The sequence below is a fragment of the Perissodus microlepis genome, chromosome 3, assembly GCF_051167445.1.
Source record: "Perissodus microlepis isolate ML-2025 ecotype Zambia chromosome 3, ASM5116744v1, whole genome shotgun sequence".
Classification (NCBI taxonomy): domain Eukaryota; kingdom Metazoa; phylum Chordata; class Actinopteri; order Cichliformes; family Cichlidae; genus Perissodus; species Perissodus microlepis.
Genome location: NC_140463.1, coordinates 29377930 through 29519489, shown reverse-complemented (window position 1 = coordinate 29519489; position 141560 = coordinate 29377930). Strand labels below are relative to the sequence as shown.

The window sequence follows — 141560 nt, the reverse complement described above, 5'->3', positions numbered from 1 at the left end:
TCCAACATAAATGAAGACAGAAAACTAAACAGCAGTGACTTTTGTAGGGTTACTGAAGTTGGACTAGCTGATCTAAATTGATGTGCTTCGTGATCGCTAGCGACGCAGTTATGTTAGCATAACATAAACACAGTGAAGCGGGAGGGTGAATGCTAACTTATTTCCACTCAATAAAAGTTAACGTGAGGGTTCCCGATGGTTAAGGAGAAATACAATCGCATGGCAGGATGCTGTAAACGGACAAAACTTCAGTCAGGAGAACAACTGAGATAATCCATCCCCAATACGAGATTAGTCATTAATATACTGCAACAACATGGGAATAGAGCAGCTGTGAGAGAATTCAACATTAGTGAATCAATGGTATGGAAGTGGAGGAAGCAAGAAGAATGATTTGAGTAAAGTTTTACTTATCTGACTGTTTTGTTTTGCTTAATGCGCCTTATAATCCGGTGCGCCCTATGGTTGAAAAATATGGTATATGACTTCCCCAGTTAGGTGCGTTTTTTTTTTTTTATGTTTGAATGATTCAAGGATCTGTGTTAGGTGGTATAAAAAAAACACAACACAATCCTCTGAAAATGGTCAGCAAAAAAAAAAGCAGCCAATGTCCAAAAAGGTCTGGAAAACTATTGTATAGACCGCCCTAAATATTACAAGAAAGAATGGCTGCTTGGAAGCAAATTATAAAAAAAATGAGGGGTAGCTCAAAACTTTTGCACAGCACAGTAATTTTGTCTATTTGAAATAAAAAATATATTAGAATATGAACGAAATAAAACAACAGTGACATCACATGTTATAGTATCATTTTAGGATGTTTTCTTTGCACTGGTGTTCTATAGTCTTTATCCAAATGTCTCTGACGCTTTTCCCCTCCCGATGTAGATGCCGTGTCGACTGGACCAGCGCAGAGCATGCTGCAGGACCGGATGCTGCTGTCTACACCAGCTCTCACCTCATACCCCTATTGCTTGTCATGTGTTTCTATGGTGTTAAGGTGTGATGGTTCATGTGCTTTTTGTGCTGAGGAGTTTTTGTTTTCTGTTCTCATACTGATCCCCTACCAGGAGCTCAGTCTGAGTATATTTCTCTTTTTTTCTCCTCCACTTCACTATTGTGTTGTACATTTCATTGTTTTTCTTCAAAGCTGTCCTGTATACAGAATCAGGTGATCTTAGTGATTAAAGTTGATTGGATCAAAGGATAATTACCATTTTCCCCAGAAAAGCTACTCTTGAATCCATTTTTATGATGGACTCACAGCTGTCCTGACTCATCCCATGGTATAGAAGCCTTTCACCTGCTCCCCCTTCCTGTCTGTTCTTCTTCTTTTGCACTTCGTAGCTTTGCCGCAAATTGTTTGAATAATTAGTATAATGAGTTTTAAAGGGTAAGAGGTTAAATGTCAGGAGCCATTTTCTTTTTGCTGGGGAGTGTGTGACACCTGATGTAAAAGGCCTTATTTCATGGTGGTATTGCACTTTTCATTTAGAGTTATGGAGAATGTAATTACGTGGCATTGCCACAAGGGGGAGATAGTGGTGAGTGCGATAGGCCGCTGCAACGCTTCTGTGCCTCAGACGAGAAAGAGCCTGCAGACCGAACGCAACTCATGTCTCCTGTCTCTGCTTTTCTGTTCAAAAAACAGGTTAGTAGTTCAAGTTTGCTAACTGCAACACACACATAAAGGTAAGAAACCTTTTTATGTCTTAGTTTAAAGACTCCGAATGTTGTGAGAGATGTTCTGTGTTTTCACAGATTGAGAAAAAGCTAACCTTACCGCCATTTGTAATGGAAGCCGCGATTTCACTTGTAGCTTAAAGAGGTAGCTGGTCTTATTACGTTTTATTTTATGACAAATGCAACTCCTAGACACATCTCTTTTATCCTCACGTTATTGGAAGCTACAGTTGATTAAGATTATTCCCACCTACCCAGTTATTATGTGTCAAATGTAAATAGTCTGATGTATGCTGTTTTGTGGACAATTGCAAACTGTTTGTGAGCAATGGTAGAATATTTTTGTTTATTGTTTACAAATGTAATATATTGTTTGAATCTGTTAAGGTATAAAGAATGTATAATGGTAATATAAGCAGGCTAATTGCAATGTTAGTGGTGCTGCACAGAAGTGTTATTGATGCTGAACAGCAGTAGAATTTGGTTACAGATTTATTGTAAATAAGGACACTCATATACAATGATTATTTTGTAAGTTTATTCTTGCAAGACAGCAAGGTAACCAAAAGGGTTTAACCTATGGACCTGATTGAATGTGTTTGTGTTGTTAAAAGAGAAATGTGTGTGTCTAAATGAAAAGAAAAGAACGCTGTTTAATTCTGTTAATAAATCAGACGAGAAAGAGCCTGCAGACCGAACGCAACTCATGTCTCCTGTCTCTGCTTTTCTGTTAAAAAAAAAGACCCCGTAGAAGGCCTGTAACAATAGCATTAATTTAGGGAGAGAGTTTGCTGGTTGACCCAAAAATATTAAAATATCATCTGCATAGCAGGCTAACCTATGCTCCTTCTCATGGATATTAATGCCTTTTATTTATTTCTTTGTTTAGCCTCGAGTAATGCAGTAGAATAGAATATAATAGCTTTTTATTGTCACTGTTACAAGAACAATGAAAGGCAGTTTGGCATTTCTCCATGTGTGTGATGTACACAATAGCGTAAGTATTTAACAATAACCGACAAATTTACATTTACACAAGAAAGATATGTACAAGTTATACATACACCTGCAAACATACAGATACACCCATACAAACATACACGCACATACATACATATATGTATATATACATATATGCATCCGTACATACATACACACACATATTTCCATATACTCGCTTACATATAGGGCTTTGGAGCGTGATGTCACGAGAGGGGGCGTGGCCAGGATTTTTGGTTGAGGCGCCATGTTTCTGGCCCAAACAAAGCGCTAGCAAAAGAGGAATGAAAGCACACAGATAACACCAGCTATGGTTTGTACTTGCTGTACTAGCTTGAAAATGGTTTATCTTTTCATTCTTTCCCCACCTGGAAGCAACACGAGGCAGCTTATGTATTGGATGTTAGCAAAAGAAGGCGTCTATTTTGGATAGCAGCTGTGAGACGAGCTGATATCCAGTTCTCTTCCATCTCCAAATATCTGTTGGTGCTCCAGACATTTCCATTCCGGTAAGCTCTAGATATGTTCATATCACTATTTATAGCCTGTTAATTTTATTTTCGATACGCTCTGAGGTCATAGCAAATTAGAACAAACATTTTGCAGAACTACCTTCTATTTAAAGAGTTGCTAATTATTTGGCATTATTGCAGGCAAACCAGCCTATGAAATGGATGAAACACATCGTGAGTGGGTTCCAGCGCTACACAAGGGGGACTCCGAACTCCCTGCTTCAAACATACCACCATGCCAATCAGATTACTTCTACCATGTGAGGGTGAACAGGTGACCCTTCTGGATAAGATGGTGAAGGTTTGCTGCGTTTTGGTGAACAGTGTGGTAGTAAAACCAGGGAAAAATGAAACTTGCTCTTGTTAAATATTCTTAAGTCTTGTGCTGTATAAATTGCAGTAATTTTTCAAAAGATACAGTAAATTAAGTAGTGTTAGTAGTGGGTGATATCATGTAAACGCTGTCATGATTTTGTGTAAACATTTTGTCATTTGTAAACTATAAATGACATGAATTCTACATTGTAACTGATGTGGTGTTCTATAAAGTGGTTTTAATTTTTAAAAAAAGGCAAAAATTAGTTTGTTTCTTTATTCAACTTTTGAACAGTGGTACTCAGTCAGTACATATTCAGTAAATGCAAATTATTTACATGGCAGTGCACTACAGGCATAAATCTAGACCCCTAGATAAAACATTATGGGTCATTCCCACAACCCACAGCTTTACTGTGTTCCAGCAAAGTATCCAATAGCAGTGACAATTCCTCCACAGTAGCAGGTGGAATTTTTCTTTTTTGAGGACGGCTTCTTTTACCTGTTACTACGGATGGTCTGTTTATGTTTTGATCAAGAGCCTTTTTTTGGGCAGCTGAAGAGGAGAAGTCTATCTTATAGCCAACCACTGACTGTATCTTGGTCATATTACCCAGCAAAACCCAGTATGCAGGTTCATCTGTAACAGTCCTTGTGCCACGGATCCGCACTGTTGCGTCTACTTTAAACAGAAGAGCAGCGACATGGGTGCAGGTCTGCACGACTCCGGCCATACAGGTGCAGTGGGTGGCTTCAACCTTCCCTGTGATGTTCACAATGACCCATGGCTGCAATGCTGGTTCATTCAGTCTTTAAGAGTGCAGTACCTGAAACATACAAAGACAAAGTTAATTTAAAGACAAGAACTTTAATGAGCCAAGGCTGACATAAATGTGTTTAATGGACTTTCTAATCCATTTATCATAAATGTAACAAAGTGTTTAGAAAGTTAGCACATACATGTCATTTTTCATTTATTTATGTATCCATCTATAGAACGCTGCATGTTGTATTCTAAATCTGCCTGTTTGTTTTTTTTATATCTGCCAGCAAAAAATGAACCTAAAGTATGTAATGCGAGGATGTAATCACTATCAAGATGCAGAAAGCATAAAGGTCGACTTTAAGTGACAATTATGGACACCTAATATGATAAGGAGATTCTGCAGGTCATTAATTAATGTATAAAACTTAAATAAAATGTATTTTTAGTGACACAAGACACAAACACGGAAGCAAGATATATAATTAGGATTATTTATAATAAACATTAATAAATCATTGCAATTTCTTTAACCATACAGAATGACTAAATTCTTCAGGACAATGTCACATCAATGCACTGAACTCACTATGTTATCCCTCTAACAGAGCCTCCACATGTTCTCACTGTAATTTCCCCCTTGTGAATGAATTTATGCTTGCACTAATTCGAATGTTAGGGGGAAAATCAAACGCATTTTACTCGCAGTACTCAAGCTGACTTACCTTTGTTTGAATGACGACGTACTCACAAATCTTGTACCCAATCTTTGGTGAATTGGATGTGTCCCTCCAGAGATTTATAACTGCGAAACTGGTTCACCTTGTACACCTCCACAGACAAGGTACAAAATTATATCAGGCTACGTCAATAGCGGTAGGTCTTCAGGGTGCAGCGGTAGAAGTTTGCTAGCAGTCTCTGGGGTAATTGGGCCTGACGTAGTTTCCTGTGGAAGTACAGCCTTTGTTGTACTTTCCCTACCTGGTGGGAGATGTTTGTGGACCAGGTAAGGTCGGCCGAGATGTGGACTCCGAGGAACTTAAAGCTTTCTACCCTTTCTACCTCCTCCCCATCAATGTAGAGGGTAGAGTGCTCAGATCACTTTGTTCTTCTGAAGTCAATTACCATCTCCTCTGTTTTGGCTGTGTTCAGATGCAGGTTGTTGTCGTCACACCATTGCTTCAGATGCTGAACCTCCTCTCTGTAGGCTGAATCATCGTTGTTGTCGATCAGTCCTATGATGGTGGTGTCATAAGCAAATTTTATAATGGTGTTACTGGTGTGGATTGGTGAACAGTCATGGGTGAAAAGTGAGTATAAGAGGGGACTGAGGACACATCCCTGTGGGACACCTACATTCAGAATGAGGGTGGAGGAGGTGTGCTCTCCCATTCTGACATTCTGGGGTCTGTTGCTCAGCAAGTCCAATATCCAGCTGCACAGTGAGCTGCTGAGTCCTAAGTTGCTTAGTTTAGTAATGAGTTTGTGGGGTTGAACTGTATTGAAGGCAGAGCTGAAGTCCACGAACAGCATTCTCACATAGGTATTACTACTGTCCAGGTACAGTGGCTTGCAAAAGTATTCGGCCCCCTTGAACCTTTCCACATTTTGTCACATTACAGCCACAAACATGAATCAATTTTATTGGAATTCCACGTGAAAGACCAATACAAAGTGGTGTACATGTGAGAAGTGGAACGAAAATCATACATGATTCCAAACATTTTTTACAAATAAATAACTGGAAAGTGGGGTGTGCGTAATTATTCAGTCCCCTGAGTCAATACTTTGTAGAACCACCTTTTGCTGCAATTACAGCTGCCAGTCTTTTAGGGTATGTCTCTACCAGCTTTGCACATCTAGAGACTGAAATTCTTGCCCATTCTTCTTTGCAAAACAGCTCCAGCTCAGTCAGATTAGATGGACAGCGTTTGTGAACAGCAGTTTTCAGATCTTGCCACAGATTCTCGATTGGATTTAGATCTGGACTTTGACTGGGCCATTCTAACACATGGATATGTTTTGTTTTAAACCATTCCATTGTTGCCCTGGCTTTATGTTTAGGGTCGTTGTCCTGCTGGAAGGTGAAACTCCGCCCCAGTCTCAAGTCTTTTGCAGACTCTAAGAGGTTTTCTTCCAAGATTGCCCTGTATTTGGCTCCATCCATCTTCCTATCAACTCTGACCAGCTTCCCTGTCCCTGCTGAAGAGAAGCACCCCCAGAGCATGATGCTGCCACACCATATTTGACAGAGGGGATGGTGTGTTCAGAGTGATGTGCAGTGTTAGTTTTCCGCCACACATAGCATTTTGCATTTTGTCCAAAAAGTTCCATTTTGGTCTCATCTGACCAGAGCACCTTCTTCCACATGTTTGCTGTGTCCCCCACATGGCTTGTGGCAAACTGCAAATGGGACTTCTTATGTTTTTCTGTTAACAATGGCTTTCTTCTTGCCACTCTTCCATAAAGGCCAACTTTGTGCAGTGCACGACTAATAGTTGTCATATGGACAGATTCCCCCACCTGAGCTGTAGATCTCTGCAGCTCATCCAGAGTCACCATGGGCCTCTTGGCTGCATTACTGATCAGTGCTCTTCTTGTTCGGCCTGTGAGTTTAGGTGGTAGGTTTACAGTTGTGCCATACTCCTTCCATTTCTGAATGATCGCTTGAACAGTGCTCCGTGGGATGTTCAAGGCTTGGGAAATCTTTTTGTAGCCTAAGCCTGCTTTAAATTTCTCAATAACTTTATCCCTGACCTGTCTGGTGTGTTCTTTGGACTTCATGGTGTTGTTGCTCCCAATATTCTCTTAGACAACCTCTGAGGCCGTCACAGAGCAGCTGTATTTGTACTGACATTAGATTACACACAGATGTACTCTATTTAGTCATTAGCACTCATCAGGCAATGTCTATGGACAACTGACTGCGCTCAGACCAAAGGGGGCTGAATAATTACGCACACCCCACTTTGCAGTTATTTATTTGTAAAAAATGTTTGGAATCATGTGTGATTTTCGTTCCATATCTCACATGTACACCACTTTGTATTGGTCTTTCACGTGGAATTCCAATAAAATTGATTCATGTTTGTGGTTGTAATGTGACAAAATGTGGAAAAGTTCAAGGGGGCCGAATACTTTTGCAAGCCACTGTATGTGAGGGCTGTGTGAAGAGCTGTTATTATGACGTCCTCTGTTGATCTGTTTGCCCTGTATGCAAACTGGTATGAATCGAGGTCTGCAGGGATGGCAGCTTTAATGTGCAACATGATGAGTTGCTCAAAACATTTGACAATTATGGGTGTTAAAGCAACTGGACGATAGTCATTCAAACAGCTCACTGTGTTCTTCTTGGACACTGGAACGATGGTGGCTGACTTAGTTGGTCTCTACCGGCTACACTGTCAGGACCAGCTGCTTTCCTCGCGTTGACTCTCCACAGTGTGGCTCTGACCTGATGCTGCTCCAGCTGGATGGGGGCGTCGTCCCTCTCTGTAACAGCAGGATGGGTGATGGTGTCCCTATTTTCTTGGTCAAAGCAGGCGAAGAACAGGTTTAGGGTGTCAGGTAAGGTGATGCTCTTAGTAGGGCTCTCACCTCACTGTTGAGCCATGGCTTCTGGTTCGGGAACACTTTAACAGTCTTTGTTGTTGTTACACTCTCAGTACAGAGTGTAAGAGAGTACGGCAGATGTGTGGCCCTCCAAGTCTGATCCTTCTGCAAATACACTCCAATTCGTGTCATCAAAACAGTCTTGTAGGGCCGTAGTGGCAGTCCACACTCGTACTGTTTTTACAGATAGTTTTTGCCTTTGAATTAGAGGTCTATAAGCAGGGATCAGGGACAGAGAGAGATGATCAGAGAGCCCGAGATGAGGCAGGTGGGTGGGCTTATAAGCATCTGGGATGTTGGTGTAGATCTGGTCTAGTCTGTTGTTTTCCCTCGTCGGAAAGCTCACGTGTTTAAAGAATCCAAGCAGGACAGATTTCAGGTTTGCGTGGTTAAAATCTCCTGCCACGATCACAGCGCAGTCCGGGTGCATTGTTAGCTGTTTATTAATGGAGCGCTGGAGTAGCTCCATGGCTGACTCAGCATTAGCTTGCGGCGGCACATAACTGCTATTATTGTGATCGCTGTGAGCAGTAATACAATGTACAAAAACTAAGTGTATATTACTGTACATCTGTCAAAGACTATCTAGTCAAAATGAACATCTAACAAAAAAAAGACTATTATCACGCAAGTGTCCAAATTATTTTAAATACATCAACATGCATTACAAAATTTAAAGATCAGTGTTACACTATTGGTTACTTGTGACTGATGGTTTGCTGATGGTTGACCTAAAGAATTAATATTTTGAACAATATTAGTCTGACTCTTAGTTTGTTCAGGCACTTTACACAGAAGTGTGTTTGGTTTTGCATTTCCTCTTTATAAAGGAAGTGCAAAACCAAACAACCCTTCCCTTTTGTAGAGCGGAAACCAGTCCAAATTAAGGCTGGACCGAAACTGCAAAGCATTTTGCTGACTGTGGAACTGGCAGGTTTTAACCACGAAGCATGAAATACCATGACCTTTATGCTTTCTCTGTTTTTTTTTGTCCATGGCAACAGGTTAGTTTATTAACTGGGGTGGTGTCTGTTGAACCCAGCAGAATAGACACGTTTCTCAAATGTAACTTTTATCCAGTGGATGAACTACCAGAAAGAAAAGCAAGTGTAGCCAAAGTAAAACCTTGGGAACTACTACGTTGTTTTTCATTATTGCATGGTGTAGATCAAGGGTGTCAAACTCAATTGCACAGGGGCCAAAACTCAAGGCACACTTTAGATCGCGGGCCAAACAAGATAAACATTTATTGAACACACTAAAACAATGTTTTTTAAACATAAATATGAATAAAAACAGACAGGAATATTATTCCAGAATAAATAAACTTAAAAAAATAAACTTTAACTTTAAATATTTTGCTCTCCATAAAAATATATCCTGTCAGAAATATGCAAGTTAGAAATATGAACATGCTGCCAAAACCCCAGAAAAAAATTTATGAAAGCATACACAAGGTTCGAGCCGCATGTGGACGGAGCAAAGTGCGCCGACTTTGTTCAACATTACTTGGCAACAGGGAAAGTGAGGCAGGTTGCACTGGTGCATTTGTCACAGCTTCACTTGAAATCCCTTCACCGCATCATACATGCAATGTCCATGAACTGACAGATTTCCTTGCTGTGCTCAAAAACTCTATTGAGAATTTTTATCCCAACTCAGCCAACGGACCTCTGTATGATTAGGAATGTCGGCAAACTCTGAATCTATTTCCCACATAAAAGACTGAAATTGACGGTGATTTAAACCTTTAGCTCAGATAAAATGTACGGTCTGCGTTACGGTGATAATTACATGCTCCATTTTTAGGACTTTACCACACAGCCTTTCCTGGTGTATGATGCAGTGATATGCTGTTAACTCACCTGTACAGTTCTCCTCCTGCATCTTTACTAGATCCTACATCCTGCACAACACCAGCGCTCCATCTGTTGTAAGTCCAACAAGTTTGTCCCAGGGCAGTTTCATGTCGATACGTTTTCAAAAATGTCTTTCCCTGTCGTTGTCCCGTGCATCGATTTAATTTCCAAGATTTCCTCTCCACGGATGAAGATGGTCAGCTGTGCAATGTCCATCATGTCTTTACTTTCATCCACAGCAAGAGAGTATGCGACAAAGTTTTTGCTTCTTTCACACAACTGCGTTCTTAAATCAGTGGCCATCTCACAAACCCGATCAGCAATCGTATTTCTGCTCAGGATCACATTTGCCAAAATCTGCGTTTTGTCTGGACACAAGACGTCGCACACCTTCATCATGCAGCTCTTCAGAGAGGTACCGGGCTGATTTGGCTGTCTCCTCTTCTACAATAAAACTTTCTTTCACAACAGCTTCACTTTGTGATTTTGCTCTGGTGAAAAAAGTCTGCTGAAATGTCAGATTCTTCTTTAGCTCTTCTACTTTCTGTAGTTTCTGCTCTGCATTTCAGTTTTTCAGCTTATGTTTTATCTCGTAGTGCCGTCTTAAATTAAATTCCTTGATTACAGCCACATTAACTCCACAAATAAGATAGTGGGTTTACCAGCAATGTCTGTAAACATATATTCAGCCTCCCGCCGCCGGTGCTGAAAGGCTCTGCTTTCAGAATCAACTTTCTCTCCACCATTGTGAGCCGCTAGCTTCGCAATAACAGAAGTTTGACTTGATTGACACGTGAATGATACCAGTTAGCCTAGCGTTCAGCAAGGAGGCTGCAGCGCTGCATAATGGGATCTGTAGTTCGTGTGTTATTAGCGCCCCATATCGCCGGGCCATGCATAACAATAATAGTACATCGATAAAAAATGATCTCTTGGGCCAGATATAAATGTACGCCGGGCCGGATGTGGCCTGCGGGCCTTGACTTTGACACATGTGGTGTAGATGATGAAGTTAAAATAGCTCCCTTTTATGTTTATTGTACAGAGCACAACTCCCGGCACATCATTTTCAGATCACCGCGGTCTTTCGCTACTCAGGTAAAACGTAATATATAAGTCACTTAGATTACCTAAAAATGTTACTGTTTGGCTTTTTCAGTGTTTTATTTGTTTGTGAGTAAATCAGTTTGGCTGAGATTAAAGTTATTAGATTAGATTAGATTAAATAAAACTTTATTAATCCCTCGGGTGGGTTCCTCCTTAGTTTTCACACAGCTGAAACGAAGAAAACTGAATAAACACTAGTGTGAGATGGTCAAGAATTTACTCCAGTGCCCTGTTATATTTTAGATAGCAAGGAGCAGACGGCTGAGTTTATTAAACTCCACCGAGACAGCTGTGACGCAAATCTGAAGGCTAGACCATCCAATTTCACAGCCGTTTACTTCCGGCCTACCCGACCTTGTAAGGACCCGTCCCACATAGACCGCAAAGGCCGGGTCCTCAGGAGGATGCAGCCTATGGTTTTGGGCACGCCATCTTTGTAGCTCTGATGTGTGCATCAGTGTAATCGGTATACCAGGAAATTGTGCATTGACAAAATTTCTTGTTTGATTGGAATGCAAAGTGCGTTTAAATGCGTTATTTTTTTTTTTCAAATTAATTAATTGCAATTAACAAGGAACTGACCTGCCAGCCCATTGTTCCTTCATTGGTGGTAGTTTCAGTCATTATGCAAATGCACTGTTTATAAGGGTTGGGGAAACCTGCAGTCAGCTGAGACTGAAGAAGTCACTTGGATGCGTGACGAAAAGTTTCTCCCACTAAAAATGCTACATCCAAATGAACAGAATCAACTTTTTGGGATTTACTTACTTGGATGATTGAGCATGCATCAAGATGTTTGCATAATGCGACCAAAATTCAATTAAAATTATACAGTTTCTATTTGAATGTTGATCACCCACCTCCTCTAATTTTTCTTTGTACTAAAAAGGACCAGACAAGCATACAGTAAATCTTATGAAGATGTAAGATACAAATATCAATCAAATAAAAGATTAAAAACTGCATAATTGTGTGACATGCCTTTAGTGTGTATGTATGTATGTACATGTCATATTTCTTCATATTTCATATACTTCATATATAAGCAGCTTATGTTGGCATAATTCTTACAGCTTTCAGAACTAGATTATGATAAGATATCCTTTAACACTGAAGAAATAAACTCGTGCTTGCATTAAATATAATTGCTTGTAGTATGAAAAGTGCATTATCTTCTTGTAAGAGAAACCTACCACATAGGTACCCAACAGTGTTTTGTGTGCAAAACTTTCTTAAATATTTAGTGTAAACTATGATAAAGTTTCTGGGTCCTTTACAAATGTAACTTTTGCACACACTTCCAGTTACTATATAAATCTTTATGTAGTTAGAAATATAACTTTAATATTGTTCTTTTTGGACCTTCATTTTTCCACAGTAGAAAATACTTTTCCCTTAATCTCCTTTGAATGTGATGAGGTAGTCGGGGTATGCTTGGTTGTCATGGAACACAATATACATGGTAGGGTTATCAATTTTGTCCACTGCGCTATCGAAGCGGTTGTGAGGCTGCTGGCTGTTTCGGAGTGGAAGCACCTTCATGGTAGCTTGGCCCTGAGTGAAGACGCCTGTGAGGACTCGGGTGACGAACATTAACCGAGAACCATCAGCAGCTGGCTTGGAGTAGGTGGGCTGGGCTGAGTAGCTGGCGTTTACAGCAAAGTAGGTCCCGTGACCGTATACGGTTGCTGAGTGTAGGAAGAAAAAAAAAGGAAATTAGTAATAGGTTATCATAGATAAAACATGGTGACTTCCAACATATATTACGTAAGTATTGTAAGTCTTGCATTTAATATCCTAAGAGTCCTGTTTGTGTCTATAAATGATGGTTAAATACAACCACATTCAAGACTATAAAATACTTGAAGCAGTCTGCAAAGTTTCAGTCTGTCACCACATAACGGTGCACCAATATAGACACAATGTCAGAGTGATCAGAGCTGTAAAGACTTACATGTATATGTAAAACCCTGGTGTATAGGAGGTAATAATTTCTTAGACAAAGTCAACACTAGTGATTTGTTTGGAAGCAACAGAAAAATGTTGTCTTGTTCAGTAACAATTATCACCGTTTTGCCCAGCAAAACTCCTGTTGAATCCAGTTGTCATGATGGAGTGGCAGTTTTCCTGAGTCGTCCCGTGGTACAGAGGTTTCTCCGCTGCTCCTCCCTCGTGTGCGTTCTTATCAGAAATGTGCTTCTCCTGGGCTTCATAGGCGCGCCGCAGGTGAACGTTCTGCAAACGCTCAATCTGACAAGAGAGACCGAAACCAAATGATCAAAGAGATGCCAAACAAAGCAGTGTGGATATTAATTACACCTGATGGCTTAGTTCATGTCTTTATGGTGGTAACCATAAACTGAGGCATGTGTTTCAGGTATGAGAAGTTTAGATTACAGCAGTGAATAATTAATGACTTTCTTACTGCAAAACTGAAAACTTTAGAAACTTAAAAATTAAAATAAAAAAAACACTTTACAAACATGATATTTCTCAGGTAGGGTTTGGAGTTTGAATTTTTCATAGCATTTCTGAGCAAATACATTGACATCGGTTCAATGGACCACAGAGATATGGTGGCCAGAAACTGCAAATATCCAAAATAGACAGACAGATTGATTGATAAAATAAAATAAAATGTATTTATTTTTTTAATGTGGCAATTAATTTGTTGATACAATGTGACTGATTTCTGATTTCTTTAATTTCCTGTATTTCTCTTTTTTCATTTTGATTTTAATATATAAATTTACTAAATAAATTAATTAAATTCAATCATGTTTTACATGTGGACACAAAAGGATCAAAATCACTTTTATTGTTTTTATGTGCAGGTACACTGGTACAGACCCTGCGAGTTAAATTCTTGTGTGCAAGCTTCACAAGCAACAGAGGTGTGCAAAATACAATAACACAAGAACAAAGAGAATTATAAGAATGGGAATCTGAGAATTATAAGAATAAATATATGTGCAAATATAAGAATGTATGCGCATTACTCAATATGTATACCAAATATGTATATATACATATATGTGTGTGTGTCTGTGTGTGTATACATATATATAAAATTAAATAAAGTAAAATATACAAAATTTACAGAGGTTAGCAGGAGAGCAGGTATGTGATGATGCTGCAGTTGCCCCGGGTTACAGGACATTCTTTCTTCATATAGGAAAAAGAAATTCCAATGGAAAAATATTTTTTACATTTTTTAGATTAAAAAAAAAGAAATACCTTTTTGTTACACCTTTTATATTACCAAAATATGTAATTAATGACCACATGCACTGCTGATACAAAGTCTGGTGCACTTAATACAATCCCTGAATGTTAACATGTATCATGATAGCTGACCAGTTAAGCAGACCACATTACAGTCAGTAATGCTCACCAGTTTGTACTGTAACCCCACAATCAACTTTTATAGCTTGTATGCATGTACTTGTGTATGTATGTACTTGTACTTGTGCAGGAAAAGCCACCCACCTTCATCACAGTTTTGGGGACAGTTCGTTTGAAAGCCTCCTTCACTGTGTGATACTCTGCAGAAGAAGTCTCCAGAGAAACCACCTTCATAGTCTCATTGGCAGCCATGGGGTCCCAGTAAAGAGGGAAAGTAAAGTCTGAAAAAGACAACATGTTTGTTATATTTTATTAAGTCAGGTAACGACGCAACAAATGTAGTATACACAAGAGAAGACACAGAAGCAACTGATTTTTTTTTTTTTTTTTTGTAGGATAGCGCATGAAAAAAACAAAAACATAACTTGTAAGTGTAGGCTTAGACACAGAGTTTTGGCTTCTGTGGGACACTTAAGTATTTCTCTAACTGTGTATTCTTGTTTGTCCTTGTTTTTTTCTCCTGTTCCAAAGTTTTTTCGGTTCATTCTGTGTTTTGGTTTTGGCATTGGACTTAGCTTAGCTCCTTAGTCTTTTGAATTTCCTGTTTTCCATTACTTTAGTGCTTGCTTTCTTTAACTGATGATAAGTTTGTTAAAGCCCTTTTCTATTCCGATTCTGTTCCTTCAGCTGTGTCTCTATGTTTATCTTCTGTCTCTCTGTCACACTTTCATGTTGTGAGTCTGTCATCTCTTACTTCCTGTTTTACTTTGGTGGTCTTTCATCTCTTGCGCTTCGTGTCCAGTTCTTTCCTCTGTCTCATCAATCTTCAATTGCCCTTTGTTGCGTTCTCTCTCAGCTCTTTTCCTCTGTGCCTTGTGTTTTCTGAGAAGTTGAAAAAGTATTTTTTCCTCCTCTGTTTTGTATTTTTAAGAGCTTAGCAATAAAGCTGTCATTGACTTTTACACATTGCATAGATGTTTTAAAATTGGGATTTGGTTCAATCCAGCCACATATCAGTCTTAACACTGTTTGCTATATTGGTGCCCTTCTGACACCAATCTAACACTCCTTTGCAATGCAATTTGAAATCAGCAGATAAGGAGAGACTTTAATATTTTTAATATTGAAATTTCGACATTTCCTGTTTCAAAACTATTTACTGTTACTGTCGTTCCTCATAGTGACTTTTGCAACAATTTTTACTACAAGTACATTTTTTAAATAGTTTTTTAGTATAATTATTTCTTTCAAAACCTTAACATTTGTTTATTTAAGTTTGTATTACTCTCAAGCATCAAACTCCAGTATCAGTCGGGCTCATTTTTGTAACATTTCTGAGAACTATCTACTCACCTGGAAGATTCTCAAGTCGTTTCAGCTTTGTCGTCTGCCTGCTCAGTGGTCGTGTGGCCACCATTGCCTGTACATCAACCTCCCATATAAGTCCCTGTGCATCTGTTATTCCTTCTGTTAATTCGTTTTTTTCCAATTGGTGATTAGCTGATTTGGGAAGTCTGTCCCAGTTACCATTATTTGCCAGGATGCACCAAACCACTTTGTTGTAAACATCCTCCTCCTCCCTCACTCTCACCTCTCTAGTGAGGGTCATGTACTGACACTGACTCATTTTCTGCATCACCCAGGTGACCCCGTCTTTTAGCCCGCTCACTGTTAGGGCGCCAGACTGATCAGTTTGCATGAATAGACCTTCAGACTCCACCAGATCTTTCAGCTCCATCATGTCATCCTGGTTGAGGAGTTCCAGTTCCTCCTTTGAGAAGGTTTTACTGGAGCACTGCGTCTGATATTGATGCTTCAACTTTTCCATGGCATCGTCAATGTCTGTTTTGGAAAGACCCAGGAACGTGAAGACAGACTGCTGACTTGTAGAGCTGATTTGGAGACTGCTGAGGTATGCACTCACAGTAGGAGCAGACTGTTGTTGCTGTTGTTGTTCTTGAAATGACACTGGAAGGTGGATCAAACAAATCAGTAAAATAATTTTTAATCTGCTTTTATTTTAAAATTCACTACACTAAATAACCAGACAAGATGGCAGTTTGTGAATATTTCTGTCACCTCTGTTGATGACAGCTGGGGAATACATCTGCATCGCTTCCTCTTTAAAAGCCAAGAAGACATCAATCCTAATCAAGACAAGGCGGATGTCGGTGAGGCTGTTCATTGATGATGTAGAAGACTTGATCCCTTGAAGAATAGTTCCTGCCACAACAGCAGGGTCCAACTCGCCAGCACCTGGAAAAACACCACTTGCATTTAGGTGTGTGTGTGTGTGTGTGTGTGTGTGTGTGGCACAACAAATTCTTAGAATGCCAAAAAAAATACTTACCAGCACAAATGGCCGGAATTGCCACAGAGCTGTATTTATACCATTCACAATAGCAAATGATATCACACACAAGTTGTTCAATAAGGGCTTCATCTCTTTGTCCACATACATGAAAAATAGCTTTACAGGGGAAGTTTCCAGACTGGGTCACATAAATTTCTCCTCGGTTCACTTTTGCTGCACAGAAAGTGACACAGGAAGCATGAGTGAGAGTCAGATAAGTAAGATAAGAAGATAAATAGCTGCTTCTCTTTTTCTCACCTGCTTTCAGTTTAGCTTCCACCTGTGGTCCAGCTACAGTTAAGATGTCTTTGCATACCCCATCTTAGAAGGAGAAGAAAAAGAATAAAAAATTAATGAATACATAAATCTGGACCTAGTAACAACCTTAGATGTATTTTTACATTAGTTTCATTGCAATCCATCAAATAGCTGTGGACAAATCTCAATCAATTTCAACTACTCTAAGACAGATGCATGCAGTGTAATATCAGACATTCTACCCATTTGATTTCTTAGTTTTGATTCCTCTGACAGTGACTCAAGCCACATGATCTGTTTCTATTTCACAATCAATCCACAAGTATTTATAGAAAATGCTGCTGAATTTGCCTGATCTGCACTTGTACAAAAAATGTGAAACTACAACCATGATAGGTACGAAATATAAAATACAAAATGTAAAATAGTAGTTAGTTTTGCAGCCACATGCACATTAAATGTAAAGTATAAGTAACTGACTAATTACTTACATTGTGGGACCATGACTATTTGTGCTCATTTTTGCCAGTTCATAAGTATATGCCAAATGAAAACTTCAGTCTTCAAAGATTACATTCAAATATACATCCCCATTTCTGAGCAAATATTCATAAATAGCTGTCTGCCTTTGCCATCCATAGAGAGCTATGCTACCATTGTGGTTAAAAATAACTTTACAGTTACAGCATGAACATCCTGCTCACTACGCCTTCCTGCCTTTGTGTTTCACCTACCAAGGTTAAAATTTTGGAAGTCTGTTGTGTTCACCACAGCATCTGTAGTCTCATTAGTGATGTCACCAAACACCACATGTAGTTTAACCCGTCTTCCCAGTATCATGACAATGTCATCTAGGTCACTGGTGAGGGACCTGAAGATTGCTGAGATGAAGAACACCACACATTAGATTTTGTCTGAAATTTATTCTGATACTGAGGGTGCTGATGAAGATGGTAAAATATGACACTGGCTGAATGCTTTTTGTCTGCTCACTATGCATTAATGTCACATAATGAAGACAGCCTGAGTAGTGCTTGTTTACCTTGGCCTCCCTGGTTCATATTTAAGCTGAGCTGTTTGTAGACATCATGGTAGCACTGTAGATAAAAACACAGAATAACACGATAAAGAATTGATGCATGGTCAGAACAGCCCTGTTTTTGTTTTTAAAAGTGCTTTATAAATTAAGTGATATAGTATGATATGCATGTTACATATCAGATCAGGACATATTGATTGACACTGACCGCCTCAGAATCAGGGTAGCCAGGTTTAATCACAATGTGGATGTTTGTAAGAGAGCCAGAGGATGCAGATAATCCAAACTGGTGAATGATGTCAGTCAACACTTGAATGGCTTCTCTCAGCGGGTATTGTAAAACAATTCCTGGCCCAATGATTGGAATGGCCACTGAACCCAAATTCAGCTGTGCACAAAGCTCCAGACTCTTCTTCAGACCGTTACCAAGAGCCTGCAAATCAAAAGTTACATATTTTTAAACTATGTTACAGTTAGATTTCATTCTATAAATCCTTGCTTGGAGTTTGTGCCATATAACATCAAGTTATTCCAAACTTTCAACTTTATACAGAAATGGTACTTTATTTAATTTCATGAAACTTTACCAATCCCAAAGGAAATTCATTCATGTACTTCTAAAGGTAAATGAATTTGATCTTTTCCATCACTATAAGTATTATGAAAGTCCTTAATTTTACCTGAACACTCTTTCCTCTTACTCCGTCCCAAGGCAAGCACTCAATGAAGAAAATCTTGGAGCAGCCCAGAGATGGAGGAGCATCAACCAGCTGAACATCACCAGGGGCGAGGGCACAACTGGCTAAGACTGAATCAAACGTTAACTTTAATATATTCCCAGCTTTGGCCAACAAACTGTTGCCAATATTTGTAGAAGTCAGCTGCTTGTTGAGCATGGGGACCACCAGAATATTTGCCTGCAGAATTAATATTGAATAACATGAATGCTGATATTTTATTTTGGGATTATGGGAAATAGAATTGAATGGAAATAATCAAACCTGTTCATTTTCTAAACTGCTGAGTTTGATCTTCAGGTTTGTTCTGTTGATTGCAGAGTTTCCAATTGTGCTGTACATGCTGCTGCTGTAGCTGAGAGATCTAGGTGTATCACTGAGTCGGCTGGTGTTTCGTGGTCTTTGCACATTTGGGGTGGCTGCAGTTTGCTTATCTCGGATAATGACGTGACAGGAGCTCTCTATCAGCTCTTTAGTCACTTTACCCTCTTCCTGGAAGTACTGCTGAGCCCCTGGTCCATTTAAAGTCAAAGTGTCTACTATCAGACTGTCTAGAGTTGATGTTAGGGCCTCCTTGGCCTCTTGAACATGACATCGAGGACCAGACACAAACACACAAGGATTTGGAAAATGTGAGGCTTGTAAGGTCACCTTGGTCTGCTTCATGCCAATCAAGTCTAAGATTTTATCAAAACAGTAGACAGTGTCATGATGAAGCAGATTGATGGTTTCTTGAGTTGAAACTTGATTCAACTGGAAGTCATGAAGAACTTCATTGAGCTTGGCCACATTTTCACTGTAGCCTACCAGTCGGACTTTGGTTGTTGAGGTTCCCCTGGCGCCTGGCATGTAGCTGATGTCCACTCTGAACTCTCTACTGTTTGCCTCGTTCTTGGCTTTCGTCAGAATTTCTTTCAACCTGTTGAGATCTATTGCACCCTGCAGCTGTACAGTGGCCACTTTAAAGTCTCTCATTACTGCTGCCTCGGCCTCATTTAGAGCATCAGAGGACAAACTAGACAGAACCAGATCTGAACCCACCTCAAAGAAAACAGGGTTTCTGAGGCTCTGCTGGAAGCGAGTTTGGTATTTTGAAATGGCATCACTGGTCTTCATAAAGATAAGCAGAGCTGTAGGGAACTTAACGCTCTTCTCCTTTATGTTCTTAATCAGTTCAAACAGTTTTGCAGCTCCTGACTGCACCTCTTTGTCAGGGCCCTCCAAAGTGATCATGGCACTACCTCTGATGATTGTAACCTCTGGACAATTAGCACGCATTTCTCGATTGAACTCTTCTTCTATGAGCTTGAAGTTCTTCTCCACAATTGGCACTTCCTTTTTGGTGGGCAGGCTTTTTTCCAGAATTGCAATCTTCTCCTTCATGGCATCAACCTCTCCCACAACCACAGCATAGCCACTCTCTGTGTAAACTTTGATATCATCTGTCTTAAAGGCCGAGTCCTGCAGTACCATTTTCACCTGTTTTGGCTCAAGCACATGATAGCAGTTGTAGGTCTCGGTGAGCTGGACGAAGACCTGATCCACCTGATACTCCCATTTCTCTGCAGCACCACCAAAACCTCCTCCTGGACCCTTGTCAACCTCCCCTCTAACCAAAACCTCCTCTTCATCTAAATTTAGCTCCACTGTGCAGCCGATTGACGACAGTTGTTTTTCAAAAAATTTGTATGCTTTACAGTTGTCTCTCAGGAAAAACAGCAGGAAAACATCTATTCTGAAAGTCTTCTCAAGACCCTTTATGTTTGGGTTTGTTGAGGTCTAAAAGACGGAAAGAAATCAAACAAATCTGTGAGTTTATGCTATAAGATATGCTACTTATTGTGTACGTATTGTGTATTGTGTACCACATAGGCCTGGGCAGTAAGTCAAAAATGAATCATAACCCTCTTTCAAAACCTCTAATTGACGTTATCTTTGCCATGTATTTTATTTCTTTTCTCTTTACACTTATTAATACTTCACCCATTATGTACTATCTCTGCTATGTCCAGTCTGTGGCATCCATGACAACCATCATAGAGGAAACTTGAAACACCGAGCCCAATGCCAAATAAAAATACCATATCCGTTGTTTGGACAAATTTGACTTTAGTAAACACAACATCAATGAAAAAGAAGAAAACTATGAGAAAATACCAAAAATATCTCAGCTTTAGTGGTTCAGCATATTTACAGCACAAACCTAGTTTGTGTGTCATTGCGTTCAGTTAATCATAATTTTTATTTAACGTCATATCGCACAGCCCTAGCACCTCAACATCCATCCAACATCCAAACACCATTTTAATCACCACCTCTTAAGAGAAAAAAGACATGTATAAGTATCTGTTTCCTAAATAAACTCGTTTCACAAAAATCTGGATTTCACAGCAGTTGCCAGTGGTACAGATTCATACAGTCCTATGTAGATAAAAACATATTGACATTAACATTTCTGTTAATATGTTTTTGTTTTTGTTTGTTATGTCTGACTATGACACTGTCTTATAACAGAAATACACCACAACCTTGTTTCTAAAACAATTAGGCTATTGTGTACAATGTAAATGAAAGCAGAATGAAATAATTTGTGAATCATTTAAAACATGATGTTTTTATCTGTGTGCTAGTTTAGTGGCCAGACTGCTTCGAGCTGATAGGAAAGAAAAAGTAACTCAAATGACAACTCATTACAATCAAAAACTAACAGCAAAGATTTAAAGCAGTACTGAAGTCTTACTTGGTACTATCAAGGTGAAAGTAAAGTGTCCCATGAGCGTATCACCATCTTGCCTGTTGTCACCCATGTTTTGAAAAGCATTATCTTTGATGGTATGGAGGTGGAGTGACATACATGGCATGGGTTACTTACTTGTCTACAAAGGCTTTAATGCAAAAGCATGCTGTGCTATCCACATGATGTATTTTTCAGGGAAGGGCTTCCTTATTTAAACAACACTAAACTACACTTATATTTTAAACTTTGTATCAAAAGCGAGACTCATAAGTTAAAGAAGCCTGAGAACTGTCCGCCACTGAAAACATCTGAGGCATAATAATAATGATGAATAACAAAGATGGCACAGCAAAAGTGGAGCAAACATATACTTCCATAACTAAAGTGGCTGGTGTGTCCATTGCCCAAATGTTGTAAGAAGAGGAAGTGATACAACACTGACATTCTTCTAAAACAACAAACACATTCTGTAAATTTGTCCCTGACATCAAATTTAATGATCGTGTAGTTTTTAAAAGAGAGAGTTTTACGATTTAGAATATATTCTTTGCAGTACTTGCAATGTGTTTTAAATATTTTAAAATCATCTGTTTTTGTCAATATTGTCCTCAGCGGTCCAACTTTCCCTGGAGGCTAACTCCTCTAAAACTGGTTTCGCAACATTATTCGGCTCTGACACTCAGTTTTTACTGTAACCAAAAGTCATGTTTGAAAGGGCAGTAAACTGTACCAGTGGTTGGCTTGGCGATGGCTGGTCAGAGGTCTGTTGCGAATTTGTCCGGCTCACGGTCAGCCGCACTTCTCCACTCGGAAGAGTGATGGTGTGAAACTTCCTCTGCAAAACTCTCTCTTGATCTAAAGCCACCATAAACAGAGTCACTGAAACAGCCTGCAATTAAACACAAATCCCAAAAAAAATATTTTACAAATAATCGACTGTCCTACCTTCTTTTTCCTTGAAACAGATTTTATAAACGCTTCCTCCGAGTTTTTCTACATTTCCGCAGTCGCCACCCCCGGAGTCTCGCCTTTTCTTAAAGTATCTCCTCACTTTCTCCTTCTCTCTGTCTGTAAAGTCAGTGGCTTCAAAAAACAGTGGATACGGATATTCATCCATTTTATCTGCAATTCTACACTAACATGAGAACTTTCAGCCCGTCTAAAACTTGGTTGTGCCGCTCTGTGAGTGCCTGTTTTTGTTTCACTTTCACTTTTCAAGTATCACATCCTCATACTTAAACTCGTACACCCAGCAATGCAAAAAGTCCGCATTTAATTTTCAGGGGCTTTTCTCGGCTCACCTACCTACTATGCAGGTACTTTACAAGGTGTTTCAGCTGTCAGAGTATAACTCTAAATCATATTTATGTCTTAACATGGTTTTGAGAAAGACATTTTACCAGTAATTATGTGAGCTCTGTCATTAACTCAAGCTTTAAAACATCAAAGAGAATTCTACAGATATGACTTTTACTAAGAAGGAGGTAAATAAGCTCAGGATATTTGTGGCAGTGACTGATTCATGTGATGAGGTCCTTTATGGCCATATGTCATGCAGTGAACAATAGCATACATTACATTGATTCTTTAAACAAGGGTGTAGGAGCCATTTTTGGGTTAATACCTTATGTGGCCGCTAGAGGTCACCTTTTTCTGTTTTGTTCATGTAAAGGTATTTAAGGTAGACGCACGTAGTCGGCGTCAGATGTGTCATTAATTGTAAGAAGGCAAACGGTTTGAGACCGCTGCGCTGTTATGTTAAGGTGATATGGGAATAAAGACCAAAAAGGACAAGATAAGAACTGCTGGAGTTATTGGACTGTTTACTTAATTCATACATACCAGTGACATCGCGTCACCCCCGTTAACGACCACCTCAGTGGCTTCAAGCGTAGGCTTAGCCTCTACAATTAGAGAAGTGGCATCAGTTTGTTAAGATCAAATTGCTGAACAAATTATATAAATATGTTAGATTTTTCATTCTCAAAGAGTTTATTTTAAGAGCAAACAGTATATGTAAAAATTCACAGGGCAAAAAAAGCATTGTTGATTTAATACATTTTAAAAACACTTTTAAATTTTCATAAAGCTACAGCTACTAAACAAACTCCAAATCCTTTATTATTCACTGCTGAGGAAATTAAACATCTTTCACTTTAGTGTGAAACACTACAGTTACTTTTGTGCTCTTATAAGTCATCAGTTACAGATTTGTCTTGTTCTTCCACATTCTCACATGTAGTATCAAGTGATAATCTACAAATATCTAAAGCTCAGAATCCAAACTTTAGAGTTCAATTGAAGTTAGCTTAGTTTATTATTCATTAACAAATAATGACATGGTTTTTCAACATATGGTTTGATTAACATTGTTGAAATGCTCATATTTTAGGTGTAAATTGACAGAAAGACCAGAGACCTGACATAAATTATACTTTGAACTGTCTCGACATCAACAGTGATCTGTGCCTCTTTAAATATGTCCTTCCCATTCAAAGGTGCTTCAGCAGCCCCGCCTACAAGGGCTGGGAAAATCCAGACTGCGCTGTGGCAGAAGTAGTAACACAAAGTTACACTTGGCCTGTCTTGAGCAGCCAGTTTTCTTTAAATTTAAGTTCAGGAATTTAAGCACAGAGACTTTTGAAGATGGATTTATTTGCCATTTAATGTTGTGTGGTTGAGCGACTAATTACTTATCCAGTTTTTCCACAGAGTGACTATTTCATTGGCTGTTCAGTTAATAGTGAGTTGTATAAGAAGATAATAAGAATAACAATAAGAAGATTCCTTTTATCAGGAGAGCCAAAATGTTGTTCAGCACTCACTGTTTAATTTAATTCAATTCAGTTCAGTTCAGTTTTATTCATATATAACACCAAATCACAAAAGTCGACACTTCACATCGTAAAATAAAGACAATAATAATGCAGATATAAAGAAAAACACACAAACATCAGACAAGTGCTATGAGCAAGTGCTGACAATGCTGACCGAGAGTGGGAAGGAAAAACTAAAGCGCAACTAAAGGAGGATTGAGGGTTATCTGCGCTAAACATGTGCTTTATCAAAAATTGAGGTTTTAAGCCTAATCTTAACCCACACTACTTTTAAATATCCCAAGAACCAAAACTAAGCCTGCAGTCTGAGAGCAAAGTGCTCTATAGAGGTGATACGGTACTATGAGGTCTTTAACATAAGATGGGGCCTGACTATTCAAGTTACTGATGGTAATGCTGTGTTGAAAATGTATTAGCTGTATAGGAAATGTTCCCCACGATGAAGCACTAACAGAAGGTAATGAGGTAATCTGGATATGCCTGGTTATCATTGAAAATAATAAACATGCTTGGATTTGCTATTTGGTCCACCAAACAATCATAAGGGTCATCAGGCTGATTTTTGCGAGGCGGAGGCACCTTCATGCTGCTGTCGCCCTGAATGTAAACACCAGTGAGGACTTGGGCCACAAATACTCTCTGAGAACCATCAGCAGCTGGCATTGAATAGATGGGGTTGGCTGAATAGCTGCCATTGACAGCAAAGTAGGTCCCCTGACCATATGCAGTTGCTGAAAACCGAAAATAAAAGAGAGACATTTAAAATTTTGGAATTATCAGACATTTATATCACTTCTCAGGTTAATGTCTTTTTTATGTTTGAAAGATTCAAAGATCTTGTTAGGTGGTTTAAAAAACACAACACGATCCTCTGAAAATGGTCAGGTACAAGGACTGTAAATTTGTGAAAAAGCAAATGTCTGGAAAACTATTGTGTAGACCACCCTAAATATTACAAGAAAAAATGGCTGCTTGGAAGCAAAATATAAAAAAACATGGGTAGGGTAGGTCGAAACATTTGCACAGCACTGTAATGTTCTGTATTAGAAAATAAAAAAAGAATATCAACAAAATAAAGCAACAGTGACATCAAATGTTATAGCATTATTATAGGATATTTTCTATGCACTGGTGTTCTATAAACAGAATCAGGTGATCATACTGATTAAAGTTGATTGGATCAAAGGATAATTACCATGTTTCCCAGAAAAACTCCTGTTGAATCCATTTTTTTTGATGGACTCACAGCTGACCTGACTCGTCCCGTGATATAGAAGCCTTTCACGTGCTCCCCCTTCATGTCTGTTCTTTTCAGAAAGCTTCTTCTTTTGCACTTCGTAGCTTTGCCTCAAATGGACATTCTGCAAGCGTTCAATCTAACACAAAAGAACAAAATGTTCAGCTGTTCAAGTTTCCTGTTCAACACAGTTAACTTAGATTTCTGGTAAAAACCACCCACTTTCAATATATTCTTCTGAACTGTTTGCGTGAAGGCCGCCTTTACTTTGAGGTACTCTGAAGAGGAAGGCTCCAATGCAACCACTTTTAGATTTTCACCACTAGCCATATTGTCCCAGTACAAAGGAAGAGTAAAGTCTGGAAAAAGTTAGACCAGTTAATCAAAGAGGGAAAAAAAAGGTTTTTAAAAATAATTGTTTCCAAAGACAAACGAATCAAGACAAAATCCATACTGTAACTGTCATAAATCCTGAGTGCAGCGCAATCAGACATAATCTCACAGAAGGCTTCCAGAAAAGGTAAAAAACGAAGGCGTATATTTTGTGCACTACATAAACTGACCATATGGAGTAACAAAGGGCTTGCTTTGCTCACATGAGCACTTTTTAAAATAGTGATCAGGGAAAGTAACATGAACTTTAAAAATAAAGAAATGCGAAGACAAAAGGAAATCCTGATTAAAAATATGTCAAGGAGCTCTAGCTCAGATCATAAATCCCATTAAAGTATTTTATCACCACTCTAATGTTTGTAAGTCTTTTGACATTTAAGATGTGCTAATTAGGACTCGACAGCTTTTCCAGACCACTCTTCTCACCTGAGTGATTCTCCAGTCGTTTTAGCTTGGTTTTTCTAGCTAACCGACTTCTGGCTTCCATCTTCTGCAGATCCACGCTCCACATGTTTCCGTGTGTGTCCACTATCTCTTTCTTGATATCATGCTCTAGGTTATAATTATCTGTTTTGGGGAGCCTTTCCCAGCTACCATCATATCCCAGGATGCACCACGCCACACAATGGTACAAATTATCCTCCTCCCTAACTCTGACTTCTCTCCGTAGACGAGCAGCAGCGTGAAGCATCTGTATCAGCTCGGTGACCCCATCTTTTAACCCGCTGACTACCAAGCCTCCATCTCCACTCTGGTCCTGCTGTACATGCAAACCCTGTGCCTCCACTAGCTTCTGCAGATCCTTTATTTCATCCTGGGTGAAGTCTGCCAACTCCTCCTTTGTCATTTTTTTTGTGGAGCAGTGAGCCTGGTACAAATCTTTTACCTTCTTCATTGCATTATGGACACCCTTTTTACCAAGGCCCAGGAACAGAAAGATGGACCGCTGATGAGTAGTACAGAGGACACTTAGGTCTGTGTTAAAACAAGTCAAGCACTGATAGGTTATAAAAACACATCAACAGGATTCTGATAAACAGGAACTTGATGTTAACATTCATCAAACTACTTGTGTTACAACAGAAGGAAACATCTGCATTATTTGGTGTTTAAATATTAAAAAATAAAACACATCTACTGCAAAACTATAACTGAATAGTCTTCATGAACTTGTCCTTGAATAGTTCCCCTTTTCAATTACATCTATGCATTTTAAGAGTTTTATGCTGGCCTGTTTGTATACCTCCCTCATTTTTAACTCCTAGCCAGTTTTTGAACTTTGTATTTGTCCCTTTTTGTTAGTCTCATGTATAATTTCTAAATAAAAAGCTATACTTAAGCAAACTTGGACTGCCTCTTTGTTCTGCTGTTAGGTCACTGGCTCTTTTAGTCAGTATGTTTTGCTGATAGCACTTTGCATCTTTATTTTGACTGTTGAGCTTCTGAAGATTACAGTATTTATACTTTTACTTATCTAAATAACCTTTATGCTTCCATTTGTTTTGTGCTTTACATCTACCTTAGTTTACTTAACTCAATAGCTGTTGGTATACCTTGGTTTTCCCGTTTCATGCTCAAGTTGTTTTTGTAGGAGTCACCGTAAACCTGCAAATACAAATGCATGCAGTAAACACCATCTTTTTATGACATGTGTTGTTATCAAACTGTTAATAGAATAAAATAGAAATAATCTAACCTGTTGAACCAAACTGCTAACATCAACATATGGGATTGTTGTGGTTGCCAGAGTCCTCCTGGACCTTCCAGTAATCAAAGTTTGGGGTGTGATAGTAAGTGTGTTGCTGGCATATGCTTTTGTGCTCACATTTGGGGTGACTACAGTTTGCTTTTCTTGGATGATGACACAACAGGAGTTCTCTACCAGCTCTTTACTCACTTTACCCTCAGTCTTGAAGTACCGCTGAGCCCCTGCTCCATCCAGAGCCAAAGTTTCTATTGTCAGACTGGTTAGAGCTGACATTAGGGCCTGTTTGGCCTCCTGAACCTGGCATTGGGGTCCAGATAGAGACACATGTGGATTTGGAACATGTGAGGCTCTTAAAGGAACCTTGGTCTGTTTCATGCCAGTCAGGTCTAAGATTTTATGAAAACAGTCAACCATTTCAGGATGAAGCAGATTGATTTTTTCCTGAGTTGTAACTTGATTCAACTGGAAGTCGTGAAGAACATCAGTGAGCTTGCTCACATTTTCACTGTAGCCCACCAGTCTTACTTTGGTTGTGGCAGCTCCATTAGATCCTGGGACAAAGCTGATATCCACTTTGAGCTCATGAACGTTTTCTTTGTTCTTGGCTTTCATCAGGACTTCTTTCATCCTGTCAAGATCTGGAGGTACCGCTGCATTTCCCTGCAGCTTCACAATCTCCACACTCAGATCGTTCACCACAGCTGCCAGAGCCTCATCCAGGTCAGCAGAGGACAAACTGGACAGAACCACATCTGATCCCACTTCTATGAAAACAGGATGTCTAAAGTTTTGAAAGAGAGTCTGGTACTTGGAGATGGCACGGCTGGATTTGATAAAAGTCCTTAAATCTGCTGGGAGCTTGACTCTCTTTTCTGATATTTGCCTTATTAGTTCCTCAAGTTTAGTAGTTCCTAGCTGCTCCTCCTCGTCACTGCTTTCCAATAACATTGTGTTCCTTTTCCCTCCCATGATTGAAGCCTCTGGCCAATGAGTGCACATGACTCAGTGAAACTCTTCTTCCAGTTTGAACTGCTTCTCCTTCAAGAAATCTTTAGTAAAAATCTGGTGGAAAAAAGTACTGGATTTCAGAAATGTAATGTACAAAGAATAAATTTACATTTCTGTACATCTGTCAAGTACTATCTAGTCAAAATGAACATCTAAATTGTCAATGTGCTCAGTGGCGGTCCTAGCCTTTTTGGCGCCCCGGGCGAACACTCCCTCTTTCTGAATAGTTTCTGGGACGCTTAGAACTCAAATTGCACTGCTTTAAACACTTTATTTAGATGCACATGCTGTTTTCTCTGCAAATTTGCATTATAGGATTGTTTTTCGTTTTTTCTGCAGTATATAAAAATTGGTGTATCTCAAAAATAAAACTATGAAGACACTCAAAATAAATTTCCTGTTGTTGTAAACTATTTTTTGCAACTTTTTTGTATTTAAAGTTTTGATGGATAAACCTCTTAAATTTCTTTAAGTAGAAATATATGCAAAAAAACAAAAACGATTTTCAAATTTTTTGTAGTTTATTGCACGTTTTTGCAATTTATATAGTTACTATGGACTTAATGCATACATATTATTAAAATTTGCACTATAATGGTTGTATTGATGTATAGCAACTTGAAATGCTCCCAAAAATGGCTCCACAGCATGTAAAAATATAAAGTAAGCTCTGGCGGACTTGGTTCTATGGTAGGTCTTAAAGGGTTAAGGATTGTACATTAACATAAAACTGTTGTCGGAACCATTCTATATTTCTAAACTGAGGACCAGATGACTTTGAATTTTTCTTGTCCATCTTCCATTGGTTTTAATTTTGAACTCCAGTATGAACACAAATCCCCCAACCTGAGGATCACCACAACATAACCTAACAGACCTACACCTTAGTTCACAGATTCACTTTGTCTAGGGTGCATTTCTGGGATTTCACACAACCCAGGATTCAAATCATGAATACATAATGGGCTTGGATTTACATCATTTTGAATGAAATGTGCTCTATTTGGAAGCAGCCGGGGGTCCTCCCCTTTCGACAGGTTGTGTGTGAGACTTTAAATCATCAAACTGTAAAATATACATTTTAAATTGTTATTGATCCCTTTACCCCTGGTCCTAAAGTGTGTATTTATTTTCTTACTCTTCTTATATTTGTTGTTTGTTTACTTGCACTGCTGTAACTGGAGCCTCGTCGTCTTGTCTCTCTATATACTGGACTGTATGTAGCGGAGATGACAATAAAGTTTACTTTGACTTCAGCAGCGAGCAGGCGCACCGAGGGCTCTCGCACTCGCGTATAGAATTTCGAAAAAACATCGGTGCAAATTATAAGTCTGTATCATGATGTCTGGTGTTTTCGTGTTTGTTGTTTTGTTTTTATTTTGTTTTATTTTGCGAGTTGGTTATTAGATGCTGCTCCAGCCAGCCAGAGAATCCCCCGCAAGCAGCAGGCGCACCTCGCAAACAGAGGGCGCCCTTACTCCCAGCAAATGGGCGATAGAAAACCGATCGGTGCCTATGACATTCCCAATATTCGCTGGCTGATGTCGGGGCAGCATGAGTACGAGCAATTTATTTTTATCTTTTTTGCCGATGCCCGTGAATCCGCCCCCCACCACGATGCCGCCCCGGGCAACCGCCCGTGTGCTGAATGTGCTGTTATTATGTAAGTGTGTAAATTATTTTTAAATATATCAGCATACATTACAAAATTTAAAGGTCGGCGTTACATTATTGGTTACCTGTGACTGATGGGTGGCTGATGGTTGACGTGAGGATTTAATATTTTGAAGAAAATTAGTCTGACACTTAGTTCGATCAGGCTCTTTACACGGAAGTGTGTTTGGTTTTGCATTTCCTCTTTATAAAGGAAGTGCAAAATCAAACAACCCTCCCCTTTTGTAGAGCGGAAACAAGTCCAAGTTAAAGCTAGACTGAAACTGCAAAGCATTTTGCTGACTGTGGTACTGGCAGTGACTGGTTATAACCACAAATCATGAAATACCATGAACTTTATCTTCTGTTTGTTTTTCTGTCCTTGGATGTGGACGATCCCTTTACCTTCACTTTACATTCACTTTTATAATCTTAATCTTTAAATTCTGGTGTTTTCAGTCTCATTGCCACAGGTGTATAAAATCAAGCACCTAGCCATGAAGTCTGCCTTTACAAACATTTTTGAAAGAAATTGTTCTTGTGTCATTGTAAAAACGACATGGAAATGAGCATGGCGTTGTGACAGGATGTCACCACGGCAACAGGTTAGTTTATGAAATAACCTGCTGGGATGGTGTCTCTCCAACCCAGCAGGATAGACCTGTTTCCCAAATGTAGTTTTTATCCGGTGGGGGAACTACCAGAAAGAAACGCAAGTGTAGCCATAGTAAAACCTTGAGAACTACTACTTTGTTTTTATTATTGCATGGTGTAGATTTGGAAGTGACAAAGAATGATTGTAAGTAGATCATAAATGAGATATGTTTATTGTACTTATTCATTGAGGTTGTTGAGGAGTACTTGGTGAGGGCTAGTTGTTTTAGGTTCAGCAGCTAACAAGATGGTGTATTGGTCAGGATACAGGAAGGAGGACAACAGGCTTCCACTTTGCTGGATTGTCACCGCCAGCTGTTTTATTGCCACCTAGATGCTCAGTGTTGCCAGCAGTCTGTAGTAACAAACAAGTTGCCATCAGTATATAAATATATACAGCAACAGCTTCACTAAGATAAACATAAAGAATTAAATGAAATAAACCAACACATCCATCTCAATATACACATAACACAACATATATGATTTGAACTATGCCAATCTTACATCTCTTGCTCCAAACACAGAAAGGACACAATTAAACACAGTGAGAATGTCATACATAGCCGAAACATCCACTCTAACTGTAAACAAAGGACTTTGGCGCCATCGTGTGGCCGAATAAAATTACTACATAATGGCGGCGGCCAGCGGCACATGCCTCTAGTCACGAGATGAAAATGCGGTGCTACAACGCGGTAGAATGCAACTAAAGCCGCGGCCAACATCAGAATCGGAAAATAAACATATTTAAGGAAACTTACTTCCAGTCATGAACTTAACACTCGGAGCATCACCGTGAAGGATGGCAACCAGGAACACAGCTTACGAGGTAAAACAGCACTAACACGGAAACCATCTCCCCTTCTCGAGTAGCATCGCGTTACACCCAACTTCTGCCTACGTCATTTCCTACGACTCCACCCCACACAATATTGCAGAACATAGACATAAAATCCCAGAGCCTTTCATACAGAGGTAATTAGAGAAATTACATAAAAATAGAATATATTTATCCTTCACATGATACATGCCTAATCTCTTACATTACTTTGTGAAAGAAAGTTTCTACTCTTTTTACTGACCTCTCGGCATTAGTTTCATGTCTGACACTGTCCCACATAAACATAACCCAGATTGTTTGTTGGCCAGTTAAGACAGAGTTTTTACACATAACACAATTTAAGCACACTGGGATTCCTTACCTAAGGCCAACTTCTTATCTTGATGTTTTCTCTCCCTTTGATCTGATTATAAAGAACAATAATGGCATTTTACCTACAATACCGAATGTTTTATACAAGTCCTCTATATCTTACGTCTCCATAGACCACATTCCTGAGAAAGCATTAATCTCTCAGGGGTTTTTTTCTGTTTCGCTTTCCTGTAAGTCCCTGTAACCTCCATTGGCATGTCATAATCACAGACACACCTAGATATGAAAATAGGTCACTGTCGGTTTCATATGGTGAATTTCCTTTTTTGTCCTGCTGGGATGGTAACATTTAGGGAACTTGCTAGAGTAGAAGTATCTTTATTATGAGCAATACTGGAGCTGGTACTGTTTTTAACTTGTCTGTCTGTCACGGACCCGGCTCTGGAGGACTCGGGGGTCCGTGAGCAGTGGTATTATTATTATTATTATTATTATTATTATTATTATTATTATTATTATTATTACTATTTGGGGTCTGTGTCGTCTACTGTTCTGTCCACGTTTGTATGTAGAGTGTGTGTGCGTGTGTCTGCTTCTCTCTCTCTCCCCCCGGTCCTCGGGGCTGTTTACGGAAGTGCGCGCCGTAGGAAAGGCGTGACCTGGCGACTGTCGTCATCGGGAGTACCGATGTAGACGGAGGTATTTAACCGGGACTCGCGGCTACAGTCGACGTGGGATTATTACTCCTGACTGGTATAGTCTGTGCGAGACGTGTGTTCTTGGTAGTCGGCTAGCGTGTGTGGCTAATTGTGGATTGTCCTTCTTCCTCCAGGAGAGGCGAGCGGAGAAGCGAGTTGGGGAGCACAAACACTAGGGAGTTACAACACGGAACGCACTGGGAGCAAGGGACGAGCACGATTGGAAAATTGCACTTCTGAGTGAATTGTTGGACTTGCCTGTCTATTTCACTGTAAATAAAGTGCACTGTGGCATCGCAGAGTCCTGCGTTTTGGGTCCTACTTTCCTCATCCCCACGGTCTGCAAATGTGTGGCTGAGTAAAATGTGCTTGTGGAGAAACCTACTGTTGAGGAAATTACCAGACAGATATTAAATACTTCATTTCAAACACTGACATGACAATAGAAACTCTGATTTTGAAGGGGCATGGTCTTACTTACTTACCAAATAGTCATGAATAAATGTTGTACTTGTATCAGTATGCCTGTGAAAAATTCTCAAGGCAGGTTTGAGTGTTTGTAAAGAAGGCAGCTGGACTTCTTTTTGGTTCATGAAGAAGTTTTACCTCTTGTACAAGAGGCTTCTTTAGCTCTCTGAAATACATACACTTTAAGAAACAGTTAAAACATGTGATTCTCCAAACCATCATTAAATCAGAGGAGAAAAAATATGCTCCTCTCTTTGAAGTCACAGTTATATATAATGTTTTTAAAAGAGATCTGAAGTCTGCTGATTATCTATTCTGCTATCTATTTATCTATTTAAATGATTATTATTGCTATTACTACACGAAGTACCTGTGAAATATGGCAATAACAGACTTTAAAAACAAATTTACAACTTTAAAAAGTTGCAAAGTCGTCTTCTGTAATAAGCCACTTTTCCACACAAGCCCTCATAGGTATTTATGTTTTTTGATGATGTTGTTTTTACACATTTAACAGCTGTAACTCTATCGGTTGTAAAGCGGACATAAGTTAGGCTCTGAACATTTCAATTCATGCATTGAGATTTCAAACCACACAAAAAGAAAAAAGAAGGCTAAACTGAAGCAATAAATAAGTTGTGCAACAATACTGCAGTAATGTTGCTGTGTTAGCAGACCATCCACTAGATGTCATACTGAGACTAGAAACTGCATCAATACTGTTAACAATAACATAGCAGCTGTGAATTTGTCAAAAAAAAAAAAACAGAAAGTAAATTCATGCAGGAGCGTTAATATCCCAGGAAAGATGTTTATTCTTGCTTTGATTTGCAGACATGCTCACAAATTCAAAAACCTTGGCATTTACATTTGCTGTAATCACAAACTTACAAATAAATGTTGTGGCTGGTTTATATTTTTCTGTGCTCAGCAGAACAAAGTGCATTTCACACATTTCTGTTGGTGCTAAGCTACTTGAGGTATTCAAGAAACTCAGATCACTATAAACAAACGTATGGGTGTGTTTTTGTTTTGTTTCTTTTACCAAAACCTAATATCTATCTGTATTTTATTACACACCTCTTCTGTCTCACAGATATGTAGGAAAAAAAGTAGATTTTCAGTATTTTGCTTGACTAAATATTTACGTAGCAGATTTTCTAATCACTTGCATCATCTGATGGACTCCATCTTTCAGCCCACTCACAGTCCAGCAGCCTGGATTAAAATGGTCTTCCAATACATACATATCCAGGACCTCAGTCAACTGCTTTAAGTGGTTCACATCATCTTGAGTGAGGCCTGCAAGTTCATCCTGCCTGAAGATTTGCGTAGTGCACTCAGCCTGATACAGACTTTTGAGATTTGCAATGGCATTGTCAACATTTTTTCTGCATAGTCCGACAATCATGAAGGTGTAATGTTGAACTCTGGAGCTGGTAGAAAGGATGCTTGGGTCTATGTTCATAACTGGGGTGGCTTGTGCAACAACTGTAAAACAGATGATTTATAATCAGTCACAAACAGCTCAAAAATTAAAAAGGTGCCTCATGAGGAAGAGGAACAGCTGTTACCTGTGTTGATAACAGCAGATGGAAACATCTGCATTGCTCGCTTTTTAAATGCCAGGAAAACACTGAACTTGTTGAGGACAAGGCGAATGTTGGTGAGACACTGGAGAGGACGGAAAGATGCACCAGTCTTAACCCCTTGGAGGATGGCATATGCAACGTGGTTGGGGTCCAAACCACCAGATCCTGGACAGCCATTCAAATAAAACATTTATATGTTTTCTGTTCACTTATGCATCTTTAATGTCTTGCCCACTACTCACCAGCACAGATGGCAGGAATGGCCACGGACCTGTATCCAGAAGACTCACAAGTTTGAATGATAGAAAGCAGCTGTTTCTCAATGAGACTCACATTTTTTTCTCCACACACATGTAAAATAGCTTTACATGGGAACCCTCCAGGTGAGGTTTTTAAAATGTCTCCCTTCTTTACTTTTGCTACATGGACACAACAAAAACATGATTAAGATGCTGCAAACTGTGTGCCAGAAATATATTGCAATTTTAAATGTGTATCTTCAGCCATTCTTCTCACCATTTCTGAGTTCAGCCTCAACCTGAGGTCCAGCCATAGTTAAGATTTTTTGGCATACGCCACCTGTAGATCAATAATAATAACTTTTACATTTTTTTTTACTACTTTCTACATTGTAGATACATACTGAAGATATCAAATATATGAAGCAAGATATGTGGAATTATGTAGCAAAGAAAACATTGATGAAATAACTCATAAAAATCATATCTTATATTTTAGATTCCTCAAAGTAGCTACTCTTTGCTTTGTTGACAGCGCTGCAAAGCAAGAAACACAAGGAATGGACATTAGACCAAAGGAAATCTGTGCTTTTGTCTGATGAGTCCAAATTTGAGATCTTTGGTTCCACCTGCTGTGTCTTTCTGTGACTCAGAAAAGGTGAAATGATGGTCTCTACATGCATGGTTCCTACCATGAAGAGTGGAGAAGGAGGTGTAACGCTGTGGGGGTGCTTTGATGGTGACACTGTTAGGGATTTATTTAAAAACTGAAGGCACATGGAACCAGCATGGCTACCACAGCATCCTGCAGCGACATGCCATGCCATCTGGTTACACACCTCCAGGCTGTGTAAGTGCTATCTGACCAAGAAGGAAAATGATGGAGTGCTGCTGCAGATGGCCTGGCCTCCACAGTCACCTGACATAAACCCAATCAAGTTGGTTTGGGATCAGATGGACTGCAGAGTGAGGGGGGGAAAGAGTCATCAAGTTCTCAGCATCTCTGGGAACTCCTTTAAGACTGATTAAAAACCATCTTAGGTGACTACCTCATGAAGCCCATCAACAGAATGCCAAGAGTGTGCAAAGCAGTAATCAAAGCAAGGGGTGGCTATTTTGAAGAATCTAAAATATAAAACATGTTTTGAGTTATTTCATCATGTTTTTACTGCATAATCCCATGTATTCATTCATAGTTTTGATGCCTTCGGTGAGAATCTACAGTATAAATAGTCATAAAAATAAAGATAAACCATTAAATGAGTAGGTGTGTCCAAACTTTTGACTGGTACCAACTGTGGAATGGAGCAATCTTCTGCCACCTTCTCTACATGGATGATATCAAGGTTCACTGAATGGGACATCGATTCACTGATCCACACCACCAGGATATACAGCAATGACATCAGAATGTCATTCGGGCTGGAGAAAAGTAGTCGGATGGTAACGAAGAGAAGGAAGGATGCCAGAACGGAGGGGATCGCACTACCAGAAGTAAACATTGCAGACATTGAGGACAGCTACAAGTACTTGGGAATCCCACAGGCAAATGGGAACCACAAAGAGGCCGATAGGAAAGCTGCAACTGCCAAGTACCCGCAGAGAAAAGCAAGTCCTGAGGAATCAGCTGAATGGCAAGAACAAGATCCCGATTATCAAAACCTACACCCTGCCCTGCTGGGATAATAAGCTGGCCTATGGAGGACATAGAAGCCTCTGGAAGGAAGGAAGGCAGGAGGGAGAAGGCCAGGGACTAGTTGTTGTCAGAACCATGGTCCAGGATGAGATAAGAAACTTCCATGAGTACATCAGGAAGATGGCCCCAACTGACTGTGTGCTCAGTGAATACCTCAAGCAGTAGAAACCCAAGAATGAGGAGCAAGAAAAGGAGGCATCATGGAAGGACAAGCCCCTGCACGGTATGTAGCACCAGCAGATAGAGGAAATAGCTGACATCCAGAATTCCTACCAATGGCTAGATAAAGCTTGACTAAAAGATAGCACAGAGGCACTAATCATGGCAGCACAGGAACAAGTACATAAGGAATAAGGAATCCAGGCTAAGGAATAAGTACATGAATTAGTATAAGATCCATAGAGGCTGGGGTCTACAACATCAGGCAAAACCCCAGGTGCAGGCTGTGTAAAAATGCCCCTGAGACAATCAAACACATAACAGCAGGATGCAAGATACTAGCAGGCAGGGCATACATGGAACACCATAACCAAATGGCCGGCATAGTATACAGAAACATCTGTGCCGAATATGGCCTGGAAGTCCTGAGGTCAAAATGGAAGACTCCCCATAGGGGGTTGAGAATGACTGTGCTAAGATCCTGTGGGATTTCCAGATACAGATGGACAAACTGGAAATGGCAAACCAACTGGACATAGTGGTGGTGGACAAGCAGTGGAAGATGGCCATCTTCCTCCACGTAGCAACACAACATCAGGAAGAAGGAACACGAAAAGCTGAAGAAGTTCCAAGAAATAGAGAAGATGTGGAGGGTACACGTAACAGTGGTCCCAGTGGTAAACAGAGCACTCGGTGCAGTGGCCCCCAAGCTAGGTGAGTGGCTCCAGCAGATCCAAGGAACAACATCCGAGATCTCTTTCCAGAAGAGCGCAGTCCTAGGAGCAGCAAAGTTGCTACATAGGACCCTCAAGTTCTCAGGCCTCTGGTAAAGTACCCAAGCATGAAGGATAAAGACCACCAACAGGGGCTAGAGGGGATTTTTTTTTCAAAGTATGTATAAAACCTAATTTGCCCTAAACATCTTACAGGTCAATGGAAATGTATTAGGTTAAAAGTTGTTTTTATTTTAGCCATGCGCTAAATGCATTTAACAAACTGGAAAGTGATAAATCTGAAATTAAGCCTCACTTGTTTTGGCATTAAAGTTAGTATTATCTGTAAAAGGCTTTCTTATTTTAAATACATTTTGAAATTCTATCAAAAGGGGAGAGCCAACAGAACCCAAAAACCTATCTCTATTTTTCACCCTAGCTAGGCCACCAAGGACATGGATATTAGATGCTTTACCAGCATAAGGCTAAAGTGCATTTTCCCAGGAAACATGATTGAAACCCAACAGTTGATTAGATTGAAAAGCTCTCACCTTGAAAATTTGTGAAGTCAGTTGAGTTCACCACAACATCTGTAGTCTCATTAGCAATGTCACCAAAGACCACTTCTAGTTCAACCCCACCTCGGACTTTCACAGTTATGTCAGTTAGGTCACTCTTGAGGGACTTGAAGGTGGCTGAAAAGACGAACACGACAACAAGATTCACATTTCTGATATCAACCTCCATGTCACTTGTTGAACCGTAGAAACAGTTAAATATTTGTTAAAAACACAACATTTCAAAGGTAGATTTTTGTCTGAATCAAAACAGTTCAACCAGCTCTGGTTTTACCTTGACCGCTCTGCTTGATCTTCAAGCTCAGCTGTCTGTAGACCTCATGGTAGCACTGTAGATACATGTTTGGTTTAAGCACCACCTTGCCAGAAATGTTTCTACAAACAATGCACAGTACTTAAAACTAAGAACAAACGCAAACTTGCCCGTACTTTGTCCTGAGATTCTCTGGTTCTAACTAATGTCAAATGACATATCCTCTGTGTTGTGATCATTATCATCTGTGCTTTATGTTGCAATATTTACAAGAAAAACACAATAAACAGATGATTATACATGAGAAAGAGCTCGGAGATGGCAGAAGGGAGATGCTCCCTTTTAACAGAGATACAGCCTTAGCAGAAACATGCTTATGTACTGTAATTGCATTCATTTTTACTCCAGTAGCTCGGGTGGTACTGTCTAAACACATTCATTCCTACCCATATTACTATCACTCTCAGCAGGGAGTAATATGTATTTAATACAGTGTAATATAGTAATACTATGACCTGCTACTGCAGTAACTGATAGTGGAAAATAAAAATTTAAAAAAAGGGTTGCTGTATACAGCTATCGAAAAAGATCAAACTCTGTCACCTCCTCAGAGTCCTGATAGTCTGGTTTAATGACAATATAGATGTTGTGAAGAGATTCACATGACCCAGATAATCCAAACTGGTCAATGCTGTCAGTCAGCACTTGAATGGCTTCTTTCTGGGGATATTTCAGAACTACCCCGGGTCCAATGATCGGAAAGGCAATTGAACACCAGCCTTCCTTTCCACAGAGTTCCAAACACCTTTTTAGCCCAATAGCAAGTGTCTGCAAAGGAGAAAACAGGAAAAATTTGTCTATGCGTTGGTCTCAGGGGTAAGAAGATTTACCATTTCCATTTACTGGTTTATGATTGTGTTTTTCTTACATGTTTATGAATTTCCTGTGTTTTTACTTTACCTGCATGCTGAGGCCATCAACTCCATCCCATGGCAGACACTCAATGAAGAAGATCTTAGAGCAGCTCAGAGCCGGAGGTGCATCAACCACCATAACATTACCAGCAGAAAGGGTCCACCTCCGAGCTATCAGATGAAAGACCTTCTGCAATGGATTTCCTGCTTTTTTCAGTAGACATTTACCAACTTTAGTGGAAGTAAGCTTTTTGGATACCATGGGGGCCACCACCACATTCACCTGTAGAAATTATGTGAAATAATACTAACATGTGGGACACATGCTGCTTCAATAGAAATTGTGAAATTGTTTTGAATATATTTGTATAACCTGTTCATCTTCCAAAGTGCTAAGCTTGATCTCCAGGTTTGTTTTGTTAACAGCTGTTGTGTTTGGTGTACTTCTGGCAGTGTTGCTTTCCAGTCTGTCTGGGTTGGAGCTGAGGACGTTAATGTATAGTGGCTCTGGGTAAAGATCAAACACACTTGTGGTACTTTGAGAATAGACTTCTTGTTGTTCCCTGATGATGACCTGACAGGATCTCTCCAACAGCTCTTTGTTTTGTCTGCCTTCTTCCTGGAAGTACAATTGCACCCCCGGTCCATTTAACACCACCGTATCAGTTGACAGCTGCGCTAGACTTGTGGCTAAGTCTGTCTGAACTTTCTGAACCAGAGAACGAGGACCCTTCACAAGTACACAGGGATGTGGAACATGTGAGGCTTCCAAGGTCACATTAGATTGCTTCATGTCAATCAGGTCTAACAATTTATCGAAGCAGTCAACCAGTTCAGGATGTGGCAAGTTTACCACTTCTTGAATATCAACTTCATTCTTTTGGAAACCATGAAGGACCTCATTGAGCTTGTTAACATCTTCACTGTAGCCCACCAGTCGTACTTTAGTTATTGCAGTTCCAGTAACTCCTGGCATGAAGCTCACATCCACTCTGAGCTCACTAATGTTTGCTTCTTTCTTCGCTTTCATCAGGATTTCCTTCACTCTGTCTAAATCTGGAGATACTGCTGCAGCTCCCTGCAGTTTTACAGTGGCCACTTTGAGCTCTCTCATCACTGCTGCCTCGGCCTCATTCAGAGCATCAGAGGACAAACTGGACAGAACCAGATCTGAACACACCTCAAAGAAAACAGGGTTTCTGAGGCTCTGCTGGAAACGAGCTTGGTATTTGGAGATGGCTCCACTGGTTTTGATGAAGGTTAGCAGAGCTGTGGGGAACTTGACTCTTTTTTCCTTTATGTTCTTAATCAGTTCATCTAGTTTTGCAGCTCCTGACTGCACATCTGTGTCAGGGCCCTCCAAAGTGATTGTGGCACTACCTCTGACGACTTTAACATCTGGATAGTTAGCGAACATTTCTTGATTGAACTCTTCTTCTATGAGCCTGTACTGCTTCTCCACAATTGGCACTTCCTTTTTGGTGTATTGAATGTTTTCCAGATCTCCAATCTTCTCCTTCACAGCATGGACCTCTCCCACAACCACAGCATAGCCATTCTCATTGTACACTTTGATATCATATATCTTGAGGGAGGAGTCTTGCAGCAGCATCTTAATCTTTTTTGGCTCAAATACATGATAGCAGAGATAGTTCTCATTGAAACGGCTGAAAATCTGATCCAGCTGTAGCTCCTGTTTCTCTGCAGGGCATTCTCCTGGCTGACTCTGACTGTCACCTCTAACTACAACATTTTCATCATCAAATTTTAATTCCACCGTGCAGCCGATATAAGAGAGCTGCTTCTGGAGAATTTTTAATGCCTTGGGTTTATCTCTCAGATAATACAGGAGGAAAATATCTACGTTAAATGTCCTCTCGAGATGTTTTGTGATCACTTTTGTTGGTGCCTGAGAAAGAACCAAAAAAAACACATTTATCAGGTTATGCTTGAAAACCAATAAGAATCCTACATTTAAAAAATACATAAACATTAAACATAAGAGATAAGCTTACATGGACTGAGTGTTATTGACCAAATTGGTTGTTCTTTTTCAAATGTCTATCCAAGTTATAGGTGAATGTAAGTTATCTTAGTTTATAGAAGGCTTCCACTTTCTAAAATGCTTTGGTTCTGGTAAAATAGAGTCTGCAGATTCACTAATTGTGAAAGTTTAGGCCAATGATTAAAAGCAGTTTGGTCAGTAGCAGATGACAGGTTTTTTGTTTTTTTTTTTGACAGTTTTATTTTATTTTTGTTATTTATTTCCATTTTTACAAATCAACAAGTCAACATATGTGGATACTAACTGTACTAAGTACAATTAGTACAAATATTGCTGATCTACAGAAATTTTCCTGCGCAATAGTCTCTGATAGGAAGGCAACAATAACTCAAATAATTTGTCACAACTAAAGTATGCAAAAGAGCATCTCCGAATACACAACACGTCACTTGAAGCAGATGGGGTAAACCAGCAGGAGACTGCACCGAGTGCCACTCCTGTCAGCTAAGAGCAGGAAACTGACACGATATGTGAAGGCAAATTGCATGGATTGTTTATGTGAGGACTGAAACGCAGAGCACAGAGAGGTGGGAACTGGAATTTAACTGAAACCGTGACATTTATTTAGGCAGATATCCTGAATGAGAAAAACATAAATTATAAACTAAACAGAGGATCGATCGCCTGAACTGGAGAAATTAAGAAAACAAGACAATTACCCATTACTAGAAAAGCCTGGTTAAACCTTGTAAACTTGGGAGGGAACACAGAAGAGCCATGGGGGAAAAAACAGACGCGACAATAGAGGTTGAGGGAAAACTCACACAATATATACAGACAGGAGGTTTCCAGGGGAAGTGGAAACACACGGGGAACACAGCTGATACAAACGAACATGACACCAGGAAGAAAAACTAAACACACTGCACAAAGACCACGTCAAAATAAAACGGGAAAAAGGCAGACTAAGACACTCTGACTTAACAAGGGAACAGGGCAGTGAGAATGGGAGACGAGATGTGGACATAACTAAGGAGCACATACAGAGGACAAGATGGGCTGGGGAGAACACATGAACACATAAACAGAGACACACGGAGAGGAGCACAGAGGACAAAGACTCAAGGGAACCTAATAAAACGTAACTAAACTGATCATAAGTAAACTCAGAGATGTAATCAGAGTACATGTTTCCCAGCTGTGCTGATTCATTATCTTAGTGTTGGATAAAACTGCATTTCTATTAATCAGACATGGCTCATGTTTGGATTTTGCTTTGGGTGCCTTTTTTGAATGCCTGCACCTTTCAGGAATCCACCCAAACTGGTCAGGTCAGATTACCTGACAGTACATAGTGCAATGTTTCCTTAGGAAAAAGAAAAAAGAAAACTCACCTGTGACTGACTGGTCGCTGACTGATTGAGGGTCTGTGGAGGTAAACTTGTTTGGCTCACTGTTAAATACTGTTTTCCACCAGAAATAGAGATGGCATGAAACTTTCTCAGCAAAACCCGCTCCTGAACTGTCAAAACAGCTATTTTCAGTCACCACATGTCACGGACAAAAGCTTACATTTAAAAATGTAACTGCAAGAATGAAAGAAACAAAGAATCGCAAGTAACTTAGGGCAGCATATTGTTCTTTAGCTTTTTTAGCTCTTCTAATATTCAGTTAAGATGGTGAACATCATTCAACATGATTATATGCAGGCCTGTGAATATGGACATGGTCACAGAGGTATTAGCATGAGTTTAAACTGTCTTGTTTACATAAATAAAAAAATACCTTCTTTGTCCTTGAAACAGATTTTATAGGTGTTGCCTTCAACCTCTGCAGGAATTCCACACTCACCACCTCCAGAGTCTTCTCCTCTCTGAAAGTATCTCCAGATATCCTGAATATCATTGCCAGAGAGACCTTTGGCTTCAAAAAACAGGGGATATGTGTATTTATCCATTTTCCCTAATATTCTAAACTAAAAGGAGACATTTGGATACAGTTAACACCCTTTTGTGTCACTGCTTTGTGTGAAAATGCGCACTGAAACCCTTTTTCATCATCTACTTTCAGTGGAGTTCCTCCTCCTTTCATTTACAAGTAGACACACCTAATGTTAACCTTAAAGGGTATTTTACAGTTTTTCTTGTTGTGCAAGTATGTGTCTTTTCTTTTTCAAATTATGCTGAAAACACTGAACATCAAAACATGATGTTAATAATGACGCCTGACTTCTTCTTTTTATAATGCAGTGACTATTGTGATGATTTGTGTTAGTCTAATGAGGAGCTTATTGATTTTATATATATTGATATTGATATCTATCTATCTATCTATCTATCTATCTATCTAGATAGATAGATAGATAGATAGATAGATAGATAGATAGAAAAAAATGTTTTGCATCCAGTGACTGCAATTAGTTGCAGCAACCAACTGTTCATTCTCCCATCAACCACTGGCCAGAAGTTGCGTGCTCAAAATCTGGGTAGCCATTTTGATTGCAAGGAAGTTTCACGGGACACCTGGTGGGAGGAAACCTGTCTCTAAGCAAACACAGTTCAACTTAGACTGACTTTTGAAGGTTTGTAAATATTCACAGTTCAATTCATAACCAAATACAAATCGGCACCGCATTGCAATAAACCTGAGTTACTCTGTGCCGATGAGCTCAACCTGTCTGTTTGCAACAGGTGACTGAACTGGCTGCCAGCTGCTTGTATTTGGTAATATTTCTATAGAAAAGAACTCTATGAAGTTCTTATTGGAGTGAACAATTTTTTAAAGGTAGATTTCTGTGTATGTAGATTACAACAAATTTGCAATTATTTGCAATCTTAATATGATTTCAAAAATATTAATTTATCCAAAATGTAAAGAATAAACCCGTGACCCGGCCCTGGATAAAGCGGAAGAAGATGGATGGATGGTAAAGAATAACTTAAAGTTAAATACTGTAAAAAACATATAAAATTAATAGTAAACCAGTTATTAGTTCTATAACTTTAAATAGATCTGTTTGAGAGATTGTTTAAGTATAAAAACATTCACGAGAATAACTTTAAATAGCTGCATTTATAAACAAAACAACATGTTTATAAATTCAAACAGCAACTTTTGCAATTATTTTACAGTTGGTTACTTTGTTAAAAATCAACGATTTTTAATCTTTAGTTTAACAGCAGAGGACTTTGAGCAGGGAAGTAAACACAGAGATTTCCACAATGAGTTTAGTTTGCTTAGACTTGTTCCCAAAGTATCAGCTGAAGGGATCTGGCAACGAATGAATGAAAGGAGCATTTGGTAATTTATTTCAGGTGGTGATGAGTAGTTTAGAAACAGGAATATCAGCCTGACGCTTGGTAAACAACTGAGGAAACACGCCTACAGGTGTCCCACAGAAAGGTATTCTGCCATTCATACTCTCACACACACATGGAAAAAGGAGGAAGCGAAGGAGGAGGTGAAGAGAGGCGACGTACAGAAGCCATATCACAAACACTGGAGCTTTTAATTTGAAATGATTACATGAAGTGCTAAGTTTGTGTTGCAGCGTCCTGAGGTGGTGTCATGGAAGTTTCCTTTTCTAATATCAAAGCTTTTGCTAAAATGTTGAACATGTGCTTTTATAAAATTTATAGTGGTTAGCACACAGCAAGAAGGTTCCCTGGTTTGAACCCTGGCTGGAGTTTGTATGTTCTCTCTGTACCTGCATGAGTCTACTGACATTTATATTAGGTTGATTAAAGTGCTAATATTCCCTCTACAGTGGTTGCTTCCCTCACCGTCATGATGTCATCATACAGATACAGGGATTAGGCTGTTATACCCGCTGTTAAGGTTCAGGAAGCCATTGCAGGATTCTCCTAAACAATAGCACTTGACACAGCAAGCATAAAAAGGCCCTTGGTCATTTCATTTACCCCGGCATAAGAAACATATCAAGGGCTTAAAAAGACCCTTGACCTTATTTTAGTAGTTTGAAAGTATTTTATGTAATCCATAATTATCTTTCAATAAACACTAAAAAGCAAATTACTTTTTAAATTTTTATTTTGCATATTTTTTTTTTTATCTCCAACTCCAACATATGTAACAGTAAATATGAATGGATGGCAGAAGTTTCAAAACTCAAACAACAAGTGAACTAGCATGAAGACAAAAACCTAATTAAACAGTTCAGAAATTAGCAGATTTGAGTCCCAATTCATTAGTTGGAACAAAAAGTTTAAACACTAAAAGAGAAATTGTCCCTCATAATAGTAGGTAGCACTTTATAATAATATCACACTATTAAGCGTTATTAGGAAGGTAAAAGTCCTTAATTAATCATTTATATAGAATTACTCTTCCTTTGTATGCCATTTATAAATAGAGATATATTATTGTTACTATGATTATTACCAGACATGGGCAGTAACGTGGATTACAGTAATCCGATTACTTTTTTCAAGTAACAAGTAAAGTAAGGGATTACTGTTACTTTTCCGTAAGCACGCTGTGATGCTGCGTTACTAAAACCGTAATTTTTTGGAGAGAGTGTCTCATGACAATGACATTCGTGACAACAGCTGTATGCAGATCAACAATGGATAATATATCGAGTGCGGGAGAGAGTATGAGTGTGCAGCGTTTAAAGCGTGGAAGTACTGACCTTACTGTTGTGTTGGGCTCTTGAATAAAACTCCCCGCTCAAGCGATATCATGGAGCAACAACCATCTTTTATTTTAGCTTACTCTCGTACAGATTACATGCCACCATTCCCTGACTAAAGGGTAAGTACTGCCGCCTAGTGGCCATGATGTACATCAATATAGATTACACCACACTTACTTTGAGTTTGATTCCATAAAAAGTGACAAAAACATTAGCGTCCGTTGTGCGTGGGAAGAAAACTTGTTTTTACAGCGAAAAAAAAACCACCCGTAAACTTCCAAGCAAGCACCGAGTGTGCTACGACGGAATTGGAAATTCCCAGAGAAACTCGCGGATTCTTCCACTGACCGCTGCGGCACACCTACCCCACTCCTGCTTTACAGGTGAAAATAGAGCAACAGGACCGCTAGTCTTTGATTTTATTTATTTTATGCTGTGTTTCACTTGCATTTATTTGAAAGACTGAGTGTAAACAAAAAAAGTTATATGTGCTGGAATGTGCAGAAAATAGGTTTAAATGTTAAACAAGTTTCTTCCAGTCAGAGAATGTTGCATATAATTTAATTTTTGGTTAATGCATAAAGTTGAAAGATTAAAACTAATAAAACAAGTTTTAAAAAGAGACTTTTCCATTTGATTACATTTTGTATGATGGATTATGCAGAAAAAGTAGAATTGGGCTGAAAGATTTATTTCTTTATCACCTATTCAGGTTGTAAATTGTGTTTTTAAAAAGTAACTAACTACGTAACTAAGTAATTAATTACTTTTGAAAATAAGTAATCAGTAAAGTAAAGAGATTACTTTTTAGGGGTAGTAATCAGTAATTAGTAACTAATTACTTTTTTCTAGTAACTTGACCAACACTGATTATTACTAGCAGTGATGTAATAGCAGTGATAGCTGTACATGTTGCACCATGTACAGCAGCGATAGTGTGGTACATGGTGTAACAGTAACAAATGGATAAATATATCTGTATTTCTAAATTAATTACTAATGACTATATTAATATTAAGGTACTGTTATTATATTGTATATATACATTAATATGTTTGTGTCATGTGAAGTTGCATAGTGTTGTTTTAAAAACATAATGTTTTGAAGAGCTCAAACAAAGAAAGTGTCCACTGACGAATATATTGCTTCAAAGTTTGAAGATTGAAGTGTTTTTCTTGTGTTGTGTGACCCTGACCTTTGACCGATGCCCTCAAAGCATTACATACTAAAATGGTGCATTTTATTATCTTTATGTATGATGATGTATGTATGATTGGAGTAGAATTCCCTGAAGGTTTTGGTTTCTATAAGCTGTAAAATCTCAAGATTTTAAGATATATTCATGCAATTTGTGATTTTGTGAAACTTTATGGTCTCATTGTGACGTCATAGGGTGTTGTAATTGTGTTGTATAGCTCTCTCCGTGCCCTTCCTAATGATACATTACGCAATATGGTTTCTTGAAATGTATTTCTCCAGGTCGACTTTGACCTTGGAAGCTAACGATGGAGGTCAAGGTCAAATGCTTATCCAGAATAGGCACTCATTTCCCTCAAGGCCTAGTAGATTGTTGTGAAGTTTGAAAAAAATAGATTTTCACATCTGGTGTGACCTTGACCTGATTTTCACCAAAATTAAATAATCTTGAGTTGTTATTATTATCTACCATCACACAAAATTTGAAAATAATATCTTGAAAACTGTGGACAATAGACTGCTAACAGACAGACAAACAAACATGACGGATTACATACATAAAGTGCAACTCAAATCAGTCTTTTCACCAGATTAATACACATCCTTACATTAAATGGTTCTAGGATCATAAACGTACGCCTAGAGACACTAAAGATTTAAGTTTATATTTAAAAAAACTGAAGAGAGAGAAAGAGCAGATCTGTGGAACATTTGCATCACCTGGTTGTCATCTTTTAATAGGATTACCTGTTATTTAGTTTTACATCTATCTATCTATCTATCTATCTATCTATCTATCTATCTATCTATCTATCTATCTATCTATCTATCTATCTATCTATCTATCTATCTATCTATCCACAGTCCTCACAGCCTACTGAAACACACTACATCTGAGCTCCATGAATATCAAAATCACTCAGCTTTTCATCCCTCTTGCTTGATGTCTTATGTTATTCAGATCAGAAACAGAAGCTCTGACAATGTCAGCATTTTAAAGCTATACCATGAATATTGTGCAGTGCTTTCACCCACATTTTGAGGTTGTAACTGTATTTTGCAGTGCATTTCCTTGTTTACAGTTTTTCTCAGTCGCGTTGGTGCTTTTCTCACATCACTATTAACATTTGCACAGCAGTTAGTGTATTTCTCAAAACATTTGGTGCAAACTGCAAAACCTAGTGGATAACCTGCAAAAGCAGGTCACTTGCTCAAAATCAATAATCCATTCCTCAAAAGCAAGTATTCATGTCAATGAAACTACCGGTGTCATCAAAGTGAGAAGTCTTGACACCATCTTTATGAACAAGATAGTCAAATGGCTTTGTCATGTTTTCATTATGACAGTTCACAGTATTCTCTTAGTGTTTTCCAATGCAAAAAAGGTCAGAATTCGGTGACACTACCCGAAAAGGCTCAAGACAGCACTATACACTTTTTGTACAGCCAAGTACAGTAAAATCTACAGAAAAGTTAGACATTACTGTAGTTAGGGAAGTAAGTGAGTACAAGACACTGAATATGTATGTTTCACATTTTTACTGTGTAGGCTGTTTGTAATTCTACAACATTGTGCAAAAGAAAAATACTCTACAGTCACTTATTTAGAATAAACATAAGAAACACCCTTTTGGTAGAGCTGTGCACAAATGTGAACAATATAACAGTACATATTGTAACTGAACATACGTAAATCATTCTGACCACATATTAAAGAACAAAAGAGAAAGAAAAAAAAAAAAGGATTACCTGTTATTAAACCCCAATTCTTTTGTCCCCATGATAGAACAGAGAAAACCGACTCATAGTGTGTTAAAACATTTATATTTCTTTTTATTCAATCATCTTCCGGAAGAGAGAGACCCCTGCACAGCCCAAATGCCAGTTGCAGGATCTCTAACATTAGAATCATAAACTGTGTCTCATATAGGTATTATTTTGGTACTTTACACGTCACACAGTTTCGATACAAACATTCCTTATATGGCAAAGTTCCTCTTTTCTGTCTGGCTTCCTGTATTTATTAATATGCTTGTATAGCTCTACACTAACTTCCTGTTTTTCAGTCTGGCTGAGCACTTAGTTTATGAGTCAAAAGTGGCCTTGCTTTGCAAACCTTCATTATTAAAGTACAATCTAATAATAATAAACAATATAATAAGAAAATAAGCACTAAGGATATATTAATTACATGACACTGTCCAACAACCCAGAGAAGCCTACATTAAAAAACAGTTCCAAGAATAACTTTTCTCCTCCTGCTGGGTTTGATTTGACTGCAGGGGTTGATACACACTCCCGAGCATTGCAATGGCATCATCAACATTTTTTCTGCACAGACCTACAATCAAGAAAGCAGACTGCTGGGCAGTAGAGCTGATATGAGGGATCCTTGGGTCATTCATTACTTGAATATTAAAGCATTGCAGGGCATAAGCTGACACTGTAAAGTGGTTAAAACAACAGTAAGTAAGCTTTAAATAAAATCAACAAGTCTCTGATCAAAAAAAGGAAAGTGGTATTATCAAAGAAAAGTTGACTTTGCATTACCTGAGTTGATCACAGCAAAGGGAAACATCTCCATTGCTTTCTTTTTAAATGCCAGGAACACAGTGAGCTTGTTGAGTACAAGGCGAATGTTGGTGAGACGCTGGAGAGGATGGGACGAGGCAGCAGTCTTAACCCCTTGGAGGATGGCATGTGCCACAGAATCGGGGTCCAATCCACCAGATCCTGGACAACCATTCAAACAAAAGTCCATAAATAGCTTTGATGTTTCATGCATTTTTAATGACTCCCAGACTACTCACCAGCACAGATGGCAGGAACGGCCAAAGACTTGTAACCAGAAGACTCACAAAGTTGAATGATGCGACGAAGCAGCTGCTCGATGGCAACTGTATCTTTTTCTCCACACACGTGTAAAATGGCTTTACAAGGGAACATGCCAGGCTGGGTTTCCAAAATCTCTCCACTGTTCACGTTTCCTGCATGGATGCGATAAAGACAACATGAGATGATACGAATTGTTAGAAATGATTTACGATGTAAATATAAATTTGGAAATATTTTTCAGAATCATTCTTCTCACTGTTTTTTAGTGCAGCCTCAACCTGAGGCCCAGCCTTTCTTAGGATGTCTTTGCACACTCCATCTGTACATAAATAATAATAATAATAATAATAATAATAATAATAATAATAACCATCACTGAAATTGTTGTAATGCAAATGGACTGTAAAGGCCAGTCAGCGCTCCTACAATATCCTCTTTAATACACAATGGGTCCTGTCTAATTTATGGTGCTTGGATGGTGTTCAACAATGAGTAGCTTTTGTTTACTCATGACATAACTAAATGTAGTTTTAAATTGCCTGAACAGTACTTTACCTGTCTGAAAGTCTCTGAAGTCCGTTGTGTTCACCACAGCATCTGTAGTCTCAATAGTGATGTCACCAAACACCACTTGTAGTTTAACTCTGCCTTTCAGAGTTATGGTGATGTCAGCAAGGTCACTCGTGGGTGCTGAGAGGAAGAAGAGCAGATTAAGTTTAATATTTGCCTCATGTTGTTGCTGTATTGTGTTCTTTAGTACAAATTTGATGTAGTTCCAGTACTTTGAAGATGTTGTTTTTCTCTGATGAGGACCTGACAGGATCTCTCCACCAGTTCTGTGTTTTGTCTGCCATCTCCCTGAAAGTACCACTGCACCGCCGGTTCATTTAACACCACTGTATCAGTTGACAGCTGCTTTAGACTCGTGGCTAAGTCTGTCTGAAATTTCTGAACCAGAGAACAAGGACCCTTCACGAGCACACAGGGATGTGGAACATGTGAGGCTTCCAAGGTCACATTAGATTGCTTCATACCGATCAGGCCTAATACTTTATCAAAGCAGTCAACCAGTTCAGGATGTGGCAGTTTCATTTCTTCAGTCGTAACCTTATTTATCTGGAAGTCACGAAGGACCTCACTGAGCTTTTTAACACCTTCACTGTAGCCCACCAGTCGTACTTTGGTCATTGCAGTTCCACTGGCTCCTGGAATGAAGCTCACATCCACTCTTAACTCGCTAATGTTTGCTTCTTTCTTCGCTTTCATCAGGATTTCCCTCACTCTGTCTAAATCTGGAGGTACTGCTGCAGCTCCCTGCAGCTCTATAATGTCCGATTTAAGGTCTCTCATTAATGCTGCCTCGGCCTCATTCAGAGCATCAGAGGACAAACTGGACAGAACCAGATCTGAACCTACCTCAAAGAAAACAGGGTTTCTGAGGCTCTGCTGGAAACGAGCTTGGTATTTGGAGATGGCTCCACTGGTTTTGATGAAGATTAGCAGAGCTGTGGGGAACTTGACTCTTTTTTCCTTTATGTTCTTAATCAGTTCATCCAGTTTTGCAGCTCCTGACTGCACCTCTTTGTCAGGGCCCTCCAAAGTGATTGTGGCACTACCTCTGATGACTTTAACATCTGGATAGTTAGCGAACATTTCTCGATTGAACTCTTCTTCTGTGAGCTTGAACAATTTCTCTACAAGTGGCAGCTCTTTTTTGGTGGGTAGGCTTTTTTCCAGAATTGCAATCTTCTCCTTCACAACATTAACCTCTCCCACAACCACAGCATAGCCACTCTCTGTGTAAACTTTGATATCATCTGTCTTAAAGGCCGAGTCCTGCAGTACCATTTTCACTTGTTTTGGTTTGACCACATGATAGCAGAGGTAGGTGTCGATGAGACTGGTGAAGACCCAAGCCAGCTGTTGCTCCACTTTCTCTGCAGAGCATCCTCCTGGCGCTTTCCTCATGTCCTCTCTAACTACAGCCTTCTCCTCCTCAAAATTAAACTCCACCGTGCAGCCGACTGAAGAGAGCTGCTTTTCCAGAATTTTGAATGCTTTGAGGTTGTCTCTCAGGTAATAAAGCAGGAAAATATCCAAGGAGAAAGTCTTCTGAAGACCTTTAGCTGTCTACAAAAGAAAAATAATTTTAGACAAATAGAAACAGTACAGCTCCAGCCCCCACCCCCAACAGCACTGACACAGTTAAGCTGAAGAGAATAGATGTATGGATCAGTGGATAAACCGTTTTAAGTAACAATAGGCATGCATATCTAATTAAAGTGCCTCATGCCTGAGTAACTCATAGAGCATTCAAAACGCAGGTGTTCAAAACTGGTTTGGCTGGTCAGACGGTGACTTTGTTTGCTTTGGTTTGTTTTGTATGTTTTGCCATTATTCAAACAGCAGAAGGTTACTGAAGCTCAGAGTTAAACAATAACTGCTTATAAAGTGAATTTAAACTTATGACATTTTTGACTGCATAGGAAAGCAATGCTTGACTTCTGTTGCCTCCCAAATAAGAGTACACTCACACACACACACACACACACTGAATAAATGCAGTGTAAATGTTACAACTGTTGCATATAAGTATTAGGTTAATATGAGGTAAAACAGTAACCAGGACTTACACATTTAGTTCTCTACAATTATTTTGGTCATTGTATTGTGTTGTCCTCTTGACAAATAAGCAAACTGAATGTGTGGCGCACTGTTAGTACCCTACTCACTTGGCAGCCCCTTGCAAATGTAGTATCTCAAAACATGCTCTTGATCTAAAGTATATCAGAAAAACAAAGTTCAGCTGTTATGGGAATGCACATATCTAAACTGTAAATTTGGACTCTAATCTACTTGTAATGCATTTGAACCCAGCAGGGCTTCTTACCTTCTTTTTCCTTAAAACAGATCCGGTAGGTTTTATCTCCGACCTTTTCTATTATCCCACAGTCACCTCCCCCAGAATGTCTTTTTTTCTGAAAGTATCTCCTGATCTTCTCCTTCTCACTGTCTGTGAGCTCCTCAGCTTCAAAGAACACTGGGTGCAGACATTCATCCATTTTGCTTCAAATCCTGATCTGGAGAAAAGCTTTCAATGTCTTTCAAACTAGCTCCACAGTGAAAAGTGATCTCACCTTTGATTTGCATTTCCACTTCACCATACCAACAAAGGGTGTTTTACATTATGAACACACACAGTGTGATCGCTGACAGCTGATCAGCTGATCAGCTCTAACTGGGACATTTCCTGTAAAGGTGTATTTATAGATACTGATCAGAACTATTAAGGGAACACTTCTGAGCTTGAAATATTTAAGTTGGAAATCTTTACTGACTTACTCTCGGTGACTTGTTGAGAACAAAAATGATGCAACTCTAATCCAAACACACATCAGTGGAAACAAAAATCATGAAGCGTTTGAGTGTTGAATTAAAAAATGTTTCTTTAATATTTTGTCAGTATAGCATAAGATTATTTATTTGACCAGTATGAAAAGCTACACTTTGCACTTTATCTTTGGTGAAGTTTTTATTAATGTTACAGCACATAATAGAGGTCATGACAGAGGCAAAGAAAGTGGAAATGATCCACAACAAAAGTCTGACCAAGATACTGGTTCAGCACAGGTGTTCAACTTAAAATCATTTTATACAACAGGAAAAAAAACATTCTTACTAAATAAAAACTTCAAAAACTGACATTACCACTACAAACCAACAGATGTCCTACAGAGACAAAAAACTCTTTGTCCTTTCTTATGTTTTACTTTCATTTTCTGGAACACACCCCATGACGTATGTTAACCTTTACGGGCATTTCAAAGTTTGTCTTCTTATCCATGCACATAAAATTCTGTTCATTTTGAAATGATACCGAAAACATAGTTGCGACCATCTTAATATGATGTTGATTATGATATATAATCTTTTTTTTTTTCACCTGTAGTTATTTAATGACAGAGAAAAAAACACTCTGCTGATGCACAATGAGAACAATGAAGCCTTTAATCCACCAATGCAATGAACTCCTCTGTGATTAATAGGCTTGTAAAACTTGTCTGTGTGATAATAAACAGAATGTATACAGTTATTTGCACAAATCATAAACATCTTAATTTTTTTATTTGTCACACAAATAGGTGATTTCATGTCTCCCAACTTGCCATGAAGTTTTAACGTTCCACGTAACAGAGTAAGCATGGTAGTGGTAGAAATTAGAGAGTCAATGAGCCATTAAATGCTAAACTGATTTCCTCTCCACAGATATGAACGATCGCCCCATGTTATTGCGATTAGGATTAGGATTGAACTTTATTGTTATTACACATGTATAAATACAGGGTAATGAAATGCAGTTTGCATCTAATCAGAAGTGGAAGAGTAGTAATTGTAATAACAGCAGATTATTTACAGATAAGTTATGTAGAGAGCAAATATACAGATGTACTATGGGCAGATGTACAGATATACTGATATATACAGTATAGTGCAGAAAAATGATGGAGTAGTTACAAACAGATTATGTACAGAGAGACCAAACATACAGATGAACAACAGACAAATGTACAGATGTACTGTTGTACACATATGTACAGACATACAGATGATCTGTGTAGCATACAGATGTTCTATATTGCTTTATAGACGGGCAGATATACAGATGTACTATGAACAACTATACAGATCTGCTAAATATATACAGATGTAAGGTGTGTAGTAAACAGAGCTACAGAGCCTATGACTATATCTACAGTAGTGGAGTGGAGTGCTCTGAACAGTCTGTAATAGTGAACAGTGTACACACTATAACATGGACTATGCCAGTGGTTCCCAAACTTTTTTTGCTGCGCCCCCCTTTGTTTTACAAGAAAAATGTTCGCGCCCCCCTTGCGTGCGCGCACATGCACGCACGAACACATCCTCCAACCACACACACCCATATTTTGCTCCACTGCGGTTTATTTCACACCTCAAACATTTAGTAAACAATTAAGCAAATACAAGTAATCTGCAATAAATGACAGGTAGTAAGGAAATAAACTACTAACTCTTTTATGCTACGTCCACACCTACACGGGTATTTTTGAAAACGCAGCTGTTTTGTCCACACGTAAACGATGTTTCGAATCACCGAAAACGGAGATTTTTTAAAACTCCTTTTTTGCGTTTATGTGTGGAGGAGGAATACAGACTTCGTCACGCAACATCAAAGGTATGTGCCTTTTTTCACGTCAGCTGTGCGCTACGTTATTGTTTACATGAGATGAATTGAAGAATGGCAGATAGAGACGAAATACTGTTAATCTGACAATCTTCAGGTTTTACACACTTACATATACACACGCAGTTACTGTCCCTCTATTTACAAAGGCAGAGGCGTCACGGTGTGATTATTTTACGTGTAGTTGTTTTTTTCCTGTGTAATAATATTCAACATTGCTATCAATACATTTTTCAATCCCTCTGCAAAATGGGTTCAAAAACATAAACAACTGTTGGATACTGTTTGTCCGTGATTTGTACAGGGGAACAAATTGTGGCAGGATCAGCCTGATGTTATTTGCATCCCACTGTAACTTTACTGTATAAAGTGCTAACATCTCCAAAATGTCAGGAGTAGTTAGTCATTACAACAAGTGTTTGTGAACTAAAAATCAAGAATGTGGGATACTGTTTGTCTGTGATTTGAAGAACCCAGCACATGCTCCCGACGAAGGGAAAACCAATTCTGTATGGGGGTGCCTACTGGGGTCAGCGGGGGAGCTGGCCCCAGGGAGGGGTCACTTGCCCCTCCCTTCCTTCCCTCCCCATTTCCAGCTGCCTCCCTCTTCCCGCTCCACCACAATCACCCACACATGCAGGGCCTTGGGGTAAAGGTGTGTCACCAGGGTGCAGGGGAGGCATCCCCCCCTCTGTCCCCTTCTGGCTTCTTGTGCCTCAATTTTATCCCACAACTTAGACATTCACATTACTCACACTCTCATAACACATACATATAGGATCTTGGGGGTGGGCACGCTACACGGACTCCAAAAGACCATCAGGGTGTACACCTCACCCCTGGCGTCGTTGCCCACCTCTCAATTTTAAATACACGTAGACACTGAGGGCTATCAGGAGGGGCTATGCGCTTACCTGCTGCTCTCTGGCAGGTAGCTCCATGCCCTCCTGGGTTTTAAATGCACCTTAGAACACACATGCATCAACACTACATATGAGCGGGCGGAGGGAGGTTTGGAGTCTTCTCACACCCCCGTTCTCTGTGACCTGCTGGAGCGGGGGGCCGGGAGGAGGAGTTGGCTGCTTCTCCCCACCGCAGGGGGGGAGAAGTCTGCAGATGTTTGCGTCCACTTATTTTGAAAAAAAAATGGGTGGATTTTTGTCTTCACTGGTTCACTGGTAACTGTTCAATAGAGTATATAGTTGGTGGATGAATTACAAGTGTGAAATCTGTGAAAACAAAGAAGAAACACGGCGTCTAAAGACAGCATCATGGAGCAGCCTGAAACTACCAACACTGTGGTACAGAGCATCCAGAGAAACCACAGCTGTCAAAAGACAACTATTATGTTTTATCATGCACAGTCTGCTCAAACATATTTATTGCAGGCAAGTTTAAACGACACTAGTAGGCACTCAAAGACAACAAATGACTGCTGCAGTATGTTCTCTTTTACTGTACACACACACACACACACAAGGCAAAAAACAAACAAACCAAATAGCTTATAGTCCAGCGTAAAGATGAACGTGACTTTGTACAGCTTGATCACATGATGCTTGAGTCCAAACATGCTTCACTTTGTCTTACACTCTCTCTCTCTTTCATGCACATACGCGTTGATGATTATTCCTAGGAAATTTCAGCCTGTAAAAATGACAGGATTACAGGTCCAAAGAAAGAAAAAAACAATTGAAGGGCTTTGATAAAAAAGGACTTGTTAACAAATGCAAGTGTGCCAAATTGATGTTCATCACATAAATGTCTAACAAGCACAGGCAGACAGAGATAGACTATTTCCAATGTAGCTGCCTTTGTGTCTAAGTGCTGGAATTAAGTGTGGTGCAATATGACGTGAAAAAGCTGGTATGGGAAAATAATCCCTGGAAATCTTCTTTATGTTCCTACAAGGATTTTAGGCTTGATACTAACAAAAGGAGAGTAGAAAAAGAAAAATATACAAGGCAAAAAGGGATCCACACTCTGAAGGTTGGGGCTTGTTTGGATCAGTCACAGGGAAGATATTTTTAGCTTAACTGTCATCCAAACAATGACTTTCTGGACAAGTTTGTTCAATTATAAAATATCTGAAAATATCATAAATTATATATGTAGCTGGTGCAGCCGAAGATAGCGTAGGCCCCGCTAGCTGTTCCCCGGCAGACCCCATGCAGCTGGGGAAAGAGGGCGGCTGGGTCACGGTGAGGAGGAAGCATAGTCCTAAACAGAAGCCCCAGGTACACCACCAACCCGTTCATGTGTCTAACCGTTTTTCCCCACTCGGTGACACACCCGCCGGGGGTCAAACTCTGGTAATTGGTGATTCTGTTCTCAGACATGTGAAGCTAGAGACACCGGCAACCATAGTCAATTGTCTTCCAGGGGCCAGAGCAGGCGACATTGAAGGAAATTTAAAACTGCTGGCTAAGGGTAAACGTAAATTCAGTAAAATCATAATTCACGTCAGCAGTAATGACACCCGGTTACGCCAATCGGAGGTCACTAAAATCAATATTGAATCGATGTGCAACTTTGCTAAAACAATGTCGGACTCTGTAGTTTTCTCTGGTCCCCTCCCCAATCAGACCAGGAGTGCAATGTTTAGCCGCATGTTCTCCTTAAATTGCTGGCTGTCTGAGTGGTGTCCCAGAAATGATGTGGGCTTCATAGATAATTGGCAAACCTTCTGGAGGAAACCTGGTCTTGTTAGGAGAGACGGCATCCATCCCACTTTGGATGGAGCAGCTCTCATTTCTAGAAATATGGACAAATTTATTAAACCCCCCAAAATATGACTATCCAGAGTTGCAGTCTTACACGCCTCTCTGCAGCTTCTCTCCTCCTGCTACCCCCCCAAAAACCCATCTCCATAGAGACTGTGTCAGCTTCCAAAAAGACAAAAAACAAACTAAAAACCAGCAACAAACAACTTAAACATAAACAATTACAAAGAAAGAACAATACAGTATCCACATCTGAACCAAAGAGTAAAACAGTGAAATGTGGATTATTAAATATTAGGTCTCTCTCCTCCAAGTCTCTGTTAGTACATGACTTAATAATTGATCAACAAATTGATTTACTCTGCCTTACAGAAACCTGGTTGCAGCAGGATGATTATGTTAGTTTAAATGAATCAACACCCCCGAGTCATTCTAACTACCAGAAACCTCGAAGCACAGGCCGAGGGGGCGGTGTGGCAGCAATTTTTCACACCAGCCTATTAATTAATGAAAGACCAAGACAGACTTTTAATTCATTTGAAAGCCTGATGCTTAACATTGTCGACCCCAGCTGTGAAACTCAGAAAACAGTCTTACTTGTTATCATCTATCGTCCACCTGGGCCTTACACAGAGTTTCTGTCTGATTTCTCAGACTTTATATCTAATTTAGTTCTGAGCTCAAATAAAATAATTATTGTGGGTGATTTTAACATCCATGTAGATGCTAAAAATGACAGCCTCAACATGGCATTTAGTCTGTTATTAGACTCAATTGGCTTCTCTCAAAATGTAAAAGAACCCACCCACCACTTTAATCACACTCTAGATCTTGTTTTAACATATGGCATAGAAACTGAACATTTAACAGTGTTTCCTGAAAACCCTCTGCTGTCTGATCATTTCCTGATAACATTTACATTTACAATAATTGATTACACAGCAGTGGAGAGTAGATTTTATCAAAGTAGATGTCTTTCTGAAAGCGCTGTAACTAAGTTTAAGAATATAATCCACCCACTGTTATCATCTTCAATGCTCTGTACCAACACAGAGCAGAGCAGCTATCTGAACGCTACCCCAACAGAGGTCGATTATCTTGTTAATAATTTCACCTCCTCACTACGTACGACTCTGGATACTGTAGCTCCAGTGAAAACTAAGGTCTCTAATCAGAAGTACCTGACTCCGTGGTATAATTCTCAAACACGTACCCTAAAGCAGATGACTCGTAATCTGGAGAGGAAATGGCGTGTCACAAATTTAGAGGATCATCATTTAGCCTGGAGAAATAGTTTGCTGCTTTATAAGAAAGCCCTCCGCAAAGCCAGAACATCTTACTATTCATCACTGATTGAAGAAAATAAGAACAACCCCAGGTTTCTCTTCAGCACTGTAGCCAGGCTGACAAAGAGTCAGAGCTCTGTTGAGCCAACCATCCCTTTAACGTTAACTAGTAATGACTTCATGAACTTCTTCACAAATAAAATTTTTATCATTAGAGAAAAAATTACCAGTAATCATCCCACAGATGTAATATTATCTACAGCTACTCTTAGTACCATTGATGTTAAGTTAGACTCTTTTTCTCCAATTGATCTTTCTGAGTTAACTTCAATAATTACTTCCTCCAAACCATCAACGTGTCTTTTAGACCCCATTCCTACAAAACTGCTCAAAGAAGTCCTGCCATTAATTAATTCTTCGATCTTAAATATGATCAACCTATCTCTAATAATCGGCTATGTACCACAGGCCTTCAAGCTGGCTGTAGTTAAACCTTTACTCAAAAAGCCATCTCTAGACCCAGCAGTCTTAGCTAATTATAGGCCAATCTCCAACCTTCCTTTCATATCAAAAATCCTTGAAAGAGTAGTTGTCAAACAGCTAACAGATCATCTGCAGAGGAACGGTTTATTTGAAGAGTTTCAGTCAGGTTTCAGAGCTCATCACAGCACAGAAACAGCTTTAGTGAAGGTTACAAATGATCTTCTTATGGCCTCTGACAGTGGACTCATCTCTGTGCTTGTCCTGCTAGACCTCAGTGCAGCGTTCGATACTGTTGACCATAATATCCTATTAGAGCGATTAGAACATGCTGTAGGTATTACAGGTACTGCACTGCAGTGGTTTGTATCATATCTATCTAATAGACTCCAATTTGTGCATGTAAATGGAGAGTCCTCTTCACACACTGAGGTTAATTATGGAGTTCCACAGGGTTCAGTGCTAGGACCAATTCTGTTTACATTATACATGCTTCCCTTAGGCAGCATCATTAAAAGACATAGCATACATTTTCACTGCTATGCAGATGACACCCAGCTCTATCTGTCCATGAAGCCAGATAACACACACCAATTAGTTAAACTGCAGGAATGTCTTAAAGACATAAAGACCTGGATGGCCGCTAACTTTCTGCTTCTTAATTCAGATAAAACTGAGGTTATTGCACTCGGCCCTGAAAATCTTAGAAATATGGTATCTAACCAGATTCATACTCTGGATGGCATTACCTTGGCCTCCAGTAACGCTGTGAGGAACCTTGGAGTCATTTTTGACCAGGACATGTCCTTCAATGCACATATTAAACATATATGTAAGACTGCTTTCTTCCATTTGCGCAACATCTCTAAAATTAGAAATATCCTGTCTCAGAGTGACGCTGAAAAACTAGTTCATGCATTTATTACTTCCAGGCTGGACTACTGTAATTCATTATTATCAGGATGTCCAAAAAACTCACTGAAAAGCCTTCAGCTAATCCAAAATGCTGCAGCAAGAGTACTGACAGGGACTAGAAAGAGAGAGCATATTTCTCCTGTTTTGGCTTCCCTTCATTGGCTTCCTGTTAAGTCCAGAATTGAATTCAAAATCCTGCTCCTCACATACAAGGTCTTAAATAATCAGGCCCCATCTTATCTTAATGACCTTGTAGTACCATATCACCCTATTAGAGCACTTCGCTCTCGCTCTGCAGGTCTACTTGTTGTTCCTAGAGTATTTAAAAGTAGAATGGGAGGCAGAGCCTTCAGTTTTCAGGCCCCTCTTCTGTGGAACCAGCTTCCAGTTTGGATTCGGGAGACAGAAACTATCTCTACTTTTAAGATTAGGCTTAAAACTTTCCTTTTTGCTAAAGCATATAGTTAGGGCTGGACCAGGTGACCCTGAATCCTCCCTTAGTTATGCTGCAATAGACGTAGGCTGCCGGGGGATTCCCATGATGCATTGAGTTTTTCCTTTCCAGTCACCTTTCTCACTCACTATGTATTAATAGACCTCTCTGCATTGAATCATATCTGTTATTAACCTCTGTCTCTCTTCCACAGCATGTCTTTTATCCTGTCTTCCATCTCTCACCCCAACCGGTCGCAGCAGATGGCCGCCCCTCCCTGAGCCTGGTTCTGCCGGAGGTTTCTTCCTGTTAAAAGGGAGTTTTTCCTTCCCACTGTCGCCAAAGTGCTTGCTCATAGGGGGTCATATGATTGTTGGGTTTTTCTCTGTATCTATGAAGCGTCTTGAGGCGACTTTTGTTGTGATTTGGCGCTATATAAATAAAATTGAATTGAATTGAATTGAATATCAATGATCTAACTGAGAATGTTCACCAGTAGCATTATGCTTCATCAAAATAGCACAAACTAAAACATTATTATTGTTTCAGCCTGAGATAGAGTGGTAAGACCAGAGGACCAGAGGAAACACAGCACAGCAAAGTATGAGTTAAAGATAATGTGTCTTTAGGTTGACATTAGTTATAACCCTCTGCACTTCAAGTATTGTCTATAATCACAGACAATCTTTATGGTTTACTTGGATTACTAAAGAGGAATGCAGTGTGGGCGTGACAGTCATGACAAAGCTCACTTTTCACTAGTAAGAAAGCAAGAAAGAGGTTACAGTTGCAACACTTGGTTCTGATCCAATTCTTAGTTTTATCTGAGCCACAATAGCAGTTCCAAAGTACTGCTGACTGAAAGCCAGCAGTGATGCAAGACATCTGTGAAAACTATATTCTAACTGAAAGCCAGCAATATTTTCACCAGAATCTTTATTTGGATCCCACAATTCAGGTGTTAAAGAGGGTCACCGAATATGTGTTAATGATCAGACTACCATTCTGAGGCCATGCGATTCAACAAAGGCATCTGCATTAGAGCAGAGTCCATATAAAGATGGAGGGATGGAGCAGTCAACTTTGTGATTTTCCATAAAACTGCAAAAAAGTCATCAAAGTGTGTTTGGTGGACTCTCCTGTGCTAATGTGTCCTGACAAAAGCAGGATTTGAGAATGAGCTCTGGAGATTCAGCGGGAAACAAATCAGACAATGATGATTGCCTTTGCTCTGGATGTCTGCATCACAGCCCAGTTACTCGTCTTTGTACGAGGAATAACAAAAGACTATGAAGGAACTGGCAGTAGTGCCAGTCAGTGATAGGGACTACAGTAAGAAGTGATTTGTTCTTGAAGGTAACTCCATGCTTAGCTAATGCTTAACCTGCAATGGGATACATTGGCAGGTGTTACAACCTATGGATGTCCAAATCTGACCAGGAAGAATGCCAGACTTCACAAAATGCCCAGTTTCTTATGCGGCCCATTGGAAAAATTCATTGCTCACCATATGATTGGAGCCCCCTCACCCCCAAGAAAATATTATGTCAATATGTTTAGAAAGAAATAATATTTAGATAAGGCATATTCCTCTCGGAACTCAGTACATTACATCCTTACAATGATGAAAGTGCACACTCTGCTTACAAACACGCTGATTTCAAAAGGATAGAAACACAATGCAGATTTACTGTGTTTATGCAAAGATACACAAGCACATCTCCAAAGAATGGATGAAAAAAATGCCTTTTTAGTAGAGTTCTAAGGAGGACACGTTGTGCTCTAACGTTCCCTTTCTTTTTATTTACTGTAAATCTCAGGAAAAGACAAATGCTGTTTATCGTAAGGAGAACTGTAAGTAAACTTTGTGGAGAGTGCAACAGAAAGAGTAAAAGATTAGGCATCAGCGCTTCTGCTGTGCAAACTGTTGATATTAGACTGATCGTTGAAAGAGATTTCACTTCTCTGGAAGTAGCTCAGCAACATAGAAGTTCATTTATTCTCAAGACTCACACATTAGTGACTGGAGTTAGTTCAAACATGAAAAGGGAAATCTGACGTCAGTTTCAGCGAATACAAGCGACACCTGAAGGAAGGCATGTCTCAACATGAAGAAGTCACAGACAAAGTCCTTACAATTAGGTGAACGTAGAAAGTTTAAATGCCAAAGAATTGCGACAGCAGGATTTACAGTGTGGGAGAACGCAAATCAAAAAAACTAATTTTTATTGCAGCCACTTCTTAGGAAGACATCCTTGGCCGGGGTCCACGTACCTGTGAGTGTATATAAGGAGGTTCAGAGATGATGAACCTCACAGTCCTGCACACTCAGGCAGCTCGAGAAGTGAAGGAGACACACAGCAGCAGAGATCCTTCATATCTGAGAAGAACAAATCAGTTGAAGACTGAGCCTTCAGTAGATCCTCCACTCAATAATTTAAAAGCTTTAAGATGAAGACAAGTGTTGCCATCCAGTGCATCGTTCTCCTGGCCTGCATGGCCCTTTGCACTTCACATGGTAAGTGTGTTTCATCAGATTATGGAAAACTTTGGTGTATTTGTGCAGTTTGAGAGGAGCTAAGTTATGCCAACAAATCAATTTAAATATATTTATGTTTAAGTAAAATATGAAACTGCAGCAGTTTAACATTAATTATCACTTTCTACCTTTTCCAGTTATTCCAAGGTGCCGGTGTTTGAAGCCCAGTAAGTCTGTAAAGATCGCTCTCATCGCTCAACTCAAGGTGGATGAGCCTCGTCCATACTGCAACAGGAGAGAAGTCATGTAAGTGCCCACAGTGACAGGAGCACATTATTAATAAGAGCTCAGTCATTAATAAGGATTGTTTATAAAGTGGTTTTAAATCAAAGTTTTCTTTACATGTTACAGTGTCACACTGAAGAATGGGAGTGAACAGTGTCTCGATCCTGAGTCAAAATTCACCATAATGCTGCTAGAAAAACTGTAAGTCACACAGATGTTTTTTTTCTTTCATTCGCTGTTATTCAACTAAATGTGAGTTAAATATTAGAGAGGAAGTCAGTGAAGTTAAAACAGGAACATCAACTCACTTTGGAGCATCAGTGCGAGGCTCTGCACATCAGTGATTAAAAATCAGAATCAGCATACTTTATTAAACCCTAAGGAAATTGTGTGGGTTAGAGTTGCTCCAGTATGGTAACACAACACTGATGGTTTTACTGATGGTTGTAGAGCAGCAGTTTAAAGCTCAGGGTAAAAATGCATGACTTGATCTCTTCACTACCACTGGAGCTTCAAGGTCTCATCTCTGTGATACGTTGTCTTTGCAGGAATCAGATGAAAAATACGACCGTCAGCCCTCAAACAACCACATCACCAGCCGCAGTGCCAGAATCATCATGATCCGCTTTGCATGTTTAGCGCTGGTACAACATGTGTCGATCAAGAAGGAGCAGCACAGCTTGGGTTCTCATCACAAAATATAAATGCAAAGTAGACAGTGACAGCTACAACTGACAGCAAGTTGTAAACAGATTTAATATCAGATGTAAAATATTTATTATCCAAGTTCTCAGTCATTTTTTTCTGGAGACAATCAGGGACGGGCGTTGGAAATCTTATCATTCAGCCTGTCTTCAGATTGAATTTCTGATTAATAAGCATATATTTTATTAAAAAAGTATGTTTTTTTAGTTTTGTGTCAGACAGCAGTGCTCTTATTCAGTGCACATGCAGACGTGATGTGTGTGATAAATGTGAGCAGTGGTTATAGGTTAATGTGTAATGTATCTATTATTAAAGGGTTTGTAAACAATTAAAGAAGTGAACTTTTGTGGATACAGCATGTTTATGTACCATGTTTATTTTTAATGCTGAAAAGTTCCTCAAAATAAATAATAAATCTGGAGTTTGTTAAAAAAATTACATCTTTTCACTTTATTATAACTAATAACTCACCAGTTTGCCACCACTTTAGACACAGTCAGCAAAAAGAGAACAAAAACAAACAAAACAAAAGGAGAGGCCGATTCTAAATATCAGCAGGTTTGGCATTAAACCTGGTTTCACTTCAAACTATAAGCATCAACTGAAAAAAAAAAAGGTTCCAAGTCATTAAACTGCTTTGCTTTTATCTCTGAGCTGTGAAAGAGATTGATTCATGAGCGGTGATGTGTTACAGCATCGCTCACAGTATCAAGACAGCAGATTGGATGTAAGCATGTGTAAAAACACAGATATGCTTAAAAAGGAAAAAGTTTCTTTCTTCTGTAATTTGTACAAATTACAGATCAATATCAGCTTTATGTAGGACACTCACTGGCCATTTTATTAGGTACACCTCTCTAGTACTGAGCCCACTCTTGCTTTGGACTTCCTGTTTCCTTCATATCAGCTTGAAGCACTCTGGTCGTTTTCTGGCATCAGAACTCCCACTCACTGGAAATTTCTTCTTTTTCTGCCTTTTCTCTGTAAACCACAGAGGTGGTTGTGTGGGAAGAAATCTGTAAATAAAAGTTTATAAAGAAGTCCCCTTTATAATTACTGGACTGCAACTAAAAAGATGATGAACCTGAAATGTCTAAATTATGACTGTTTTATGCAACTAATGCAACCATTTCACAGACTTTCTTGTTTTTTTAAAAAAAGTTTATACACTTACACACTTCGCAAAACAAAATATGATCACGTTTAAATTGTGTAATTTCATTTGTAGTGAAGCATTTCTGGGATAGGCTCCAACCACCCCACCTGCAACCCTGACAACATTAAGTGGAGGATAATGAATGGATGACATTTCTGAGTGGACTTGTTGTGGTTAAACATATGCAGCTCCAGAGTTTGACTATTTTGTGTGCATTTTTGTAAAATTCCTTTAAACTTTGTTTTCTGTTGTAAATTTTCCAGGCCCTCTTGTAACTCATTGTTTACTTTGCATATGATGAAACACTTTCATCCCATATCTGCAGAACTGCCATTCCTCACTAAAAGGAAGTAAAATTTTTGAACTAACGCCTAAAAGATGGTGTCAGCTTTTTCTGCAGACAAGATGAATGTACTTTTTTTCTAACTGAATAGTTTGTGTTTATTATCTCGGAAGAGGGCCAAATTAAAACAAAACAAAACAACAAAAAACATTATCATATAGTTTCAATACTGTTCACTTACCTCTGCCAAACAGTGACTGTATAAAGACTCTACCTGCATGGTTAGCTGTGTGATTGCAGAGGAATGTGCTGGGTGTCTGCCAGAAGGGAAATGTCTCACTCTGCTCTTGAGATAACAGAGATCAATGCTGTCACTATACCTGGTTTTGAGCCAGTTGCCGGTGTTACTCATCATTACTCACATGAACTCCAGAGTAGTACTGTTGGCTCCAAGCCAGCAATAGTGCTGGAAAGTTAGTCAAAATATCCAGAGCTTTCATTTGAATTCCACAGTCCCCCTTCAGCAGGTAATTCAGGTCCCAAATATGAACCCATCATACAAGAACAAAACCTCAGCACTGACCGGAATTAGTCTAGACGTTGGTGGTGGTGAAGAAGGAGGCTTGGATGGAGCTCTGAGTGACCAGCATGAAGTGAGAGATGGGGAAGTAGGTGGGCTGAGTGAATGAGAGTCAGAAAGGCAGAATAACACAACGGAGCTGAGATATAAAGTACGCTGAACGGGAGCTGATTGACTCGAAGAAGTTGGTCAAGAAGATGATTGTACTAGAGCTGTGATGTCAGCAGTGTGGTAAAGTGGAAGCGTTGTAAAGGACAGACTAGCAGCCGAACACCTACAAAAGCAGGCAGATCACTGATTACAGATCTTCCTTAGTGAACTTGCACATAAGATTCATTACAACTTCCAGCCTGAGAGACTGAAGTTTAGAAATATACACTATACTTCTGCATGTGAAGTACAGATGGTATTAAGTCCCAGAGCCCAGATAAAGGAAGATCTTGACAACCTGTCCCACCAGCCTTCAGTGTCCACTGCAACACAGCTGTATGGTCTTGCTGAAGGTCAAGTTTCAACAAGTTTCCTTGGAATTGAATATTTGTAAACTCAAATGTGACGCAATAAGGAGCTGTTAACAGGAATTGAAAGTACAACACAGCCACTGAATTTCTACTGTGAGAGGACAGGAAACAGATTTTTTGCAGCCACTTCTTAGGAAGAAATCCTTGGCCAGAGTCCACCCAGCTGTGAGTGTATATAAGGAGGTTCAGAGATGATGAACCTCACAGTCCTGCACACTCAGGCAGCTCGAGAAGTGAAGGAGACGCACAGCAGCAGAGATCCTTCATATCTGAGAAGAACAAATCAGTTGAAGACTGAGCCTTCAGTAGATCCTCCACTCAATAATTTAAAAGCTTTAAGATGAAGACAAGTGTTGCCATCCAGTGCATCGTTCTCCTGGCCTGCATGGCCCTTTGCACTTCACATGGTAAGTGTGTTTTTATGGAAAACCTTGGTGTATCTGTGCATCTTGAGAGGAGCTGAATTATGAAAACAAATCAATCTAAATATATTTATGTTTAAGTAAAATATGAAACTGCAGCAGTTTAACATTAATTATCACTTTCTACCCTTTCCAGTTATTCCAAGGTGCCGGTGTTTGAAGACAAGTACGTTTGTAAGAGGTCCCATCACTGAAGTTAAGGTAGATGAGCCTCGTCCATACTGCAACAGGAGAGAAGTCATGTAAGTGCCCACAGTGACAGGAGCACATTATTAATAAGAGCTCAGTCATTAATAAGGATTGTTTATAAAGTGGTTTTATATCAAAGCTTTCTTTACATGTTACAGTGTCACACTGAAGGATGGGAGTGAACGGTGTCTCGATCCTGAGTCTAAATTCACCAAAGAACTACTGAAAAAACAGTCACTCAGATGTTTTTTTTCTTTCATTCGCTGTTATTCAACTAAATGTGAGTTAAATGTTAGACAGGAAGTCAGTGAAGTTAAAACAGGAACATCAACAGTCACTTTGGAGCATCGTGCGAGGCTCTGCACATCAGTGATTAAAAATACTGATGGTTTTAGAGTAATAGTTCAAAGCTCAGGATGAAAACTGCTTCTGGGTCACAGGACAAATCTGATCGGTTTTAATAAACATCTTAATGCAGTATCAATACTATAGATTATATCATTAATGATGCAGAATATATTGTAGCCATAAAATAATTTCTTTAATTCCACAATGAACAATTAACAAGCTACAGTAATTGAATGTCTTTATCGTGTTTTTGCTAGTAAAATTCAGGATCGTCATTCTCATAATTTAGAAGGTGAAGAAGTTAAGAGAGAAATCACTGCTTGAGTGTTATGAGTTATGAATCTGTTCACTATCACTGGAGCTTCAAGGTCTCACGTCTGTGATTTGTTGTCTTCACAGGAGGCAGAAGAAAAGTCAGCATAAGACGACCGTCAGCCCCCAAACAACCACATCATCAGCCACAGTGTCAAACTCATTATGATGCACTTTGCATGTTTATAACTGTTACACAAAAGAAACCAGACATCACTCAATGAGAAGAAGAAGCAGCCGAGATCCGGTGCAGATTTGTCCACCACATCCCACCGTGGTCTATGGCAGCGGTCCCCAACCCCCGGGCCTCGGACCGCTACCGGTCCGTGAGTCGTTTGGTACCGGGCCGCGAGAGTTGAGGCTCAGGTGTGAAATGTATGGTTTTCAGGGTTTTTATTGGTTTTCAGCGTTATTTTGTTATCGTTTTTATCGTTAACTCGGTTTTCCTGGGTCTTTTCACGTGTGTTATGAATAAATCTTCTTTTTTTCGGTACCGGTACTAGTTTTATTTTGTTGTAGTTATCCGCGACACCTTAAAGGCCGGTCCGTGAAAATATTGTCGGGCATAAACCGGTCCGTGGCGCAAAAAAGGTTGGGGACCGCTGTTCTATGGGACTGAAATCTGGTGACTCTGGAGGTCATTTACATGCAGTCAGCTCACTGCCATGTTCAGGACACCAGCTTGAGTTGTGAGATATGGTGCATTATACTGCAGGAAGTAGCCATCAGAAGATGTGTACACTGTGGTCATAAAGGGATGGACATGGAAACAGTAAACAGTGAACATTGTTCAGCTCTTGGACTGGATACATGTTTAAGTATTTGGGATTTTTTATTCTTTTTTTAATGCACTTATCATCAAGAGTGGCTCCTCCAGCTGATTTTAAACCAAAACTCTCCAAACCAGCTGATATGAGAGATCCACTTACACGACACAGAACACGCTGATTTCAACATCTGGAAATAGCATTGAGCTCGTTTCATAGTTCAATATTCCTTCCATAGAGTGCAGCCTTTGTGTTTTGTGTTTTATTTCATTTCATCGTTGGTCTGTTCTGGATTATTTTTATAACGTGTATATTTTTGGATTCTCAGTGACTGAAATAAAGGTTGTTTTCTGTTTGCTTCACTTTCTTGCCTTTGAGTCCAGTATCTGGGTCCTTAACCTTGCACATTGTGACAGAATCTCCTCTTTCATATCTAAAATAACCAATTCTGAGATTTTAAGAACACTGAACATTTTGCTCTCTAAAAATGAGGCTTGATCGTCAGTGTTCAGTGTCAACACTGTGAACTGTTTACCATGATAATTTTGCAGTTTGCTTTAAAAATTTAGCTTAAACACGATGCAAGAACATGATACACATGTGTGACTCAAACAGCTTCATCATGAACTCGAAATCACTGAATCTGAATCCTGCATGAAAAGGTGTGTCGGGTTCTGAAGACATAACCATTAATCTTGTAAGAAGTGAGGGGATAAAACTTCACTCTTTCACATTTAGCTGGTGAAAACTGTTTTGTGTCAAGACTAAATTTATTAGCCTTGATTTTGTGTTTAAGTCACTGCTTCCTGTAAGTAGTTGAACATGGGAATAATAATAATAATAATAACATATTTCCAAACTCCAGATGTGAAAAAGTTATCTGAGGTTTGGGAACTGGGAGCTGAGCCTGTCGTGGGTTTCTGCCAGGAGTGAAGGAGACCTTTACAGGGGGACCCTCGGTCAAGGTTTAAATCTAAAATACAAACTCTCCAATCAGTTATGTGTTGATACATTTTATTTAAGATTATATTTCACCCAACATATATTTTAGATAGCAATAGACAGAAAATAGAAATCTAGAAAACCAGTGGTCATCACATGTACAGTAAAGACATCACTAAAACCATTTAAACGATCGCTTTGTGGTGAAAATCTCCTGAAGTAAATGTCGACATCTGGATATTTGGTTCTGAAAATGTTGCACAGATGCTAAACTTTAACTGGAAGCTCTACTTGGATACTTTAAAGCACCATCCTCGAGGGTCACATGCAAATATTTTGATATAGGCTACTGAAGTAAAAAGCTGCGTTTCTCAACTGCAGAGTTACACTGAAAGGATACATATTTAGGCTAGTTAGTGCCAAGTGACACATTAATAAAATACTGAATACTTTATTCAATTCAATTTTATTTACCAGCACCAAAAACATTGGCAACAAAATTCTTTATATTGTAATGTAAGGGTACAGAGAAAACTCCAACAATCAGATAACCACCTATGAGCAAGTACTTGGTGACAGTGGGAAGGAAAAACTCCCTTTTAACAGAAAGAAACCTCTAACAGAACCAGGCTCAGAGGAGGAAGACAGGACAAAGACACGCTGTGAAAGAGAGCCACAGACTAATAATAACTAGTGACTAAATACAATAAAAAGTGAAGAAGTAGCACTCAGTGCATCATAGAAAGCACCCAGCAGCCTAGACCTCTTGCAGCATAACCAATTGGGCTGGGATTTCTAGAATCAATTCCATTCCGATTCAATTTTGATTCAGACAGAAATATTGTAATTCTGATCATTTATTAATACTGACACTCGTGAGACTTCATCAGAGGTGTAAACATCACAGCAGATGCCATTCTGTCAAAGTAACTGAGGATGAAACACAGAAAAACATTAAGGAGATTTTCTTGGCTTGTCTTTTTATAGCAGTTAACCTTAAAAATATTCTGCAGTAGATCAAATACGGAAGAAAACCATGAATCAACATGAACATTGCCTGATGCTGCTGAAGTGAAAGTTACAGAGGTTTTATTAGAGACACAGCTAAGGGTTTTGCAATTTCTCATAATTTTAAAAAGTTTAAATTTCTCTGGTATTGAACAGCAGAAATTAGATTTTCTTGTAGGAAGTCATTTAAAAAAAACAGCAGGAAACTGCGCTGTAAACAACGGTAGACTGGTGCGTAATACGCAAATCCAAATGTGCAAAACTGGTATTCACCACAGTAATGCTGATGTCTGTCACAACACAGTAGACGGATAAGACAAACACATAAGGACTTGTTATTATTTCCAGTGTAGCTGCTGATGTCTGCAAGTGCTGGAACTGAGCATGACTCACACTGATTTCATCACAAGAATAAGATTAGATCTAAAACCCCCATCTAGCCCAGGGACTAGCTGACTGTGACTGACTTCCCATATCATTCACACAAGATCGTCTGGTGTTTTCTCGCTGAGGGCAGGAAACTGAAGGAGAAACAGCCTCACGCACCAGACTGACAAGAGGCTGAACTCGCTCCCCTCTTCACAAAAAAAGACTGAGTTGTAATACGCGCACACACCAGCACCAGTCCCTTTACTACATTGCTACTGCTACTATTTCATACATTTCAGAGGCGTCCAAATAGGCTACATGTCTTCATGCAAGGTATCTGTCAAAATACCTGAATATACCTGTCCAGTGGAAGCACATAGAAGGAGTGGAGAAGCGAGTGTGAAACATTCTTAATGACGAAGTCTACCTTGGTTTCTGCTGTGATTGGTGACCTTATTAATCTGAGAATTTCAGTATTTTTAAAAGTAATGGAGACGTTTTTCTTGCATTCCCACACCCTTACAGATTTACTCATTGACAGATTTACTGCATTTACTAAGTGCAATGATACACGTGCACATCTGCTGTCACGGCCAGGCGGATCAGCTGCACGCTGATCAGCCCTCTGTTTCTCTCTCTTCCTCTTCTCTCTCGCCGGGGCGGAACTCACTGTGGGTTCACGCCCTCGGCCCACGCCCTCGGGAAATGAGACACCTGGGTCTCATTAAGGGGAGCAGCATTTAAGCCAGGAGGTGACTGCTGTTCGTCGCTGGATTGTTGTCTACCACGCAGCTTCCTGGATTTTCCCCTGTGTGATTCCCGTGTGGCAGTGTCGGAGTGTGAGCCTGTGATCGTGTGAGTGGATATTCTGAAGAACGCGTGCTTTCCCCTGGACTTCCCTGGAGACCCCTTCTCCCCCCACTCAGCTGTATATAACACCCCCCCCCCCCCCGCACATTCTTGTATATACACCTGGTGACTTGTAAATAAACCCTTCTTGTGAGCATCAGAACCGGAGTCCTGCGCTTGAGTCCTCCTCCAAACCATAACATCTGCAAACAATGAATAGAAAATGATCTTTTCAACTGTGTTTAAAGGAACTTCCAATTTTCTTTCTTTTTATCATTTTATTTATTTATTTTATTTATTGGAAAGTGTTCAAACACTTTTATCATAAAGAGAAGTGTAAGTAAACTTTAAGCAGAGTGCATCAGAAACAGTAAAATATTAGGCATATCATATCATATCATAATTTGAGCTGTCTAAATTATTCATATTAGACTGATCATATAAAGACTTTATTGCATTTCACCTCTCTGTAAGTAGATCAGAGATACAAAATATCCTTTATCAGCAAAACTCACATATGAGTGATTGGAGTGAGTCCAAAACGAGTGAAATGTGACATCAATTTCAACAGATACAAACGACACCTGAAGGCAGGCATGTCTCAACATCAACCAGTGGCACAGGAAATCTTTGCGAGTAAGTGAACGTATAAAGTTTAAATTCCAAAGGATTGCGACAGCAGGATTTCCACTGTGGGAGGACAGACATCGGAAACAAATTTTTGCAGCCACTTCTTAGGAAGACATCCTTGGCCGGGGTCCACATACCTGTGAGTGTATATAAGGAGGTTCAGAGATGATGAACCTCACAGTCCTGCACACTCAGGCAGCTCGAGAAGTGAAGGAGACGCACAACAGCAGAGATCCTTCATATCTGAGAAGAACAAACCAGTTGAAGACTGAGCCTTCAGTAGATCCTCCACTCAATAATTTAAAAGCTTTAAGACGAAGACAAGTGTTGCCATCCAGTGCATCGTTCTCCTGGCCTGCATGGCCCTTTGCACTTCATTAAGTAAGTGTGTTTTATCAGATTATGGAAAAAATTGGTGTATTTGTGCATCTTGAGTGGAGCTGAATTATGAAAACAAATCAATTTAAATGTATTTATGTTTAAGTAAAATATGAAACTGCAGCAGTTTAACATTAATTATCACTTTCTACCCTTTCCAGTTATTCCAAGGTGCCGGTGTTTGAAGACCAGTAAGTCTGTAAAGATCGCTCTCATCGCTCAACACAAGGTTCATGAGCCTCGTTCATACTGCAACAGGAGAGAAGTCATGTAAGTGCCCACAGTGACAGGAGCACATTATTAATAAGAGCTCAGTCATTAATAAGGATTGTTTATAAAGTGGTTTTAAATCAAAGTTTTCTTTACATGTTACAGTGTCACACTGAAGGATGGGAGTGAACGGTGTCTCGATCCTGAGTCAAAATTCACCATAATGCTGCTAGAAAAACTGTAAGTCACACAGATGTTTTTTCTTTCATTCACTGGTGTTCAACTTAATGTGAGTTAAATGTTAGAGAGAAAGTCAGTGAAGTTAAAACAGGAACATCAACAGTCACTTTGGAGCATCGTGCGAGGCTCTGCACATCAGTGATTAAAAATACTGATGGTTTTACAGAAGCAGTTTTTTTCAAATCAAGATCCTTTTTTTATTCAGAAAGTAAATAAGAGAAAAAAGTTGGTTGATTTTGTTGTTAAAGCTTTAAAAGTTGTGATTTTTTTTGCAACCCAGCCTCATCTCTCTGATATGTTGTTTTCACAGGAATCAGATGAAAAATACCACAGTCAGCCCTTAAACAGCGACAGCATCGGCTGCAGTGCCAGAATCATCATGATGCACTTTGCATGTTTAGTGCTGTTACAACATGTGTGGATTAAGAAGAAGGAGCAGCACAGCTCTGGTTCTCATCACAAAATATAAATGCATTTAATTCCTCATCGTGTCTTCAGGCTTAAGTTGTGATTACTAAGCATATGCACATTTATATATCTGCATCTATATGTATTTATTTTTGTAAAGTATGTAACACAAACATTAATTTATTTGTGCTATTTCAACATTTTCACAGGTGAATTTAATGTATATTCGTACCATGTTTGTCTCTTTGATTCTGAAATGTACAACAGTGACTCCAAAGCCGACTCAATAAATCTCTAAGTTGTTGAGTAAGTTACATCTTTTCACTTTATTATAACGACTAATTAATGTTTTAATTGTAAGGAGCCAGAGGAAATATTAGACAAACAGGAACATACAAAGAGGGAAAGGTGCAACCAGCACAACAACATAAAAAAAAACAAAAAAAAACCGAAACAAATCGAATGAAACATTGCCTTTAAAATCTCAAAAGTAAGCAGCTGCTTCAGTTTAAACAGGACTTTTTTGAAATTACCAACACAAGAGTGCTGCGACTTTGATAGAGTTTCTAGCAGGATAACAAAGTGTGTGTTATAACACAGTATGTGTTATCCTGCGCACACCCAATTACACCACCAGCAGCCTGAATTGCTGTTTAGGGATCACACAATAATCTTTGTAAATACTCTTTACCAAAAAGGGAAATGTTTTCTTAATGTCATTTTTAGTTACCAGGTATTACCAATTACGAGGTATTCCTAACAAAAAAGCAGAAAACTGATTACATATTTAATGCAAGACATAGGATCTGATTATCTTATGATTATCATATCAAGAGTTGTTCATATTGCTCCAGGAGTATAGAAGTCACATGGTCTAATGTCCAGGGCTTTTATTGTGAAAGATAAGCAGAAGCAGAAGTGTTACCTGCACACTTTGCCCAAAGAAATGTTTGAAATTATAAATAATTTACAAAATTCTTCATATCATTTACAAATCCATCAGTATCTGTCCGACCTGCTGCACCCATACACACAGTGTCAGGTGCTACGGTCCTCAGCCATGGGTCTGCTTTCTGTCAGTCACACCAACCTCCAAAGCTTTTAGTGTTTCAGCTCCACCCTCCGGAGTCATCTCAACTATTAGTAGTAATAGTAGTAGTAGTATTGTGGTGGGGCGTGGTCTGTGGCGCGGCTGCGGGGGATGCGGACGCACCTGAGCGGCACCCGCAATCACGCCTCGCCAGCTTAAAACAGACTGAACTGGGTCCTGGCTGTTGTTGGTGGTGTATGGGCGGCTGGGAGCTGGAAAGCTGCAGATGTGAGTATTGCTGTGAATAGCAACCGCAATGAAGAAAAGTGTTAACAAGTGCTGAAAAGTGCAAACATGAGGTCGGGTCTGTTGTGCATTATTGTTGTTAGTAGTAGTATCAGTAGTAGTAGCTTACAGCGTGGGCCAAATTGGTGAACAACCAAACGAGAAATTTAAATAAAAAAATTAGAATATAAAATTACTCTTAAACAGACTGAACTTTGGACAGAAACAGCACTACAGCTGAATAACAGAAGTGGTTGATGGGGATTAGTATAAAATAGGCTGGAGTGCTCTGAAGCAGCTGTCCAATTAAAGTGACCAGGATATGTTCTTCAATGCACATATTAAACAAATATGTAGGACCGCTTTCTTCCATTCTTCTCTAAAATTAGAAATATCCTGTCTCAGAGTGACGCTGAAAAACTAGTTCATGCATTTATTACTTCTAGGCTGCCCGACTATAATTCATTATTATCAGGAAGTCCTTCTGTTAATCCAAAATGTTGCAGCAAGAGCACTGACAGGGACTAGACAGAGAGAGCATATTTCTCCTATGTTGGCTTGGATTCAGGAGGCAGACATTGTCTCTACTTTTAGGATTAGGCTTAAAACTTTCCTTTTTGATAAAGCATAGTTAGGGCTGTACAGGTCACTCTAAATCCTCTCACTCATGCTGCAATAGGTCTTGGCTGCTGGGGAATTCCCATGATGCATTGAGTGTTTCTTTCTCAGTCACTGTGTTATACACCTCTCTGCATTTAATTATTAGTTATTATTAATCTCTGGCTCTCTTCCACGGCATATCTTTTGTCCCCTCTTCCTCCCCTCACACCAGCCGGTTGAGGCAGATTGCCGCTCCTCCATGAGCCACAGTGCTTGCTCATGTGGGGGTCATATGATTTTCAGGGTTTTTCTCTGCTTTCTTTGTATTATTATAGGGTCTTTACCTTACAGTATAAAGGAAACTATTGTTGTGATTTGGCACCGTATAAATAAAATTTAATTAGACTGAAATGAGAACGACTTTCATTATTTTCAGTAGGGACAGAGACTTTTTTTTCTTGCATTCTCAATTCCTGTTGTGAGTTTTAGTTTCCCTCTTAATAGTGGTGAATTTTAAAAAACAGTTCAATGAGTCACAGGTATGCAGCTGTTAAAACTGTCCTGTCTTTTAGCCTCCTCAGAGATTCCTTAGATCTAGATGATCTGTACATTAAATATGCATGAAAGAAACATATTAAATGTAAATCTCCATCCATACAAACAACGGATTTTAAGCTACACTGAACCTCTCAGAGAATTTTTATCTCTTACAAAAATATCTATGGTTTTAGAGCAGCGGTTCAAAGCTGAGGGTAAAGACGTATGACTTGATCTGTTCACTACCACTGGAGCAAAGTCTCATGATATGTTGTGTGTAATTCATCTAACATTTAAAGGGTTTGTAAACAATGGATACAGCATGTTTATGTACCATGTTTATTTTTAATGCTGGAGGTAGTTTTTAAAATGTTATATCTTTTCACTTTATTATAACTCACCAGTTTACCACCACTTTATACACAGTCAACAAAAAGAGAACAAAAACAAACAAAACAAAAAAAGAGGGTGAAACCAAAAATCCCAAAGTTTGCCATTAAAGCTGGTTTCACTTCAAACTATGAGCATCAACTCAAAAAAAATGTTCCAAGTCATTTAACTGCTTTGCTTTTATCTCTGATGTAACGGTAACTCAATCACATATTAACAGCTACTCCAGTTTAAACAAGATATTCTTGCTATTACTAAGGCAGGAATGCAGAGAATTTTATTTTAACAGATTTTCTGTCTTCCTCAGTACTTCCTCTCTTGGATAATTAAAAGCTTATCCTATGAAAGAGACTGATTCATGTTACAGCATCACCGAGAGTAGATCAACAAAGCAGATGTAAGCATGCGCAAAACCACAGCTACGCTTCAAAAAGAAAAGGTTTCTTTCCAGTGTTTTATAAAAATCATTGTCAGCCCACATTTGTACAAATTACAGATCAAGATCAGCTTTATGTAGGACACTCACTGGCCATTTTATTAGGTATACCTCTCTAATACTGAGCTGCACCCACACTTGCTTTGGAGTTCCTGTTTCCTTCATATCAGCTTGAAGCACTCTGGTCGTTTTCTGGCGTCAGAACTCCCGCTCACTGGAAATGTATTATTTTTCTGACCATTCTCTGTTAACCATAGAGGTTGTTGCGTGGGAAAATCCCAGTAAATAAACAGTTTCTAAAATTCTCAGACCAGTCTGGGACCAACAACCACCCCACATTCAAAGTAACTTAAATCATATTTTCGTCTCTATTCTGATCCTTATTATGATGATAATTCTTTTCATTTTTGCAGTAACGTTTTCTTTCTCTTCTTTTCTCTTTCCATTAAAGTCAGTTTCTTGTTTTGCACCACACTCAGTTTTCTCTTGTCAACACAAATCTGTAAATACGTTTATAAAGAACTCCTACTTTATTGTAACTGGATTGCAACTAAAAAGATGATAAACATGCAATATATAATTCATGCAACTAATGCGAGCATTTCACAGACTTTCTTTTTTATACATTTTTTTTATTTCAGCTTCATTAGTAGATTTTAGGCAATTCATTGACAAAAGAAAAACTAAAACCTGAGATGAGACTTTATTTACTGTCCCATAAATTACTTTGACAAACTTCTATAATAATCTTCATTTTAGTTTATTATCAGCAAACTCCTCTAACAATCGCACCTTCTAACATCAGGGACTTTTAATGTGAAAGGTAAAGACAAGAAGGTGTCTTATTTACACACTTTGCACAAATAAAATATGATCACGTTTAAATTGTGTAATTTCATTTGCAGTGAAGCATTTCCGGGACAGGCTCCAGCCACCCCACCCCAACTGCGACCCCGACAACATTAAGTGGAAGACACAGAATGGATGGTATTTCTGAGTGAAGTGTATTCAATTTGCTTACACATCTATTCATTAGCAGCCAACCTGTTCTGATTAAACATGCAACTCCAGAGCCAACAAACTGACAGCGATTCATCTTCTGCAGAGCATGTGTGTCAAATTTCAGTTGGCAGCAAATGTTTCAAACAATCACAAGCTTGATTTATCTTGAGAGACGAGGATTAGCGGATAAGCGGCGTCGAGCATTTCTGGTGCTCAGTTTGCTTGTTCGGAGGTGAATTTTTTCCCTGTCCCTGCTGGATTTTGCAAGACCTGGACTTATGAGATCGTGTTACCTTAGGAGTGTTCATCCAGACTCTCCGGTTATTTGGCCCTCTGCCCCAGCAGCAAGTGGTATCTATTATCGTCACAAATTGAACCCGCAGTTTCTACATCCCCTAAAACGGGTCAGTTTCGGTAATGGTTTGACTTATTCCTCATTGAGCATGGCGCTTCTCAATGCCCGATCTATGACAAATAAAATGTTCTTGTTGAACGATCTTATTCCTTCCAAAAAGCTGGATTTTTTATTTTTAACTGAAACCTGGCAGCGTGATGGTGACTATTCTTCCCTTATCGAACTTTGCCCGGGCGGGTACTCCTTCATCAGTCGGCCGCGGCATTTTGGTCGTGGAGGAGGTCTGGCTGTGGTGTATCGAAACTGGTTTCACTGTCGCTCATTAATGGTTGAAAATTTTTCATCGTTTGAACTACAGCTGGTTAAAATTGGAATTAAAGATCCGTGTTACTGTGTTGTAGTGTATCGTCCACCTGGACCTAACGGTCAATTTTTAAAGGAGTTCGGTGACTTTTTGTCTTCCATCTTGAAGTTGTCCAGATTGTTAATAATTGGGGATTTTAATATACACATTGATGATGACCTCTGACCTCTTTGCCAGCAGTTTTCTTAGCATCATGGACTCGTTTTATTTCACACAGCATGTGTCTGGCCCCACTCACACCTATATAGATAGATAGATAGATAATGATAATAATAATAATGGATTGACCCTCAAAGCGCTTTTACAATTCCACTATTCATTCACTCTCACATTCACACACTGGTGGAGGCAAGCTATAGATAGATAGATAGATAGATAGATAGATAGATAGATATACACATATAGATATAAAATAAAAATACATATTTGGGACCTGCTGGAGGGGGGCTGTGGGATTCAAATTAAACCTCTGGATATTTTGACCAATTTCCCTGCACTACTGCCTGCTTGGAGTCAACAGTACTACTCTGGAGTTCATGTGAGTAATGATGAGTAACACCGGCAACTGGCTCAAAACCAGCATTGTGACAGTATTGGCCTCTCTGTTATCTCATGAGCAGAGTGAGCCGTATCCCTGCTGGCAGACACCCAGCACATTCCTCTGTATTTCCCTGGCAAACCATGCAGGTAGAGTCTTTATACAGTCAGCGTTTGGCAGAGGTAAGTGAAAAATATTTAAACAAAATAATCATTTTTTTCTTAATTTGGCCCTAATACTCCTTCCTAGATTATAAACAAAAACTATTCAGTCAGAAAGAAAAAAACGTACATTCCTCTTGTCGGCAGAAAACGCTGACACTCTTTTACACTTTAGTTTAAAAATATTACTTCCTTTTAGTAGGAATGGATTGTTCTGAAGACGTGTGGTGAAAGTGTTTCATCATATGCAAAGTAAACAATGACTTACAAGAGCGCCTGGAAAAGTTACCACAGAAATCAAAAATGAATGCAAAATATGGTGTCACGGTGGTTAGCACTGTTGCCTCACAGCAAGAAGATCCTGAGTTCAATTCTACCATCAGGCCGGGGTCTTTCTGTGTGGTTTGGATGCTTGCGTGGGTTCATTTCGGGTTCCTCCAAAAGTCCAAAAACATGCAGTTAGTGGGGCTAGGTTAATTGGAAACTCTAAATTGCCCATATGGTTGTCTGTGTCATGTGTTTGTTTGTTTTTTGTTTATTTTTACACTTCTCCCATTCCTGGTGAACATTCGACGGATTCACAGCATCATCCAAGAAATGTACAGCTGGGATTTTGGAGCACTGCACAGGAGCATGATTGTGAATACTGTCAAAAACAGTGGTGCCAGTGGTGGCTCCATAAGTTAAGCATACATGCTGGAAAATGATTCTTATAAAGAAAGAAAGCCCTCCGCAAAGCCAGAACATCTTACTATTCATCACTGATTGAAGAAAATAAGAACAACCCCAGGTTTCTCTTCAGCACTGTAGCCAGGCTGACAAAGAGTCAGAACTCTGTTGAGCCAACCATCCCTTTAACGTTAACTAGTAATGACTTCATGAACTTCTTCACAAATAAAATTTTTATCATTAGAGAAAAAATTACCAGTAATCATCCCACAGATGTAATATTATCTACAGCTACTCTTAGTACCATTGATGTTAAGTTAGACTCTTTTTCTCCAATTGATCTTTCTGAGTTAACTTCAATAATTACTTCCTCCAAACCATCAACGTGTCTTTTAGACCCCATTCCTACAAAACTGCTCAAAGAAGTCCTGCCATTGATTAATTCTTCGATCTTAAATATGATCAACCTATCTCTAATGGTCGGCTATGTACCACAGGCCTTCAAGCTGGCTGTGGTTAAACCTTTACTCAAAAAGCCATCTCTAGACCCAGCAGTCTTAGCTAATTATAGGCCAATCTCCAACCTTCCTTTCATATCAAAAATCCTTGAAAGAGTAGTTGTCAAACAGCTAACAGATCATCTGCAGAGGAATGGTTTATTTGAAGAGTTTCAGTCAGGTTTCAGAGCTCATCACAGCACAGAAACAGCTTTAGTGAAGGTTACAAATGATCTTCTTATGGCCTCTGACAGTGGACTCATCTCTGTGCTTGTCCTGCTAGACCTCAGTGCAGCGTTCGATACTGTTGACCATAATATCCTATTAGAGCGATTAGAACATGCTGTAGGTATTACAGGTACTGCACTGCAGTGGTTTGTATCATATCTATCTAATAGACTCCAATTTGTGCATGTAAATGGAGAGTCCTCTTCACACACTGAGGTTAATTATGGAGTTCCACAGGGTTCAGTGCTAGGACCAATTCTGTTTACATTATACATGCTTCCCTTAGGCAGCATCATTTGAAGACATAGCATACATTTTCACTGCTATGCAGATGACACCCAGCTCTATCTGTCCATGAAGCCAGATAACACACACCAATTAGTTCAACTGCAGGAATGTCTTAAAGACATAAAGACCTGGATGGCCGCTAACTTTCTGCTTCTTAATTCAGATAAAACTGAGGTTATTGTACTCGGCCCTGAAAATCTTAGAAATATGGTATCTAACCAGATTCATACTCTGGATGGCATTACCTTGGCCTCCAGTAACGTTGTGAGGAACCTTGGAGTCATTTTTGACCAGGACATGTCCTTCAACGCACATATTAAACAAATATGTAAAACTGCTTTCTTCCATTTGCGCAACATCTCTAAAATTAGAAATATCCTGTCTCAGAGTGACGCTGAAAAACTAGTTCATGCATTTATTACTTCCAGGCTGGACTACTGTAATTCATTATTATTAGGATGTCCAAAAAACTCACTGAAAAGCCTTCAGCTAATCCAAAATGCTGCAGCAAGAGTACTGACAGGGACTAGAAGGAGAGAGCATATTTCTCCTGTTTTGGCTTCCCTTCATTGGCTTCCTGTTAAATCCAGAATTGAATTCAAAATCCTGCTCCTCACATACAAGGTCTTAAATAATCAGGCCCCATCTTATCTTAATGACCTTGTAGTACCATATCACCCTATTAGAGCACTTCGCTCTCGCTCTGCAGGCCTACTTGTTGTTCCTAGAGTATTTAAAAGTAGAATGGGAGGCAGAGCCTTCAGTTTTCAGGCCCCTCTTCTGTGGAACCAGCTTCCAGTTTGGATTCGGGAGACAGAAACTATCTCTACTTTTAAGATTAGGCTTAAAACTTTCCTTTTTGCTAAAGCATATAGTTAGGGCTGGACCAGGTGACCCTGAATCCTCCCTTAGTTATGCTGCAATAGACGTAGGCTGCCGGGGGATTCCCAAGATGCATTGAGTTTTTCCTTTCCAGTCACCTTTCTCACTCACTATGTATTAATAGACCTCTCTGCATTGAATCATATCTGTTATTAACCTCTGTCTCTCTTCCACAGCATGTCTTTTATCCTGTCTTCCTTCTCTCACCCCAACCGGTCGCAGCAGATGGCCGCCCCTCCCTGAGCCTGGTTCTGCCGGAGGTTTCTTCCTGTTAAAAGGGAGTTTTTCCTTCCCACTGTCGCCAAAGTGCTTGCTCATAGGGGGTCATATGATTGTTGGGTTTTTCTCTGTATCTATGAAGCGCCTTGAGGCGACTTTTGTTGTGATTTGGCGCTATATAAATAAAATTGAATTGAATTGAATTGAATAAACACCAGCACAAACTCCCTGACAAACCCCACTCTTTGAAACAATAAAAACAAAAGCAAATAAGAGTAAAACACTGGTGATGATGGTGAACTGACAAAGTCTCTTGTAGACTGGAAAGAACAAAGTCAGTTTTCCTGATTAACTAATGTTTAATAAGGTGAGATAAATCCCAGTATGCTAGAACTTCACCAACAGACCAACAACAAAATGAGTCAGAGAAGCACACAGACCGGATGATCCATGCAGGACTGACACTGCCTCCATCTAACAACAGCCGCTCACTGCAGGTAAACAGGCTGTCTGAAGTGGCCCATGAGCTGAAAGTGCATAATCAGAATTTCCCTTTATACTATTAGCTGTCAGGTTCACTACTTATTTTACTGTGGCCTGTAAGCAACAGCAGCAAGTCTGGTAATGGACGTGCAATAAAGGGGATGTATGCTGTCTAACAAGACGGCTGATCAGTTAGTTTCACTAACTTATCTATACAAGGCAAGAGATTTCATTTTGTTTTCACACATAACTAAATCTCTGTCTTTTAGCTAAAATTGATCATGATTCATCTTATAAGTGCTCATGGATCTATATTAACTCATATTGTATTCTGTGTACAATACTCTGTCCATGGTTCGGCTGTGTGGCAGGCAGGATGTAGGACCCAAATGCAGGACTCACAGATGGGAATTTTAACTGAAAGAGGGGCACAGAGGAAAAACACACAGCAGAGCGACCACATGAAGGTTAACAAAGCGACAACAAGCAGGGGAAGAGTGAGGATTAAAATTCACTTTCTCCTTATCGTCTAATGGAAAATCACTTACATCTGCCAAATACTGACTGTATAAAGACTCTGCCTGCATTGTTAGCTGGATGACTGCAGACAAATGTGCTGGGTGTCTGCCAGAAGTCAAATGACTCACTCTGTTCGCGAGAAACCACAGAGGTCAATGCTGTCAGTATACCTGGTTTTGAGCCAGTTGCCGGTTACTCATCATTACTCACATGAACTCCAGAGTAGTACTGTTGGCTCCAAGCCAGCAGTAGTGTTAGGAAATTGGTAAAAATATCCAGAGCTTTTATTTCAATCCCACAATCCCCCTCCAGCAGATAATTCAGGTCCCACATATGAACCCATCAGAAACTCAGCACTGACAGGAATTAGTCTAGACGCAGGTGGTGGTGAAGGAGGAGGCTTGGATGGAGCTCTGAGTGACCAGCATGAAGTGAGAAATGGGAAGGAGGTGGGCTGAGTGAATGAGAGTCAGAAAGGCAGAATAACACAAGAGAGCTGAGATATAAAGTACTCAGAACGGGGGCTGACTGGCTCAAAGAAGTTGGTCAAGAAGATGATTGTACTAGAGCTGTGATGTCAGCAGTGTGGTAAAGTGGAAGTGTTGTAGAGGACAGACTAGCAGCCGAACACCCAGGAAAGCAGGCAGATCACTGATTACAGATCTTCCTTAGTGAACTTGCACATGATTGATTACAACTTGCAGCCTGAGAGACTGAACTTTAGATACAAGATAAGTGAATAAGGAGGACAGCTTTATGTGCATTACTTTAAAACTGGTTGCAGTGGTCGGAGATGCTCTGAAGCCGCTGTCTAATAAAGATGCCTCCAGGGAGAGAAAACATGAGTGTGAAGCATCTTTATTGGAGGCAGCAGTATTTTTTGTTGGTTTCTCATTGCTTTTTGTGAACTGTCAATTTCTCCACTTATACCAGGATGCAGTGTTGGCAGTTTTATATAACCCGGGTATACAGCCATGTAATTATTCTGTCTTTCATAAAGAGGCTTCATAAGAAAAATACACTGTTTGGTCTTTTTGTAGACCAATTATGCATGTGAAGTACAGATTGTCCCGGAGTCCCAGAGCCCAGGTACAAGAACATCTTGACTACCTGTCCCTCCAGCCTTCAGTGTCCACTGAAACACAGCTGTATGGTCTCGCTGAAGGTCAAGTTTGAACAAGTTTCCTTGGATCTGGATATTTGTAAACTCAAATGTGACGCAATAAGGAACTGCTAACAGGAATTGAAAGTACAACACAGCCACTGGATTTCTACTGTGAGAGGACAGGAAACAGATTTTTGCAGCCACTTCTTAGGAAGAAATCCTTGGCCAGAGTCCACCCAGCTGTGAGTGTATATAAGGAGGTTCAGAGATGATGAACCTCACAGTCCTGCACACTCAGGCAGCTCGAGAAGTGAAGGAGACGCACAGCAGCAGAGATCCTTCATATCTGAGAAGAACAAATCAGTTGAAGACTGAGCCTTCAGTAGATCCTCCACTCAATAATTTAAAAGCTTTAAGATGAAGACAAGTGTTGCCATCCAGTGCATCGTTCTCCTGGCCTGCATGGCCCTTTGCACTTCATTACGTAAGTGTGTTTTATCAGATTATGGAAAACCTTGGTGTATTTGTGCATCTTGAGAGGAGCTAAATCGTGACAATGAATCAATCTAAATATATTTATGTTTAAGTAAAATATGAAACTGCAGCAGTTTAACATTAATTATCACTTTCTACCTTTTCCAGTTATTCCAAGGTGCCGGTGTTTGAAGACCAGTAAGTCTGTAAAGATCGCTCTCATCGCTCAACTCAAGGTGGATGAGCCTCGTTCATACTGCACCAGGAGAGAAGTCATGTAAGTGCCCACAGTGACAGGAGCACATTATTAATAAGAGCTCAGTCATTAATAAGGATTGTTTATAAAGTGGTTTTAAATCAAAGCTTTCTTTCCATGTTACAGTGTCACACTGAAGAATGGGAGTGAACAGTGTCTCGATCCTGAGTCTAAATTCACCATAATGCTGCTAGAAAAACTGTAAGTCACACAGATGTTTTTTCTTTCATTCACTGTTATTCAGCTAAATTTGAGTTAAATGTTAGACAGGAAGTCAGTGAAGTTAAAACAGGAACATCAACAGTCACTTTGGAGCATCGTGCGAGGCTCTGCACATCAGTGATTAAAAATACTGATGGTTTTAGAGTAATAGTTCAAAGCTCAGGATGAAAACTGCTTCTGGGTCACAGGACAAATCTGATGGATGAACAATTAACAAGCTACAATAATTGAATGTCTTTATCGTGTTTTTGCTAGTAAAATTCAGGATCGTCATTCTCATAATTTAGAAGGTAAAGAAGTTAAGAGAGAAATCACTGCTTGAGTGTTATGGGTTATGAATCTGTTCACTATCACTGGAGCTTCAAGGTCTCACGCCTGTGATTTGTTGTCTTCACAGGAGGCAGAAGAAAAGTCAGCATAAGACGACCGTCAGCCCCCAAACAATCACATCATCAGCCACAGTGTCAAACTCATTATGATGCACTTTGCATGTTTATAACTGTTACACAAAAGAAACAAGACATCACTCAATGAGAAGAAGAAGCAGCCGAGATCCGGTGCAGATTTGTCCACCACATCCCACCGTGGTCAATGGGACTGAAATCTGGTGACTCTGGAGGTCATTTACATGCAGTCAGCTCACTGCCATGTTCAGGACACCAGCTTGAGTTGTGAGATATGGTGCATTATACTGCAGGAAGTAGCCATCAGAAGATGTGTACACTGTGGTCATAAAGGGATGGACATGGAAACAGTAAACAGTGAACATTGTTCAGCTCTTGGACTGGATACATGTTTAAGTATTTGGGGTTTTTTATTCTTTTTTTAATGCACTTATCATCAAGAGTGGCTCCTCCAGCTGATTTTAAACCAAAGCTCTCCAAACCAGCTTATATGAGAGATCCACTTGAGCTCGCTTCATAGTTCACCCCTCTGTTTTCCTTCCATAGAGTGCAGCCTTTGTGTTTTGTGTTTTATTTCATTTCATCGTTGGTCTGTTCTGGATTATTTTTATAACGTGTATATTTTTGGATTCTCAGTGACTGAAATAAAGGTTGTTTTCTGTTTGCTTCACTTTCTTGCCTTTGAGTCCAGTATCTGGGTCCTTAACCTTGCACATTGTGACAGAATCTCCTCTTTCATATCTAAAATAACCAATTCTGAGATTTTAAGAACACTGAACATTTTGCTCTCTAAAAATGAGGCTTGATCGTCAGTGTTCAGTGTCAACACTGTGAACTGTTTACCATGATAATTTTGCAGTTTGCTTTAAAAATTTAGCTTAAACACGATGCAAGAACATGATACACATGTGTGACTCAAACAGCTTCATCATGAACTCGAAATCACTGAATCTGAATCCTGCATGAAAAGGTGTGTCGGGTTCTGAAGACATAACCATTAATCTTGTAAGAAGTGAGGGGATAAAACTTCACTCTTTCACATTTAGCTGGTGAAAACTGTTTTGTGTCAAGACTAAATTTATTAGCCTTGATTTTGTGTTTAAGTCACTGCTTCCTGTAAGTAGTTGAACATGGGAATAATAATAATAATAATAACATATTTCCAAACTCCAGATGTGAAAAAGTTATCTGAGGTTTGGGAACTGGGAGCTGAGCCTGTCGTGGGTTTCTGCCAGGAGTGAAGGAGACCTTTACAGGGGGACCCTCGGTCAAGGTTTAAATCTAAAATACAAACTCTCCAATCAGTTATGTGTTGATACATTTTATTTAAGATTATATTTCACCCAACATATATTTTAGATAGCAATAGACAGAACTCTAGTTAGTCACATGCACAGTAAAGACATCACCAAAAGCATTAAAAACGACCACTTTGTGGTGAAAATCTCCTGAAGTAAATGTTGACATCTGGATATTTGGTTCTGAAAACGCACAGACGCTAAACTTTAACTGGAAGCTCTACTTGGATACTTTCCAGCACCATCCTCAGTGGTCACATGTGAATATTTTGGGCGATACAATCAGGTAAAAAGCTGCATTTCTCAAGTGCAGAGTTACAATGAAGGATACAAATTTAGGGTAGTTTGTGCCTAGTGACAGATTAATTAATAAAATACAAAAAAAAAATCATTCAGTTCAATTTTATTTACCAGCACCAAATCACAACAACATTGGCAACAAAGTGCTTTATATTGTAAGGTAAAGACAAGAATACAGAGAAAACTCCAACGGATAATCACCTATGAACAAGCACTTGGTGACAGTGGGAAGGAAAAACTCCCTTTTAACAGAAAGAAACCTCTGACAGAACCAGGCTCAGAGGAGGAAGACAGGACAAAGACATGCTGTGGAAGAGAGCCACAGACTAAAAATAACTAGTGACTACATACAGAGAGGTGTATAAACACAAAAACGTGAAGAAGTAGCACTCAGTGCATCATGGAAAGCCCCCAGCAGCCAGGACCTACTGCAGCATAACCAATTGGGCTGGGATTTCTAGAATCAATTCCATTCTGATTCAATTTTTACTCAGACAGAAATAATGTAATTCTTCATTTATCAGTACTGACAGTTGTGAGACTTCATCAGAGGTGTAAACATCACAGCAGATGCCTTTGTATCAAAGTTACTGAGGATAAAACACAGAAAAACATTAAGGAGATTTTCTTGGCTTGTCTTTTTATAGCAGATAACCTTAAAAATACTCTGCAGTAGATCAAAAACAGAAGAAAACCATGAATCAACATGAACATTGCCTGATGCTGCTGAAGTGAAAGTTACAGAGGTTTTATTAGAGACACAGCTAAGGGTTTTGCAATTTCTCATAATTTTAAAAAGTTTACATTTCTTTGGTATTGAACAGCAGAAATAAGGCTTTCTTGTAGGAAGTCATTTAAAAAAACAGCAGCAGACTGTGCTGTAAACAATGGTAGACTGGTGCGTAATAAGCAAACAAATAATGCAGAAAAAAAGAGATTTGAGATGGGAAACTGTTCTTGAAGTTCACTGAGAGAGAGAGAGAGCTGTGCAAGAAGTGTGGCTTTTATCGTGGTGGGAGCAAAACAGCAAAAGTCAGAGGGAATAAATGGCAATTTTTATCAAATGTGAAGCGTAGTTTTGATCTTCTTTTGTTGCTGGTTCAGTGAATTTTGATCAGAGAGAGACAAAACCTGAAGCTTCAGGATCTGTGAGCTGTCGGCTTTCAGCACCGACGGCATGTCTGTGTCGGGTGAAAGAGGCCAACATCTCACAGATCCTGATGCGTCGGGTCTGCGTTTTGTGTTTACGTCTTTGTGTGAAATCCGTTTATCTGCTGTCATTTACTGTTTTAGCTGTTTGGTGGGTGTTGAAATAGTTTGTGAGGTTAAACCTGAGATTCTGGCAAAATATATTTATATTTACAAATACATTCAGGATTTAATGAATTGATATCGCTTTATTCAAGCTAAAATCGATTTTAATCAGAAAATCGATTATTGAAACCCACCCTAGTAACCAAGCGGGGATTCAGGGTCACTTCCTTATTGCCTTCATTTTCCAGCTGAAGACATCGCCACCTTGCTTACTGAAGCTTAGAAACTTCAGTGAACATCAAAAATGTGTCACAGGTGTCACAAGCAGTCACCACAAGGTTGGTGACACAGACAAACTACCTCTATGGCTCGCTTGGGAGACTAAAGAGGAATGCGGCAGATGTCTATCAATAGGGAAGGTAATTACAGTTGAAACCTCCAGCTTACAGTTTTCAATCTTACTGGAAACACAATATCTGACAGCAGTTCCACAGTAACTACTGCTGACTCCAAGTCAGGAGTAGCTACAAGTCATAATTTAAGTATTATTAGAAGTGAAGGAGACATTTTTCTTGCATTCCCACACCCTTACAGATTTACTCATTGACAGATTTACTGCATTTACTAAGTGCAATGATACACGTGCACATCTGCAAACAATGAATAGAAAATGATCTTTTCAGCTGTGTTTAAAGGAACTTCCAATTTTCTTTCTTTTTATCATTTTATTTATTGGAAAGTGTTCAAACACTTTTATCATAAAGAGAAGTGTAAGTAAACTTTAAGCAGAGTGCATCAGAAACAGTAAAATATTAGGCATATCATATCATATCTGAAATTGAGATCTCTAAATTATTCATATTAGACTGATCATATAAAGACTTATGTGGTACATAATGCTTAGCCTTCAAAATAAGATGCAATTGGTAGAAGCTAGATTTGACTACAGAGGACACTTGTTTGTCAAATTTGAAAGAGCTGTCCAGCAGCACACCTAGTGGAAGGCACGAGAGCCAGAGATTAATAATAACTGCTCATGCACCGCTTCCTATGAGTGCATGAGAGAAGTCAAGGAATGGCTTTTGGGCAATTCTCTTATCTTAAATGAAAAGAAAACCGAAATTGTGGTGTTTGACAGTCATCTCCCCCGGGGGCCAGCTAGTTGATACCTTTGGATCCCTCACCACTTTTCTCTCTGACACTGTTAGTAATCTGCACGATCTGATATCGTCATGTTGGTGTTGTTCCAGGATCAACATTGCAAGTGACCAATCAGAATGTTGTGATGTCATACTTTTGCGACTTTGGGAAAAACCGCCATAAAACCAAAAACTGTACTTAAGCTGCGAGAAACCGCGTGTCTTTTGTCCTGTCTTCCTCCCCTCGCCCCAAGGTTGAGGCAGATTGCCGCTCCTCCCTGAGCCTGGTTCTGCGGAATAAATCGGCGATTTTCAGAGACTTTTTTTTCTTGCATTCTCAATGATTCATGCTTTCGTTTCCCTCTAACAGTGGTGAATTTTAAAAAACAGTTTAATGAGTCACAGGTAGGTAGCTGTGAAAAGTGCCCTGTCTTTTGCCTCCTTGGCCTGATCATGTTAAAAGATTATGGCATTTCACTTCTCTGGAAGTAGATCAGCAATGCAAAAGATCCTTTATCTGCAAAACTCACGTATGAGTGATTGGAGTGAGTGAACTGTGACGTCAATTTCAACAGATACAAATGACACCTGAAGTCAGGCATGTCTCAACATAAACCAGTCGCACAGGAAATCCTTATGAGTAAATGAAGGTAGAAAGTTTAAATGCCAAAGGACTGCAACAGCAGGATTTCCACTGTGGGAGGACGGGAATAACGAAAAAAAAAAAAAAAATTCAGCCACTTCTTACATCCTTGACCAGGGTCAATCTAAATATATTTATGTTTAAGTAAAATATGAAACTGCAGCAGTTTAACATTAATTATAATTTTCTACCTTTTCCAGTTATTCCAAGGTGCCAGTGTGTGAAGACCAGTAAGTCAATAAGGATCGCTCTCATCGCTTAACTCAAGGTGGACAAGCCTCGTCCATACTGCGACAGGAGAGAAGTCATGTAAGTAGCCACAGTGACAGGAGAACATTATTAATAAGAGCTCAGTCATTAATAGGGATTGTTTATAAAGTGGTTTTAAATTGTTAAATATAAATTTAAAGTTTTCGTCATATATTATAGTGCCATACTGAAGCATGGGAGTGAACGGTGCCTCACAGGCTCCAAAGTGACTGCAGTGCGAGGCTCTGCACATCAGTAATTACACCTGCATGGAAGAAATATATTTAATGTAAATCTCCATCCAAACAAACAGCAGGTTTTAAGCTACACTCTAAGAAAATTTTTATTTCTTACAAAAATACTTATGGTTTTAGAGCAGTGGTTCAAAGCTGAGGGTGAAAACATATGACTTGTTCACTACCGCTGGAGCTTTAAGGTCTCATCTCTCTGATATGTTGTTTTTACAGGAATTGGAGAAAAAATATGATCATCAGCCCCCAAACAACCACAGCATCAGGCACAGTGACAGAATCATCATGATCCACTTTGCATGTTTAGCACTGTACACTAGGGCTGCCACAAAAGATTATTTTGATAGTCGACTAGTCAGATCGTGCATCCATTGGACGTAAAACGTACAGCTTATTGCACCAGCATGCATCTGCTCTTATATAACTATCATTAGCTTACAGCTTGAAGTGTTTAAGGTTTGTGCTAACTAAAAATAAAGACAAGATGATAGTTTTTTAAACTTTTAATGAAATTTGCAGATTGTTTCGGTGAAGTTTAATAAACTCAGCCGTCTGCTCCTTGCTACCTAAACTATAACAGGACACTGGAGTAAATTCTCGACCAGCTCACACTTCTGTTCAATCAGTTTTCTGTTTGACGTTTATTCAGCTGTGTGAAAACTATAACTTTAATCTCAGCCAAACCGATTTACTCACAAACAAATAAAACACTAAAAAAAAAGCCAAACAATAACAGTTTTAAGTTATCTAAGTGACTTATATATATTTAACCTGAGTAGTGAAAGACGGCGGTGGGTTTGAAAACGATTTGCCGGGAGTCCGGTCTTCACACCGGCTCTAGTGAGCCTTGAACCCCGGCTAGCTATCGAGCTGGTGGGTAACAGACGTCTCCGAAAACGTCGGAGTGCTTTTGAAAATATGTGGTGTCTTGATAAACTGAGCAGATATTTGAAGTTTACACAGCTACATTCTCGCCTGAAAATATGTTAAATGTTTATTTTGTGACCCAGAAAGATTAATAAGAGTAATATTAAAACTAAGTAGCTGCCGCCATTGCTGGAAACTGGAATTGGCTGGGCTGCGCTATGAATTCTGGGATAGGTTGGGCCACGAAGGATACACCTGACCTGTCCTCCAAATCTGGGGAAATGAAGAACGCATTTTTCGGACGCGCTTCAGGGAGTCTTCGAATTTGTATGTCGCTTTAATGTAATCGGCCTACAAATGCGGCCTCTGAAGGATGCAGCCGCTGAATGTTTGTTCACAGCTACGATACCGGACACTGCTTCTTCTTCTTCGGGGTTTAACGGCAGCTGGCATCCTTGAACATGCAGTGCTGCCATCTTCCGTTTCAGTCCGTTATTACACTCTTCTACTTATTCCTGCGTCTTTTGGGATCTTACAAAGCTTCAAACGACACGTCGACTATTAAATTAGTCGACGACGATTTTGATAGTCGACATAATCGTGACTAGTCGACCAATCGTGGCAGCCCTAGTTACAACATGTGTCGATCAAGAAGAAGGAGCAGCACAGCTCTGGTTCTCATCACAAAATATAAATGCAAAGTAGACAGTGACAGCTACAACTGACAGCACGATCTAAACAGATTTAATGTCAGATGTAAAGAAATATAGATGTAAAATATTTCAGAACTGTCAGAACTGAGTGTTTTTTTTTTCTCTTTCAAAGTGACAGCTTTGAAAGAGAAAAAAAAAACACTCAGTTCTAACTTAGATTTGTATACAAATCTAAGTTATTATTATTAGTGTTAGTAGTAGAATCTTCCCACATGGGCCAAGTAGGTGAGCAAACACATGCTTTCATCTGCAGCGCTCTGCCATTAATAATCAGCCTGTCTTTTTCATCACCGTGTCATTTAAGATAAATGAAACAGAAGATTAGCTAAAATAATAACTCACCACATATTCTCTCTGTTTGCATGCTGATTAAAACAAATGATCTTAAACTAGTTTTTATACAACACTCAGAGTTTTCATCATCTTTATTTACTGTAGTCACTGTAAGCCACAGCAATAAGTCCCATTCTAACAATATGCCAACAGAGAAAGAGAAAAACTTTGTTTTTAAATGATGGCAAGTTTACCAAGTCATCCCGTAATGCATCATTTAATATGTTGAAGTCATGTGACTTGTGTGTGACCTATTATCATCCCACATTTACAATATTACCCAAACGTCTGCACGCAATTAATCATAAGGGAGACATATTTCATAACACAAACAAAAAAGACAGTGTCAGCTTTTTCTAATGACATGATGAATGTGGTTTACTTCTGATTAAATATTTCATATTTATTATCCTTGTATCAAAGCTACATGATATCATGAACATTCATTTTTATATGGGTTAATCAGTCAAATAATTATTGCCTGTATGACATTTGAGATTTCAATTTAAAATGTTGTTTTAAATTATATATTGTTATAATTACACAAAATGTGTTCTAAACCCCAAACTGTTCCTGGTATACCTGACCTTTAGGACCCCCAGGCCTGTAGTTTTCTTCGTTATCAGTTAGAGCCACTCCTCATCCTTTTCTTCTTCTTTTTTGGTGCAGCCCTATAAAATTGGGGTGCTCCTGTGGCCTCTCCCCTTTTCAACAATTCCCCTGTGGGAAAGGTCGGTATCATTTCCTTTCCAACACTAATTATATCTTTATCCACCCTATTTCTGATTGTGTGTTTTAGTTCATTATTGTCATTGTTACGCCTGTTTTTACTAGATGCTGTGAATATGTGGTACATGTTTGCCACATATGTGTATAGGCACTGCTAATGCTAGCATGAACTCATAATTCTTGCTAGCTTGGAAGTTGTAGTGGGTTGAGTTAACCCTCGTCCCACCTATTGATTTTTGGCTATAGGAGCTGGAGTGGGCAAGTTATTTAGGTCTTTCTTTTTACCTTTCGTTGTCAGACAAAATGCACAAACACACCAGTTACACAAATACAACAACAAAAAGTAGTTGTCAAAATTGAAAAAAAAAGAAAAAAAATGCGAGTTAAACACAAAAGAATTACAGCTCCACATAATAATGGATTGGATTTATATAGCGCTTTTCAAGGCACCCAAAGCGCTTTACAATGCCACTATTCATTCACTCTCGCATTCACACACTGGCGGAGGCAAGCTACGGTTGTAGCCACAGCTGCCCTGGGGCAGACTGACAGAAACGAGGCTGCCATATCGCGCCATCGGCCCCTCTGGCCAACACCAGTAGGGTAAAGTGTTTTGCCCAAGGACACAACGACCAGGACAGAGAGCCCAGGGATTGAACCGGTGATCTTCCGGTTACAGATACGCTTCCCAACCCCCTGAGCCACAGTCGCCCTAATCAACACATTACACACTCTTAGCATTCTTAAGTTATTCTTACCACATCCTGTAATATTAGCAGAGTTGTATTAATAGCAGCCTGACAAACAACAAAATATAAACTTTTCTGTTAGCTCTGGTTTTGGTCGCCACCAGACGTAGAATGGAGTTTTATCTGTTTGCAGTGAGACTGAACCAAATCACACACACAAAAACAGCCCCTTGTATCAAAACAAAGAGCTGAAGGAGGCTAGAATATTACATTAAACCCATCTGACTGCTAAATTGGTCATAATAATGTGTTAGATTAATGCTATGCTCTTAGACTCTGTACTGTCTAAAGTACTGCTGCTTTTTTGGTACCTTATAGATAGCGAGCTTAAATTTCTGGTGGCCATGTAATTTTGCACCTTAATGTACAGGTGCATTAATGGCCTGTTAAAAAGAGATGCAAGATAGACTTACACTTGATACACTTGATATTTTATGTATTACAGCTGCATCTGACCCAACTGAGGTCTACCAGTTAGCCTGCACTGTTTTTACAAAGGTTTCCATTAATGGTCAAATACTTTGTTTAGTTATAGTGAAAAAGCTGTAAAGTGCTTAATTTTAAAACAGTACATTGTGGTGCAATGTGAAACCAGAGCACAGGGTAAAAAAATGGAAGAAAATTGGTACTTTTAACTTAAATAAACTTTAAAACTTTACATTTTAAACCTATATCTCTCTTGGCCCTCAAAAATGACCACAGAGAGATCCCGAGGTCTAGCATCTGTGTAGCTACACCTGTATACATAGAAACTGACTTTTCCTGGAGTCACAGTTTCACTGTTTCAAGAATTATATGAGTTACGCCTTTCACACTGAAAACATACATATACATAAACAACATAGTGTCTACTGTGCACTGACTCAGCCATACATCTGCTCCTAAAGGTCAAAGGTCACTCTTTTGAGTATTCCAGTGTTCACGTTTTGGACAGTGAGGACAGATAGTTTCAGAGAGACGTGAAGGAGGCCATCTTTGTCTACTCACAACTACCTAAACAACTGTCTGCCACCTACAATCCAGTCTTGAGTTCCCTTCTCAGGCGTTTCAACCCGCGCTCACACCTCGCCTCAGGTGACCTCAGTAGGTCACATGTTAGGATGCTACAAGGTCTCACGGTTGTTTCAATGGTTGGCTCTGGTGACGGTGAGAACCTATGCCTTTTTTAGGCATAGGGGTGATCGTGGCTCAAGAGTTGGGAGTTTGCCTTGTAGTCGGAAGGTTGTCGGTTTGAGCCCCGGCTCGGACAGTCTCGATCGTTGTGTCCTTGGGCAAGACACTTCACCCGTTGCCTACTGGTGGTGGTCAGAGGGCCCGGTGGCGCCAGTGTCCGGCAGCCTCGCCTCTGTCAGTGCGCCCCAGGGTGGCTGTGGCTACAATGTAGCTTGCCATCACCAGTGTGTGAATGTGTGCGTGAATGGGTGGATGACAGGTTGTGTAAAGCGCTTTGGGGTCCTTAGGGACTAGAAAAGCGCTATACAAATACAGGCCATTTACCATTTTTACCATTTTTCACACTTGGGCACATGAGATGATCACATGATCATTAGTGACTCAACCACCCATAGAACCAGGACAAATGGGGATGTTTGTGAAACTTGTATTTGTAGGACTAGACCTGTATCACAGTTTCAGTTGTACTACGGCTGCATAAACTACGATAAACTGAGATTGTTTACAAAACTGTGTCTGCTGATCTTTTTCCTCTTTCAGTGTGAGAAGGGGGATCACAGAGTTTACACAGAGTGTTGTGCTTCTGCAGAATTGTGACAAACAGAAGGGACTCGCAGCTTTTTCCTGGACACCCAGACATACATGTCCCATCTGTGTGGTTCATTTCTGGGACTGCTGACCGCAGCAAGCATGCTGTCTAACCTCAGTCGGGCCTCTGATCGTCCCCTGAACCCACCGTCCCATGACTGCCTTCTGCTGCACATGTGAATGCAACAAAATGAAACCAACGTGCACACTCACACATACCTCTCTGTGTGTGGTTTTTTTTTTTTCAAAATTAATTGCAGAAGTTCACAACAATCACATGATTAGATGTATGTATAAATATTAGAGTGCAGATGCATGAAAACAGTTACAACAGCTGGAATACATCAGTCTGTGTTCAACAACAGAGCAAGCAGCCGCGTCAGCAAGAAACAAGATGAAACTCTGCGTACTGATTGTGTTTGGGACCCTGCTCGTCCTCAGCCACGGTAAGAACTGGATCACTACACAGTAAGAAGTTTCTGTGTGAATAAACATTTCTGTTCTCTGGAAAGCGTAACGTGACCTTAATGTTTAGAAATTAAATTTGCTGGTGGAAACAGATATAGACTGTAATACACTGGAATGTGGCCTTTGGAAATAAAAATCCGCAATAAGTTTTTATTTTTCTTTGTGAGCGAGAGGGTGTTTTTGAAGCTGCGGGGAGAATATTTTTCCACATCTCTGCACGAAAATGGGAATTCATTTGCAAATACTGCATGACAAGAACAAAAAACAAAAAAAAAGATTCATTGCTTACTAGAAATGTTCAAATCCACAAATACTTTTCAATAGTCATTTAAAATAAAATGCTAACTTAATGGATTTCACAGGTAGGATAGTTAAAAAGATTTAAAGTGCACAAAAATGTGTACATTTCCCTCTATTTGAAAGTGTGTTTTGGAATTATTATTATTTTTTATTGACTTAAAAAAAAAGATCTGAATACAAATGGATTAAAACTTTAACTAATGGAAAACCTAACTGAGCGTTTTACGGGCCCTTTTTGTCCATGTGACTTTTCTAAGTGGTGTCACATTTCAGCGTGATCGTGACCAGACTGTTTCACCATCTATTACGGTACGTCTTTCAGTTCTTCAGTAAGAATGGAGAACGTCTTTGTGCGAGTATTTTACAAACAGGAAGATGACTGGAAGAGCAAAGAAAAAAGGGAAGAGCTTTTCTTAAGAATGTCAAAACACCAACTTGGAAGGAGATGATGAAACGTGCTGTTGGAAATCTTTCCAGTCACTGAGTTGTAGTTGTGTGTGTGTGTGTGTGTGTGTGTGTTACACTGACTGCCAAGCGAACCCCCCCCCCCCCCGAGTTTCAATGAAACATCATTATGTAAAGCGCATGACTCATCTTGTTTAGAGCTGCTTTAGGTTTTCTTTGGCACTGGAGAATAATACAAGCTCTAAAACAAACATCACCCTGAAAACATCCACATGACCTTTGAAGTAAACGAAAAGGAAAGGAAAGATAAAGCTGTTTGCTGTCAAATGTGTGCTGACGACAGGGATGCCGCCAATCAGCCGTGACTACAACACCCACTGCCGCTGCCTGCAGGTGGAGTCGAGGATCATCCCTCCAGACACCCTGAGGAGCATCAAGCTGTTCCCTGAGGGGCCTCACTGCCCGGACACAGAAGTCATGTAAGTCAGCCTGTCACAGTCACCCTTTAAATAAAGGCTTATTCTAAAAATGGGATTAGGTGTCTCACATAAACAATTTAGATTTAGATGCTTTTAAAAAAGGAAATAATTTATAAAAAAAAATATTTTTTGGAACATTTGGTCCCCAGTATTTTAAACAATCTTGATTAAGTCTTGTATAAACACTGTAAACTGTATATAATCCATGGATTGATTTAAATAAATATAAATGAATACAAAAGGAAGCTTATTTGAGCTCGATCTGGCAAATCTCTTACATTTTTGCTTAAAGGTTTAAAAAGATTTGTGCCAATTAAGATTTCTGTAAATTATAAATTATGTGCATTTGATCTACTGTCATTTTTAATCTCTTTCCCCGATTTAAGGGACATTATTTACATTTTTTTCATGTTGCATCGCGTTTTTAATCCAACTCGATCTTCCAGCCAAACTGGGAGTATCATCGCTCTTAAACACAATTCCAAATGTAACCTTAAAAAATAACACCATAGCATATTGTTTTTTAAGCCAAATAAATCAATTAATTAATTAATTAATTAACTAGAAACTTATTTCATGGAAAACACTGAAGGCCTTTTTTTAAAAGCTGGCAGCAGTATTATTTGTTGAAACATGTTTAATGATGCTCATACAAACAGAGCATTGATAACATCGTTAATCAAACTACCTGACGGGTACTTGGCTGGAATTAAACTCTGGGATCTGCTTACACGGATCAGATTTTCTCTCCGTGAAGTTCCAGTAAGCCCTCTTGGAACTGTTTCCCAACACTTTTTACATTTTTGTATAACTTCACAGTGAGTTCACATGAAAACACTGAGGTTTATCCACATCAGAGTTTTGCAAATATCTGCGGAGATCAGCTCCACACAGTTTGTGTTTTCAGTCAACAGGTTCACTCTCATTTCTCTGATTGCACCATGTTGTCTTTAATCACCCGAGTGTTCAGTCTCACTGACGATTTTATCGATAGCTGGTTTGATTACTGTAATCTGTGAACTGCACATGGATTTTCACTTGAAATTGTTATAATTCCCTCGACGTTTAATATGTTCTTTTTGGTTCTTTTAATTCCTGGTAACTGTCTTGTGATTGCAGTTTGATGATTTTGTGGGGAAAATAATTTAAATAAAGTGAATCAGATGCTGGTTTGCACTGAGGACTACTTACCTTTAAGCATTGACTGACTGTAATTCTCTTTAATCAGAGCTGGACTGGCAAACGGAGCAAAGGTTTGTCTGAACCCTCATTCCGCCTGGGTGAAGAAGCTGATCAACTTCTTTCTGGAGAAACAGCAGACGGGAATGACCTCCAAGAAACGGGCATAAATCCTGCAGTTGTCTGCAGCTACCTGACCACTGAGCCATGACTGAAGCCAATATTTAACCCACTTTGGCTTTTTGTTTTTCTTTTTTTTTTTGCTACTTTATTTTATTTCTACTGATTGTTTATTTCTGAATATTTTACACCAATTTATGGAACAACACTGATTTTAGAAAAAGAAAAGCTTCCTGTTTTCAGGGTGTTAAAGGGAAAAAACCCACCAGTCAAGTGATTGTATGAGCAGATCTTGCATGTAGCATTAAATATGTAGCACTGTAATACGTAACACTGCACTTCCTTTTTTCTTCTTCCTTTGGTGAATCTTCTTGATCAGCAGCAACAAATGATTTAATGCTAAAGAAACACTCAGATCAATGCAGTTATTGCATAATGAAAATTAAGTTGCTGCAAAGAAAATAAAAATGTTTGAAAACTAAAATGTGTTTATTGTTTATTCCAGCAGCCAACTCATGTTTGGCCACATAAAACATCAATATTTTTAATATGTTTATTATGGGTTTTTTTTAACATGTCAGCATATTATCACTGAAAAACTTGTGACATTCTTGATGCAATGACGCTTCAACTTTCCACATCAGCTCTTTTTTATGAATGCATCGCTGTTTTAGCTGTTTGGCACTCTTAATATCAGATTTCAGAAAACTACACTTTCAGGACAAACATCTGAACAGCATTTAAGCATTAAAACTCTAAACATGCATTATTATGTACAGTATATCTGACCCATCGGGGTCATTAGCACCAAATAAAACAGAAAGTTTAGTTGAAGTAAAAGATTGTGTTGATCCACAAGAAGAGCAATGCACCAAAACCCACACACATTAACATTTACATAATATAAAAGCAAAACTTCAGATGTGAGAGGACTGTTGCATCCTCAAACCTGATATTTAAAAAAAAAGATTTTGAATGTGATTCAAGTCATATCCTTCTTTCTTCACGATTCCTGCCTCCTTAATGAATAGTGGAATTGTAAAGCGCTTTGGGTGCCTTGAAAAGTGCTATATAAATGCACTCATTATTATTATTATTATTATTATTAACAACCCAGCTCCAGCCACACTGAAGTATTCCCACAGCGTAACACTTCCACCATCGTGTTTCACTGTGTAGACGGTCTTCTTTGGGTTGCGTGCTTCTCACTTCTTCTTCCAAACATAAGCAGTGTGGCCAGAGAGTCCCAGCTTTTACTCATCTGACCAAAGGACGCCTAATCTTTCTCCACGTTGTCCTTAGCACACTCCAGCCTGGCTTAAAAGCATCTCCTCTGTAAGCTCTCACTGCAATCCTGTGCAGTGATTGTCTTCTTTGAGGCTACACTTTGTAGCTTTGAAATCTTTGGCTTCCTGCATCTATTATTTAGGCAGACAGAGGAGATACCCCTAATATAGTGCTGTGAGCACATTAGCCTCAGACCAGCTGTTAAAACCTGTCTGTCTGTTTGCTTGTGAGGGGCAGCCAATCAAAGAAAGTCTGTTTTATAAGAATAGATTAACTGAGGGTCTGCACCAAGGACCAGTATAAGGTGATTCAGGATATTTTGAACCGTGAATCATGCAAAGCTACCCTGGAGCTGGAGATGAGCATCAGAGGTCCATTTTAAATATGCATTATATACAATTTGGGTAATTGTTTTATAATATTTGTATTTTTTTAATTAACTCATCCTATGTTAGCTAGAACAGAGTCCGGCCTATTTAACCACTAAAACTGTTTTTTCTTTGCATAAGTTCTGTTTGATAATAATGTGCTTTAGCGATCGTGGCTCAAGAGTTGGGAGTTTGCCTTGTAGTCGGAAGGTTGTCGGTTTGAGCCCCGGCTCGGACAGTCTCGGTCGTTGTGTCCTTGGGCAAGACACTTCACCCGTTGCCTACTGGTGGTGGTCAGAGGGCCCGGTGGCGCCAGTGTCCGGCAGCCTCGCCTCTGTCAGTGCGCCCCAGGGTGGCTGTGGCTACAATGTAGCTTACCATCACCAGTGTGTGAATGGGTGGATGACTGAATGTGTAAAGCGCTTTGGGGTCCTTAGGGACTAATAAAGCGCTATACAAATACAGGCCATTTTTTATGCTTTTTTGTAAAACTGCAAATTGAAAGTGCAACAATAATTATATTTTAGCATTAAAAGTATCATTTCCAATTAAAGAGCTTGCTCATACTGGTGGACTAAACAGAAGCATAAAAAATTATTCTGGTAATTACCAATACTGTTAATTAAGGGTAGCTGTGGCATAAACCTTACACTTGATGGTGGTTTGATTCATTTCTTTTAAGCACTGTAAGTTCTCTGGACTTAGAACATCACTAAGACCTGTTAGTGAAACTGCCAAATACTAGTGTAGACAACATTTACCAAAAGATTAGTGGAAAAACAACAAGCAGACTAAACTTCTATTTTAAAAAAGGGTTAACTGTAACTTGGCAAATACAATGAAAATTAAAGACGCTGCAGTTTGAGTCACATTTCCCTAAAACTGAATAATAGAGTTCCTGGAAAGAGCACAGCCATTTTTTTGCAATCTGAGACATAAAAATCATTCTGTGCAAGTCTGCCAGGTTGTAAAATTGCAATAAAAAACTTTTTTACTTAATATTATTACAGAAGTAAGATTTATCCGAGAGTTGTTTTTTTAAAACTCTGTTTATACACATGAAGTTTAAAAAATACAGTGTCTATAGAGACATTCATATAAAGCAAAAGATTTTCAGTGCAAAACACTTCACTGTTGGTCCATTTTAAGAAATGTAATCATCTATCTATATACATATAAATTATACTCATAATGCTGCCGTTCACAGAAGCTGAAGTTGGAGAATAACAAATAAAGGCACTATGAAGACTCTAGAAAAACAGTAAAACAGTCAAAAATGCTCTTGCGTGTGGTCCCTGCAGTCAGTTTAAAGCTAATAAACATCTGTCAGTGTTAAAATGACTGAACAGCAGCGCGCTGTCCTCTTTAACCAGTCACAGCTCCCACCAGCAGCATGAAGAGTCTTCCTCTAACAATGTCCTTTCAAAGGAGTTTCAGTAGTTGATATGAAGTTAAATGAAATCATTATTCTACAAGATGAGTCTATGTTGCAGGAGGAGGCGGCGAATCGCCTGCTGCAACCACGTAACCCTTCCCTGAAGGAAACCACGTCTGCAGGGCTTCCATCCAGCTGCTGGTGTCGCAGAAAGTCAACAAGATGTCAAACACTGCGGACACAGGAAAACTTTATTACCCAAAGCAGGTGGTAAAGACCTTTAAGTGTCCTCTGGATAAAACAAAATATTTGCTTGCCTTGATTAACAGCCAAGATCTTTGAGTGGAAATTCTTCACGTTGTCTTTTTTCACCATGTACTCGTCTATAGGCAGCCTCGCTGTGCGGACGCTCAGCTCTCCAGCTCTGGACAGGCTCAACTTCTGCAGAGGAGAAAATAAACCTACTGGATATAATACTTACAGTCCTACTGTATGCGATGTCTGTGTTATGATCAGTTTTACAGAAAAATACCTTCTGGATGCTTTCATCCACCAGACCACCGAGGACGTAAACCTTGTCAGCATCCACGGATTCCAACGCTGAAAACAAAGGAGGAAAAAGAAATACCTTAATGAATGTCAGCAAATTATATAATGTACATAAGCTCACTGGCCACTGTATTAGGTACATCTTCCTAGTACTGGGCTGAACCCTCTTTTCTTTCCTTTTAATTCTTCATGGCACAGATTCAACAAGGTGCTGGAAACATTACTCAGAGGTTTTGGTCCATATTGACATGAGAGCATCGCACAGATGCTGCAGGTTTGCCTGCTGCACATCAACAATCTGAATCTCTTGTTCCACCACATCCCAAAGCTGCTCTACTGAGATGTGGGGACTGCCGGGGTCATTTAGGTTCAGCAAACTCGTGTTCAAGAAACCAGGTTGAGATGTTTTGAACTTTGTGGACGCGGCCATCAGAGGATGGCACACTGTGGTCATAAAGGGTTGGACGTGGATGGCATCAATACTCAGGCAGGCTGTGGTGATTAAATGATGCTCAGTTTGTACTAAGGGGCTCAAAGTGTGCCAAGAAAATATTCCCCACATTACTACACCATTACTGCACTGCCTTGTATAAACAGTTACAACTTTTTAGACAAGGTAGGATGGATCCATGCATTCATGTTGTTGACCCTACCATCTGAATGTTGGACACATTTTCCTGATCTTCTTTTGTCCAGTTTAGGCGAGTTTGTGTGAACTGCAGCCTCAGTTTCCTGCTCTGACAGCAGTGCTCTTCTACATAGCTTGGTTGTGACAAGTGATCATCTGATATCAACACGTCATTTTCACCCAGAGATCTGCCGCTCACTGGATATTTTCTCTGTTTCGGGCCATCCTCTGTCAACCCCAGAGACGGCAGCTTCTGAAATACTCAGACCAGCCTGTCTGCCACCTTCAAAGTCACTTAAATGGTAAATGGCCTGCATTTGTATAGCGCTTTACTCAGTCCCTAAGGACCCCAAAGCGCTTTACACTACATTCAGTCATTCACCCATTCACACACACATTCACACACTGGTAATGGCAAGCTACATTGTAGCCACAGCTGCAATGTAGCTTGAGGAAGAAATCACCTTTCTTCCTCACTCTGATGTTCAGTTTGCATTTCAGCAGGTCGTCTTCACCATGTCTGAATTAATAAATGCGCTGAGTTACAGCGATGTGATTGGGTGATTAGATATTTGTGTAAAAGAGCAGTTGAACAGGTGTGCCTAATAAAGCGGCCACTGAGTGTACATCTTGTGTAATATTTTTGTTTCTCTGTAAATATTTCATATATTTATTTTTAGTGTTTTAATACTGTTTTCTATTAATCTCATCTTATTAAAGTTCCACATAACGAGAAACTAATTTTGAAAATAATATTAATGAAATGCTAAACAGGAGCGGGACAAGCAGCAGCAAACATGACAGCCAAATGGCGCCACCTGCTGGACAAATAATGCATTTCAAGAGCAAAACAAAGACATAAATGAAATCTAATCTAATTTAAAGCATCTTTGCTCAAATTTTTTCACACCTTCTTCAGCATCTGGAGTGAGGTAGACAACCGATTCTGGAGGAAACAGGTCCAGACAGCTTTCGTCTGTTATATCCATCTGAACAAAACAAACACAGGAGACATGGCAACAATCAGCACCTGCTCATAAAACACTGAGACAATTTTGGTTAAAACATTTTGAGAAACCTAAACTCAAAAGTGTCCTTTAATGAGTGAATTACAGTCCTATAAATGCTTACATGCACATTGTTTTAAAGATCTGCTGAAGGGTTTATTCACTTAAAATCCTTTTAACTGTAAAAACAAACTTATAGACACTTATATATATCACCGTGTAGTTGAGGAAGCCGTCATTCATTCGCACGCACTCTCTGTAGAGACGGCTGTCCTCTCTCAGGTCTGTCAGAAACAAGTGAAACGGTCGGGTCGCCTTCTTATTCGACCCGTAGAGCCGCCTCAGCTGGCCTGCCAGTCGGCTTATCTCCTGAAACACAAAACGTGCACTGCTGCAGGTGAATAAACACCACCTTCTTAAATGAAAGGAGGTTTTTTTGGTAAGTTGAAAACGTTGTAAGGTTTTTCATTGTCCACCGACCTTATCAGACATGCAGTCTGTCATACTGAGGTCGACGCAGAGCTTGAGCCCCGTGGACCGAGCCTCAGCTAGACGCTCTTTAGTGATCGCTTTCATGACCCGCTTGGTAAACTGACGCTCTGTGCTAGCACCTGAATGTCAAAGAACACACAAAGAAAGGGACAGATGCTGTGATGTCACCAGCTGGAGACTTTCAGTTCCTCCTTAAGCTTCTCTTTGTTTTCTCTTTACCGGACTCCAGCTCACGATTCATCTTCCTCCTCAGCTTCTCTTCCTTCCTCCTGCTCTTCTTCGCAGCCACTTGCTTCTCCCAGTGCCGCTGCTTCCTCAGGACATTCCTCTGTTCATTAAACAGACAAATAACTGTGAGCACAGCAATAATCCTCTCAAGTGTGAAGATATCAGAGGCACTGTTGGAAAAAAGCCGTTCTTTCAGCTCCCCTCTTTAGGGATCGTCACAGCACATCACTCTGCCTCCATCTCACCCTGTTCCTGTCATCCTCCTCTGTCACAGCAACCCTCTACATGTCCTCCTTCACTACATCCCTGAATCTTCTCTGAGGTCCTCCTCTTTTCTTCCTGCCTGGTAGCTTCATCTTCAACATCCCTTGTCCAATACATCAACCATCCCTGCTCTGCACATGTCTCTAACTTCACCTCTAAACTGCTCAACCTGAGTTGTCCCTCTGACGTCTCTTTATGTCAGTGCCACTGCCTCCAAACCATCATCGCTACCAGACCAGTAATCCACTTAAACTACAGGAAACCAGATTTACTTTTAAATAATTGTCATTGTCTTTAATCCTGATATTAATCTGCTGTACATCATCAAATTAAGCGTACAAGCACGTGGTCCCACACCTGGGTGTAGAAATTAAAGAGGATCATCAGGTCATCTCATATCATGTTGACCTCAAACCTTCATTTAGCAGTTTTCACACCCCTGGATAAAAAAGTGTAATTTAAAAATTAAGTAATTTAGTGATATCTGCAATTCAGATGATGAAGGAAGCCTCAACTGTTTCAAAATGTTAATAATAGCATATAAAGCTCTGCGTGGCCGAGCCGCAGACCTGCTGAGACCTTGATCCTCTGATCGGTGCTTCCTATCTGCTCCCTGCTCTCATTTTAAAACCAGAGGCGATCACACTTTTCAAGCTGTCGCTCCTAAACACTGGAACAGCCGTCAGTTCAGCAGAATCTGTGGTTTGTTTTAACAAGATTGCTGAAAACTCATTTTTATAGGTTTGTTTTTCTTTAATCATTGTCCCATTATTTGGGGATTTCTGTTCCTCTAATGTGTGTGTGGAAGTGTGAATACAGGAACTGTAAGACCATATGTTTGATTATGTGTTTTTATTATGGGCCATGCCGACTGATCTTAATGTGTGCTTCCATCCAAACTGCGACGCACTGTGAGCCCTTTAAATGTGCTACACTAATAAAGTGACTATCATTAGTATTATCACTGTGCACTCACAGAACAGGGAAGGTCTTCTCTCCCGGGCTTGGGGTCCACAGCACCTGTCTCCACGTCGATGTGAAGCAGATCCAAGAGCTCTGAAGTTCCATTCAACTGCACTTCACTCGTTTCCGGTTTAGCATGAGCCATCCCAGCAGGCATGCCCTGCAAACACACACAAAAGAAACGTGACGCTCTTCTTTAAATGTCCACGCATTTCTCATGTTCTGTGGTTCATCTTGAGGTAGCTGCAGACTTTGAAACAGAGTCCGTCTGTTCGTGTGTGTGTGTGTGTGTGTGGAGACATTTCAGGAATTCCGTGTTTGTGCTGCTGTTTAAACCAAACTATAAACACATACAGAAATTACTCAACGACACATTAACAGTAACATTGCAGGTTCAACAGAGAGAGAGAGAGCAGCGAACATGCCTGAGCCGGGAGATGAGTCGCCTCACAGCCTCCAGTTACTGAACATGTGAGCGGCGCAGTTGAATGACGTAAGCGTAAACAATATGGAAGAGGCGGGTCAACATGATAAAAAAAAGGATTCATGCACTCTAACTCTTTATTGATCGGTCCAGAGCAACATAAACCCATTATTTGTTATTTTTTTATGGTTTTATATTATATTTAAAAAACGTGGACAAAAACCAGGATTACTGTCAGACGATAGCTTGCTTTTACACTAAACAGCCAGTAGAGGGCGGTGTCACTTAATATGAAATGAATGCTGAAGGATGGACGGACCCTTCGTTTTGCTCTTTCACAGCATTCAAACCAGCACGTTTCTATCATGAGTGTCTTTATATTTATCTTGTTTAGCTCCTTATTCTATTATATTCAGGTTTTCTTACAGAGGATTCTACTATTTATTTAAATCTCTCTATGTTGAGCTCCTTAATTTTAAAATATTTTAAATGTTTAACCCTTCATTTTGATTTTTCTTGTTTATGCTGTGTTTTATTTTACTGAGCTGTTCTTCTACGTTTATGCGTTGTTTGCTATAGGTCATCTTTAATGTTGTGGCTCCTATAATGCAGGACTTTCCCAGCCTTGTGATGAAAACCACTTGTGCCAAGATTTTACAATGATGCTGTGTAATAGTTCCCGCAGTTCAGTTTCCTGGGATTGTTAGCCTGTCGGTCCCACTCGCAGTTCAGATTATTTAAATCCATGTGCCTGAGGGGGAAATTAGTGAACATATTAGGGGACAAAAAGAAAAACTGCTACAGGACAGAAACATCTGCATTATGCTGCTAACACAACAGTCTCTTTGCGAGCAGCTGCACAGACAGCATGCTAACACTAATGTTAGTCAAGAAGAATGGTAAGTATGCGAAAATGTGTTTCAAGTCATTTTATGGGGAAACACAAACGTAATCTAACGAGTTGTACGACGAATTACTTTCTCCTAGAGTAATTAGGTAATGCATTGCATTACTTTTAAGAGAAGTGTTCTGTGCATTATGTGTAACACATTACTTTTTTGAGTAATTACCCCACCACTGATCACAGCAAAGCGTTATAGATTAAGCTTGTGTTTACTTTTACTTCACGTCCTAATTAAGCAAAAATCCTGCAATTTATGTGTTTCATTACCCGCAGACTCAGTTTACACCTTAGTATGGATGGTTAATCAAATAAATATTTTATTGTTGCATCTGTTTACTTGTGGCATGGGGAAGGTTAATAATTTGGCGATTTTCATGAAGCTGTGGAGTAGCAGAAAACCCACTCTAAACATCAAAATCTTGTTATTGAACATGTAATATAGCTCCATGTGAGCTTTGCTGAAATGTAGGAAGTTACATGACTTTAATTGTTTTTACTCAATTAGCAGTTTAAGCTATTGCTGATTAATGGTGGCTTGTAATCAAATGTCATCCCTCTCTGCTTGTGTTTACCTGACAGCTGCCACAGACAGATCCAAAGAGACTAGAGACTTTCTGAAAGGATAATGAATAACCCTAAGATTTTGTTATGGAGAGTACATTTCCATATCTGTAATTGCTGTTGTTCTGGCACAAAAAAAGAAAATGCAAAACACTTGTCAAGGTAGGAATAGGTTTACAGTCCTGTTTGTAGTCGGAAGACAAAAACAGGCGCACATGTGACCTTTGCTAACAAATTGTTTTTATCATAAAAGTTTTTAACAAAAATATTTTTCTCATTTTATCTCTGTCTGTGTTACAACATGTATCGGTAGCATCCAGCCACAGTGTGTGTTAAACAGATTGTTCCAAATCACGGCTCTAAATATGCGGCTCAATCCTCTGTTGTTGTTAGCATCCGAGGCTAACACGCGGCATGCGGCATCACAGCAGCCAATGACAGACGTAGAGGAGGGGCATACCATCAGAGAGCATTGTGGGTACTTAAAAGTAATGATTTATGTCACTTCAGAGCTCGCAGACGAGTACTGTTATTAATGTATTAATGTATTAATGTTATTTCACAACTACGATACGTGACACAGTAAACATAAGCAGCACACACTGCTTTTAGCACCGTGACAGAGATGGACAGGGCCGTCATAGTAGTAGCTGGGTCGGGGCGGTTGTTCGTTAAGACTATACTTTCAGGGATCATTTCTATAGTTTTTAACTTGAGAAATGTGTTTCTAAAGTGTATGGTCTCGCTAACCACGATGATGAGTTGGTGATACTTCTCCTTGAGCGCGAAGCGGGCATAGAGATTTGATTCAGTTCATATGCTCTATGCTTTTGATGACCGTTCACTGTCTCTTCGGAAACAGCGATGGGAGGAGTATGATCAGAGTGGTTACGAAATATTGTTAAAAGTAAGTTTGTAACTCTAATAGTTGCATGGAAAGTTTAAACCATATTAGTGTTTAAGTACTCAAGTTTGAGTCATACCGAAAATCTCAAAGCATGTCTGTTATACGTAGGTGTTGTGCAAAATAATACGTTTTTAATGCTACTTGGATAAATCTTGATACCAAAGCCTTAATACTTTGAATTTACAAAAGCTAACAATGAAGTAGATTTGTTATTTTAGATTGTTTTCATGTTTTTTTATTGTGATACCTGTTATGTAATTTATATATATGTATATACTGTCCATATATTACTTTATGCTTTAATTTTATATTTTAATAATTGCACCTACTCAAGGATTTAGATTTGTCTTAAAAAATGTATGTTATTTGGGGCCCGCTTCAGGTGGCATAAAGAGAGGAAATTATGTGCATTTCACTCCATGTTAGTCATTACTTAATTGTATGGAGTGTCAAGAGTGCCAACATTAATAAATAAACGCATCATTCAAAATGTTAATTAAATTTTCATTAAGTAATTAAAAATATCAGTTAATTTTATTAAAACAATATTTCAATATTTAATTAACTTGGTTTAGTTCCTGTGCTGCATTGAAGCATGAAATAATTAGAAACTGTCTTTACAACTCGGACGGTAACATTGATCGGTTACCCTGCACAGTGAGTCAAGACAGGTCGACATTTTAAAAAAACGGATCAGTTCTCAGTGAGGTTTTTTTCTTTTTTCTTTTTAATGATTTAATAAATTTTGGCATTTCTTCATAAAATCAGCATGATGGATCTAATAACTATCGTTTAGCTTGACTGAGTTGTGTAATAGCTGGTTTTCCTTCTTCATTATCTGACAGTTTATTTATTTACTCAGGTGATGTGAGTGAAGTATTCTCTGTGTACATCAAATGCAAGTTATTTGTGAAGTTTAAAGTAGGTTTGATTTCTAATGGAATACAAGTAGTAACTCTGTTCTAATGCTTCATCATCTGCCTTGTAGTCCTGTGTCCTTCATTTTCACAGAATACATTGCATTTTTCTGAAAAATTCATCCTAAAAATATGCACGAAGAAAGATAACAGTCAGCATGAAGCGAGCAGATCCTGATTTTACTAAACCAAAAAAGGACGAAACTGAGATTTTGGGTTCATGATGGGACCACGCCTGAGGCGGCAGAGAAATCATTTCAGAGAGCCAGTGGTGAGCCGTTCTGTGACATGACAAGAATCAAATGTTCCACCATGCAGAATGAACATTTTGATTGCATCACCACTAGACAACATTGCAATTGGTCAGATGTGTTTAAAAGCATCCGAAACATCAGAAAAATTTAACTTGATCTGAAAAAATGAAAGCCCCTAAGTCGCTGGATGCAAAATAATTTTCTCTCTCTCCCTCTCTCTCTCTCTTTTTAACAATGTAAGAGTGTTGAATTATTATACTGAATCACTCACAAACACTTAAAATAGAAACACTGATACAAGCTTTGCATTTAACTGTCATTAATAACTTTCACAAAGTGTAAAAACAAAGTTGCATCAAAGTTTGAATGAAATTGTTTCCATACTGTTTATTTGTATCTAAACATTACACTGAAAACAACAATAATCTAGCAGAGCCCCATTTTTAACAATATATTTTAGATGTTTAACAGTAATGTGCTACCTCAGTACACGCTAGAAAGCCTTTTAGTCTGGATGTTATTAGTATGAATGCAATAAGAGAGGAAGGCCAAAAAATGCCTTCAGTTCACTGATAGTTTTACAAAAGCAGAAACACTTAAACAGATGTTAAGAGGTCGAGTCACAATCATTGTTTTGTATTCAAAATCTTCTCCTCTTCACTCAAAGTGACTTTAAATACAAAAAATAAAAACAGCTAAAGAGCTGCTGTTAAAATTTCAATAAGGAGACATAATTTTAAGGAAATAAACATATTGTATTGGTGATTAGACCCCGATGGCCCATCACAGCAGAACAGAACAGGACCTCCTGGAGTCTAGATGCTGGTGGCGGAGATGAAGATGGAGGCTTGGATGGAGCCTGAGTAACATGGGTAAGGCGGAGATGGAGCCGGGTTGCACGAGGGCAAATGTAAGGGAGAATAACACATGAGCAGAGAGGTTTAAAGACTGGAATGAAGGCTGATTGCCCTGAACAGACTGGCAGAAAGATGATTGGACAACACCAGTGATGTCACATTGAGCTTGACAACATGGGAAAGTGGAAGTGATGTAAAGCAGACACTGTTTTGGCTTCCCTTCATTGGCTTCCTGTTAAATCCAGAATTGAATTCAAAATCCTGCTCCTCAAATACAAGCTCTTAAATAATCAGGCCCCATCTTATCTTAATGACCTTGTAGTACCATATCACCCTATTAGAGCACTTCGCTCTCGCACTGCGAGCCTACTTGTTGTTCCTTGAGTATTTAAAAGTAGAATGGGAGGGAGAGCCTTCAGTTTTCAGGCCCCTCTTCTGTGGAACCAGCTTCCAGTTTGGATTCGGGAGACAGACACTATCTCTACTTTTAAGATTAGGCTTAAAACTTTCCTTTTTGCTAAAACATATAGTTAGGGCTGGACCAGGTGACCCTGAATCCTCCCTTAGTTATGACTCTCTGCATTGAGTTTTTCCTTTCCAGTCACCTTTCTCACTCACTGTGTGTTAATAGCAAAGGTGGAAAGTAACGAATTACATTTACTTGCGTTACTGTAATTGAGTAGTTTTTTTTATGTATTTGTACTTTTTAAAGTCATTTTCCAAGTCGGTAATTTTACTTTTACTTAAGTATATTTTTTAAAAAGTATTGTACTTCGCTACATTTTCAATCACACCCGTTACTGAGTAAATTAAAAGAACAAAAAAAAAAAAAAAAACCAACATTGCGCTTCGGAAATACTGCAGGGAATGATGGGTAGTAGAACAAATTAGCGTTGGGTCACGATAAAAATGGAGTCTGACATCGGTGTTACGGATCCAGCGAAAAAAGAAGCCCCGTCGAATTCTGCTGACCCTGAACTCGAAGAAACCAATGTGAACCCCTGGCCGTATTTAAGGGACCATTTCGGCTTCAAGTGCAAGAAAGGCAACAGCTTTATTACGCAGTGTAAGCTGTGTTTGCCCAGAGAGACCGAGTTAGCAGCTTTTAAAAATTCCACATCAAACCTGCGCAAGCATGTAGAGGTAAGTTAAATGAAACTTGTACATTTATTTTAGCAAAAAAGGCTGTGCTCAAGTTAATCACATTAAGTTAAGACATAAGCTGTTATTGGGCATGTTGTTGTCCATGCAACTTAAAATATTTTTACTTGATTGGTAAATTGCCAAAAGAAAATGTGTTCACTTTTCCTGTTTGTTAATAATAATAATTTATTTTAAAAAAAATTAGTTAAATTAGACAGAAGACAGAAGCGGCTACTTTCTGACTTAACCCAAATATGTTCACACTGCAGGCAAAAGAATAACATGTGCTATGTGCAGAGGTGTTTTTTTTCTGTTCTCAAACTGATCTCCCTGTTGGAGCTCAGTCTAGGGGGACTTATTTTTTTCTCCTTATCTTTCCTCACGTGGTGCATTTTCCATCGTTATACCTCTCTGACCTGTCTTCCCCATGTGATGTTTGTGTAATGTATGTATGGTCGGAGGGTAAGATGACGCTGGCAAAGGTCGGCAACCTTAACCCAATTTCCTTCGGGGTCAACCTTCAGGATCAATAAAGTTTTATTGAATTGAATTGAATTGAATTGCTCCTCAAAATTAACAGAGCAGGGCCAAGTTTAAAAAATTAAAACACATTTTTATAGCAGCTGCCGTACAGCTCAATTCAGTACTTGTTCTCTTATTTGACAGTTTAAAACACATTCACATGTAAAAGAATTATATGGTTTTGACAGTTTGGTTGGTTGGTTTGGTGACCATTATCCATTTTGATGTATAGACTTGCAGTTTAACTGCCACTGCGCTTTAATTTGTAAAGTTTTTCTTTTAATTAAAAAACAACTACTTTGAGATTTATCCCATTGTCTTTTTTGCACTACTCAGAAGAGGCTGTCCTCCTGCTGACAAAAAAGTAACTATGTAACTTTTACTCTGAGTAAATTTTAAATGAGCTACTTTTTACTTTTACTTGAGTAAATTTTTAGACAGGTAATTTTACTTGTACTTGAGTAAAATTTCAGCAAAGTAATAGTACTTTTACTTGAGTAAAATATTTTAGTACTCTTTCCACCTCTGGTTAATAGACCTCTCTGCATTGAATCATATCTGTTATTAACCTCTGTCTCTCTTCCACAGCATGTCTTTTATCCTGTCTTCCTTCTCTCACCCCAACCGGTCACAGCAGATAGCCCCGCCCCTCAATGGATTGGATTGACATTATTGTAGTCAGAGCTCTCCTCTGCGTTGCCCTGTTGAGTTGATCAAATGAAAGCATTTCAAAACAAACACCACCATTTGTCCACAAATGCATTCATTATCAGTGAGAATAATTACCAATGTATATTTTGCATTTCAAATCTCACATTTTGTGCACTCACTTGTCTTGTTAATGACTTTGAGCTGAATCACAGATGTGACATTGGTGTAATCACCTTCTGCTGGACCTGAAATAATAATTTTAATGACTTTCATGTATAATCAACCAGCTTCTATATTAATGAAAGTGTATACGTATAAAAGGCTCTGGGATTTTATGTCTATGTTCTGCAATATTGTGTGGGGTGGAGCCAGAGGAAATGACGTAGGCGGACGTTTAGGGTGCCGCGCTGCTAATCCAGAAGGGGAGATTGTTTTCGTGTTAGTTCTGTTTACCTCGTAAGCTGTGTTCCTGGTTGCCATCCTTCACGGTGATGCTCCGAGTGTTAAGTTCATGACTGGAAGTAAGTTTCCTTAAATATGTTTATTTTCCGATCCTGATGTTTGCCGTGGCTTTAGTTACTTTCTACCGCGTTATAGCAGCGTGTTTTTTTCATCTCGTGACTAGAGGCATGTGCCGCTGGCCGCCGCCATTATGTAGTAATTTTATTCGGCCACACGATGGCGCCAAAGTCCCTTTGTTTACAGTTAGAGTGGATGTTTCGGCTATGTATGACATTCTCACTGTGTTTAATTGTGTCCTTTCTGTGTTTGGAGCAAGAGATGTACGATTGGCATAGTCCAAATCATATATGTTGTGTTATGTGTATATTCAGATGGATGTGTTGGTTTATTTCATTTCATTCTTTATGTTTATCTTAGTGAAGCTGTTGCTGTATATATTTATATACTCATGGCAACTTGTTTGTTACTACAGACTGCTGGCAACACTGAGCATCTAGGTGGCAATAAAACAGCTGGCGGTGACAATCCAGCAAAGTGGAAGCCTGTTGTCCTCCTTCCTGTATCCTGACCGATACACCATCTTGTTAGCTGCTGAACCTAAAAGAACTAGCCCTCACCAAGTACTCCTCAACATTGGTCCTCCGAGCCAGATGCAGTTATCAAGATGGAGCCAGATGGAGCGACATGTCCTGATGTAAGGCCTAAACGCCATACACGTCAACCAAGCCGGTTTGAGGACTTTGATGTTAACTATACAGGCCTCCCCTTTAGGGAAATGCTGCAGTGGGATACCCCACAGCCTCACACAAGAAGCGGGAGAGTTCAGCCTCAGTATAGTCATACGCCACCCCTCTACAGCGACAGGGATGGGGCCTATTACAATACACCCCCCTCCACTGGGAAGAAGTGAACAAGATGTGGACCTTAATAGGAGCCTCTCACCTGAATTTGCACCTTCCAATTGGCCAGGGTCTTCAATACACACATTTCATACAGAATTCCGAGCCTTGCAGGCCGAAAGAGAGCAGCTGCTCCAATCACAGCAAGTTTTACAGGAGGGCCTCAGAGAACTGAAGGAAGCAAAGAGTGACCTCAGAGAGCTGATTGAAGTGGCTCACCTGCTGAGGAAGGATATGGCTCAGTTGACTGCCTCACAGCATAGCACCAGTCAGCTCCCCAAGCGCGGTTCAGGAGATGTATACACCACCCCTGAGACAATGCCACAGGAGGAGGATGAGGAGGTGTGGCCCGACCCACCACCATGGCCTGAACCGGTGGAAGAGTTGCACACAGGATTCTCCCAAATGAAGGTTGATGAACAATACTCCGATGATGGTGTACAGTACCACCCTTTACCCCGCACAGCATATTTCGCTGGTGAGCCTTCGCTGCTAAGTCATCGCTGCACCCCATATCAGGACCCTGTGTTTAAGGATGGAAACACGTTTCATGCCCCTCCACAACCCTCTGTGCCAGTTCTCCCTCTCTTGTCACTAGAGTAACCAGTGGGCACTGCAATAACCTACCTGCTCCTCTTTCGGCTGAGCTAGTGTACAGGGGGCCCAAACCAACCATTCCAAGGTTCATTCATTCTGATCCCTCTGAGTTTGCTAGGCTCCGCATGGCTTTAGAGAACCTACTCCCTCCTAATGCTACTGAGCTCTTCAAGTATCAGATACTTGTGGACCACCTCAAACTAGATGAAGCTCGACTTATCGCCGATGCTTACCTGAACTCACCCAAGCCTTATACTGACACCATGGCAGCCCTCCACGACAAATTTGGACAACCTCATCAGCTCGCCTTGAGAAAGATAGCAAGTGTCCTGGATGGTCCTGAAATAAGGCGAGGTGACACAGTAGCCTTCCAAAGGTTCTCCCTTCAGGTGCAGTCACTAGTTGGGCTGTTACAAACATTAGGACTTGAAGGAGAAGTGGAGTTGAACTGTGGGTCCCACGTTGCCCGACTAATAAGTAAGCTTCCTGCCGAACAGAGAGCTGATTTTCGTCGACACCAGTTCAAGCAGCCCGGGAGCACCTACACTCTGTACGACCTATCTGCATGGCTTCGTCAGGAGTCCTGGTGTCAAGGATTTGACGACCAAGCAGGTGTAAGAAGCAGTAGAGAAAGGACCAGTGTAAAGGCTGAGGCCCGTCCAGGCCGACAAACCATGACAGTCCTACATAACCTAAAGGGGCCATCAGAACACACCTTTCCACCAGCGAAGGAGAGTTGAGCTTGAGGGAAGGTCAAGAGCAAAGCCTACTGTGCCTACTGTGAGAGCACAGAACACTATTTTAGCCAATGGGATGATGTAGCCAAGCTCTCCAAAGAGGAAATAAAGGACTGGATACAGGTCAACAAACGATGCTGGCGCTGTGCCCAAACTCATTTAGCTGCTCAGTGCACGCTAAAGAAACCCTGCAGCCGCTGCCAGGGCAAACATCTGCTGGCTCTTCACGAGGTAAATGCCAGGACAGAAGGAAACAACGCTGGCAGGGCTGCAAAGGAGGAAAGCTGCCTAACCAGTTCAGCTTCGGGCTCACTCTACCTTGATCGCCATGGGGCTGGCAATCGTGTCATGCTGAAGATTGTACCTGTGCTTTTGAGCCATGGAGAGCGGACTCTAGACACCTTTGCTATACTTGATGACGGTTCAGAGAGGACCATGCTGCTCCCCGCTGCTGCAAAGACTCTTGGTCTGACAGGCATCCCGGAGGACCTGCCATTACGAACCGTCCGCCAAGATATTCAGATGCTTCACGGACATACCGTATCCTTCAGCGTCTCTGCTGCTACCAACCATGGATCCTACTACAAGATTGATGGAGCGTTCACAGCTGATCGTCTCAACTTAGCTCACCATACCTATCCTATCGATCAGCTGAGAAGGAAGTACAAATACCTGCATGGGATCCCGGTCCCTGCCCTGAAGGAAGCCAAGCCTCTGCTCCTTATTGGTTCAGACCAGCCACACCTGATCACCCCCATAGAACCAGTCCGCCTCGGCCCACCTGGAGGCCCAGCAGCAGTCCACACCCGGCTTGGCTGGACCCTTCAAGGGCCAAGTCTTTTCATGGGGCGGCAGACCCAGCCTGTCCTATCCCTGTATACATCCGCCCAATCAGACGAGTTGCTCAAGCAAGCTCAAGCTGGCAGGTGGACGTAGTGCCTTACCGATCTGAGAAAGAGGTCACTCGGTCGAAACAGGATCAGCAGGCTGTGGCCCTGCTCGAGGCAAGAACCACTCGTAGGATGGTCGATGGAGTCTTCAGGTATGCTACACCTCTACTCCGTCACCCACAGATGACGCCATTGAATGCACCAAAGGAATCAGTCATGCCCATGCTTCGAAGCACAGAAAGGCGCCTGTTAAAGGATCCCAGTCGGGCTGATGCCTACAGGGCAGAAATGCAGAAGCTGATCCAATCAGGAGCCGTGAAGGAAGTTACGCATGAGACTTCGCCCAAGGAGAACTGGTACATACCGCATCATCTTGTCGGTCATAACGGGAAGAATCACCTGGTGTTTAACTGTTCCCATAAATACCTTGGACAGTCCCTGAACCAGTTCCTGTTGCCTGGCCCTACTCTTGGAGCTTCCCTGCTGGGGGTGCTGGTCAGGTTTTGTGAACACCCCATAGCTGTGAGTGGAGACATCAAGGGGATGTTCCATCAGGTACTGCTCCTCCCTGAAGACCGGCCCCTGTTGAAGTTCCTTTGGCGGGACTTAAAGGTGAATGAACCCCCTAAAATCTTCGAGTGGCAGGTCCTGCCATTTGGGACAACTTCAAGCCCCTGCTGCGCCACATTCGCCCTGCAGCATTATGTGATGGAGCATACACAGCCTGACGACAGCCTGAGATTCTCCATCAAGAGGTGTTTCTACGTAGACAACTGCCTACAGAGTGTTGGCTCACCGGAAGAAGCTAGAGATCTGGTGGATCGGCTAAGAGAGTTGCTGAAATCGGCTGGCTTTGGGCTACGTCAGTGGGCTTGTAATGATCCAAGTGTCCTGAGCCATTTGCCTCCAGAAGCTAGATCACAGAGTCTGGATCTGTGGCTAGCCGAGGACAAATCCAACCCGCTAGAGACCACGCTCGGGCTCAGCTGGGACTGGAATACCGACTCCTTGGGTTATAAGCACAGGCCCGTGTCCTATGAGATGCCAACCCTCAGAAACATCTATAGAGTCCTAGCCTCAAAGTATGACCCTTTGGGCTATCTGTTACCCTTCACCACTCGGGCCAAGCTCCTCCTCAGGCAGCTATGGGATAAGAAGCATGGTTGGGATGATTCGAATCTCCCCTCCACCCTCCTGCAAGCTTGGTCTGACTGGGAGGCGGAGCTTCAGTTTTTACCTCACCTTACCTTCCCACGTGCCTATGTTCCTGCCAGTGCTAACTCAAATGGGGGCCATCCATGAGGTGCACATCTTTGCAGATGCTTCTGAGAAAGCTTATGGAGCAGTGTCTTATATGAGGACTGTAGAACAGGATGGGCAAGTTCACCTCACCTTCATCCTAGCTTGCTCCCATGTAGCCCCCAAACGAGCTCTCTCTATTCCGCGCCTCGAGCTCTTGGGTGTTACTGTTAAAGAGCTTTGTGGTCAGGGACATCCAGGCGCCGAACGGGTCTTTGCAGAGCTGCGGAGGTCTTATTGGATACTGCGTGGAAGAGAGGCAATTCGTAAGCACCAGCGAACCTGTCCTGAGTGCCAGCGTTGGAGGGCACAACCCTCTGTTCCCAAGATGGCTGACCTTCCAGCTGCTCGGCTTAGACTGTACAAACCAGCCTTTTACTCAACCGGTGTTGACTGTTTCGGGCCTATGTTTGTGAAGGTAGGAAGACGGCACAAGAAACCCTGGGGAATCATTTTCAAGTGTATGACGACGAGGGCGGTAAATCTGGATCTCCTAAGTAGCTTAGACGCGGATGCGTTCCTCATGGCCCTGAGGTGATTCATAGCCAGAAGAGGGACACCGGCAGAGTTATGGTCTGACTGTGGGACCAATTTCAAAGGGGGAGAACGAGTACTCAGAGAAGCCTTTGTCAACATGTCAGAGACATTGCAAGGGAGGCTCGCCCGTCAGAAGATCAGAATCCAGTTCAACCCCCCCGGCAGCCCCACATTTTGGAGGTGTATGGGAGAGGGAAATCCGTTCAGTGAAGACAGCTCTGCGCACCTGTGTGGGTTCCCAACCTCTTCACGAGGAGGTACTCCGTACAGTTCTGCTGGAGGTGGAATTGATCCTTAACGCAAAGCCCTTAGGCTACGTTTCCACCGACGTAGCCGATGTGAACCCTGTGACACCCAATAGTCTCCTCATGGGGCGGCCTGATGGATCACTACCCCAGGTGATCTACTCAGAGACAGAGAACCTCAGTCGGAGACGTTGGAGGCACTCACAGATTCTTGCTGATCAGTTCTGGGCAAGATTCATCAAGGAATACCTGCCTGGCTTACAGGCGAGGCAGAAGTGGCAGTCAACTCCTCCTGAACTTCTGGAAAAGGCAGTTGTTATGGTTGCAGATCCGCAGCTGCCTCGAGCCTTGTGGCCAATAGGCCATGTGATCAAGATTCGTCGTAGTGATGATGGACTTGTCAGATCTGCTGATGTGAACGTTAATGGACGTGTTTACATCAGACGAGTTGCTCGGTTGGTAGTTTTACCTGCCGTGCCATCGGAAGACAGCGATACTGAGAAGAATAGCAAGTCACCTCCTGAAACTGATTAGGGAGCCTTTTTTGGGAAGCAAATGTGTAACCACATTTGGGGGCAGCTGTATAAAAGGCTCTGGGATTTTATGTCTATGTTCTGCAATATTGTGTGGGGTGGAGCCATAGGAAATGACGTAGGCGGACGTTTAGGGCATCGCGCTGCTAATCCAGAAGGGGAGATTGTTTTCCGTGTTAGTTCTGTTTACCTCGTAAGCTGTGTTCCTGGTTGCCATCTTTCACGGTGATGCTCCGAGTGTTAAGTTCATGACTGGAAGTAAGTTTCCTTAAATATGTTTATTTTCCGATCCTGATGTTTGCCGTGGCTTTAGTTACTTTCTACCGCGTCATAGCAGCGTGTTTTTTTCATCTCGTGACTAGAGGCATGTGCCGCTGGCCGCCGCCATTATGTAGTAATTTTATTCGGCCACACGATGGCGCCAAAGTCCCTTTGTTTACAGTTAGAGTGGATGTTTCGGCTATGTATGACATTCTCACTGTGTTTAATTGTGTCCTTTCTGTGTTTGGAGCAAGAGATGTACGATTGGCATAGTCCAAATCATATATGTTGTGTTATGTGTATATTCAGATGGATGTGTTGGTTTATTTCATTTCATTCTTTATGTTTATCTTAGTGAAGCTGTTGCTGTATATATTTATATACTCATGGCAACTTGTTTGTTACTACAGACTGCTGGCAACACTGAGCATCTAGGTGGCAATAAAACAGCTGGCGGTGACAATCCAGCAAAGTGGAAGCCTGTTGTCCTCCTTCCTGTATCCTGACCGATACACCATCTTGTTAGCTGCTGAACCTAAAAGAACTAGCCCTCACCAAGTACTCCTCAACAGTATACTTTACCATTTTCACTGTTTTCACATCTTCTGACTGTCTCATAGACAGAACGAACACCTGCAGGTCAGAGAAAATCAGTCACCTCATGTCTGTGATACTAATTTAAACACAAATATTCTTGCAAATAACATTTATATGAAAAGCTGCAGCAGATGTAACAAGTACAGTCTTGTTGCAAATAGCATCATAATATTTGAAACTATATGGAAAACTAACCATGAAGAAGAGAGGAGTACACTTGCTGCTGACCATCCTGATTGAGCGTCTGCTCATTAGCAGCACCTTTATTAAAAATGTGAAAAAAAGACATTTGAACCTCATGATGCATTTGTGTCTTTGAATGATAAAGAGTTTGGATTAAGTAAAGGAAAAGGTCTCACTGTTGGTCGTTCTGCAGCGATACAACAAGAGCAGGAGAATAATAATGAGAGAGACTCCACAAACCAGTCCAACAATCAACCACACAGGAGATGAAGAGCTGTCAGCTCCTGACGCAGTTACAACAAACAATAATTAATTATTGATCAATTATAATTATATAAATAAATACTTTTATGAAATGGAGCAAGATGACTGTGAGACTTAAATCAGACAATCTAATGTTCATTCTCAGTCATCAGACATGTTTAGAAAACTCCATCACATGTTTTGATCCTGCTCACCTTTAACTGACATCCAGCTCTGTGCTGACTCTCTTCCTGAGTACTGACACTTGTAGAAACCTTCATCAGACTTTGACACTGCAGAGATCTTCAGCTCCCCTCGGGTATCATTTTGAATAAGTTTGTCATTGTGATAGAAAAACACATTGGAAAGTATTTTTTGTGTTCTCAAACTGCAGCTCAGACTAACAGAAGCTCCCTCAGTCACAGGATGAACAGGACTCACCAGGATAGGACCATTACCATCCTCTGTGACACAATCACACACAATTGTTTCAGTCACATCAGCTGGTGCACACTTTTAGGAAAAGCTGACAAACAATAATAAGAACAGATTGTAGAAATGCTTTTTTATCATAAAGATCTGATCTTCTGTGTTTAAAAACTGCTGTATGTGTTTTATTTTTCCCACATGAAATGACTCCACATACAGCAAAGCTGGGACAAATGTTCATGTGACGTCTAAATCATTAAAATCCAAGAAGTAAATGTATAATAACATACTCTGTACAGTGATGTTGACTGCACTGCTGAACTCTCCTGATCCAGACTCACACCAGTACACTGCAGTATCTGACTTTGATGTGTTGATGTTACATGTGGATCCAGTCATTCTCCTACAGTCAGAGTACAGTCGGCCGTCCTCAGAGAACTTCCTCACTCTCCACTCAGTGAAGTTTCCCTCACAGGTCACTGAGACAGAGTCAGAGGTGAAGTGTTGCACTCTGTCAGGACTCACTGTGAGAGACGCTGCTGAATGAACATCTTGAAACAACATGCAGTGAAGAGACAAAGCTCACAGATGTTAGGATTCAAAATATAAAATTAGTATTAGAAAAATACAGATTTTAATGAGCTGAATCTTGGTGGTTTACAGTGATGGCACAACTTATTAGGAAGAATCAAGCTGACCTGCAGACCAGACAAACTTTGGTTGACTGTGATCAGTGTGATACTCTGGGTCTCCTCTTCCAGCTCTGCACACATATCCTGCTGTGTGTGTCTGTCCATGAATGATGTAGGAGTCCTGTGCAGTCCCACTGCCATCAGGTAGCAGCTCATAACTGGAGGATTTCTCTGATAGATCAGGAACAGCTTTATACCAGTAGAAGCTCCATCCTGCAGACGGATGTTCAACCTCACAGTTCAGAGTTACTGAGGCTCCAGGACTCAGCCATGATGGAGACACAGTGAGGACAGGACGGGGTTTATCTGTTCAACAAAGATTTTCTCTCAATGTTTCGTCTCTTAACTCTGAATTCAATGTCACTAAAATGTTGACTCACAAATATTTATGATGAACTTTAAGAGTGAACATGTCAGACATCTCAACATGTACTAATAAAAACACATTTTTACAAACTGTTTCTATTTCCAGGTTAAATGAACTATGACTCTACTTACTGTCAGAAACTGTCAGTGTGACTGAATCACTCCACTCTGTTGTTTTATGCTGTGAACTAAAGAAATAAAATAATTAAACTCACAAGTCTCCACAACTGTGACGTCACTGCTGTCCTCTGTGTAGTAAACTGGATCTCCTCTCCCTCCTCTGCAGTGGTACAGACCTCCTTGTGAGACACTAATAACTCTGTTTGCCTCATTTCCTCTCATGAGCTGAGCTTTAGAAGAGACTGAATCACGTCTGAACCAGTCAAACTTCCAGCCAGCAGAGCCCTCCACAGAGCAGCTCAGTGTCACACTGCCCCCTGCTGGTATGACTGAACTTTGTGCTGTCAGTGTGGCTCTGGGTTTACTTGCTGTTAAAAGAAAAAGAAAAACTTAAGAAAAATTAAGCAAGCATGCAATTTGTAATATTCTAAATTCAGTAAGTGCTTAATAGGTCACAACCCTGGATGATGGGTTAAGAAGATGGACGGAGTTCAATAATAGATCTTAGGTTTCTCCGGTAGGTCGGTCCCTGATCTCAGTGTGATCATCACACTTGATGCAAACAGGCACAAACAGCACAAGAAAAAAAAGTGTCTTCAAAACAAATTTGATGAGAATCAACAACTGGCAGCAGCACACACGAGGACAGCACAGGTATCTCAGCTAACTGTTAGCCAGCTAGAGAGCCAGGAGCTAACGCTGGATGTATATAACACGATGAAAACTTTATCAGAGTGAACCAAGAATCAGGTGAGACTGTTTTTATGCTCTGCCACCATACTGTACTCTTAAATGCAGAGACAGGTGAACTATACACTGTTAGCTGATCTGAGGCCAGCTGTAAAACTGGGACATCTGAGTTTCCACTCTTTACCTGTGTTTGTTTGTTTGTTTGTTTGTTTGTTTGTTTTCAAATAAAGTGAGTGAAAAACAGCTGACGATTCAAAGACAGAAACTGTTCAAAAACTGTTCTCAGTCTTTCCATGTTCTGTGCAATATTTTTGGCTCATGTGCAATTACAGGGAGTGCAGAATTATTAGGCAAGTTGTATTTGTGAGGAATAATTTTATTATTGAACAACAACCATGTTCTCAATGAACCCAAAAAACTCATTAATATCAAAGCTGAATGTTTTTGGAAGTAGTTTTTAGTTTGTTTTTAGTTTTAGCTATTTTAGGGGGATATCTGTGTGTGCAGGTGACTATTACTGTGCATAATTATTAGGCAACTTAACAAAAAACAAATATATACCCATTTCAATGATTTATTTTTACCAATGAAACAAATATAACATCTCCACATTCACAAATATATATTTCTGACATTCAAAAACAAAACAAAAACAAATCAGCGACCAATATAGCCACCTTTCTTTGCAAGGACACTCAAAAGCCTGCCATCCATGGATTCTGTCAGTGTTTTGATCTGTTCACCATCAACATTGCGTGCAGCAGTAACCACATCCTCCCAGACACTGTTCAGAGAGGTGTACTGTTTTCCCTCCTTGTAAATCTCACATTTGATGATGGACCACAGGTTCTCAATGGGGTTCAGATCAGGTGAACAAGGAGGCCATGTCATTAGTTTTTCTTCTTTTATACCCTTTCTTGCCAGCCACGCTGTGGAGTACTTGGACGCGTGTGATGGAGCATTGTCCTGCATGAAAATCATGTTTTTCTTGAAGGATGCAGACTTCTTCCTGTACCACTGCTTGAAGAAGGTGTCTTCCAGAAACTGGCAGTAGGACTGGGAGTTGAGCTTGACTCCATCCTCAACCCGAAAAGGCCCCACAAGCTCATCTTTGATGATACCAGCCCAAACCAGTACTCCACCTCCACCTTGCTGGCGTCTGAGTCGGACTGGAGCTCTCTGCCCTTTACCAATCCAGCCACGGGCCCATCCATCTGGCCCATCAAGACTCACTCTCATTTCATCAGTCCATAAAACCTTAGAAAAATCAGTCTTGAGATATTTCTTGGCCCAGTCTTGACGTTTCAGCTTGTGTGTCTTGTTCAGTGGTGGTCGTCTTTCAGTCTTTCTTACCTTGGCCATGTCTCTGAGTATTGCACACCTTGTGCTTTTGGGCACTCCAGTGATGTTGCAGCTCTGAAATATGGCCAAACTGGTGGCAAGTGGCATCTTGGCAGCTGCACGCTTGACTTTTCTCAGTTCATGGGCAGTTATTTTGTGCCTTGGTTTTTCCACACGCTTCTTGCGACCCTGTTGACTATTTTGAATGAAACGCTTGATTGTTCGATGATCACGCTTCAGAAGCTTTGCAATTTTGAGACTGCTGCATCCCTCTGCAAGATATCTCACTATTTTTGACTTTTCTGAGCCTGTCAAGTCCTTCTTTTGACCCATTTTGCCAAAGGAAAGGACGTTGCCTAATAATTATGCACACCTGATATACGGTGTTGATGTCATTAGACCACACCCCTTCTCATTACAGAGATGCACATTACCTAATATGCTTAATTGGTAGTAGGCTTTCGAGCCTATACAGCTTGGAGTAAGACAACATGCATGAAGAGGATGATGTGGACAAAATACTCATTTGCCTAATAATTCTGCACTCCCTGTATTTTGGTCCCAGTCTGTTTCAATGTTTCCTACACATACACCATGTATATAGTTCCACTCACATATGTATACATATACACTGCTTTTTATTTTATTTTATTTTATTCTATTTATTTAACTTTTTTTTCCGCCTTCGTTGTATATTGGTTTCTCTTCTTCTTACTTTAGCACCTTTGTGGTCCAGCTACCCAATTTCGCTGTGCAAGAAACTGCACAATGACAATAAAAAGCTCTAAGTCTAAGTCTCTAAGTCTCAAAAGAATGAACAATGACACACATTTACACACAAAGTCATAATATCAAATATAAGTTATTATTTTATACTTTCATATTGTACAAATGACACATTTTCGGGAATGAGTCGGAATGAGTCTGATTTGCTGTCAACTGACTTTAAGTCAAACAAGCAAATCAATTTAAGTTTCATAGAAATAAAATCAAAAACTTTTGTATTAAACCCACTCATGTGTGTCTGTTATATTAATTGTAACACACAGCAGTACTTGATAAGATGATAGGCCAGAATTATTTTTCTTCTTCTTTTATAAATCAATTGTAGATTTGTTGTTATTTGTTGAGGGAGTTTGAAAATTATTATTGTCCTGTTTATTCCAGTCATTATTGTCCTCAGGTGATGGAGCAGCAGGTCAGCATTGGCGTCTCTATACCAGCTGAAAGTTCATGACACAAAGTGGTGACAAACTGTCTACAATGAGGCTACTATCAGCTGCAGCTCTTTGTCTGACTAACAATGTAACATGCTTTGTAGACCATTGAATTCATCCTGTGCTGACCATTATGACATTTGTCAAATGGAGATCACACAACAAACATGACTTACTTGATGCTGACAATGTGAAGGCTTCACTCCACTCTGTTGAAGAATATGAGTCATCTCTGCGTCGACTCTTACACATGTAGTCTCCACTGCTGGACTCAGAAACTCTGAATGTCCAATAATTATTGTGTGTCCACTGTGTGGCTGTCCTGGGTCGTCTCCATTCATACCACCACTCAGTGGTTTCACCTCCTTCCTGCACCTCACATGTCAGAGTGATCGTCTCACCTCTGAATATCTGAGGCCAGTTGGGTTGTTGTTTTACAACAACTTTATTGGAAACTGTTTACACATATTAACAGTTGAGATACAAATAGAAACATGAAATCAACACAGAAAACTTAACATTGTATGTTTGATAATCATGAGTGAATGTATATTTCAAACTAAATTACTGAACTCACTGGTTTTCTCAATGGTGACATCATCACTTATATCAGTGTAGTAAACTGGGTTTCCTCTTGTTCCTCTGCAGCGGTAGATTCCTCCTTCAGATACTCTGATATCTCTGTTTTGTTGATCTCTGATTTTACCTTCAGAGGTTGTTTGGGTTCGTCCGAACCACTCATATTTCCATCCATCAGAGCTCTGCACAGAGCAGGTCAGTGTCACACTGCCCCCTACTGGTATGATTGTTGTTCCTGCTGTCAGTGTGGCCCTGGGTTTATCTGCAGATATGAAAAACAAGGGAAGACAATGTACACCTGATCCATTATAATGGTAAAATAAATAAATTAATAAATCTACATTAAAAAATGTTTTCCAATTCCCAAAAATTTAAAATACAAATTTCTTCATTATATTTTTTTCAATGTAGTTTAAGACACTTCAAATTTTTGCTGATTTCTTTCTCAACATGGTGACAGAGCTGCAGTAATTCAGGTTGTAGATCTCTAAATAATCACAGTATAAACGTTTGTCAAATCTCTGGCCTGAAGAAGTCACACTGAATATAAACTAATGCAGTTCACTGTTGAAGGAAACACAATGATGGGTTCAGAGGGATCTGCCTAGTTTCAGGTTTAGATAAAAGAAACATCATCACCTTAAAATTTATGACGCTTCGGATGTTTCTGCTTTGGTAAATCAATGACAATTTGCGTATTAATGATCAAGGAACTGACCTCACAGCCCATTGTTCATTCAGTGGGCTGGTTTCAGTTATTGTGTAAATGTACTGTTTATAAGATTGGGGGAACCTGCAGTCAGCTGAGACTGAAGAAGTCACTTGGATGAGTGACGAAACATTTCTCCCACTGAAAACGCTACGTCCAGAGGTCTGATCGCCCAATCAGTGACTGCAAGATGCACACAAAATGTGCTGCTCAGATCTGTAGCTCATACCTAAACACTAAACCATTTTGGTTCAGTGAATAAACATTAAACTATTTTTATTGTTATAATTCTTTCATTGTTTGTCTCTGACAGAAAAGGATGTTTGATGGTTCCAGAACATGAAGTTTTTTACACCCTCGCTGTGTTTTACCCTCTTCACTGATCCTCAGTCAGTCCTGTTAATAATCAAGTGAGAATCACGGCCCCAGAGAAATTTTTAATAAACTATCCAGCGCTGCGCAGACTCTTCAGAGTATCTTCAGAATAATTCAAAAAGGTTTTTATGACAGCTCTACAGCCACTAGTCAAGATGGCCTGTGAAATGAGCCAATCACATAGAGTGACGTTACTCTGTCCAAAAACTGTAACTGATAACAGCAACTGGAGAAATCAGGGGCCAGACATGACGGGGGGATAGGAAAGGGAAAGACAAAGACAGTGAGAAAAGACACTTAATATCTGTTGGATCACCTGCTGGAAGAAAAAAAAGAAAACAAGCAAAACGAGAACAGCACAGCAGAATCCTAGATAAGTATAAGTAACAGTAAATAATAAATACTGAATGTTACTGAGCAGCATGCAAGACCGACAACAATGCTTTGAGGCAGTAGACAAGGAAGATAGTGTGTGTCTATGTGTGTACACCTGTGTGCATGAGTCCGCTTGTATTCAAAAGGTTTTTCCATGTAACTATCTGATAGTGGGTGTGGGGAGCCATAGCCCTGCCCCCGAGCACATGAAGCAAGCGTGGAGGAGATCCAGGTCCCAGCCATCTAGAGACCCACCAGGGCGCGAGAGCCCAGGAAGGGCCACCAGAGGCGAAGTTTCGCCACCCTCCTGGAAAGACCTGAGGAGAGCCCAAGACGGGGGCTCATCCAGCAGGCATGGTGCAGAAGTTGCATGGGGCTGACACCACAGCCAGCCATGCCAGAGCGGACCAAGCCTCGAGCCCCCCACCCCATGAAGAGGCCTGACCAAGCCACTGGCAGCAGGCCCTGCAAAGCAGCCGCCAGGCTTGAGCCAGTACATACCCAGCCCCAGACACCGAGAACCATCAATGCACCAACGGCTGAGGGCATCAGCCTACGGCAGGGAGTGTGGTGGGGGTCTAAGACTCGACCTGACACATAGATATAGATAAACAGGGACACACAGACACAAACATGCTTTCTCACCATCATGCACACATATACAAATACTCAGCACTCGACCAATGTGGAGACAAACAGAAACACTGTACTCACACTCACACTCACACTCCCCAAACATACTCCCCAGGTTCACGAACCATCAACTGCAGGGGGGCATTCTGCCCCCAGCCCCAGGACATGTTGCTCTTTGCCCCGGGGTGGAGACAAGCAGACTGCCCCCGGTTCTGCAGCAGCAGGGAGGCCTCGCATTCCAGACCCCCGACCAGATGGCCAACTCCTCCCCCTGGCCCCCCGCCCCTGATGAACAGAGATGAGGGTTGTGAAGACCCCTTACCTCTCTCCACCCACTCATATGTGGTGTTGTTCTAAAGTGCATTTAAAACACGGGAGGGTATGGTGCTTCATGGTGTTATGAGAGTGTGAGTAATGAGGATGTCTAGAATAAAATTGAGGCACAGGTGGCCAGAAGGGGACAGAGGAGGAATGCCTCCCCTGCACTTCAGGTGATGTGATGGAGCGGGAGGAGGAAGGCAGTTGGGGATCGGCAGGAAGGAATGGGGGGGGCAAATTACCCTCTCCCTGGGGCCAGCTCCCCAGCTGACTCCAGTAGGTACCCCCTTTTCAGAGACTATCAGAGGTCACAAAGCATTAAGAGGTTTCACATATTAAAAATGATTCTTCACTTTAGAATCCAAGCTGTTTTAATCCATGTTACATTTTGAAACTCACCAGTTTCATGAATGATGACTGAGTTACTTTCTTTAACACGTGCTCTGCAGGTGTAGATGCCGGCTTCCGAGGTCACAAGTACTCTGTTTGACTCACCAGCTACTGTGGTCTTCTCAGAGTTTTTAGAGATTTGTCTGAACCAGTCATATTCAAAGTCAGCAGAGTGGTTCACATCACAGGTCAGTGTCACACTGCCCCCTGCTGGTATAGTTAATCTGTCTGATGTCAGAGTGGCCTTCACTCCAAGTTCTGTAATTTAGAAAAAGATCAAAACTATAAAATTGTTGCTCTGAATGTTTGATGCAAACTTAAATTATGTGAATCATCTTTTGCAGCCACACAATTCGACACACTGAACATCTACAGAGACTTTGGAGTGACGTGTTAGACAGCTTCTAATCAATACACCAAATGAGGGATGAAGATGGAGACCCATCTTCATCGGGAGACCCAAGATGGCGCCGGTGTACTTGGCTTGCCGCCCGTCTCGCCGCTTTTTACCCTCCCTTTTTCCCTTACCTTCCCTTATGGACCTCGGCACTGTGTTTTTTATCTTTATTTTTCTAGTCTTATGTTTATCTAGTGGTTGTGGACTGATTACATATGACAGGCAAACACTTTTAAATCTTCGTTCTTTTCATTCGTTTCGGGCCGACCCCTGCTGGAGTGTGGGCAGCGCTAACTTACCACAACTGGATTTGTCCTGCGGCTTCTCCTACCTACCGCTTCCTAGTCTCCACAAGAAATGCTACAGGAAGCGGGGAAGACGGAGTGGCCGTCGCGTCCGTCTCAGGGCCTTTCTCAGAGCCAGAATTACGGACCATGTACATGTTAATCTGGACACGCCATCATTTTTTCCCTCCTCCCTGGATTGCCCGGACGCTAAACCGCTTACTTGTCGCTGGATTTACCCGGCTGATCACCAAGCATCTGCCCGCTCTGCAACACGCTTTCCTACTCGGATTTGGATAACATCGTGCCGACGGGGATTTTGTCGAAGCAATCTATGCACTCTGCCTCGTGCTTCTAGAGGTGACTTAGTACCCTGGCCACGGATGGCACTGCTTAATGTCAGGTCGCTGGTAAATAAGACCTTTGTTTTAAATGACTTATTCTCTACTAGTGGCCTTGATGTTTTATTCCTTACAGAAACCTGGATTCGCCCTGGTGAGCTCATTCCTTTCTCTGAACTTCTTCCTTTGGACTGTGCCTTTTTTAGTTCACCGAGGCTTTCTGGTAGGGGAGGTGGTTTAGCCTCGGTTTTTAAAAACGTATATAATGTTCGGCAACTTTCCTCACCTAACTTTGCTAGTTTTGAAGTCCAGTTATTGGAGATGACTGCTTCCACGACCACTTTATGTGTGTTGGTCTATCGACCGCCCAAATATAACAAGTGTTTTATCTCGGACTTTGCCGACTTCTTGGGTTCCGTTCTTTTTAAATATGATTCTGTTCTTATTCTTGGTGATTTTAACATACACATCTGTTGTAAGGATGACCTGCTGGCTAAAGACTTTCTTGCTTTAATGGACTCTTTTAACCTCCTTCAATGGGTAAATGAACCAACCCACGTTAAAGGCCATATTTTGGACTTGGTCTTTACGTATGGCCTGGATATTTGTATTAAGGATATAAATGACGCTGGGATTTCAGATCATTTTCTAATTTCCTTTGATATTGGCTTATCTGCCGCTGGACTGCAGCCTGGAGCTCTTTCTCGTCCGCTACGCATACTCAGCTCTGAAGCTGTGTCAAAGTTTGCTGTGTCTTTTTTAGATTTGGCGCCTATAATTCCTGACTGCTGCTCAGTTCGCTCATCTGATGGTTATGCTGATACTTTGCTATCATTATTTTCATCTACCTCTGATTTGGCTGTACCTGATGACTGTTCTCTCTGTTCGGTTGATGGTTGTGCTAATATCCTGTTATCTGTTTGTTCTTTTATTCTTGATTCTGTTGCTCCCATCAAAATGAAGCGCCCTAGAACCTACTCTCATTGCTGGCTAAATGATACTACACGTGCCTTACGACGTGTCTGTCGCCGTGATGAGAGGAGGTGGAAAAAAGATAAACTTCAGGTTTCTTATGATATGTTACGGACCAGCCGCTCACAGTTTCAAACTGCTGCTAGAATGGCTAAGGCATCTTTTCTTTCCAAAGTCATTTTGGCTAATGGTCATAACCCCCGTATGCTATTTAAAATTTTTAATTCTGTTGTTAATCCCTGTCCTGATATGCCTTTACTGTATTCACAAGCTCTTTGTGAGCGTTTTCAAATTCTTTTTTTAGATAAGGTTTCATCCCTTAAGCTTTCCTCTTCGTCTGCCTCTTATCCTGTCTTTTCCTCTGAGTGTAATTCAACTTTTCATCAATTTGAGCCCGTGTCGCTTTCGACTCTGAAGCAGCTGGTTGATCAACTGAAAAACACCAATGCTGTGTTTGATATTCTCCCATCACGCATTGTTAAGGGCTGCTTTGATGTAATTGGACCGAACATTTTATTCTTAATGAATTTTTCTCTACTCTCTGGATCTGTCCCACTGGCCTTTAAGCATGCTGTAGTCCAGCCTATTCTGAAAAAGAAGAATCTTGATTGTTATGATCTTTTGAACTATCGACCAATCTCTAAGCTTCCGTTTCTGTCCAAGATCCTGGAGCGACTAGTTCTCTCTCAGCTTCAGGCATACTTAGACGCGAACAACATTGCAGAGAAATTTCAGTCTGCCTTTAAGCCACGGCATAGCACTGAAACAGCCTTGCTTAGAGTTCTCAATGACCTATTTGTAAGCACTGACTCTGGACGCTCTGTGGTCCTGGTTTTATTGGACCTTTCCTCTGCTTTTGATATGGTCGATCATAACATTCTTCTACTAAGACTTGAGCATACTGTGGGTATAAGAGGCACTGCCCTCAACTGGTTTAAATCTTATCTTGCTGACAGGTCTTTTTCGGTTAATTTGGGCAACTTCTCATCTTCCTCAGTACCTGTACGCTGTGGTGTGCCTCAAGGATCTGTATTAGGCCCTATTCTCTTTTCGGTATATCTGCTCCCTCTTGGAGCAATTTTTGAGAAGTATAATATTGCCTTTCATTGCTATGCTGATGATATACAGATTTATTTTGAGATTACTGACGATCTTGCTATGTCTTTTCACTATTTTCGTGAATGCATGCGTGAGGTTAAAGGTTGGTTCAAGAGTAATTCTCTTGTCCTGAACGAAAAGAAAACGGAGATCGTGGTGTTTGATAGTAAAATCCCCCGCGACCAACTGTGTGCTGCTCTGATGCCTTTTGCTAGCTCTCCTTCTGATTATGCCAGTAATTTGGGCATACTACTGGATAGCTCGCTTAAATTTGACAAGCAAGTGTCTGCTGTTGTGAGGTCTAGTTTTAATCAGCTGCGCCTCATTTCTAAGGCTAAGCGCTGTATTCCGCACATTGACCTGGAAAAACTCATTCACGCATTCGTGACTTCCAGGTTGGACTACAGCAACTCTCTTTATATTGGCCTTTCCTCCACCCTTCTCGTTAGATTGCAGACTGTCCAGAATGCGGCGGCACGCCTTTTGACAGGTAGCAGGAAGTTTTCTTCCATCACTCCTGTTCTTGCTGGCTTGCACTGGCTTCCAATTAAATACCGTATTCAATTTAAAATATTACTTTTCACCTACAAAACCATTAATAACTTGGCGCCGAGCTACCTCAATGAGCTTCTCAGGTTACACACTCCTGTCAGAGCACTTAGATCTGCTACCCAAATTCTTCTGGAGCAACCTCGTTCTCGGCTGAAGTCTCGTGGTGACTGCGCATTTGCTGTAGCTGCCCCGGTCTTATGGAACAACCTTCCTGTTTCTATCCGGACGTCTGACTCTATGCCACTGTTTAAATCACGGCTGAAGACTTATTTGTTTAATCTTGCCTTTCCACCTAGTTAACACTTGGTGTGTGTTGGTACATTTTTATCCGTTATGCTTGTGAACTACTTTTATATCTTATGATTGTCAAGGTTTTTATAATTGATACGTGCCAGGTCCTTTCTCTTTTCCCTCCCATCTCCCTTTTCCTATTTTATTTTTGTCAAGCACCTTGGTATACCCTTGGTTTTTTAGTGTGCTTTATGAATAAAGTTTATTATAAGGTAACAAACTCTATGCTGAGCTCAGAGCAGTATTTGGTTACTATGTTCATGTTGGTTTTTCCTTTAATTTGTCATCTGTGTGTAGATTTAGATAATTAGCATTTTTACAACTATAAGAGGTTATTCAAAAAAAAATCCCACTATATAATCCAGCGTACGATCCAACAGCAAAATTCAGTGAGATAATCTGCACTACACACACTGTTGATATTTTCAGATCAGATAAACATTCATGAAAAGAAAATCCACATGTATGAAGCCACAGCTCTTCAGTAAATATACAGTTTGTATCGTGGGGGTGTGTTTGAGTGCTCACACACTTAACATGGTTATATTAACATTTTAACCAATAAATCAATGAAATGTTTGGTTTATGATACAAAATATAACACAGAGGACGTCATTTAGAGCAACATAGAAGAAGCTAAATACTAGTTAAGATCAACACATATGATATAAATGGAAGAACAAACAGTTTCTCACCTTCAGTGTTTCCATGTCTGACTGTACTGAGCACTAAAGTAATGAATGAAACATCATCAGACATTAAACAACTGACAAAATCACAATAAATATATAAACTGTGGCTTTTTAAATCTTCACGTGGCACAGTTATCATCAAATTTATGTGTTTATTTTAGCTGTCAAACAGGCTGGAAACATGAAAAAAAAAATCTTGTCTGCTGTGTTGAAGCTGTCAGGTAAACAGGTTAAAGCAGTGATACAGTGTAATTGTCACCAGTGAGAAACATTTTCCTTCATCACTGCCATTCAAACAGTAAAGGTGTGTATTGTACTCACAGAATAACCCCAGCAAACAGAGCAAAGAGTGCCCCATCCTCACGTCCAGCCCTGCACGCTGATCTGCATCTAATCTCAAAGGTTTTGACTTTGCATTGACAATAAATGCAGAACAAAGAGAAGCTGCACTTAATGTAGATAAGATCAGAGTTTATATTCAGCTCCTCCTTCTATCACCGCTCTGTGCTTCCTTCCTTTTTACACCAACCTCAAACAGCTCCTGTAGCTTTGACCACAGCAGCTGCTTGACGTGTTCACATTTCCTGTCCACTGCAAACATTTACCTTGTTGCCCCCCTCCGAAAAACCATTAATTTATAAATTAGTTGAAAAATAAATTTTTAAATAATTGAAAAAGAGCCAAATGTAACAAATGCAATACAACTTTAAAGTCATATATGGTATTTAAAATGTAATATTTTCTTTTAAACAAATCATTCAGAATGACTGAATCAGTAATCACTGATTGATCCTGCAGGTGTACTTCAAATAAGTTTTAGTTCTTCACAGATGTTCTTGTCTCTATTTCAGTGGTAAAGCTTTTCTAACTTATCAGAGCTCATAGGCATCTGATTTTCTCCTTTGGAGTCTGTATTCTCTTTAAACACTTTTTAATTAATTTGTTTTTCCTTTTGATTGTTTATCAGAGGAATTATGTTGAAATTCTTCTTTCAGGCTGCATAAAAACATGTTTATGCATTTTATTTGAGTCACAGCTCAAATATTCCCATGCAGTTCTATAATTAAAAGGCTCCTCTGGCCTCAGAATAGATCTGTGAATGTTCTCACCCTGTGGTGTGATTATAGTTTTAAGTCTGGCCCCAGAAAAAGGAAATGACTCACTGTGCAGTTGAACTGAAGGTAAAGACCTGTATGTTTCACAAACTCAAATATGAAAGAGATCATTAAAATTTCCATCACCCGTGACTCTTTTGTCGTACTTCCTGACTTCAGTGCTTATGTGGGAAATGACAGTGTGGCCTGGACAGATGTGATTGGGACACATTAGGCTAAAGGTTGAGGCTTCATTCTGTACTTTTACTGTCAGATCTCCAACCATGTGTTCTGGACTCTCTGGTAAAGACAGAACACTTCAGCCTGGCGGGTTCTTAAAGATTACTAAGTGGTCACTTATCCCATGTAAACTAACATATTTATCAGAAAACAAATACAATGAAAAAGTAAGTTCTTCACAGATTAAAAAAAATCTAGAACATGTTATAGAAGATGGAAAGGTTATTTCATTTGAAAAACTTAGGACTCATCTGCACACTCCAGTCTATTCTTGGTGGGGGCAGTGGGTGCTGCCCTGGACTCAGTGGTGCTCGTAGTCCTGGGCAGCACTCCAAGGTTCCTCACAGTGTTACTACAGGCCAAGGCAATGCCATTCAGAGGAAGTACCTGGTCGGACCACATATTTTTAAGGTTTTTAGTACCGAGTGCAATCACCTCAGTTTTTATCTGAATCTAGAAGCAGGAAATTAGTAGTCATTCTCATTCCTACACACCAATTTAATCTAATCTAATTGATGACACACCAATCTAATTGGCTTCATGGATACATAGAGATGGACATCATCTGTATAGCAAGAAAATTGTATATTATGCCTTATAATGATACAGCCTAAGGGAAGCATGTTTGGTCCTAACATGGAACCCTGTGGAACTCCATATTTATCCACACCGTGTAAAGAGTACTCTACATTTACATGAACAAATTGGAGTCTATTGAACGATTCCACCATCCACTGACATCAAAAGAGAATCATCTGTAATTTAAAAGGCACATTGATGATTTAGAGGAAGTAAATACTGAAGTTAACTCACAAAGATCAATTAGAGAAAAAGAGTCTAAATAAATATCAATGGTACTGAAAGCAGCTGTAGATAATGTTACATCTGTGAGATGATTATGAGTATTTTCTTTTCTCAGAAAATTTTATTTGTGAAAAAGTTCACAAGTCATTACTAGTTAACCTTAAAGGAATGGTTGGCTCAACAGAGCTCTGAGTTTTTGTCATTTTGGCTACAGTGCTGAAGAGAAACTTAGGGTTTTTCTTTTTTTTTTTTCAATCAGTGTTGAATAATAAGATTGTAGAATGCACGCCACACACATACACAGTTTGATGCTGAGAGATGTCACGTTTATTTCTGACTTTTATGCAACAGTTCACAGTCTAATCAGCACCGGTATCAGCTTTTCCAAGCACCCCTTCTCTCCTCTCCCGCCTCACTAAAAAGGGAAAAGAGAACTGTTATCAGTCCAAGCATCACCAGCTGTGTTCTCACGGCACCGCTGCGTTGAGCTCACTGCACCACTCCTGCCCTGCAGCTGAGCCAGGGACCACACCTCTGGAACATAGATGTTCTAACTTTCCAGAGTGCTTTCTTATAGAATAATAAAGAATTTCTCCAGAATAAATGTTGATCTTCTAAATTTCTGACACGCCATTTCCTCTCCAGCGTACAAGTTATCTGCTTTAAGGTACGTGTTTGAGTATTATACTAGGGAGTCAAGTACTTTTGATTTGAGGCTCTGTTTTTCAGGGGACCTACAGGATTCAGAGCTGTGCGTAGTGACCATGTAACACTAGATAATCGACTGCTGTGTGAGTAGAGTTTTGGTAGCTGTTCTGGACTGTATCGCCATATGGCAGCGGTCCCCAACCCCCGGGCCTCGGACCGGTACCCAACTCCCGGGCCTCGGACCGGTACCGGTCCGTGAGTCGTTTGGTACCGGGCCGCGAGAGTTGAGGCTCAGGTGTGAAATGTATGGTTTTCAGGGTTTTTATCGGTTTTCAGCGTTATTTTGTTATCGTTTTTATCGTTAACTCGGTTTTCCTGGGTCTTTTCACGTGTGTTATGAATAAATCTTATTTTTTTCGGTACCGGTACTAGTTTTATTTTGTTGTATTTATCCGCGACACATTAAAAGGCCAGTCCGCGAAAATATTGTTGGGCATAAACCGGTCCGTGGCGCAAAAAAGGTTGGAGACCGCTGCCATATGGTACTGAAGAAGGTAACAGGGAAGTAAATCCTGCTCCAATCAGGTCTCATCTTATCTTAATGACCTTGTAGTACCATATCACCCTATTAGAGCACTTCGCTCTCTGTTGTTCCTAGAGTATTTAAAAGTAGAATGGGAGGCAGAGCCTTCAGTTTTCAGGCCCCTCTTCTGTGGAACCAGCTTCCAGTTTGGATTCGGGAGACAGAAACTATCTCTACTTTTAAGATTAGGCTTAAAACTTTCCTCTTTTGCTAAAGCATATAGTTAGGGCTGGACCAGGTGACCCTGAATCCTCACTTATGCTGCAATAGGCGTAGGCTGCCGGGGGATTCCCATGATGCATTGAGTTTTTCCTTTCCAGTCACCTTTCTCACTCACTGTGTGTTAATAGACCTCTCTGCATTGAATCATATCTGTTATTAACCTCTGTCTCTCTTCCACAGCATGTCTTTATCCTGTCTTCCTTCTCTCACCCCAACCGGTCGCAGCAGATGGCCGCCCCTCCCTGAACCTTATTCTGCCGGAGGTTTCTTCCTGTTAAAAGGGAGTTTTTCCTTCCCACTGTCGCCAAAGTGCTTGCTCATAGGGGGTCATATGATTTTTGGGTTTTTTCTTTGTGTGTATTATTGTAGGGTGTACCTTACAATATAAAGCCCATTGAGGCGACTGTTGTTTTGAGTTGGTGCTATATAAATAAAATTGAATTGAATTAATTATGTCCTTAAATTTCTTTACAGCACTTTCAGAAAGACTGTAATGGAACATATTCCCCACTGCTGTGTAATCAGTTCTTCTAAATGTACATTTAGAGAAAAGAGAGTTTTCAGGGAATACTAATAAATCTTCCATTTCTATGCCATATACCAGAACAAGATCCAGAGTATGATTAAAGTGGCTGGTGGGATCTTTTACATTTTGAGAAAAATAAGTTGAGTCTAGTAATATATTAAATGCAGAGTTGAGGCTGTTGTTTCCTTTGTCTGAACTGAGCACTAAATCAGACACCAAGTCTGATAAATCAGAGAGAAACTCTGAGGAAGGGCCAGGTGGATGACAGATAACAACAAATAAAACTGTTTTGGAGTTTTCCAATTAAGGTGGACAAAGTTAACAGTCGGGCTTTGTTAACTTTGTCTAGGTCATTAGTTACTTTTGTAATAAGTTAGTGTGCAGGATTGATCTGAGTTCTGACAAGCAGCACAAGCCAAAATTGTTTTGGCAAAGTTACATACCGTTTCAATGTCAGTTTTAGTGACCTTTGATTGGCATAACCGGGTGTCATTCTGTCAACATGAGTTATGGAGCATGATTAGTTTTTGGGACTCCAGAGGCAGGTGACAGGTACTGGCAAGTCAAGCGAAGTGTAACCTTGGCAGTAGCTGAAACAAAAGGCCAGGCAATGAGACCATGGAGTCAGACTTTCAGTCAGCCTTGAAGTGAGTCTGGCAAACTGTCAGGTACCTCAGGAGGGGGAAAACAGCTTTTTGCCCACAGTGTACATGGTAGAAATGGGGCGCTGTAGATCTCTTCTCATGATATAGTCAGGCAGTCAAGGAATTATTCAATCTCAGTGACACCATATTAAGATTAAACCATCACTGGGGAATAAAGAAGTGAAGTACCTGAAGGCCCCATTATACCCACCGTAATGATTGCTTCACTCGCCGCTGTAACGTTAGCCATAATGGGACCATTATGACTGCTATGTTTCCTGTGTCGTAGTTTCGCGCACTGAATTTAAATCCTGTGTCGCATTCCACAATCTGTATGTCACTTCAGGTGGCTGTGCACCTGTCATTTTTTGTAACCTGGTGCGTTGTGCTGCGGCTGCTGCAACTGGGTTGAAAACATGAGTCATATTCCAGGACAGAAGCTCAGAGAGATACAGATGTACAGAGGGAGATGTTGGAACAGTTTGTAAACTTGTGAGTTTGTGTCAAAAACTTTGCAAAAAAACATAGCGGCTTCTGGTTTTTAATTCTCCTCTTCCTATATTAGTGCGTATTTTCCATAATAGGTGTGAGTGGCACACCTATCATTTAGAAGAATACTGGAGCTGCTTACTGCGCCTTAACGGCAGGTATAAATAGAAGTGACTGTGTGGCAAGACCTCTGAGATTTGCTTTAAGTTTCTCAAGGTTCTGGATGTTGTCGCTGACAGACCTACACAACATTATGTGGGCATCGGGCACCATTATGACCACTTGCCTAATATTGGGTTGGTCCCTCTTTTGCAGCCAAAACAGCCCTAATATATCAAGGCATAAACTCCACTGGACCTCTGAAGGTGTGCTGTGGGTTCTGAAAACAAGATGTTATCAACAGATCCTTTAAGTCCTGTAACCTGGAATTTGGAGGCCAAGTCAAGTTTTCTTCTCTAATATATTCCACCTACTAGGAGGTGCCATGATGAAGAGTTATTCAGTGTTATTTACACAGCTGATTGGTATATAGCGCACACATATTTCAGTATAAGTACATATTTTGAACATATAAATGGTATGAATGAATAGGAATATGTTAAAATAATGTAGAGGAGGAAGCCTTTAATAGTCAGTTTGACGGGGCCTGCAGAAGTTAGGTTAGGTGGCCTGAATGCCTCATCAGACATTACACCTTTGGTTCTATACTTTACATCTTTCATTGTCCTTATCTGGTCTTTAAGTCTAACGTTATTTACCGTTTCTGGGTCCAAACTCCACTTCAGGTCCCAAAGTCAACCCAACACTGGAAAATCTGTCCATTCTATCAGCTATCAGGGCTAAACTGCAAGGCATCACACATGTAGCTTCAATTGTTCTTCCTCGTTTTAGTTCTGAAGGCTGATGAAAGAAAAACATATGAGATCATTGTTATTTTAAAGTGCTGAGATGGTACAGATAAGCCCCAGTGCTCTAATCACTATCTGCTGTTGTTTTCACTGATTAGTTTCACTGATTAGTTTTTATTAAACCAACTTAGGTGCAAACTCAGGTGTGACTTACAGATTCATTACATTATCATATTAATGTACTTCTACCTTAAATTCTGTTTATGCTACATCATTGTGACGTTGGTTACATCTCTTCCACCAAAAAAACAACCACGATGTCGTTTTTGTCCTTTTCAAATACAAATTCAAAATGAGAGTTCACTGTCTTGAAGGCCATCATCATAATGCTAGCTGAGCTACACTGGCACAGCCTTTGACCAGCTGGTTGGACTCTACAAATTGACATTATCATCACAGGCAAAAAACCCATTTCTGTAACACGCAGACAAACAGATGCATTAGTATCAATAAAACATAAATGATTTAATGTTTTATCTGTCAAACATGCTTGAACATTTATAGCATTTCCATGCAGAGGCTCTTAAAGGAAGCTTATTTTCAGCATGACAAATAAGCTTTTCAAACCACAGGCTACATTTCCTCTTTTCTACGTGGCCCAGTTAGAAATCATGAGATCTCTCAGTGATAAAAATGAGCCTGCTGGAGAATAGATGATGAACACAACCAGAAGAACAAAGATATTATTCTGTATTGTCATCTTTGTACTTTGATATTTTACTATTACTTGAATAAAACATAATCACTGTATTTCTTTGCAGGTCTATATTTTTCTAAAATAGCCTCCTGTGAAGTGCAACAGATTAAAAAAAATACTTTTTAGCGTGAATCTTTTTAGTAATGCAACCTACTACCGATCGTTCCCCACCAATCAGTTTTACCTCTAAATTAGCTTTATTTGCATTTATTTATTAATTTATATGTAGACTTCATCAGATAGGTGCATCAGACACACAAAGAATGTGGGTAAAGAGGACGAAAGATTTGATGACATCAGATGAAATGAGCACTTCACTCATGAGAAGAGGCTGAGGAAAAGTTTAAAAACACTTGTCTTTTTCTGAAACAGCAAAGATCCTGCACAACATTTGCTTAACTGTATCCAACACACATGACACACACATTTTTAAAGGGGTAGGTTGAGGTAATAAAGAAAAACAGTGATGCATTAATTATTTTTTTTAATGAGCTCATTAATTCAGCGCTCTCATAGTGTACAAAACTCAGCCTTAAGGCTGAAGGACAGTTCTCTGTACAGCACTGTCAAAGCCAACCTTAGGAGTGGCATCAAAAGCCCCTTTTCCTTTAGTACCTACTCGGATCAAATCTCCACAGCTTGGACTGACCGGTTTTTCATTACAATCAGGTACTACCCAATGTGCATAGCCTTTGTCATACTAATGCATCATAGCATCCCATGATGTAATTAGTATGTGACATGAATGCTACAACAAAGGTTGATGTTGAG

The 141560-nt window shown here is 40.1% G+C and overlaps 11 protein-coding genes, 1 long non-coding RNA gene and 1 other non-coding gene across 16 annotated transcripts; 7 read left to right on the top strand and 6 right to left on the bottom strand.

Moving 5' to 3' along the window:
* Positions 1 to 11815: 11815 nt before the first annotated feature.
* On the bottom strand, positions 11816 to 23849 carry LOC146391040 (protein mono-ADP-ribosyltransferase PARP14-like). 3 transcript variants are annotated; one of them, XM_084923930.1, is made up of 14 exons: positions 22265 to 23849; positions 22050 to 22174; positions 18847 to 20361; positions 18526 to 18762; positions 18054 to 18278; positions 17849 to 17903; positions 17541 to 17687; positions 16807 to 16869; positions 16546 to 16722; positions 16275 to 16451; positions 15549 to 16163; positions 14340 to 14476; positions 12920 to 13100; positions 11816 to 12538 (listed from the first exon to the last, which is right to left on the bottom strand). In XM_084923930.1, exons 1-14 carry the CDS (start codon positions 22434 to 22436, stop codon positions 12246 to 12248), a joined length of 4119 nt encoding a protein of 1372 aa, XP_084780056.1. In that variant the 5' UTR covers positions 22437 to 23849; the 3' UTR covers positions 11816 to 12245. The 3 variants fall into 3 exon arrangements, 2 of the variants coding, with proteins under 2 accessions (XP_084780056.1, XP_084780057.1); XM_084923931.1 differs by having other exon boundaries at positions 22050 to 22387; positions 23162 to 23849; XR_014799877.1 differs by lacking the exons at positions 11816 to 12538; positions 12920 to 13100 and adding an exon at positions 14950 to 15077 and having other exon boundaries at positions 14376 to 14476.
* A 278-nt stretch (positions 23850 to 24127) lies between these two features.
* On the bottom strand, positions 24128 to 31696 carry LOC146391039 (uncharacterized). Its single transcript, XM_084923934.1, has 8 exons — positions 31574 to 31696; positions 30990 to 31164; positions 27483 to 28556; positions 27340 to 27391; positions 26213 to 26761; positions 25616 to 25752; positions 25352 to 25532; positions 24128 to 24887 (listed from the first exon to the last, which is right to left on the bottom strand). The coding sequence occupies exons 3-8, from the start codon at positions 28491 to 28493 to the stop codon at positions 24604 to 24606; spliced, it is 2214 nt and encodes a 737-aa protein (XP_084780060.1). The 5' UTR covers positions 28494 to 28556; positions 30990 to 31164; positions 31574 to 31696; the 3' UTR covers positions 24128 to 24603.
* Positions 31697 to 33936: 2240 nt separating this feature from the next.
* LOC146391038 (uncharacterized) lies at positions 33937 to 43237 on the bottom strand. Its single transcript, XM_084923932.1, has 11 exons — positions 43066 to 43237; positions 42675 to 42802; positions 39649 to 41184; positions 39322 to 39558; positions 38965 to 39189; positions 38383 to 38437; positions 38082 to 38225; positions 35240 to 35302; positions 34966 to 35142; positions 34706 to 34888; positions 33937 to 34622 (listed from the first exon to the last, which is right to left on the bottom strand). Exons 1-11 carry the CDS (start codon positions 43235 to 43237, stop codon positions 34276 to 34278), a joined length of 3267 nt encoding a protein of 1088 aa, XP_084780058.1. The 3' UTR covers positions 33937 to 34275.
* Positions 43238 to 48542: 5305 nt separating this feature from the next.
* Positions 48543 to 53076, bottom strand: LOC146391037 (uncharacterized). The gene is made up of 8 exons (XM_084922661.1): positions 52857 to 53076; positions 52699 to 52743; positions 50749 to 52092; positions 50522 to 50656; positions 50223 to 50285; positions 49942 to 50118; positions 49682 to 49864; positions 48543 to 49574 (listed from the first exon to the last, which is right to left on the bottom strand). The coding sequence occupies exons 1-8, from the start codon at positions 53026 to 53028 to the stop codon at positions 49351 to 49353; spliced, it is 2343 nt and encodes a 780-aa protein (XP_084778787.1). The 5' UTR covers positions 53029 to 53076; the 3' UTR covers positions 48543 to 49350.
* Positions 53077 to 63292: 10216 nt separating this feature from the next.
* On the top strand, positions 63293 to 64910 carry LOC146391036 (permeability factor 2-like). The gene is made up of 4 exons (XM_084918436.1): positions 63293 to 63545; positions 63704 to 63812; positions 63918 to 63992; positions 64340 to 64910. The coding sequence occupies exons 1-4, from the start codon at positions 63479 to 63481 to the stop codon at positions 64410 to 64412; spliced, it is 324 nt and encodes a 107-aa protein (XP_084774562.1). The 5' UTR covers positions 63293 to 63478; the 3' UTR covers positions 64413 to 64910.
* Positions 64911 to 67219: 2309 nt separating this feature from the next.
* Positions 67220 to 69430, top strand: LOC146391035 (permeability factor 2-like). Its single transcript, XM_084918424.1, has 4 exons — positions 67220 to 67443; positions 67595 to 67700; positions 67806 to 67927; positions 68395 to 69430. Coding segments are annotated over exons 1-4 (297 nt in total). The 5' UTR covers positions 67220 to 67376; the 3' UTR covers positions 68397 to 69430.
* A 3636-nt stretch (positions 69431 to 73066) lies between these two features.
* On the top strand, positions 73067 to 74383 carry LOC146391034 (uncharacterized). Its single transcript, XR_014799128.1, has 4 exons — positions 73067 to 73253; positions 73412 to 73520; positions 73626 to 73700; positions 74011 to 74383. It is a non-coding gene; the product is annotated as an uncharacterized LOC146391034 (long non-coding RNA).
* Positions 74384 to 84959: 10576 nt separating this feature from the next.
* LOC146391033 (permeability factor 2-like) lies at positions 84960 to 86722 on the top strand. Its single transcript, XM_084918420.1, has 4 exons — positions 84960 to 85180; positions 85339 to 85447; positions 85553 to 85627; positions 86046 to 86722. The coding sequence occupies exons 1-4, from the start codon at positions 85114 to 85116 to the stop codon at positions 86125 to 86127; spliced, it is 333 nt and encodes a 110-aa protein (XP_084774546.1). The 5' UTR covers positions 84960 to 85113; the 3' UTR covers positions 86128 to 86722.
* Positions 86723 to 96655: 9933 nt separating this feature from the next.
* Positions 96656 to 99773, top strand: cxcl19 (chemokine (C-X-C motif) ligand 19). The gene is made up of 3 exons (XM_084923928.1): positions 96656 to 96784; positions 97855 to 97990; positions 99219 to 99773. The coding sequence occupies exons 1-3, from the start codon at positions 96733 to 96735 to the stop codon at positions 99337 to 99339; spliced, it is 309 nt and encodes a 102-aa protein (XP_084780054.1). The 5' UTR covers positions 96656 to 96732; the 3' UTR covers positions 99340 to 99773.
* A 2175-nt stretch (positions 99774 to 101948) lies between these two features.
* On the bottom strand, positions 101949 to 106933 carry trmt10b (tRNA methyltransferase 10B). Its single transcript, XM_084923927.1, has 9 exons — positions 106876 to 106933; positions 106464 to 106610; positions 105215 to 105323; positions 104984 to 105114; positions 104720 to 104872; positions 104407 to 104485; positions 102852 to 102919; positions 102637 to 102760; positions 101949 to 102551 (listed from the first exon to the last, which is right to left on the bottom strand). The coding sequence occupies exons 2-9, from the start codon at positions 106605 to 106607 to the stop codon at positions 102427 to 102429; spliced, it is 933 nt and encodes a 310-aa protein (XP_084780053.1). The 5' UTR covers positions 106608 to 106610; positions 106876 to 106933; the 3' UTR covers positions 101949 to 102426.
* Positions 106934 to 109012: 2079 nt separating this feature from the next.
* LOC146391030 (small nucleolar RNA U3) lies at positions 109013 to 109228 on the top strand. The gene has a single exon (XR_014799960.1). It is a non-coding gene; the product is annotated as a small nucleolar RNA U3 (small nucleolar RNA).
* Positions 109229 to 113993: 4765 nt separating this feature from the next.
* Positions 113994 to 120528, top strand: LOC146391029 (uncharacterized). 2 transcript variants are annotated; one of them, XR_014799876.1, is made up of 3 exons: positions 113994 to 114111; positions 114525 to 120047; positions 120461 to 120528. XR_014799876.1 is itself a non-coding variant. In XM_084923925.1 (2 exons), the coding sequence occupies exon 2, from the start codon at positions 117308 to 117310 to the stop codon at positions 118475 to 118477; it is 1170 nt and encodes a 389-aa protein (XP_084780051.1). In that variant the 5' UTR covers positions 113994 to 114111; positions 114525 to 117307; the 3' UTR covers positions 118478 to 120528. The 2 variants fall into 2 exon arrangements, 1 of the variants encoding a protein (XP_084780051.1); XM_084923925.1 differs by having other exon boundaries at positions 114525 to 120528.
* An 87-nt stretch (positions 120529 to 120615) lies between these two features.
* On the bottom strand, positions 120616 to 128362 carry LOC146391028 (Fc receptor-like protein 5). The gene is made up of 11 exons (XM_084922649.1): positions 128284 to 128362; positions 126506 to 126805; positions 126087 to 126383; positions 122853 to 123048; positions 122693 to 122748; positions 122201 to 122500; positions 121793 to 122053; positions 121289 to 121537; positions 121007 to 121114; positions 120843 to 120908; positions 120616 to 120683 (listed from the first exon to the last, which is right to left on the bottom strand). Exons 1-11 carry the CDS (start codon positions 128360 to 128362, stop codon positions 120616 to 120618), a joined length of 1980 nt encoding a protein of 659 aa, XP_084778775.1.
* Between the last annotated feature and the right edge of the window lie 13198 nt (positions 128363 to 141560).

Excerpts from the sequence above, each read along its gene's own strand:
- LOC146391040 (XM_084923930.1), bottom strand. The coding sequence starts at position 22,436 with ATGGATGAATATCCGTATCCACTGTTTTTTGAAGCCACTGACTTTACA. Across the intron at positions 16,870-17,540 it reads CTTCCAAAATTTTAACCTTG|ATGGGGTATGCAAAGACATC; the intron begins GTAGGTGAAACA and ends TCTCCTTCTAAG. Across the intron at positions 16,723-16,806 it reads GGAAGCTAAACTGAAAGCAG|CAAAAGTGAACCGAGGAGAA; the intron begins GTGAGAAAAAGA and ends CTTTCTGTGCAG.
- LOC146391039 (XM_084923934.1), bottom strand. The coding sequence starts at position 28,493 with ATGTGCACTCATTGGCCAGAGGCTTCAATCATGGGAGGGAAAAGGAAC. Across the intron at positions 27,392-27,482 it reads TTAGCAGTTTGGTTCAACAG|GTTTACGGTGACTCCTACAA; the intron begins GTTAGATTATTT and ends TTGTATTTGCAG. Across the intron at positions 26,762-27,339 it reads CATGAAACGGGAAAACCAAG|ACCTAAGTGTCCTCTGTACT; the intron begins GTATACCAACAG and ends GTTTTAACACAG.
- LOC146391038 (XM_084923932.1), bottom strand. The coding sequence starts at position 43,237 with ATGGATAAATACACATATCCCCTGTTTTTTGAAGCCAAAGGTCTCTCT. Across the intron at positions 41,185-42,674 it reads CAGCGACCAGTCAGTCACAG|GCACCAACAAAAGTGATCAC; the intron begins GTGAGTTTTCTT and ends GTTCTTTCTCAG. Across the intron at positions 38,438-38,964 it reads ACTATCAGGACTCTGAGGAG|TGCTACCATGAGGTCTACAG; the intron begins GTGACAGAGTTT and ends ATGTATCTACAG.
- LOC146391037 (XM_084922661.1), bottom strand. The coding sequence starts at position 53,028 with ATGGATGAATGTCTGCACCCAGTGTTCTTTGAAGCTGAGGAGCTCACA. Across the intron at positions 50,657-50,748 it reads AGAAAAACAACATCTTCAAA|CACCCACGAGTGACCTTGCT; the intron begins GTACTGGAACTA and ends TCTTCCTCTCAG. Across the intron at positions 49,575-49,681 it reads CTTTGCTGTGATCAACTCAG|TGTCAGCTTATGCCCTGCAA; the intron begins GTAATGCAAAGT and ends ACCACTTTACAG.
- LOC146391036 (XM_084918436.1), top strand. The coding sequence starts at position 63,479 with ATGAAGACAAGTGTTGCCATCCAGTGCATCGTTCTCCTGGCCTGCATG. Across the intron at positions 63,813-63,917 it reads TGCAACAGGAGAGAAGTCAT|TGTCACACTGAAGAATGGGA; the intron begins GTAAGTGCCCAC and ends TACATGTTACAG. Across the intron at positions 63,993-64,339 it reads ATAATGCTGCTAGAAAAACT|GAATCAGATGAAAAATACGA; the intron begins GTAAGTCACACA and ends TTGTCTTTGCAG.
- LOC146391035 (XM_084918424.1), top strand. The coding sequence starts at position 67,377 with ATGAAGACAAGTGTTGCCATCCAGTGCATCGTTCTCCTGGCCTGCATG. Across the intron at positions 67,444-67,594 it reads GGCCCTTTGCACTTCACATG|TTATTCCAAGGTGCCGGTGT; the intron begins GTAAGTGTGTTT and ends TACCCTTTCCAG. Across the intron at positions 67,701-67,805 it reads TGCAACAGGAGAGAAGTCAT|TGTCACACTGAAGGATGGGA; the intron begins GTAAGTGCCCAC and ends TACATGTTACAG.
- LOC146391033 (XM_084918420.1), top strand. The coding sequence starts at position 85,114 with ATGAAGACAAGTGTTGCCATCCAGTGCATCGTTCTCCTGGCCTGCATG. Across the intron at positions 85,181-85,338 it reads GGCCCTTTGCACTTCATTAC|TTATTCCAAGGTGCCGGTGT; the intron begins GTAAGTGTGTTT and ends TACCTTTTCCAG. Across the intron at positions 85,628-86,045 it reads ATAATGCTGCTAGAAAAACT|GAGGCAGAAGAAAAGTCAGC; the intron begins GTAAGTCACACA and ends TTGTCTTCACAG.
- cxcl19 (XM_084923928.1), top strand. The coding sequence starts at position 96,733 with ATGAAACTCTGCGTACTGATTGTGTTTGGGACCCTGCTCGTCCTCAGC. Across the intron at positions 96,785-97,854 it reads CCTGCTCGTCCTCAGCCACG|GGATGCCGCCAATCAGCCGT; the intron begins GTAAGAACTGGA and ends TGCTGACGACAG. Across the intron at positions 97,991-99,218 it reads TGCCCGGACACAGAAGTCAT|AGCTGGACTGGCAAACGGAG; the intron begins GTAAGTCAGCCT and ends CTCTTTAATCAG.
- trmt10b (XM_084923927.1), bottom strand. The coding sequence starts at position 106,607 with ATGCCTGCTGGGATGGCTCATGCTAAACCGGAAACGAGTGAAGTGCAG. Across the intron at positions 105,324-106,463 it reads GAGAAGACCTTCCCTGTTCT|AGGAATGTCCTGAGGAAGCA; the intron begins GTGAGTGCACAG and ends TTTAATGAACAG. Across the intron at positions 104,873-104,983 it reads CAGACTGCATGTCTGATAAG|GAGATAAGCCGACTGGCAGG; the intron begins GTCGGTGGACAA and ends TTTGTGTTTCAG.
- LOC146391029 (XM_084923925.1), top strand. The coding sequence starts at position 117,308 with ATGGTCGATGGAGTCTTCAGGTATGCTACACCTCTACTCCGTCACCCA.
- LOC146391028 (XM_084922649.1), bottom strand. The coding sequence starts at position 128,362 with ATGGCTGGCTGTGGTGTCAGCCCCATGCAACTTCTGCACCATGCCTGC. Across the intron at positions 122,749-122,852 it reads AGTGTCTCACAAGGAGGTCT|TTCACAGCATAAAACAACAG; the intron begins GTACCACTGCAG and ends TTATTTCTTTAG. Across the intron at positions 121,115-121,288 it reads GAGCTGGATGTCAGTTAAAG|GAGCTGACAGCTCTTCATCT; the intron begins GTGAGCAGGATC and ends TAACTGCGTCAG.